The sequence below is a fragment of the Candoia aspera genome, chromosome 2 (genome assembly GCF_035149785.1).
Source record: "Candoia aspera isolate rCanAsp1 chromosome 2, rCanAsp1.hap2, whole genome shotgun sequence".
Taxonomy (NCBI): Eukaryota; Metazoa; Chordata; class Lepidosauria; order Squamata; family Boidae; genus Candoia; species Candoia aspera.
In genome coordinates, this window is record NC_086154.1 from 125,795,699 (window position 1) to 125,907,920 (window position 112,222).

General features: G+C 43.7%; 2 protein-coding genes across 2 annotated transcripts; one reads left to right on the forward strand and one right to left on the reverse strand.

The window, feature by feature from the left end:
- The first annotated feature begins 27,194 nt into the window (after nt 1-27,194).
- On the forward strand, nt 27,195-84,094 carry KCNH3 (potassium voltage-gated channel subfamily H member 3). Its single transcript, XM_063293547.1, has 15 exons — nt 27,195-27,270; nt 58,187-58,420; nt 63,305-63,469; nt 67,186-67,316; nt 70,018-70,270; nt 71,170-71,327; nt 72,388-72,595; nt 75,167-75,433; nt 76,810-77,009; nt 78,659-78,908; nt 79,625-79,839; nt 80,752-81,032; nt 81,226-81,329; nt 81,440-81,507; nt 83,253-84,094. The coding sequence occupies exons 1-15, from the start codon at nt 27,195-27,197 to the stop codon at nt 83,862-83,864; spliced, it is 3,222 nt and encodes a 1,073-aa protein (XP_063149617.1). The 3' UTR covers nt 83,865-84,094.
- Nucleotides 84,095-84,665: 571 nt separating this feature from the next.
- Nucleotides 84,666-98,367, reverse strand: MCRS1 (microspherule protein 1). Its single transcript, XM_063293550.1, has 14 exons — nt 98,280-98,367; nt 95,552-95,758; nt 94,237-94,375; nt 92,798-92,956; nt 92,235-92,344; nt 90,569-90,677; nt 89,999-90,137; nt 89,839-89,914; nt 89,281-89,309; nt 88,610-88,702; nt 88,321-88,403; nt 87,581-87,668; nt 86,293-86,420; nt 84,666-85,605 (listed from the first exon to the last, which is right to left on the reverse strand). Exons 2-14 carry the CDS (start codon nt 95,659-95,661, stop codon nt 85,519-85,521), a joined length of 1,350 nt encoding a protein of 449 aa, XP_063149620.1. The 5' UTR covers nt 95,662-95,758; nt 98,280-98,367; the 3' UTR covers nt 84,666-85,518.
- Between the last annotated feature and the right edge of the window lie 13,855 nt (nt 98,368-112,222).

Sequence of the window (112,222 nt, forward strand, 5' to 3'; positions counted from 1 at the left end):
GCTGCAGCTTGTGTTCGCTTACTAGGTAAGAGAAGGTACAGGGAGCCCCATGAAAGAGATGTCAGATTTGTTTTATATATATGGGCAAGTTTAGTACTGTATTTTAAAACCTTTTTACTACTAAATGTTTATTACTTTATCAATTAAATATATCCGGCAGATTCTGTTGGAAGTATTTCTAAATAGGAGGTTTGAAATCCACAATTGCAAATGCCTTTTAACTCACTGTGTGCATAGCCCACCATCCTTACTGTTAAATAAAGTGTCCTTCCTTCTGTTGGTTCCCTCCTTGTCGGAATTAGACACGGCAACAATCTGCTCTTGCTTTAATTTACTTTACTCTCTAAAGCAGACATACCAGTGACGGTGGCAACAACGGTAACGATGATCCAAAGATATATTTTTATTTATTAATCAAATTTATCACTGCCCATCTCCCGAAAGGGACTCTTGTTAGGACTACACATTACAGTTCCTTCTATCTGGAAGAGAACATTCTTTTCCATATCTGCTAGCTTTAGAGTGCATCTGAAGGTGGGTTTTTTTTAAATGCATTCCTGAATACATTTTTTTCTACCGCCACCTCCAACGGTTAAACGTGTTGCTTGAAATACAGGTGGCTTTTTATTTTGCTGATTTTTTTTTCTCATATCCTTTCACAACCCTCCAAACCCCAGAATAAACCATCAGAGCACCCGACTCCATGTTTTGTTCACAGGAATAATAAAAATTCATCCAAGCTCCTAAAGTGACCCCAAATACTCTGAGTGTCTTTTAAATCTCTTTTCCCCAAAAAATCACAGTTGTTGTGGGTGGAAGAGGTGGTGGAACTATTAAAAGCAGCACAGATTATTTTCCTGCTACAGAAGAAACAAAGGAAGAAACCAAGCCTAGGCTAACCACTCTCAAATGTTTAGGGTAAGGCGTATTTGCAATTCTCAAAAAATGTTTTCATAAGTAAAATAGTGTTTGCATAGATGAAATAGCAAAAGCAGAGTCAACAGAAGCTGCCAAACCTGATTTGGCAGTCTATATGTGGGAATAGGAAGGGTTGCATTAATTTAATACAGAACAAATTCAAAACAAATAGGTTTGTGATTGTGTGGCACATGATGGCACATGGATAATTGCACGATCACGTGTAGCTTGAAGTTAACTTAAAACTATTGTCTTGGCTTTCCCAGATAAACACAGTCCAATAATCTCCCAAAGTAGAAATACTTTCCTCTGCATTTATCGAGGTCCAAGGGCTTTCAAATCCTCTCAGTTTGATTCTAGAGCAAATGGATTTAATTTTTATAAATACTGTGGTTGAATCTCTCTCACCTGCCATAAATATAGTCTTAAAAAATCATTAATGTATAAATGACCAGAGATCTAAGAAAACTCTGCTGATACAAATCAAGGGCCAGTCCAGCACTTTATTCTACCCATAAGACAGCAGGAAGACAATGGCCCTCCTACATTCAGTTACACAGGAATTCTGGCAGTGACAGAGTCCAAAGTTAAATAAAATAAATTTTTATAGGATTCATTTTTCAAGCTTCTAGGCTGCCTAACTCCAGGTAGCCTCACATTAAAAGAAAACATTATATAAGAAAGAACAACAAGAACAAACTAAACTCTCGGCCTACATCATCTCCAGGATAAGGGAGCCCACCAAACACCCTAACCTAAGGCCTGGGGAAAGAGCTAGGTTTTTACAGATTGTTTGAAGGGGAGGAGAGCTATATGAATCTCTAGGCAGATGCTGTTCCAGGGGGCAGGTATGGCAAAGAGAAAGCCCACTTCCTGTGTCCTATGAGATGACATTGCTTTATCAACAGGACCCAAAGCAAGCCAATTCTGCCTGACACTACAGGAGACAAACAGTCCCTCAGATGACCAGGCCCTATGCCATGTAGGGCTTTATAGATAATAACTGGCACCTTGAATTGCACCTGGAACTTACTGGTAACCACTGCAGATCACAAAACAGTCTTTTTGGAGTTGGGCAGCCTCAAAATCTGATAGATGGATGATAGGTAGAGATAGATATGTGGATAGAGATAGATACGTGTCTGTATTTGGAAACTGCTGCACCTAGCATTAATGTGGCTTGTTCAGTTTTGGCTTAGCATATTGTGTAAACCAGCCATTGCTGTTTATAAACTATGGTTTATAGCCTAATACATTTTACAGGCTCTGCCAACTTTGCTTTGTTCAATAACCATGATTCAGTAAACCATGCTCAAGTGTGATTTCAGCCAAGATATTATCCATAAGCTTCAAGACATTTGCAGAATCACATTTCATGTACTATTTCAAATTAAACTTACTTTCAATGACTTCTTTGCCATAAAAATACATTTTAATTTGAATAGTTGGAAAATGCAATTAAATTGAAATGCCTTTCTGAACATAAGTAAATTCCGTATCAACAAACAGTGTGTTTGTTTCTTGATCAGCTAAATTTTTGAAAGTTTTCCTTCAAATGTGAAAAAGTTGGTAGAACTGCTCAAATGCCTGAGTAATTGGCCCTTGATTGCTTTTCAGCTGTAAATCATCTCTGATAACCTTTATTCACCTTCTGAGTATTGATCTCTCAGCTCCATATCTTGCTGCTGATGTGGGAGCTAGAAACATTCATTTTTTTAAAATATGAAGGCCAGGTTTGGGTGTGTTTTGCACAGAAGCTGCAGGGTGTGCCAACAGGGAAAATAAGGGGAAGTTATATGTTGGCTCCTGATCAGCTGTGTCCTTGACAAGCTCCCCTTATTTTCCCTGGGGCCACTTTACCCAGACAGCATGTTCACCATCCATCCCACACATGCTGTGCTCAAGATAAAGCCTTTGCTTAAAAGATTGGGTGCTGCACCCCCCCAAAAATGGGATGGTACTAAAGAAGCAGGTACATGGTGAGAAAGCACCCCCGACCTTGTCACTCCTCCTTTGGCTGGTGGGGAGGCAGATCTTCAAGTCTATTCCGGCTGAAGCTTTCTCAGATTCTTTTATGCCAACCAATGGTGGGACAACTCTGATAAACCAAGGCCTTCTTTGCTTGGATTCAAATTTTGTTTTGATTCTCTTTGCAGCTGATGATCCTATTAGGAATGATAATCATATCTGTGAATCTTTTGCATTTCTGCAAAAGCTTGGTATTTGCTCCTGGTTATAGGAATAAAATAGGACATGAATTACAAAATTTGCCATGATGTGTTACAAATTACCATCATTTGCTGCATTTATTTATTTATTTAAAAGATTTATATGGCCACCTTTCTTATGTATCATAACCCTGGGTGGCTTATAGTGGGCATTTGCAGAATGACCTATCATACATTACATCACTTGCCCTCACCATGGATGTCCATATATAGGCAATTCCTGGCAAGCTCTTGTAAGTGTACAAACCAGTCAAACCTTAGGAGCTGGAAAGCAAGCTAAATAGGATTGTTAATAGCGTATAGAAGAAAATGGGATTTTGGGGCTCATATTGCTATTTTGCTCCTCCTGAAGAATCAGTTACACTAGTTAAGTAAATATATATGGGTCTGCTCAGTTTGCATTTTAGGGTGCAACATTTGAATTGCCTAGACAAAGGATTCTTATGATTCTACATGAAAGAAGGCAGTATCAATAGCCTTGGTCATTGCTCACTCTGTGATCATTTACTTTTCTTCAGGCAGTTGCCTCTTTCATCTGGAGTAATGGTCCAAATGTACAAGTGGTTCTCCTGCAACTTGCCAGTGGTTTCAGTGGAACGGATGTGCAAAGATTCTAGATACTGTTATTCCTAAACAGAAGTAGGCAGGGCTTTTCAAGGTTTTCATCACACCCAGCATCAACATGGAGAAGTGCAGAATTTCCTATGGTGTGGCTGCATTTGTCTAATACACTGTGTTATGATTAACTTGCACATGCACCAATTCACCAAATTTCCTGGATTCACACAACATGTTGAATCATAAACTAATCCCATCAAGTGAGATGACACAACATTCTAAGCTAAACTATGGTTGGTTAGTTTGAGGTTCAGTATGTTGTGAGATCTGGATATCAAGGAAGCTTTGCAGGTCATTTCTTTCTTTCTGTATGTAAGTATGTATGTATGTATATGTATATGTATATGTATATATATATAGTAATTTTATTAAAAATTACAATTGCAACAATAACAATACCAACTAAAAAAAATAAAAAGAAAAAATAGGAAGTGCAGAGAAGAAAAAATAGAAAGAAAAATAGAAAAGAAAAAAGAATATAGTAAAAAGAAAGAAAATGACTTCTCCCTTCATCACAACAAGTATAAGCAATTTTAGTAACTTATCACCTTCTCTTAAAATACAACAAATGACCTCTTCTTCCCTTATCCCTTCTCGAAAGCCTTGTCGTTTCAGTCCAGATGTCAGCAAAAATCCATTAAGGGTTACCAGAGTTAATGTAATGATTGCCCAGCCCAAATACTCAGACTCACAAGAGGCTGCTAAATGAAATCTGATTTATTAGGGAACTTATGGCAAATACAAAGAAAGCTGAGAATGAGCAAAAGCGCGCCAAATACAAACTTAAAACCCTCGGTGCGAACGTACCCCGCCTCCCTGGCAACAGCCCCGCCCGTCCCAGGTGCTAGCAATTGTCAGACCTGCTAGCCTGGGAAAGTAACCTTGAACATAGCAGATAAAGCAAACACATTCCAAAGCACAGCCAAGAGATAACTACTCCCATCCTCCCGTGAAAGATGAAACACGTATCCCGCTAATGACATGCGAAATGTTACGATGTATCAAAGACATTGAAACGGCGAACATGACATACCACCTCCCCAAAAACACACTTAGGGACCTGGCTTAGCGGGATAAGCAGAGTGGAAATGGGCAACCAGGACAGGGGAAGCCACATCCGTTGCGGCGACCCATTCCGGATGAGGGAAATGCTTCCAACGAACTAAGTACTGCAGAGTATTGCGAAGGCGTCTAGAATCTAAAATTTCTTTAACTTCAAAGTGTTGTTGACCGTCAATCATGATGGGGGTTGGAGGTGGAAGTTGGTCATGCCAGCGGTCAGAACGAATAGTCGGTTTGAGCAAACTGCAATGAAAAACAGGGTGTAAGCGTTTTAGATTATGTGGCAGATCAAGTTTAAAAGTCACAGGGTTAATTTGAGCGATAATGGGGAAAGGATCCACAAACTTAGGTGCCAACTTCTTAGAAGACTGTGCTGACTTAATAAACTTAGTGGAGAGGTAAACCAAGTCACCGACTTGAAATGCAGGCTGAGGAGCACGTTTCTGATCAGCATAATGTTTGTAATCCAATTGGGCATCAGCCAGTGCTTTTTGAATCATGGGCCAGGAATCTGCTAGTTGTGTTGCCCAATCGCCCGGTGAGGTCGAGCCGCCCGGAGGTTGCGGTAAATCTGGGATGGGTACAAAGTCTCTGCCTTGAGCAACACGGAATGGAGTTTGACCAGTACTTTGATGGACCGCATTGTTGTAAGCAACTTCTGCAAAAGGGAGGAGGTCCACCCAGTCATCTTGCTGGTAATTCACAAAAGCCCGAAGGTACTGCTCCAGAGTAGAATTTAAAGCCTCTGTGGCCCCGTCCGTCTGTGGATGCCACACGGTCGACAGGGCTTGCTTCGTGCCTAGCAGTTTGAGGAATGCCCGCCAAAATTGCGAGGTAAATTGTGTGCCCCTGTCCGAAACTAAACGAGAGGGACATCCGTGTAGCCTGTACACGTGTACTAGAAACAGGCGGGCCAATTGACGTGCCGAAGGGATTGACACGCAAGGGATGAAATGGGCTTGCTTCGAGAAATAGTCTTTGACCACCCAAATGACAGTTTTGCGTTGACTGGGTGGTAATTCAACAATGAAGTCCATGGAAATTTCATCCCAAGGGCAAGCTGGGGTGGCGACTGGCTGCAGCAGCCCCTGAGGTTTACCCACCTTGCGCTTAGACATCGTGCATACAGTGCAAGAGGCGACATACTCCTTGACATCTTTGCGTAAGGTGGGCCACCAAAATTGCCTCCGAACCAGGTGCAAAGTTTTCACAAACCCAAAATGTCCCGCTACTTTGTCATCGTGTGAACGGAGCAACACCTCTTTTCTTAACCTCTCCGGAACGTAGAGGCGGTTGGATTTCCAAGCAAAGCCTCGGTCAGAAGTAACATTGTCTTTGTTTGCAAGCAACCAAGTATCAGTTTTCAGCTCTTTCAGAAACTTTTGTTGCAACTGGGAGGGAATTGACAAAGCAGTCTGCTGCCCTGGGTCCGCAGAGGGTGGCTGCTGTGTGCGCGTTTGGCTGCGCGTCACAGCCTGCATACCCAATTGGGGTGCCGTCCACAGGGTGCTAACCACCTCTGGCGCTGTACCAGAGTCCTGAGGTTGTTGTGACAACGCATCAGCCAGGAAATTCTTTTTCCCCGGAATAAACTTCAATTGGAAATTGAAACGATTGAAGAATTGAGCCCAACGGACTTGTTTTGGGCTCAGTTTCCTCGGGGTGCTAAGAGCTTCCAAGTTTTTATGGTCTGTCCACACCTCAAAAGGGTGATTTGCCCCCTCCAGCAAATGCCGCCAAGCTTCTAACGCGGCTTTCACTGCAAATGCCTCTTTCTCCCATACATGCCATCGCCTCTCAGTCTCAGAGAATTTGCGGGACAAGTAGGCACACGGTTTGAGGCATCCTGCCCCGTCAGCTTGCATCAACAATGCCCCAATGGAATAATCGGAGGCATCAGCCTGCACCACAAAAGGCTTAGAGGGGTCAGGGTGTTGCAAAATTGGTTCTTTGGTAAAAGCCGCTTTGAGCCGCTCGAACGCCGCTTGGCAGGCAGGCGTCCAGCGCAATAGCACCCCTGGATTCTTTACTCTTCGAGTATCACCAAGTCCCTTGGTTCGAAGTAATTCCGTTAGTGGCAAAGCAATTTCAGCGAACCCTCTTATGAATAATCTGTAGTAATTACTGAACCCCAGGAAACTTTGAAGTTGCCTGCGGGTGCGAGGGCTTTCCCAGTCCACAATAGCTTGCACCTTAGCAGGGTCCATTTCAATGCCCTTATCTGAAATTCTATACCCCAAGTAGTCAATTTGCATCTGGTGAAAGGCACATTTAGACAGTTTGGCATACAATTGTGCTGTTCTGAGTTTGCTAAGCACCCTTTTTACCAGAGAGACATGTTCTTCCATGGTTTCAGTATAAATCAATACATCATCCAAATACACCAATACCCCTTTAAACAGATGCTCATGAAGTACTTCATTGATCAATTGCATAAATACCCCAGGGGCCCCAGCCAAACCAAAAGGTAACACCTTATACTGGAAAGCACCCAACGGGCAATTAAATGCCGTTTTCCACTCATCGCCCTCTTTGATGCATACACGGTAATATGCTTCTCTCAAATCGAGTTTAGAGAAGATTTTACCCTTCGCCAGATGTGACAACATGTCCTTGATCAATGGCAAAGGATATTTATTGGAAATTGAGATGGCATTTAACCCACGGAAATCGGTACAGAGTCTTAATGTCCCGTCCTTTTTTGGGCGGAAGAGGACCGGTGCCCCCACCGATGAATTCGCTGGCTCAATGAATCCCCGCGCCAAGTTTTTGTCCACAAAGTCCCTCAGCAAAGTTAGTTCCTTTTGCGTCATGGAATAAATCTTTGGCTTGGGCAATTGGGTATTGGGCACCAGCTCAATGGCACAATCTGTTTTCCAATGAGGGAGCAATTGATCCGCTTCCTTTTCGCCGAACACATCAGCAAACATCTGATACTCAAGCGGCAAGCCTTCCAGAGGAGGGGCCGGGCAATGCGGAGTCGCAGCTGCCGCTACCCCCACCATCTCCTCTGGGGCACCCTTCCCGTCTGGTGCTTGGTAAAATCCATCCCTAAAAGTGACAGTCCGGTAAACCCAGTTTATTTGGGGATTCTGCTGAACCAACCAGGGCACCCCCAAAACCACCAAGGGACCTCCCACCAGAGCCACGACAAAGGACAAACCTTCGCGATGGCTGCCTAGCTGCAAGGCTACTCGTCCTGTGAAATGGGTGACTGGTTTGCCCCCTGCCATGGACCCATCCAGCTGTGTAAAGGCGATGGGTCGCTGCAAGGGGAACGTGGGTAGCTCCAGAGCCGCTACCACATCGGGATGCATCAAACACCTGGAACACCCCGAATCGATCATGGCCCATGCTTCTACAGTCTTGGATTGGGAGCCCAACTTCAATTTCACCGTGAGAATGCGGTAACTGCCACTCACCGATGAAGGCTCGCGCCCTTCTTCCACCACCTGCCCAGCGGCGCCCTTTAAAGCAGGTGGCTGCCGTTTCCCGCCGGCTGCAGTAGTTCGGGCTCCCCCTCCTCCTCGTAGAATGGCACACCGACTCCCTTGCTTTCAGCCACCGCCACTTTCTGCTTCCTCAGCAGGGAAGGGGACTTCGTCGGCGGCTTCCCCAGCCGTTCTTCCCCCTTTGCCTTCGGGCACGCCGCTACTTGATGCCCCTCCTTACCACATCGCAGACACTGCCCTTTCGCATACCGCTTCTCTCGCTCCTCTTCCCAGGCTCTTTGTCCGGGTCATCCCCCGGTGCTCGGTGAGCGACTAGGCTTTAACTCTCGCCCCAACTTGGCAGCCCTCCGATGGGCGAACACATCATGGGCATGCTCAGCCCTTCCCGCGAGCTGGATCCACTCGTACAACGTATAGGGGTCGTCCCTCCCCAAGGACCAGCGCAGCACCTCTGTGTTCAGGCCATCCTTGAATAACTCGATGATGGTGGCTTGGGACCAGTCATCCACTTTCCCGGAAAGCGCTTTGAACTCCAGCGCGTAATCAGCCACGGATCTCGATCCCTGCTTGAGTTCCTTCAAAGCTCGCTTTGCCCTCTCTTTTGCCAGGGGATCCTCAAAGTGCTGCCTCAACGCCCAGAGGAACTCGTTAAATTTCTCCAGTTCAGGCGCTTCCGACTGGCACATCTGGACATACCAGTCTGCCGCCCTCCCTTTCAGTTTGGTGGCAATCGTGATGATCTTTGCTTTTTCTGATCGAAAAAGCGACCCCCATTCCTCCATGTATGCTTTAGCTTTTGTCAGGAAGAATGAGAGTTTTGTCGGATCCCCATCAAACTTGACAGGGAAGTCTCTCATCCCGCCCGCCGACGGGCTGCGCCCCACCCCCGGGGCTTCGGTGAGCTGCGTCTCTCCGGCCCGCGGGGGCTGGGGCTGGCCGCACGGATGGTGATGCTACTTCCATCCGGACCGCTTGTTCCCCTTCCCTCGGACGCACGGTCCGTCTCTGCTCTGGGGACTGCCCATGGGACGAAGGGGTCGAATGCCGTTGGCTTGACCTGTCCCGGGTTTCCTTCAACGAACTCAGGTCTAGACTCAGCTGTTTCAGTATCGTCTCTAGTGAGTCCATTTTCGACTCCAACACCCGGATACGGTCCGGGGTGGGGGAGCCCTCCTTGGGCTGCACCTGGATCACTGTAGGGGACAGTGGGTACCTCTGCCTCCAGGATGGACCACCTGCCACCGATACATCCCCTTGGGTCTCATCCCAGGTGACCAGCTCACCCGGGGTGGTTACGGTAGTCTCCAGGGCGGTTTTCATGCCCCCAGCTTCACCCTCCGACTCGGAGCTCGCCTCTTCCAGGATAGCTGACAGTTCCCCCACTTGGGACTGTCGGTCGGGGCGTCTCACGGTCGAGTCCGCTCCCCTTCTTCCATCAGCACAATATCGGGTTCGGTCATCGCTGGCGCTCTCCCTCACAGGGTTAGACAACTTGCCCTTTCCTGGAAAGGGGCCAGCGGAGTTGGGATCTTAGATTCTCAGCTTTATGTAATGATTGCCCAGCCCAAATACTCAGACTCACAAGAGGCTGCTAAATGAAATCTGATTTATTAGGGAACTTATGGCAAATACAAAGAAAGCTGAGAATGAGCAAAAGCGCGCCAAATACAAACTTAAAACCCTCGGTGCGAACGTACCCCGCCTCTCTGGCAACAGCCCCGCCCGTCCCAGGTGCTAGCAATCATCAGACCTGCTAGCCTGGGAAAGTAACCTTGAACATAGCAGATAAAGCAAACACATTCCAAAGCACAGCCAAGAGATAACTACTCCCATCCTCCCGTGAAAGATGAAACACATATCCAGCTAATGACATGCGAAACGTTACGATGTATCAAAGACATTGAAACAGCGAACATGACAGTTAACAACTTACCTGTCTGAACCTTGATCAAATCAACTTTATGTTCCTTCCTTTTACTTTTAACAGTCTTGATGTTTTATCCCTTGTCCTAGAACTTGATTTATTTTCATTTTCTCTTCATCCCTTCTCACAAAATTCTTCAAAGCTTTAACAAGCCTCTTTTCTAAATCCAATATAGCAAAATTACCCAGGTCACTCTCTTGGTTTATTATTTGTTTGTTATTTGTATATCCCTTTTAAATTTTGTTTAATCCCGCCTTTATTATTTTTATAAATAACTCAAGGCAGGGAACATACCTATTACTCCTTCCTCCTCCTATTTTCCCCACAACAACAATCCTGTGAGGTGAGTTGGGCTGAGAGAGAGGGACTGGCCCAAAGTTATTAAAAGGCCCAATTTATTAAGACATCAGCCAGTTTCTTTTTTATATCCAGTGTAGCATCTTTTTACATATCATTCTTGTAGCCTGTCATTTTTAAATCCACTCTCAGATCAGTCCCAGTCTTGTCAAATAAAATTGGTTCTTCTTCTATAACATCTGTTTGACACAGTCTATCTATAGAGGCAGACACTCTTAAAATTAATTTCTGGATCCATTGTTCTAAAATATCCTTCAATATGTCCAATGTTAAAATATTTTGCTTCATTCTGTATTTATAAGTCGAATTTAATATTCTTCTCCTTCAATTGTAATCTTTAGTTCCTTCTAGTGTCCAATTTTTAAAGTCTTATTTTTTTTTTCCTTGAAAAATTCAAAACAAAAGCATTTTCCTATGTGAAGGATTCTTATAATTAATTCTAAAATCTTATTTCAAATGTATCTGGACCCTTAGTCCACCTGTAACTTTCTAAAATCAAAGTTTTAATCACCCTCTTACTGTTTATTAAAAACAATTTTTTTTAGTCCTTAAACTTGTATTTAAAACTTCTTTCACTAAGGATTGAAGGAAACTCACCCAGTGCTGTAAAACTTGTCAATCCAAAGGTTCCTAATAGCTGAAAAGCAGTTAACAAGAGATTTCTGAAAGTGATTAGAAAAGGAAGTATGCGAACTTAGTGTCCTTTCAAAGGCACCAACTGTGGTTTGAGCAAGATGGCTATTTCCTCGTCTCCCGGTGCTCTAAACCTACCAGAGACTGCTGTCTTGAGGTCTCCTCATGAGGAGCAACTGTCTGGAGCACTTGTGGGTGATCCCAAGTCCTCTTATTGTCTGGAGTAGAATTACAAAGAGCCCGCCTACTTGCCAGTTCTTCATTCTGCTGCGGTCATCAGCTCCACTTTTCATGGTGCTGTCTTCAGCTCACCATTTCTTCCCCAGAAAAGTTTTGCAGGTCATTTCCCGGATGTGGGGAGAGGCCCCTGATGAAATTGCCATCAGAAAATCAGCCAACAGAATAACATTAAAGTGTTCTCTTGAAGCTTGCATCTAGCACAGCCAGAATTTTTAATAAAATATTTCCTGCCTTCCTGTGCTAAAAAATTTTAACATTGTGGCTGCCATACTCATCACTTACTGGTCTGTGATTTAGGTTGTTGGGTCTTGTTTTAAACCTTAACATTTTTGTTTGTTAAATTACCATTTTCTGTTGCTAGTTTCCTTGAACTTGCAGGGGCAAAAGCAGAATAGAAATATGTTTTAAAGTAAGTTTAAAAAGTAACTAGGGATCCTTTCCCAGGGAACAGGCATTCAAAATACAGCAAGCTTTTAAGCTTTAAAAATAAATGAAATAAATGATAGCAACTGCTAGAACAAGGACAATGTGACCAAGTTGACTCAAAAACACCCAAGAAGGAACAGCTACATCTCCCCCTCTTCCAGTGCATCACCCTCAGCAGGGTCCCACTTTATACTTCATATTGGACAAACAGGTCAGTCCCTATGCATTAATCAATCAACCTCTGAACTCAAAAATGGCATTATGACAAAACAAGCAAAGAGGGGAACATTTCAACTCTCTAGGACATCCTGAAAGAGTTTACCTATCACTTAAGTCATCTTATGGTTTATCTGGTTTTATGCTATGCACCATCCTGGTTTGTAAACCATGGTTTATGACTTAGAGCCATGGATAACTCCAGTCAATTGTGACTTATAAAATGAATCATAGTGAACATTAACCATAGCTTTGCACAATGAATGTGCATAAACCCAGCCTCTGCTGCTGGTTTCAAGATGGACATCTTTCAGGAAAAAAAAAAGACTAAAATAGATTTCATCACAAAACAGCTGAGCAAAAATTCATTGGAAGATTTAATACTATTTCTCATAAATCAAATCAAAAGTAAAGTTACATGTATTAACCAGCTCATCAGTGCAGGGATGTCTTATGTCACATCCAATTAGGACCGTCTTAAAAAGGGGATTGCCCTGTCCCCCATATGGGGGAGAATCTCATCTGAAGAATTATTTAGCGTTGGAAGCAATCAGATGGATCATTATTTTTTCATTTAATGTTACAGAATAAGTCAATATAGACTTATTTTAAAATTCCCTACACAATCTCAGTGACTTCAGTGAAAGGAAGGAAGACAGGAAAAATTATAATGAAGTAGGATGCATAGGATCGTTACCTTGTCGTGGTGCTGGAGCTTGAGCACCTCAGTGATGCCATGAGCTAAACCGTGAAGGGCCACCCAAGACGGGAAGGTCATGACAGAGAGGTCAGACTAAATGCAATCCCTGGGGAAGGTAATGGCAACCCACCCCAGTATTCTTGCCGTGAAAACTAAATGGATCAGTACAACCAGAGATATGTCAGTATACCATCAGAAGATGAGACCCCCAGGTCGGAAGATGGTCAAAATGCTACTGGGGAGGAACAGAGGATGAGTTCAGCTAGCCCCAAACGTGATGACGCAGCTAGCTCAAAGCCGAAAGGACGGCTAGCGGCCAACGGTGCTGGTGGTGAACGGCGAATCCGATGTTCTAAGGATCAACACACCATTGGAACCTGCAATGTAAGATCTATGAGCCAGGGCAAATTGGATGTGGTTATTGGTGAGATGTCAAGATTAAAGATAGACATTCTGGGCGTCAGTGAACTGAAATGGACTGGAATGGGCCACTTCACATCAAATGACCACCAGATCTACTACTGTGGACAAGAGGACCACAGAAAAAATGGAGTAGCCTTCATAATTAATAGTAAAGTGGCTAAAGCAGTGGTTGGATACAATCCAAAAAACGATAGAATGATCTCAATTCGAATTCAGGGCAAGCCATCTAACATCACAGTGATCCAAATATATGCCCCAACCACAGATGCTGAAGAAGCTGAAGTAGAGCAGTTCTATGAGGATCTGCAGCACCTACTGGACAACATGCCTAAAAGAGAAGTTATTTTCATCATGGGAGACTGGAATGCTAAGGTGGGCAGTCAAATGACACCTGGAATTACAGGTAAGCATGGCCTGGGAGAACAAAACGAAGCAGGACATAGGCTGATAGAATTTTGCCAAGACAACTCACTCTGCATAACAAACACTCTCTTCCAACAACCTAAGAGACGGCTTTATACAAGCACTTCACCAGATGGACAACACCGAAATCAGATTGACTACATCCTTTGCAGCCAAAGGTGGCGGACATCTATACAGTCGGTAAAAACAAGACACGGAGCTGACTGTAGTTCAGATCACGAACTTCTTATTGCACAATTTAGGATCAGACTAAAGAGATTAGGGAAGACCCACAGATCAGCTAGATATGAGCTCACTAATATTCCTAAGGAATATGCAGTGGAGGTGAAGAATAGATTTAAGGGACTGGACTTAGTAGATACGGTCCCAGAAGAACTATGGACAGAAGTCCGCAACATTGTTCAAGAGGCGGCAACAAAATACATCCCAAAGAAAGAGAAAACCAAGAAGGCAAAGTGGCTGTCTGCTGAGACACTAGAAGTAGCCCAAGAAAGAAGGAAAGCAAAAGGCAACAGTGATAGGGGGAGATATGCCCAATTAAATGCAAAATTCCAGAGGTTAGCCAGAAGAGATAAGGAATTATTTTTAAACAAGCAATGCACAGAAGTGGAAGAATAGAATAGGAAGGACAAGATACCTCTTCCAGAAAATTAGAAACATCGGAGGTAAATTCCAGGCCAAAATGGGAATGATCAAAAACAAAGATGGCAAGGACCTAACAGAAGAAGAAGAGATCAAGAAAAGGTGGCAAGAATATACAGAAGACCTGTATAGGAAGGATAACAATATCGGGGATAGGTTTGACGGTGTGGTCAGTGAGCTAGAGCCAGACATCCTGAAGAGTGAGGTTGAATGGGCCTTAAGAAGCATTGCTAATAACAAGGCAGCAGGAGACGACGGCATCCCAGCTGAACTGTTCAAAATCTTGCAAGATGATGCTGTCAAAGTAATGCATGCTATGTGCCAGCAAATTTGGAAAACACAAGAATGGCCATCAGACTGGAAAAAATCAATTTATATCCCCATACCAAAAAAGGGAAACACTAAAGAATGTTCAAACTATCGAACAGTGGCACTCATTTCACATGCCAGTAAGGTAATGCTCAAGATCCTGCAAGGTGGACTTCAGCAATTCATGGAGCGAGAATTGCCAGATGTACAAGCTGGGTTTAGAAAAGGCAGAGGAACTAGGGACCAAATTGCCAATATCTGCTGGATAATGGAAAAAGCCAGGGAGTTTCAGAAAAACATCTATTTCTGTTTTATTGACTATTCTAAAGCCTTTGACTGTGTGGACCATAACAAATTGTGGCAAGTTCTTAGTGGTTTGGGGATACCAAGTCATCTTGTCTGCCTCCTGAAGAATCTGTATAACGACCAAGTAGCAACAGTAAGAACAGACCACGGAACAACGGACTGGTTTAAGATTGGGAAAGGAGTACAGCAGGGCTGTATACTCTCACCCTACCTATTCAACTTGTACACAGAACACATCATGCAACATGCTGGGCTTGAGAAATCCAAGGCTGGAGTTAAAATCGCTGGAGGAAACATTAACAATCTCAGATATGCAGATGATACCACTTTGATAGCTGAAAGTGAAGAGGAACTGAGAAGCCTTATGATGAAGGTGAAAGAAGAAAGTGCAAAAGCTGGCTTGCAGCTACACCTCAAAAAAACCAAGATTATGGCAACCAGCTTAATTGATAACTGGCAAATAGAGGGAGAAAATGTAGAAGCAGTGAAAGACTTTGTATTTCTAGGTGCGAAGATTACTGCAGATGCTGACTGCAGTCAGGAAATCAGAAGATGCTTAATCCTTGGGAGAAGAGCAATGACAAATCTCAATAAAATAGTTAAGCAGAGACATCACGCTGACAACAAAGGTCCGCATAGTTAAAGCAATGGTGTTCCTCATAGTAACATATGGCTGCGAGAGCTTGACCATAAGGAAGGCTGAGAGAAGGAAGATCGATGCCTCGGAACTGTGGTGTTGGAGGAAAATTCTGAGAGTGCCTTGGACTGCAAGAAGATCCAACCAGTCCATCCTCCAGGAAATAAAGCCAGACTGCTCACTTGAGGGAATGATATTAAAGGCAAAACTGAAATACTTTGGCCACATAATGAGAAGACAGGACACCTTGGAGAAGATGCTGATGCTAGGGAGGGCAAAAGGAAGAGGGGCCGACCAAAGGCAAGATGGATGGATGATATTCTAGAGATGACGGACTTGTCCCTGGGGGAGCTGGGGGTGTTGACCGACAGGAAGCTCTGGCGTGGGCTGGTCCATGAAGTCACAAAGAGTCGGAAGCGACTAAACGAATAAACAACAACAAAGGATTCATAGAGGAAAAAAAATTGAGGTGCTCAAATGAACACTATGCCTCTTGGTGACACTCCTAAAGAGGTCCTGTATCTAATAACTGTTTTGTTAATGGCTATTATCAATCTGTTATCAATGAACTATAATTGCATTCACCCTAGTGAGTTTGGACAATAGGAGTAGTAGGCCATTTTATCTGTAATTCCAGGTTGAGGAAGGCAGCCCTTTTGACTGAAGTGTGGGATGCAGACCAGGGCAACCCTGAAGGTCTCAGTAGGATTCTGGAGTCAAAGATTTCCAAACTTTTTAGAGGTATTTGTTAAATGAATCCCAGTAATTCTTAATTTGACTCACAAATGAAGCCTCTGATTAAATATGTTTAAGCTGTACTTTTGTATAATAAAACCCCTCCTTTTAAAGCTATGGCTCTAATAAATCGCAGTGATTAACACATACTTAGATTAACAAGCTTCACCCTGTGGCTTGGTTTCTACATTGTATTAAATCATGATTTATTGACATAACCACAGTTGGAATTGAAAGAACTCAATGAGCTACAAATCCTGGTTTACAAATCACACTGATTTGGTTCCAGCAATATACTAAACAACAAACAAGCACCCTACTTTGCAGTTTACAGTTTGTGACCCCTTTCTCAATTGGCCATTCCACTGGGACTTGTGTTACTCTGGACAGGATCAGATGGTGGATTTCTGTGAACTATATGCTCTTCCTTGCTTAAAGAACTTACCGCCATAGTCTTTGTAGTTGCCCTGGGTCTGAAGTTGTCCATGTCACTTACGCATGCCTGCTCCAAAAGAAGCCCCATAGAGTTTAGTGTGACCAACTCCCAGGTAATTGCATGTAGGATTTCATTAACAGCCAAAATAATTTCACACTATGTCACCAGGAAGGAGCCAGTTCAAACTAGAAGGAAAAGTTGTGACTTTTCTATAACACAGAAACACAGGTGCATTCCTTAAATTTGCAAACAATACTTTCCACATCTATTCAGAAGCAAGTTGAGTTTAATGGGACCAGGTAAATGTGGGTAAGATTTCAGTCCTACTTCTCCTTGATTATGCTTTTCCTTCAGGAGACAGACCACCTGATCTTAACAGTCAGCAAAGCCAATTCTTCACCCACGTGCACTTAACCCTTGTCTGCAGTCTTCTCACGTATTTAGGTTTGTCTGAATAGATGCCGTTTCTAATTATTCTCTGCAAAGCTGAACTGAAATTGAGAGCAATTTTACATACACATGCTATTATGCAGCATACAGAAAAGGAGTAAGACATAGTAAGCCAAATAAATAAATAAAAGCATAAGAGACAAGAAAAGGGTATTTTGATGTATTTTACACCAATACTCTTCACGATGTCTCCCATATCCAACCCTTCTATTCTTACAAGCCACTTTACTTCCACCATAAACTTCTTCATACACTGCTCTTTAAACGTCTCACCTCTTTTTGAGGATCTGATCAGATCCATCCAGCTAGGATTCTACTTTCTCTTGAAGTAAAGAAGAAGTAACCTGGGTGACTTAGAGCCAGTTGCTCTCACCTTAACCTACCTCACACTGTGGTTATTGTGAGGAGTGGTGTGTATACCGTCTTTAGCTCCTGAATGAATGAAAAGGATGACGACAATGACCCACATTGAATCAAATTATTGCAGGATAAAGGTCTCATTAAAGATGATGTACCGTAATCTACCATGCTGGTCTGGTGCAGGTCGGTTGATCGATAGTTTCCATTTTTCTGTCTAGGGCTGGGAGAGAATCACTGGCCCAAAGTTATCCAGCTGGTTTCTCTGCCTAAGGGAGGACTAGAACCTGGATCTCCTCCTCATCCTTAGTCCAGTACCTTCACACACACACACACACACACACACACAGATAGATGGATGGACGGACAGACAGACAGGTAGGTAGATTGGGGGGGTGTAAGAGAAAGAAATTTGCTCTTTATTCCTTCTTTCTGTGACCAAACAACCTCAGTGTATTTATTTCTTCAGCACTAGTCACTCACTTTGGGAAAAACGGTAACATTCAATATCATGGAATTACAAGCCTTTACAGATTTTTTGTATAAAATTGCTTTTGGAAATGATTTTGTGTAGAAAAAAGTGATTTTAAAACAATGTTAATGTATTACCAAGTGTGCTCGGTGACACTTAGGCATGTGCATGATGTAGATGTGAATTGAAAATATACATGCAGCTCCTCTGACTTGAACTGCAAGTGCCTAAGGTAGGATATCCCCAAAACCACAAAGCTTTGGAAAGGAGGAGTTCACTACAAAAGAACCAAAGCAGGTTCAAAACACCTGTAAGGGGAATTTAAACAATATTTTAAAAACGTGAGAAAGCCCTTACGCAGCATAGTCCAGTGAAAATAATCTTCCTATTTGAGAGAGGATTTTGGCAGAAAGGTTTGGGAAGGGGAAGGGTAGGAATGACCTTAAAACAAGATTGGGAAACAACTTCAAAGGGAAGGCTTTGCAGACTTCAAGAGAGTTTGCTGATGTTGGTTTTGTGGTGAAAACTGAAGAAAAGGACAATCAAAGAAGAGCTTAATTGGTCTAGGAACCAATTCAAAGAAGCAGGAGTCAGTATAAAAATATGTCTCTCCTTGTATTATTTATTTAGTATAAAAATATACCTCTCCACACTTGGAAGTGATGGAAGCTGGCAGAGCTTCTTCTGAAGAAAGGAGGAGACAGAAAGCAAGAGAAAAGGGGTGGAGCACTACTCAGTTGAGCTACAAGAAGGAGGATCTCTGCTGGATGGCTGGATGCTTGTTCCTTTTGGACTGGTGAGGGCCTTTTTATTCCTTTACCAAATATAGCAAATTAAAAAGAGAAGCAAACCAAGTTCTCACTTCAGGATGGCACATCTGGATTTGGGAAATCATCAGCAAGGCTCCAATTATTATTATTTTTTTAAGGAGACACTTGCCTTGTCCTTCTCCTTTCTAGGCTGAACGGAGGGGAAAGAACAGGGCAATTCTTTAGCAAAATGATCAGTAAGAGACAGGATCTCTCAAATCATCCTAACAAAAGGCTTTACTGAGTTGATCGTGTTTGGCAACATCAGCAGAAAGTGAGGATCTCGAACACTGGAATGAATATGTGTGCATGGTGTGGGTATGTACAGGATAGGCACATTCAGCAGAGCCAGTGTGGTGCAGTGATTAAGGTCCTGGAGCAGGAGACTCAGGTCTAGTCTTCCCTTAGGCACAGAATCTAGCTAGGTGATTTTGGGCCAGCCACTTTCTCAGCCCTAGACTGGGCAGTCAAAAAAACATCTAATTATCAACCCAGACTGGACCAGTGTGGCAGATTACAATCCATAAACTTCAATAAAGAGATCTTCATCTGGAGTGGGTCAATCTGAGCTGATAATAACAACATGCACACACACAGTGTAGCTTACTCTGCTGTTTTGGCTTAAATAGGAAGATTCAAATCAGCACAGATCTCTTCTGTGACTCTTGGCTCTTTGGTACTATCTGCAATTTTATACATGTCAATGGTGGGATGTGGAAAAAGATGACAACACAGTCCACCAAAATCTCTTTTAAGAGAATACTGTATGTGGGAACTTCCTAACAGTGTAAAACATCAACTGTGTCCATTCCATACTTTCAAATTTCTGGAATTTTTCTTCCTCAAAACCCCTAGGTCTGTTGTAGAAAGCAAAGTGTGTGAGGCAGAACCCCTATTAGAAGAAAATACAAATGGAGAACAACAGTCAGCCAACTGATTCTCCGCTCCCAGGTGCTGTTATTCTTTAATAGCTAGCTAGGTTCAAGAGCTGTTACCTGCCTTGCAAATGAGCTTTTGGCTACACTCCTGAACCACTCTGCCGGGAGCTGGTTGTGCTGCTCTTGTGGGACCTGTTGCTGAGAAACAGCCTTAAAGGCCAAACGTGTGCCTTCATCATGCAGGAAGAGAAGCAGGTGAAGCAGCTGAGTGAGACAACAATAGCCACTGCTGAGAAATCAGCTTATACGGGTACGTTTTGATCATAATGGTGCTTGCAGAAACTGTTGGGCAGATATATGCTCATGCGACTATCCATCTTCTGTGATTTTATCCATACACTGAACTCCATGCAGAATCTATTATGAGCAATTTGATTGGCTCAACTGGCCTCTACTCTCCCTATTTAGAAAATCTGAAAAAAATCCCTTTCACAAGGCATTTCATATAAAGCAATTTTAGTATTAATTTTTAATTGGGGGGCTTTTAAGCATGTTATTAGGCACTTTGGACATTCACATGAGTAGAAAAGCAAGGTAAATCAAATAAACATTTTAATTATGGCTTCTTATATCTTAACTTCAAATTGACTTATTCCCCATGTGGTTTTATTCTCTCGTTTTTATCATTAACAGGATATGGGTGCAGGGCAAAAGCAGCTAAAAAAAGGAACTTTGGCTAAATGATTCTCCATGCCTCTTTCTTTTTTCCTTGTAAAAGTATTCTTTCTATGTCCAGTTCCCTCCTAAGCACACAGAGGTTGTTCCATCTCTGAACACTCACTAGAAGCCACAATAAAATACCCATTTCATAGAAAGGAAAAGAATGCAGTTCCAAAAAATACAAGCAGACAAAACACAAAGACTGCACTAAAAAAATGCATGCATACCTTTCCCACCTCCCAGCAAAACATACACACCATAAACAAAATACGCAGGCACAGAAATCACAATCACAGGCAAACCAGTGCTTTTTTGCTGCAAGGATAGAAGAATCTCCTCTCTTACTGGGTCCTAGTAAAAGAGATGGAAGGATACAAACTGCTGAACAAACCATAATTATGTTGCTCATCTGCAAAGCTCTCGCCTATTCCACAAGTCATCTTTGGTTTACCCAGCCTATGAATGGGCAGCTGGAGGGCTCGGCCTTTAATCTGCTCAATACTTGGATCTTTGATCTATGCCCTCTTAATACCATCATTCTGGAAATATAAAATGCCCTGCCAGCCCCTGAGATCTCCTACCATGTTCTATATTAGGAAAACAGAAGATGGGGTGAATTAAGCCAATGAGCAGGCATCTCTGGAGTGCTGGATATGGAGGGCCTTTCTTCTTGTGACCACCCAGTTGCACATCTGCAAAGGGCTTCAAGCACTCGGAAAGAAACAGTACAAAGATGTATTAACTCATATCATATACTGTGCCTTAATACAGCCTGCTTTAAAAAAAAATGACTAAAAAGCCAGGCCCCATTATCCAAGCCCATGGAAATAAATGGGAGGTGTAGTGGAGCACACCTGCCTGGCCTTATCTGTGTGTAGAGCAGGTCTATGGATGAAGGGCCCTCTCCTCCACACAGGATCAACACAGGCACAATGGAGCAGTTCCTGCTTTGTTTTCTCTTTGGATTCTTTTCTGGGGATATTGTTTTCTTTGGGAGTTTTTTTTTAAAAAATAGACTTCTGTGCCTCTTTAGTCAAGCTGAATTAATTTAAATACAGGTGTTGCCTTTGAAATTTCTTTCTGACTAATGTAGGGAGTGAGGCGGGATCTGAGGCAAACCCAGGCTTTACTAACCAAAGAGTGAAGGGCTTTCCTGCTGAGATAAACTACTGCCTCTGGAAGAGCAAAATAATAACAGTTATTGACACTGTTAATATACTCCTCCTTCTCCAAACAGCTGAAAGTTCAAGACAGACTTTACCAGGCAAATCTCCGCTGGAGATAACAGTAATGCGGCTCTCCAGCATTTTTACCATAAGCTGTATTAAAGTGTGTGGAACAGGGTACTGGGTCTGAGGGTAGAATGAAACCTGCATTCAGTGGTACTAATTCTAAACCAGCATCTGTTCAAAACCACATCAAAATCAGTTTATTGCCAGCTTGCAGTATCCTAAATGGTAGCTCAAATTTTCCAGCACAGATTTAGATTAGCTAGGGGAAAGCACTTCAGCAAAGGATCGTTACCTTGTCGTGATGCTGGAGCTTGAGCACCTCAATGATGCCATGAGCTAAACCGTGAAGGGCCACCCAAGACGGGAAGGTCATGACAGAGAGATCAGACTAAATGCGATCCCTGGGGAAGGTAATGGCAACCCACCCCAGTATTCTTGCCGTGAAAACTAAATGGATCAGTACAACCAGAGATATGTCAGTATACCATCGGAAGATGAGACCCCCAGGTCGGAAGATGGTCAAAATGCTACTGGGGAGGAACAGAGAATGAGTTCAACTAGCCCCAGACGTGATAGCTCAAAGCCAAAAGGACGGCTAGCGGCCAACAGTGCTGGTGGTGAACGGCGAATCCGATGTTCTAAGGATCAACACACCATTGGAACCTGCAATGTAAGATCTATGAGCCAGGGCAAATTGGATGTGGTTATTGGTGAGATGTCAAGATTAAAGATAGACATGCTGGGCGTCACTGAACTGAAATGGACTGGAATGGGCCACTTCACATCAAATGACCACCAGATCTATACTGTGGACAAGAGAACCACTGAAGAAATGGAGTAGCCTTCATAATTAATAGTAAAGTGGCTAAAGCAGTGGTTGGATACAATCCAAAAAACGATAGAATGATCTCAATCTGAATTCAGGGCAAGCCATCTAACATCACAGTGATCCAAATATACGCCCCAACCACAGATGCTGAAGAAGCTGAAGTAGAGCAGTTCTATGAGGATCTGCAGCACCTACTGGACAACACACCTAAAAGAGAAGTTACTTTCATCATGGGAGACTGGAATGCTAAGGTGGGCAGTCAAATGACACCTGGAATTACAGGTAAGTATGGCCTGGGAGAACAAAACGAAGCAGAACATAGGCTGATAGAATTTTGCCAAGACAACTCACTCTGCATAACAAACACTCTCTTCCAACAACCTAAGAGACGGCTTTATACAAGCACTTCACCAGATGGACAACACCGAAATCAGATTGACTACATCCTTTGCAGCCAAAGGTGGCGGACATCTATACAGTCGGTAAAAACAAGACACGGAGCTGACTGTAGTTCAGATCACGAACTTCTTATTGCACAATTTAGGATCAGACTAAAGAGATTAGGGAAGACCCACAGATCAGCTAGATATGAGCTCACTAATATTCCTAAGGAATATGCAGTGGAGGTGAAGAATAGATTTAAGGGACTGGACTTAGTAGATACAGTCCCAGAAGAACTATGGACAGAAGTCCGCAACATTGTTCAAGAGGCGGCAACAAAATACATCCCAAAGAAATAGAAAACCAAGAAGGCAAAATGGCTGTCTGCTGAGACACTAGAAGTAGCCCAAGAAAGAAGGAAAGCAAAAGGCAACAGTGATAGGGGGAGATATGCCCAATTAAATGCAAAATTCCAGAGGTTAGCCAGAAGAGATAAGGAATTATTTTTAAACAAGCAATGCACGGAAGTGGAAGAAGACAATAGAATAGGAAGGACAAGAGACCTCTTCCAGAAAATTAGAAACATCGGAGGTAAATTCCAGGCCAAAATGGGAATGATCAAAAACAAAGATGGCAAGGACCTAACAGAAGAAGAAGAGATCAAGAAAAGGTGGCAAGAATATACAGAAGACCTGTATAGGAAGGATAACAATATCGGGGATAGGTTTGACGGTGTGGTCAGTGAGCTAGAGCCAGACATCCTGAAGAGTGAGGTTGAATGGGCCTTAAGAAGCATTGCTAATAACAAGGCAGCAGGAGACGACGGCATCCCAGCTGAACTGTTCAAAATCTTGCAAGATGATGCTGTCAAGGTAATGCACGCTATGTGCCAGCAAATTTGGAAAACACAAGAATGGCCATCAGACTGGAAAAAATCAACTTATATCCCCATGCCAAAAAAGGGAGACACTAAAGAATGTTCAAACTATCGAACTCGTGGCACTCATTTCACATGCCAGTAAGGTAATGCTCAAGTTCCTGCAAGGTAGACTTCAGCAACTCATGGAGCAAGAATTGCCAGATGTACCAGCTGGGTTTAGAAAAGGCAGAGGAACTAGAGACCAAATTGCCAATATCCGCTGGATAATGGAAAAAGCCAGGGAGTTTCAGAAAAACATCTATTTCTGTTTTATTGACTATTCTAAAGCCTTTGACTGTGTGGACCATAACAAATTGTGGCAAGTTCTTAGTGGTATGGAGATACCAAGTCATCTTGTTTGCCTCCTGAAGAATCTGTATAACGACCAAGTAGCAACAGTAAGAACAGACCACGGAACAACGGACTGGTTTAAGATTGGGAAAGGAGTACAGCAGGGCTGTATACTCTCACCCTACCTATTCAACTTGTACACAGAACACATCATGCAACATGCTGGGCTTGAGGAATCCAAGGCTGGAGTTAAAATCGCTGGAGGAAACATTAACAATCTCAGATATGCAGATGATACCACTTTGATGGCTGAAAGCAATTAAGGCAAAACTAATTATTAAGGCAAAACTGAAATACTTTGGCCACATAATGAGAAGACAGGACACCCTGGAGAAGATGCTGTTGCTATGGAGAGTGGAATGCTAAAGGAAGAGGGGCCGACCAAGGGCAAGGTGGATGGATGATATTCTAGAGGTGATGGACTCGTCCCTGGGGGAGCTGGGGGTGTTGACGACCGACAGGAAGGTCTGGCATGGGCTGGTCCATGAAGTCACAAAGAGTCGGAAGCGACTAAACGAATAAACAACAAGGGGAAAGCAGCTGTTTTAACTTCTTCGTGGTTTTAAATGAGGTGCTGCTACTGGGTTTCTCCACTTATCTTAATAATCGTCAGATCTGATAAAGGCAGGACCTATGCAGCATTTTCCACATTCTGACAAGCAAACATTCCATAAATAGCATTCACACTTGGATTAATTTTAAAAAATGATAGCCAAGATGGCACATTAAAAAAAAAAACCAACCCAAAAGCCAGTGATGGGTAGTATTGACCTCATCAGGCCAAAGCAAAACAGTTCAGAGGTGTATGTGACCTTTTGAAGTCTACAAACCCTTTATCAGGAAAAGTCCAAAAATTAGGCCAGGAGTTTTAGCCATGGGTCGTCCAATTACAGTCAGTCTCAAGACTGTAGACTGAATATATTCATTTGTGACAGAGATTAAACTTCACATTCAGGGTCAGAGAATAAGGAGCTGACACCCCCCATTTATTGAAACACCAAGACTCTAGTTTCCAGTGTGTCTCCTGCTTCGCTGTGTGTCATCCCCAGGCCCATGCTGGAATGGAATAATGTTCTTCTCTCCAGGAAAATAAGGATTAGGTGTAATCGGGTTGAGTCTGTTCTCCATCCTACTGAATATGAATAGCTGTGAATAGAAAGAGGGAAGAAGAGGCTTGGAAATGCTTTTCTAAGTTAGAGAGGCTGACAGATATGCCACCTTTCTTTGGCCCTTTGCTTAGCAGTAGCTTGTCACCCTCTGGTTTACTGAGTGATGCATTTCCTGGCAGGGACACAAGTGACGGGTAATGTTTCATTTAATTTCTGTGTGTCCACTTGTTATTAAAGGCATAGAAGTAAGGACGGTGTTACGTGGCAATCTTAAATTATTAGACCCAATTTAAGCATTTAGGTTTGTCAATGGACCCCATCAAAACCAACCTATTTCAGTGTCCTGGCACTCCAAACCCAGTATCTCTGATATATTCTGTGATCAGACATTCATCTGATCCATATACACAAAGTTATGTTGGGATTGGGTTTGTTCACTTTGACTATGTGAGATATGAATTTACTCATTTTGTCTTGTTCAGCATTATGGGGGGGCCAGGCCATTTTGGCTTATTCCTACCCCTGCTTAAAGAATCCCAGGTTAGCCAAATACATGAACCAAATCAAGGTGAACCATTTGTTTGTCTAATCCAGGTTAGAGCAATATCCTATATTTGGGGTAGGTAAAATTGATGCTTCAACTCTCATTAGTCGCAATCATCACAAAAGACTGGCATTCTAGTCCCTCGTGTCTGGAGCAGGGTTTCTCAGCCTTGGCCACTTGAAGTTGTGTGGACTTCACCTCCCAGAATTCCCCAACCAGCATGCTGGCTGGGGAATTCTGGGAGCTGAAGTCCACACAAAGTGGCCATGGTTGAGAAACACTGGCCTGGAGGAAGAAGCTGGCCTCCCCTACACTGCATGTATTGGCATTCAGGGCAGTAACGGTCTTCCTAAAATTATCTTAAAATGGGAGAACCATCCCGTTTTGTACCTGCTGGCTCCGAATAGATCTACCAAACTTTTGAACTGCAGAGGGGTCCCGGCCACTAAAACCACACCCAGCCAGCCACCCCCTCCCCGACTGGGCGGGTTGCTTGTTTCTTTAAGGAAGAGCCGCCGGGTGTGTCTTCAGTAGCTATGGTAACTTCCAAGTTGAGGATGCTGGGTGCTGCTCGGGGTGGCTGAAACTGTGGAAGGCTGCTCTGGAGGCGAGCGCAGCAGCTCCTCTACAACAGGCGGCAAGAGCCGCTCGCTGAGAAGCCGCCGCCGCCGCCGCCGCCAAGTCGAGGGAAAGACGGAGCCGAGCAACTTTTGGCTCTGCGGCGCTTCCGAGAGCCGGAGAAGGAGCGCGGCGGCGCTGCTCTGAGAACAGCTGCGCCTGGCATGCTGCCCCGGGCGCTCGAGGCGGGCTAGCGGCGAGCGGCGGGCGGCGGTTAAGGGACCCGTCGTCGGACATGCGAAGCGAGCCAGAGCAGAGCGAGGCATCGGCTGGCGCTGCTGCGGGGACCTCCGGCTTCCAGACGGGGACACCGGGAGAGGGAGGCGGCTCTGCGCCCGCACGGCCCCGGGGATGGGGACCCTGCCTGAGCGGGAGGCGGCCGCGGGGGGCTTCCAGTTAGGATCCAGAGGTAGCCGACTGGGCGTCCTCCTCCCGGCTTTCGGTCGGCCGCTTGCAGGGCTGAGCGAGTCACGTCGGACTTCGGGCCAGCCTAAGCCAGGACTTTCCCTGCCGCGCACCAGGGAGGCGGCGGCCGCTCGCCTTCGCCGGAGTTGGCGCTCTTCGTGGGCGCCCCCCGCCCCTTTCTGACCTTGCTGCCTCTCCCGTCGCGGCTGCGGTAGCCCTCCGTCTGGGCGCCAGCGAGATTGGAGGCTGCGGCGGCAAGTGGAGCCTCGGCACGAATTCCCCAGCACCCCTCCAGCGGCAGCGGGCGGAGAGACCCCTGCTGCCCTGACTTGACTCCGGGAAAGGAAGCGAAGGGGCCCGTCCCCGCTCCCTCTCCGGCACGTCTTGTTTTTCCCCCCAACTGGACGATGGAGATGTCCTCGAGCAAGTCCTAAAATGCCGGTGATGAGGGGCCTCCTGGCTCCCCAAAACACCTTCCTGGATACCATAGCAACCCGCTTTGATGGCACTCGTGAGTTGGCTTCCCACTCTTTTTTTACTCTTCTCCTCCCTCCCCCCTTTGTTGTCTGGGCTTCCATAAGGAAGCTGGAGGGTACACACTTCCAGGTGTTTCTCTCTCTCTTCCTCCCTGCTTGTAAAAGATCTCTCCTGCCCCTCTTGTCTCTCAGCCCCATCCTCCTTCATCTTCAGCTACCACAGTCCTGAGCCTGGTCTGATGAAGTTGTGCTTCACAAGGAAGGCTGGACTCAATCCTTTTGAGGAGGGAACCTGTATGTTGACCTAATTCCCATGGCATGTGCGTGCATGCAGTGGAAGCATGCTGGGGACCTGTGAGAGATGGTACACACAACACACATATAGATCCCACACAGTTCTCTGATGGTCTGGCAAATTTGTTCTGATGATCTCCTGAAGTGTGAAGGGTTCTTGAAGTCATCATAATATAACATGGTTCAAGTTTTGAAGTTTGCCATCTAGGTTGCCGGGAATTACTCCTAAGGCATGAATCCAAGGCCAATTTTGTCAGGTGCAACTTGCCAGATTGGTGGAACTACCACCTGGCATGACAAGGACTACAGCAGCCCTCAGCCTTTGCATCTGGCAATCCAAGGGTTGCCTAATCAAACAGATCCACCCCCAGTCATTAATACAGGATATATCTTTGAACCTGTATCAGACATCCTTGAAGGTGAAAATGACCCAATGCTTCATTTTTTTTAAGTGCATGTAACCAAAATAACCAAGTTCTTTTCAAATACAGTATCTTGAGGTAGATCCCTCAAGATCCCAAGCTTCAAGCTGGCTTCCCATTAGAGAACAAAATGTGTGGATAGTGGGATATATGATGTGGACCTCTGATATATCCTGCAGGAACACCAGCAACATGTAAACATGAGACCTGGGCACCAGCAAATACTGGTATCCAAAAGGCCACCTTGTATATTATCTGCAGAATGTATGAAATGGGAAGTTGGGTAAAAGAGCACTCTGTGGAACTGAGTGTGGAAGGACCATGCCTTCAGGCCCGTCTCTGCCACACCATTTGCTTTATGAAGGCAGAGGACTGTAATGTTATGGCATAAGAGTGATCACAACTTTACTTCAAGTTGCTTAGGATGGCAGATAGATACCCCCCTTTCTTTCTTCAAACAATACATAGAGAGAATAACTAATCCTAACTCACATAGTGCTGAAGTTGGGCTTGAGCCTAGCTCTGTCCAACCTAGCCCTGCCCACTAAGCCTTCTCCCTGATTCCCCAAATAATCTGCCAAATCAGCTATTTGTGCTGAAAATAAAGAGGAGAGAGTCAACTAGTGTCTGATGCTTGTGGAGGAACGGGGGTGGGGGGGCATGCTTTCTGAAAGAGACAGGTGCTGTGTGTATATGGGGAACAAGGAGAGTAATGCTCCTTACTTTTTTTTTAATTGCTGACATTGGGAGTAGTCAGGGAATGGGGCAGATGGATTTCATCATGGTCTCTCTCCCTCCTGCTCCACATGCCCAGATGACTCATCCTATCATGAGGAGCAAACCAAGATAAAGACTTTAGTCACACAACCTTTGCAGAAAACTTTTTTTTAAACCAAACTGAATTGGCTTTAAACAGAGAGGAAAAAATGGCAAAAATTGCAACTTTGAATCAGTACCCAATGACATGTCTGTTGCTTATGTCCATCATCGGAGACCTCTGTTCAAAGCACTGAATGCATTTAACATTTAAACCTATTACAAAATTATGACATAGTCGTCATTGTAGCTATCATTTGTTGTATCTAAGAAAAAACAGGCCACTTATGTGGAATTCAGTCTCCAGTAATCCACACTGCAACTTATACATCACCATCAAGTCCTAAAGCCGTTTAGCTGAGAAAAATCTGTCTGATTCTCACATATCTCCATCTTCATCTGGGCTGCGTGGCATTTTCTACATGAAAATACTTTCTGAGTAGGAATTGCATAATGTGTAAAGCCCTACTATAGATAGTCTAATCAGCAAACATATTTCTTGCTGGTTTATACATTTAGATTCAAAGTATCCTTTTATCTCCCATATCTGCTTGTCATGCTTCAGCCTAAGCTGGTAGAAGGGAGGGGGCAGTCAACACCAAAAAAAGCTTTCCTGCTCACACAGAAGCTGTATGCCATCCCCACCCCATCCACCCCCCATGCCCAGACCTTATCTCTGCCTAGTTTTTCTACAGAAGATACACTTTTTCTTTTTCTTGTGCCATCCAAATGACAAAAGGTCTGAAGAAAGACTTACAGCAAGTTGCAATACCTTTGGAATCTCCTGTCTTTGGTGTGGTATCATTGGACGAGTTTTATTTGATCTGATTTCTCTGCAAAGCTCGAAAATTCAAAAGGGATTTTGAACACCTGAAAATAACCTCTTTCAATAGAGAAAGGGACTTTACAAATCTAGGAACAGGGGCTGTTCTGATTGGGGGATGTCTGCTAGGCTCTTACAGAGGAGGAGAAGGGACTTCCTTCTCCCTGCTGATCTTCCTGCCTAGCCTTATGCAGAAGTTGGTGTGGGTTGAGGGTTTTTTGTTTAATGCAGTGGATGGTGGTGGGGAGTCTGTTGAGTGTATCTGAAATAAAATGAGGCAAGATTTCATCCCTTCAGAATTTAGGACCTCCAGGCTCATTTGTATCTCAGGTGTCACAAGGATATTGTCTTGTGATCACGTATCTCTGCTATTTTGCTGTTTGAACTGCAATCTAAGTGCAGCATCATCCAGCCAACAATACCATTCCAAAGCGTTAGTGCATAAGTTTGCCTATTGGCTGAATGCTTCTTGCATAACCAAGAGGGGGTGGATTTAGGTAACTAGGGATTTCCAATAATCAAGTTTGCCTAATAAAGATGGAACTAGCTGATCTGGCAGTATCAGCTGAACAGCTGGGGGTGAGTGTGAATTTTTGAGTTACACAACATTCTTTTTCAGGTTAGTGACTCTGGAAAAGAGTGGGCTTGGATTCATCAGGAGGGGAAGGGATGACGGTTCTTGCTGTATTTTCTTCAGTAGGAAAAGCAGTTTCTAACATGAGTATTCCAACAACCTAAGAGACGGCTTTATACAAGGACTTCCCCAGATGGACAACACCGAAATCAGATTGACTACATCCTTTGCAGCCAAAGGTGGTGGACAACTATAGTCAGTAAAAACAAGACCTGGAGCTGACTGTAGTTCCGATCACGAACTTCTTCTTGCACAATTTAGGATCAGACTAAAGAGATTAGAGAAGACCCACAGATCAGCTAGATATGAGCTCACTAATATTCCTAAGGAATATGCAGTGGAGGTGAAGAATAGATTTAAGAGAATGGACTTAGTAGAAAGGGTCCCGGAGGAACTATGGACAGAAGTTCGCAACATTGTTCAGGAGGCGGCAACAAAATACATCCCAAAGAAAGAGAAAACCAAGAAGGCAAGGTGGCTGTCTGCTGAGACACTAGAAGTAGCCCAAGAAAGAGGGAAAGCAAAAGGCAACAGTGATAGGGGGAGATATGCTCAATTACATGCAAAATTCCAGAGGTTAGCCAGAAGAGATAAGGAATTATTTTTAAACAAGCAATGCACGGAAGTGGAAGAAGACAATAGAATAGGAAGGACAAGAGACCTCTTCCAGAAAATTAGTACCATCGGAGGTAAATTCCAGGCCAAAATGGGAATGATCAAAAACAAAGATGGCAAGGACCTAACAGAAGAAGAAGAGATCAAGAAAAGGTGGCAAGAATATACAGAAGACCTGTATAGGAAGGATAACAATATCAGGGATAGCTTTGATGGTGTGGTCAGTGAGCTAGAGCCAGACATCCTGAAGAGTGAGGTTGAGTGGGCCTTAAGAAGCATTGCTAATAACAAGGCAGCAGGAGACGACGGCATCCCAGCTGAACTGTTCAAAATCTTGCGAGATGATGCTCTCAAGGTAATGCATGCTATATGCCAGCAAATTTGGAAAACACAAGAATGGCCATCAGACTGGAAAAAAACAACTTATATCCCCATGCCTGTCATGCACTGCCTACCGCTGAGTAAAGCACAGACACTGGTTCAGTTGAAGCAGGTTCTGTTTTATTCATCACGTAGTGTCAGTTGTAGAAAAAAGCTGAGAGTGAAGGGAGCGCGCCGGTGCGGGGTTTAAATACCCCGCGCCGGTCAGCGCCCCCTCTCCTTAGGTTACGTCACCCGCCCTTTGTCCTGCATCCTTTCGTGCCGGTAGGTGTAGGGTTGCGGGGCCCCTGCGGGTGTCCCGGGATCGCCCATCATCGGTCTCCTCCTTCAGCCGATGATTGCTGTCCGCTGGGCGATCTCCGTGGCGCTCCTGCTAATAGCTTGGGTGTGCCTCGTGATTCGCCTTGTCTTTGTCTTCTTTTCCTTCTCTTTGTGTCGTGATGGCTTTGCGTGCTATGCTTATTTTGTATCCCTTCCTTCTGCTTCCTTGTCTTTGTCATGTGTGCCGATGTGCTGATGTCTTCAGCTCATTGGCATTCATGACATAGCCAAAAAAGGGAGACACTAAAGAATGTTCAAACTATCGAACAGTGGCACTCATTTCACATGCCAGTAAGGTAATGCTCAAGATCCTGCAAGGTAGACTTCAGCAATTCATGGAGCAAGAATTGCCAGATGTACAAGCTGGGTTTAGAAAAGGCAGAGGAACTAGGGACCAAATTGCCAATATCCGCTGGATAATGGAAAAAGCCAGGGAGTTTCAGAAAAACATCTACTTCTGTTTTATCGACTATTCTAAAGCCTTTGACTGTGTGGACCATAACAAATTGTGGCAAGTTCTTAGTGGCATGGGGATACCAAGTGTCCTTACTCATGACACCAAGTCATCTTGTCTGCCTCCTGAAGAATCTGTATAACAACCAAGTAGCAACAGTAAGAACAGACCATGGAACAACGGACTGGTTTAGGATTGGGAAAGGAGTATGGCAGGGCTGTATACTCTCATCCTACCTATTCAACTTGTACACAGAACACATCATGCGACAAGCTGGGCTTGAGGAATCCAAGGCTGGAGTTAAAATCGCTGGAGGAAACATTAACAAACTCAGGTATGCAGATGATACCACTTTGATGGCTGAAAGCGAAGAGGAACTGAGGAGCCTTATGATGAAGGTGAAAGAAGAAAGTGCAAAAGCTGGCTTGCAGCTAAACCTCAAAAAACCAAGATTATGACAACCAGCTTGATTGATAACTGGCAAATAGAGGGAAAAAATGTAGAAGCAGTGAAAGACTTTGTATTTCTAGGTGCGAAGATTACTGCAGATGCTGACTGCAGTCAGGAAATCAGAAGATGCTTAATCCTCGGTAGAAGAGCAATGACAAATCTCGATAAAATAGTTAAGAGCAGAGACATCACGCTGACAACAAAGGTCCGCATACTTAAAGCAATGGTGTTCCCCGTAGTAACATATGGCTGCGAGAGCTGGACCATAAGGAAGGCTGAGAGAAGGAAGATCAATGCTTTTGAACTGTGGTGTTGGAGGAAAATTCTGAGAGTGCCTTGGACTGCAAGTAGATCAAACCAGTCCATCCTCCAGGAAATAAAGCCAGACTGCTCACTTGAGGGAATGATATTAAAGGCCAAACTGAAATACTTTGGCCACATAATGAGAAGACAAGACACCCTGGAGAAGATGCTGATGCTAGGGAGAGTGGAAGGCAAAAGGAAGAGGGGCCGACCAAGGGCAAGGTGGATGGATGATATTCTAGAGGTGATGGATTCGTCCCTGGGGGAGCTGGGGGTGTTGACGACCAACAGGAAGCTCCGGCGTGGGCTGGTCCATGAAGTCACAAAGAGTCAGAAGCGACTAAACGAATAAATCACAAACCTAAGTATGTTTGGATAAATATTGTTCATTCCCACAGAATGTACGCAGTGGAACTTCTTAGTGCCATGTCAGCTGGCATGTTGGAATTCTGGGAGCTGAAATATGGAATGTGCCAGAATGGTGGCAGCTGTCCTAGTAGACTGTGCCCAATAGATTAGTGATATTTATATCTGTTATTTATTAAAAATAAATGTATATTCGTTATTGTATTTCTGGGTAGTTTCCAGATATTTTTGTCTCAAACTATAATATCCATCACTATCAAACCAGCTTCGTGTGCTATTTGGGGATGATAGGTATAGTAGTCTGAGGTTTTATGTTAGAGAAATATATATCTAATATTCCTACTTAATAATAAAGTCATTAGGAAGTTGACTAATTGAAATCAAGGCCAGTCTTACCAAGGAACCAAGAGAAACTCAGCTACTGGACTCATGTAAGGAAACATCTCTTTATCTGGAAAAAAGAATAAGAGATTAACATATTTATACACACTCTGAAATCTGATGTGATATGGGTGGTAGAAAAAGATTTAAAATAAATTACATGTTCCAAAGATTGAAATCTACATGGTAGTTAGCCAGCTTCAATAAATGGGTCATGTCCATTTTTTAAAAAACATGACTACCATTTGTTGAGACATTTCCCAAAATATGACACCCAAATGCCCTAGCCAAGCTTATCTAAGTTTTCCCCATTAGATAACATTTTTTGCCTTTAAATCAGGGTTGATTCCTGGCTATTGCCTAGTCCCTGCAGTTTTCTTGGCAAGGTTTTTCAGAAGTGGTGTGCCCTTGCCTCCTTCCTAGGGCTGAGAGAGAGGGACTGGCCCAGGATCACCCAGCTGGCTTTATGCCCAAGGCGGAACTAGAACTCCTGGTCTCCCAGTTTCTAACCAGGTGCTTTAACCTCTACACTAAACTGGCTCTCTAGAGACCCTTTATAAAAGAATAATATTTTTAAGTCCTTACCTTCCAATGAGTTCATATGCCTGGAAAAGAGGAGTAAAACCAACAAGCAAAGAAAGCCTGTTCCACATGTAGGATGGGGGTTATTTAGGTTACTTTATATCTATGTCCTGTTATTAGGGTGTTCTTTTTTTTTTAACTCCCTAAATTTCTGACAAATGGAAAAAAAAAACCTGGCAAGTGAGATGGGTATACCACAGGGATTTTTGTCCTCCAGCACCAGCTGCCTTGGACCTGTCTGCTTGGGTCTCTACTGCACAGGACTAGTTGATGTGAAAGGAAACAAACAGATGCAATAAATACACAGGAGTTGTTGTTAGGATATCTGTATAATTTGAAGGAAGGGGAGCAGGTTTCCCCCTGAAGGGAATGCACACCTTCAGAAGGCTTTTCTCCCTGCCAAACAAGTTTGATCTTTCAGTTCTGAAGAAACTCTCATGTCTTCTTCCCTTAGAGCAGTGTTTCTCAACCTTGGCAACTTGAAGATGTGTGGACTTCAGCTCCCAGAATTCCCCAGCCAGCATGGTGGCTGGGGAATTCTGGGAGTTGAAGTCCACACATCTTCAAGTTGCCAAGTTGAGAAACACTGCCTTAGAGAAACTGCCACCAGGGCAGTGACTCTCTTTTCCACAGGGGACCTTTGTGACTCTGTTTCCCTTTTCCCCAGGGGACCCACTTTTCACTACTTCACAAATCCACTGTTGTCTGTCTTGACCTGGTACACACGTCATACTAAGTCATGATTGTTTTGCCACACACCTTACTAAATGTGCCCCTGTGGCTCTGGTTATTTAATAGTACAAGCCAAAACCAAATCAACCACATTACAGCTGAGCAGAGAATGTGAAGTCAGGCTTTGTAGTACTTTCTGTCCATCCCATCATTCCAACTTCCCTCTGTCCCCCTTAGAGCGAAGGAAGGATACCAGAAATGAAGAGGGAAATGATGGTTGGTTAGATGAGTGACAGAGAATCCATTTGGCATACCCCATGCATTCTCAGTCAGGCTTTCCCAACCTGGTGACCTCTAGAATTGTTGGGTCAAGAAGTATGCAAGCTGCAAAGGCTGGGAGATACCCTGTTCCTCAACATATCGTGTTGAGGAAGGCTGATCCAAGCCCAGCTGGCAATGATCTCCATGTAACGTTCTTTTGCCCAAGCCAAGACCTTCCTGAAAACACATTGTATGTAATAATGATAATCAATGTAGAGAGGAATTAACCAAAAAAGGAAGGTCCAACCATTAGTGTCAGTGTAACACAGATCAGGAGAAAATATTCCCAAATATGTCTGCTGATGAAGCAAAAGCTGTAGTTTCTAGTCAGGTCCTGACAACACAATGGCTATAGAAAAGTAGCTTAAGTAGGTTGTCTGAAGAAATGAATGCCTGCAAAGGCTGTCAACACCAATGCATTATTTTCTGCAACTGGCCTACCTGTTTGGGAAAAGGAAACTCAGGGCTGAGTCTCAATTTTTGAAATGTATTTGCTTGAGGGAGTCAAGAACCTATAGGATCTTCTTTTTTCACCTTTTCTCAGTTTCTTTCTCTTTCCTGCAGGATGTCTAGTCCTTTGAGAAGAAGAGACTTGCTGGACAAGTAGATTTGTTTGCTTTATATTCTATTTTCTCAGCATTTGGCAGTGTAGGCTGAAGAGACACTGGTTGGAATCTCTTAAAATATTAAATATAAAGTAGACAGCACAAGCAGGGGCTGGTGTGTGTTTGCATGCAGATAATTCCTGGCTCAACCTATGACATTTCAGTCGAGTTAAAGAAGTTTTCTGGGATTTAATCCCAAGAAGACTGGATTTAGAAGGCGAAACTTACTGAGTTAGATAAAATTATTAATTTGGCATTGGTAGAGTTGGAGTCTTTTGGAAGGATAAGCCTGAGGCTGGGGTTTGTTCTCGATAGACTGCACTTTGGGGGAGTACAGCTAGTGGCAATAACTAGATTATCTTGTACCAAATTCATCTGATTCCTCATTTGCAAACTTAACCAGGAAAAGCAGATCTGGCTTCAGCTGCACCTTCTCTAGCTGCAAACTGACTAGGCTTTTGTTGTGAGTCCTATGTGGGGCCGCATATATCCCAAAGGCATTTTTAGACAATGGAAGTGAAAGGAGACTGCAGCCCAGGATCTTCTTTGGGATCCCACACCACTTGTTGGTGAGTGTTTTGTGACTGGCCCCACTTCCATGACAGCCATTTTGGGAGACAGAGCACCCTTAAGGTGCAGTTAAGATTCCCTATGTATCCAGGGGCTGGAAAATGTGAATTCTCTGCTTTGGGAAAAAACAAAAGTTTGGGTCCAGTTATTACAGGACTGCCTTCAACTATTTGAATCTGAGTTTTAACATTGCCTTTAAAAACCATCACTAAGGTCAGTATGGTTTCCTGGGATGAAGGAGAAGAGTCCTAGTGGTGGTCTTGTTAATCCCCTGCTGAAAGAAACAACAGGTAGCTTGACCTCTAATTGAAAAATGCAGCTCTAGATGCTGCTGAGCTGCATCCTTTTCAGTGGCCACGTTGGCAAAAGACTTTGGATGCTTGTCATTCAACATACTTGAAAGGCTCCCCACTTGTGGGGAATAAGTTGCAAATAGGGACTGTCAGAGAAACGCCTTCTTTCTCATAGCAGGGAAGCATGTAATGAGTATGTTTGGGCAGATTGAATCTCTATTTTGGTAGATTTTGTTTTTAGCACTCCAGCTTACTTAGGACTTGAATCCAGAGTTTATAGACTCTAAATCCATTGGATCTAGAGTGAAAAGGCCCTGGACCTGGGTAGTGAGGTTTTTTACTTCTTACAATAAGCATAGAGCAGTGAACTCAGTACTACAAAAACTTAGACTGTTTTAAAAATATAATACAAATATATGGAACACTATTTATACTTACTAACCAAATGGAACTTCCAGGTTCAGAGTCGGTATTTCTTTGAGTAACAGTTGCTATAGGTCAATAAATGGAGGAAGCCTAAAATTACCATAAATTCTGTGCTGATTGGGACATCCTGGTGATGGAAATGGAAAACAGACTAGATTCATTCTTGGTCTAATCAAATGTCATTCTTGTTCTGCTAACTGAATGGCACTTTTCCTTCTAAGCTTCTCTTGGGCTGAAGGGCAAAAAAAATCAGATACAAAACCATCTGAACGTGATACGAAACTTCCCAGTAGCTAGATGGTTGGGTAAGGGGAGACACATCAGGTTAAATGTCCTGGGAGCTTCTCTGTGTTGACCTTCTCTGTGATGATGATGATGATGATGATGATGTAAACTTGTATGCTGCCCAACTCAAAACAACTGTGGGCAGCTCACAACAATCAAAGATATTACATAAATAAAACATCAAAAACAAAGATAAAAGATGGCAAGTGCAATGAAGCGAAGGCTCCTCATGGCTTTTCTAAACTATAGCAGAGTGGGGGCTATCTGGATCTTGGGGGGAACCTCATTCCAGAGGGCAGGTGCTGCTACAGAGAAGGCACACTTCCTGGGTCCTGATAGATGACATCGTTTAATCGAAGGAAACTGGAGTGTGCCAACCCTACAGGATCGAATCAGCTGGACAGGCGGAGACAGAGACAGGCGGTCCCTCATTTAACCAGGCCCTATGCCACATAGGGCTTTAAAGGTAATAATCAACACTTTGAATCACACCGGGAAGCAGATCTGCAACTATGACTTTAACGATCACTTGTGTCACAGAAAAACAGAAAAGGTGTGCCATTTCTGAGCACCCCAAAGCAGTGGTGTAGCAGGCTGTAGTACCAGTTGTATTTTGGCAACTTATACTTCAGCTAAAGGCACAATCTCTCTTAAGAAACAAAATGGCAAAGCGATTTGCAGTTGGCTGTAGTTTGAGTATGCTGACATCCAGAATAGCACACTTAGACTTACTAATGTAAGTAGTTCCTAAAATAATAATCCTCTGAATCTATTGTATCCAAATTATCAGGTCATGTCTTTGTAGTATGTTTAATGTTTAAATCAATTTGGGCATTTGAAGAGAGGACCTGGGGGGGAATACTTTTGCAAATTTCTCTAGGCTTGGAAGGTGGTGGAGGGGGAGCAAGTTTGCATCGGTCTATAAATAAATTACCCTGCCATGTAGTCCCTAGAAATATCGCTGCAGTTGGGCTGCTGTGTGATTTGAGCATTAACTGAACCAGTCTGGTCCCCTCTCTGTCCTGCACCCCTTCCTGTATTTGGGGGCAATTAGAACCACGGCACAGTGACATACAGACTTCCATTGCATTCCGGCACTCTCTCACCACTTGGAGTATGGTGGTTTGTAACTAATGGTCTTTCTCTTTCTATTTTTTCCCAAGTCCTAGTCTTGAATGAGAAGGGCTGTACCCTGTTGATATGTTTTTAATCCCCCAGGAAGATCAGAGATAGAAAAATACAAAATAATTCCAAAAGCTTCAGTTAATTGGTGGTGTGTGTGTGTTCCTTTTCATTACTGCAGAGGTTAAATCCTCAGCAAAATACAGGATGACCCTTCATTAGCTGGTGCTACAAATCCCTTACAGTTTTGCAGTCAGCTGATATTAGCTCACCCTTCCTTCATAATCACTGGATAAATTAGCCCAATTTGTAATGGCATTAATAGTTAAAGAGTTATCATGTCCCCCTTAATGAGATAAATAGCTGCTGTTGCCTCATTACCTACAATGTGAAATAGGCACAGTAGTGCAAGTGTGCACATGTTTACACTGTAAACACAGTGCATTGTGTTTAGTAGGGCTTGGTCCCAGGTAAGCATGCATAAGACTGAAGGTCAAATCAGAAGCAGCTGCCAAGAAATGCTTTTTCTCTCCTGCTCTTAATGCCAATAATAAATTACCAGATATAAAAGAAGAATTTATTATGTGACTTCCAGGCTCATCGTGGTTTATATTTTGTTCTTGTCCATATGGCTTAATTTTATAAGTATACATATGTCTCAACAATTGGAACAGTAGTTCTAGCCCTGGTTGTAGACTTGCCTAAAACTTGGAACACCAGAGCGACAGCATTTACATAATCTCCAACTTCCATTTAATGTAATATAAAGACTGTGAACTGGTTTAGCACAGTGGTTGAGAAATTAAGCCATGAGGTGGCCTTGGAAAAGCTGCTACTTCTTCTAAGTCTCATCCCCCACCTTACAGTGGTGGGGAAATTATAATGCTGAGGCCTTTTAGAGGTTTACTGTAAGAACGATAATGCATGCAAAGTGCTTTGAAAATGGAAAATGCTTTTGAAATCACCACTACTTATTTGTGGTATTTTCTATGATGTAACTATAGAGGCCTTATTTATTATGATGTTTATAGAGATAGGGGGTAGTAACATATGGCTGCGAGAGCTGGACCATAAGGAAGGCTGAGAGAAGGAAGATCGATGCTTTTGAACTGTGGTGCTGGAGGCAAATTCTGAGAGTGCCTTGGACTGCCAGAAGATCAAACCAGTCCATCCTCCAGGAAATAAAGCCAGACTGCTCACTTGAGGGAATGATATTAAAGGCAAAACTGAAATACTTTGGCCACATAATGAGAAGACAGGACACCCTGGAGAAGATGCTGATGTTAGGGAGAGTGGAAGGCAAAAGGAAGAGGGGCCGACCAAGGGCAAGGTGGATGGATGATATTCTAGAGGTGACGGACTCGTCCCTGGGGGAGCTGGGGGTGTTGACGACCGACAGGAAGCTCTGGCATGGGCTGGTCCATGAAGTCACGAAGAGTTGGAAGCGACTAAACGAATAAACAACAACAAGAGATAGGGGAAGACAGCCCTGGAGTAAAGCCATCTATTGTGGGGATTAATGTTGCACAAAGGCAGTGTATTCACAGGTCTGATGACCTAAGCACACATTTCACCTTCTGTAGCATTTCCATTTGGAAACCACATGTCTGGGTCATATAGAGAGCACCTCTTCCCAGCTCTGCAGAGACAGGATTGGGCTGTGTGCTGCCTGTTGTGGAAGGGCAGTTGTCAGGGTGTGGAGACAGGCCTGCTTTCTCCATGGTGGCTCTCATTCTCTGACTTCTCTGCTGGCTTTCTAGCATTAATGTGGAAAGTTTTTTGCACTGGCTGATGGCAGCAGAAGGGCAAGTTGCTATAATACTTATACTGTGATTTGGGAGGGGAGAGCAGAAATCTTTAAATCTGTGTTTAATTCAACGGTTTAATGGATTTACTATTATGATTAGCTTTATTTCTTAATCATGTTCTACATCTGTTTTGGGTGCCATCAGGTTGGTGGAGCAAAGAATTTGGCATGAAGGGCTTGAGAGAGGGAGGGAGGGAGGGAGCAACAACAAACGTCACCGTTCATATTTATTTACATGAATGTATGACATCGTAATAGAGTAATACAAAGGAGATGTCTGTTGCTTCTAAAGAGTTACATCTTGCATCTGCTGATGGAAAGGTGCTAGGATGGCAAGTTTCAGCAATATCCTAACTGTGATTTCTTGCTGCTTTAGCAGTCAAGAAGAAACACCTTTTGCCCCTAAAGCTGAGCAAGGCATACCCCACTAGTCATTTCAGCAACAATCCTGTACCCACCTATCTAAAATGAACTGGATGGGACTGGCTTTGGAACAGACGTGCAGAGGACTGCATCATTAGCCCTGCTCAGTGAGGAGAGCTACACATAGTTCAGTGGTGTCCAAAAGAGCTTTGCATGGGTGTTCAGCAAATCTGAATCTAGCTTTTTTTTTTTTTGAGTCTATACTCAGGCCCGTTTCCAGAATAGGCCTCTTCTGCTGGATAGGGATGAATGCTTATGCACACCCTTGGTGGGAAGCTTCCCATAACTGTTTGGTGTGAAATGGCCACTGCTTGGGATATTACATGCCTCCACCTTGGCCATCTGGAGTCAAATTTTATTTCCCATCTACAGCTCTGATTGTTCCTTCCAGTGGAAAACAGATTTTACCAAAGAAGGCTGGGGTCTCACTTTGATTTCTGGGGGTGAGGGCATAGTGTGTGAGGCAAAGACGCAAAGACAGCATTGCTGAATTGCACCTGTGGGTGGGCTGAGATCTTCCATTCTTCAGGGGGGGGGGTTCTTTGTGTGTGTGTGTGTGTGTGTGTGTGTTTCTGGCAGCATGATCAGAATAATTGAGGGACGGGAACTGTTAAAATGCTTTGGGAGCTGCAGATTTCTTACTCCTGCCTGCATTATAGGCTGCTTCCTGTATAAATAGGGGGGAAAGTTATAAATCAATCGGTCAAGTGCATTTTCTCTGAGAAGACGAGGGGCTTGCACCTGAGCGATTGTAGGCGGTCTGTGGGAAGCTTATGTGGCTCCATCATTTCCCATACACAAATATTTTTTAAAGTCCCTGCAGGTAGGAAACGGTTATGTCAGGGACAAGGCTAAAGTAAAATGTGAGTTCTCTATGTCCAGGTATTATTTATTTTTTATATAGAGGAGCATTAAGTGCTGCGAGTCTCCATCCACTCTCTGAAATTGCATAATTTGCAGGCAGGTTTGCCACCTGATCTGCTATTGAGGAAAGGCTGAGCAGTTACACCCTTTGTTCTCTTCCTTTCTCATGCTCTGGATCATCCCCAGGTCTGGCTCTAAGACAGCCTTTCCCTTTTGTTGGGTGAGCTAATGCCATTGGCACTAACTTGTTTCGCCTGCACTCCTGCTGCCTGGCACTGTTAACCTGCTCGAAGGTTCTCATGCTTCCACTTGGTGCCTGCTGGGTGTTTAAAAAGGAAAAAACAACCACCCATATGGCTTCACTGATGTTCCCCCTTCCACAGAAAAGCAGCTCCTCTTCTTCTAAAAGCAGGGTCGTAAAGTGAGCATTCCTAGAAGAGCATGGACAGTTGCTCCCTCCAGCAGCTTGCAGGCTCAGTCAGTTAGCCTGTAGCTGGCTATACTGTATGTAAGCGAGGTATTGATTAAAAACCTACCCTTAGGCCCTTTCCAGGTGGCACTGGCGTCATCTCCTGATTCTAAGCAGCCTTTTCACAGGGCTTCGCAATCATCCTCCCCTTCCCCTCTTTCAGCCAGTGAGTGCACTCTGTGTCTGCCGTGGAAAGGAGCAGCAGAAACAGCAACTAACGGATGCCCCGCCTCCTCCCTTATTTTTCCCTTGCCATTATTTTTATGCTGAAGGAAAAAAATGAAACCCACTCCACCACTGGGTAAATGAAGCAGCAAAGTGGCCTCTTGGTACAGCTGGAGAGAATGAGGAGATGGAGGTGGAAGTCCCAGAACCTGTGGGTGTGATGCCCTGAAATTCCAGAGGATGCCCTGCAAAGCTGTCTGCTAGCTTTCCTCTGAACATACTCAGTTTCCCAAGTCTACAGAAACCCCAGATCTTCATGGGGACACTGAAAGTTGGCACATCAATTCTCCATAATAGTTAGGTAGCAATACTGGAACAAATCTCGGTGGGACTGATTTCAGAGTCAACCCATGTAAAAAAAGGTAGTCTCCTTCAAGCTGAACTCAGTTGCTGGTAATGTCACAGACATGTCTTTCTTGGCAGTAATATGGCAGGGCTATAATTGTACAGTGAAGGCTCCACTGTTTCAAAAAGCTCTTCCTAGGGAAGTGGCCATTCACATGGCTATCCTTTTTGACACCATGTCAAGCTTAAAAAAAATCCTAGACTTTCTTCCCCACCCCAGATTTGTTATTTCGTCCTATAGGTTTAGCTTCTGTACCTGTTGATTGTTTCAGCATTCAGCATTTTAATTTATTTTGTTATGCAGTCCTGCTTAATGGGTTTTCATCATGCTTTCCCAGATTTTAAAAATTATTTTAATTTGTATTGGATTGTTGTTAGGTTTTTCAGTTGTGAATGTTGTTGTGGGACTCAGCATTCTCATTCTAGGTTCTGCTTGCCTTACATTACAGCCTTAGAATGAGAATGCTAAGGTTCCACAACATCATACACAAGTGAAACAACTAACAGTAATCCAATGCAATTAGAAGAAATCCTACAATCTGAGGAAACATGATAAAACATAATTCAATTCCCTAATTAGGAACCTGGGAACCAGCTAATTCCCAACTTGGAGCCTTCCAGTTGTCTTGAGACTGCAATTCACAGAACCCCTGCTCTCTGGGAATTCTGGGATTTGCAATCCCAACACATCTGGAGGGCTGTACTCTGAGAAAGGCTAAACTGGGTCAAAGACATCTAAAGAGACTATGCCACCATGATATCAGAGGAGATCAGCCACATGGCATTCAACACACATTAACAGCATAGTAATTGTCTAATCTGTGATTAGAGAATGTGTGTGTGGTAAGAATATATACTTCCAGAAAAAGCCACAGTTTTGGAGTATGCATGCACCTCTACCTTGGCAGGATTTCTGCAAAGATCTAAACACATATATATTTCTGCAGCAGAGTAGACAACAGATTGCTGTATTTAGATATTTTTTAAGTTCAGCCAAATCAGTGCTACTGCATAAGTTTAAGTATCTCCCTCATGTAATTTTTCTGAAAGTCTTGCTAACTTGAGTGAAACTGATAAAAATGTATGAGTTTATTCATTTATTCACCACCATCATTACAGAATATCACAGATTTAGATATATTGAATGAAAGCTTAGCTCAGCCTTCTTCAACTTGACTATGCTGCTTGAAAATTATGGGGGTTGCAGTCCAACATTTCTGGTGGAAATAGTTTGGGAAAGACCGACTCTGAACATTAAACCATAGACAAAATGAAGCTTTCCTATCATACCTTCCTCCTCAGTCCCTTAACCACCAAAATGACCATTGAGGGCTGAGTGTAATTCTAGAACAAGGTGGGCATGATTATTGCTACAGGAAATGGGAGTTATTGAAAAATGAGGAATTTCAGGCACAAATATGTGTGCCTTTGAATCCAACCCTATCTATGGTGTGTGGTGTGTTCACGTTCACTATGCTTTATATCACTAAACAGTATGTGTGAATATATAGACATACTTCCATATGACAGATTATTAAGACAAAGACTAAAACAAATCCTATCAAACATCAATGGCTCAGTTTTAACAAAAATTCATCAACCGTTATTCCAAATCCCTAAGAGGCACTAATTCTCTTCAGAATTCTTCAGTAGGCAAGAAAGCAAACAAAGGGAAAGGGGAGAAGGAAAGTGGCTGATATTCAGGTGAGGAGCTCTGCATTTAGTTACAGCCATAAGACGGAATGTGGGAGTAGATTGCAGACGTTTAAATTAGTCTTTCTTGGTTGCTGAAATGGTGTCAGGTTGCTTGCTGTTCATGTAGCTGAGGTTACCTTCATTGTTAACAATGCACTTCTTATATTTTATTTTAAAAATGAATCTCTGTAAAAGGTGGGCTGCTTCAAAGAATAAAACCAGAAGTTTGAGAAAGGACATTTTCTTCCTGAATCAAACTTAGGTAAAACTATCTTAGCTCACGAAAAGTAATGCATTCAGGACCCTGGACAGCTCCGCGCAGATATTATTACTTGCACTCAAATGGCTACTTATTTTAGCCGCCGGCAAGCCTTTAGCGCTTATGGAAGGAACAACAGAAATATTGTTTTCACTGCACTAAGTGCTATTCACAATATAGTGTTAAGATTTGATGTTTTATATAGTTTAAGAGATGATCATTAAGGTTAAATCAGTTAAGTCAGTACAATAATCAAATAAAACAAAAGCTGGCTAAATTGGTAGAAGCCAATTTTAGTTGTTAAAGGAAATTTTAACTACTGGAGCTGACATTTAAGGCCATGCTTGCTTGTTTTTGAGGCTATTTTAGTAACATAATGTTTGCTACAATATGGAGTGGAAAATAAAAATGTTAAAAAAATGTCTTTTTTTTTTAATACTGAGCTTTCATGTGTTAAATGCAAGCTATTCCTGCCTCCTTTACTATATGAAAAAAGGCAGTGGTGTTGATTTTGGCAATAGAATAGTATAAAAATTGTATAAAATAGTATAATACATTCAATTAAATCCATTAAAAGGCAGATGATACAATATACTATTTAAATATAATCAATTAAATAGCAGATAAATTATTGTCCTAATCTTAAGGATCATCCTGAAGACTCTTACCCTGGGAATTAAGGACACTGATTCATCTTTTTCATTCCCCCATGATTCAGATGGGTTAGCACGTGTTGGTACCCATCAGTTGATATGTTTTGCGTTGCTTATGGTGAGCTGGCTGTTTCAAGAAAAAGTGATATTTACTTTTCTTGGCAATGCTTTCTACACTTTTATTGTATGTATATCAATAAAAGTATAGAAACCATTGCCAAGAAAAATATATTGTACCAGTATTGTGGGAAGCAGTTATCGGAAAAAAGTATTTAGTGAAGACCTTTGTTCTTATATATCTTCCTAGAAATTGAGGCTTTAGGCTGTAATATTTACAGTGGTAAATGAATTGGGTTATGCAAAAAAAAATATCATTTAGGTTATCCAATGGAATTTGTGGATAAATATCCTTTAATCAAAATATCTCCACTGTTACTTCACATTTTCTTTTTCCATACAACTAAAAGCCTAGTATATTTGTGTTATGGCATTCCCCACAAAAAAGAACACTTCAGGAAAAAAACAGGGAGGGCTGGTGATAAACATTTCATGATACTTTCACATTCTATTTTTTCTTCATATGCTGTTCACCATTGAAAAGATGACAGGGTATTACTTCTAACACTGAGTGTGTGTGTGTGTGTGAAAGAGAGAGAGAGTGAGAGAGCAAGCACCCAGTCTGTGCCAATTGGATGGGGGAAAACCTATGACCTAGTCAGTCAGAGTTCTTTAAAGGATTTCTAAATTAGTGGTAGTGTGGCAAGCTATCTCCAAATATTTTCTGTACAGTATGTCACTTAGAGGAACAATAATACTAAACTACCAAGCAATAGTTTAACCTAAAAAGAGAAAACCTCATCTACTTCAGACATTGTTGATGGCCATAGAGGATGTGCACAGATAAATTAATGTGCTGCATGTTCATGCAACTTACCAATACATTTGTGTAAAGCAATTTATTCCTCTATAATTTTAAGACACCATGCATTTAACAAACTAAAATTAGCAGACTTAAAGTTATCGTATCATATGTTTGTTGAGAAAATATGATATTAATTTGTATATCCCACTATGTGAATCTGAATTTGTAATCAAATTCACATGTATCTCAGTGTTTTATTCAAACTTCAGACACTATCAAACCAGGCATATCCCTACTAGTAATGACATACTGTGTTTCAGCCCAGCCTTAACAATGAAATTGACTCCCAGCTTTGAGACCTTGATCATCTAATACTTCGCTCAGACCTCTTTTGAAGCATAGTGTGTCCTCTCTGCTTCATGTTCCTCAGTGGTGTGCCTTCCTTCCTGAGCAATGCTGAGATGTGTCCATCTCTTCTGGCTGGCATCAAAGCTGTAACCTCCCCCACCTTTCCTAAGCTGAGCTCGGTGCACTCCAGTGCTCTGACATGTACATTCCCCTCTTGCACAGCCAGAGCCCAGCCCACCAGTGGCAACTGCTCCATTAAGCTGCACCCTCGGTCAAATTACTTTTCCTGAGCAGCAAAAGGACCCAAAGTGTTAGGCAGGAGCACAAGGTGTCCTGGTGTATAAATAGCTCCAGCCGTGAGTTGTAACAATAGCTGTGTCACCTGTGCTGTAAACAAGTTGCCTGTATTTGGGGGGGGGGAGTTAGTCTTTGTTCTCCCCATCTTATTGGTGTGTGCATGACCCCCAGTCTATTGGGGGGTGTTCTGAAGGAATGCTTTTTCTTTCCCTTCCAAGTTGCGTAGTTCCACATTGCCCATTATGCTAAGTCTCCTTGGGATCCTGCCTAGAGTACACCACCTAAAGTGCAGTAATCTGAGATGGACTCTGCTTTCTGGATCCGGTGCATTTGGCAGAAGGTGCTATGTCTGAAAAACAGCGTGAGGAGGCACTAACTGCCAGCCCAGCACTAAATACTGTAGCCGCACTTACCAGCAACACAGACACAACTAGTCACCCTTCTTAAAGCCGTAAGAATGTGCCTGGATGGGCTTATCCTGCTCCTTCCATTGCACTCTTTGAAATGTTCTTATAACTCCAGATATGGTGACTTCTTCCTTCTTCATCAGGCTATTTAAAAAATAATAAGGTGGGAAAGGATGTCCTGAATGGAAACTGATAGATAGAGAGAAAGTTGGCAATTTACCGCCTCCAGTCTCTCACTGTATTGCAGAGAAATTCCAGGTAGGACATAATGATCGTGTAACTTGACAGATATACAGCATTAGACTTTCTTACACAGGCATTGTGTAATACATTTTAGAATTTGCATCCACCTTTCTCCAGAAACTCAAATCGGTGCACCTAATGCTCCCTTCAACTGTCCTCTGAAGTAACAACACTTTGAGGTCCAGAGTGAACTCTTTGATCCACTGAGAACTTGAACCTGGCTGTCCCTGGTTCTTGTCCAGCACCTGAGCCCCTACACCATACTGGCTCTCCAGAACAGTTTCCCTGTGATAGCTTACATTCCTTAGCTTTTGCCCTGAACTCACCCTTTGGCAAATTTGTGCAGTATAATCAGTCGTATTTAGAGGTTGTTAGATGTGTGTGCCATGGCTGCTCTAAAAGTGGCTCTTATACAACATATTTCTTTCCTGCAATCATAACAATTAGAAGCTTCCCTTGAAAAAAAGGAGAGTTTCCATCCTTCCGTTTCTATGATAGATGTGTGATGTATGACTGTTGGGGCTAATAGATTTTATATTCCGATTGAATAGCTTTGAATGCAGAATCAGAACCTCCAGCTGATGCATTAACAGTCCTTCTACACCAGTTTTATATTACATGATGCAAATAATGTTGATGTATTCATTTGTGGAGGTGTGATTATAAAGTAGCATGGAGCATAGAGTAGTGGCAGGGTGGAGAAAGACCAAGGATTAGACTGAAGCTTGACAAATGAGGCAGTGCATTAGAGGAGAACCAGGTAACAACAGTCAGCCATTGTGAAGACCGGGAGCAGCAGAGAGGAGCAGCAGAGAAGGACATGACTTCATACATAAGGGTTGGGAGGGTAGAGGATAGCGTAACAGAAACGAGGCAGGACTGGGCTCCCAGCAATGCATGCAGCCATGTTTTTGACTCTCCAAGGCTATAGGTTACTAATTTGCTCTTGTCATTTTGTTGCCTGCTGCGCCTGGGTCTGCAAAAATGAGGACTGTCGAGCACGTGGCAAACAGGCTCCCGTGCCTGGCCATCTGATTGGCTTGGGGAGCTGCCCAGGAAGGTGCAGGCCTGTGTGACCCACCTTTGTCCCTTTGCCTCTTTTCCTCCTGCATTTAACCGGATGACTTCACAAGGATCCCACCAGCAATCGGCTGCTCTATAAATACCTAACCCACCCCACATTGCTAATAGTGAGTAACAGCAGCAGGCAAATTACAGAGCAGGTCTCAGAGCTCTCGTAGGCACCAAGTCAAGCAGATCTAACGGATGCACGCAGAGCCTGAAAGCTGCTGTCACCCTGGGTATAATTAGAGGGTAGTGAGGAGCTGGGAAGTGCAGTTAAACAGGCAGAAGAAAGCGGGGGCTTCTGCCTACCCCCCATATTTTAATTGCCTTTTAATTTCAATGCGCTGCATCATGGCTCACAATGATGTACAACAAAGCAGTGGGGAGCAAGGGCTTCGAGGCAGTTTGGCTCAGACTAGACTTTCTTTGGGGGAGTGGCTTTGTTGGAGGGTCAGTTCTGCAATTAGGAAGATTGATCAGGGATGGAGGGAAGGAAGGAAGGGAGAGCTTGAAAAGAGCAGCTGCTAACTTGGTTTGGGGAGACATCCTCTCACCTGAATAAAAGGCTCCTTCCTGGCTTAGACAGTTGCCCTTTCATTTTAAAGGCTATTTGCAAGCATAGAAAACGCATTCGATGGTATTGGGCAAGACCTTCCTCCCTTCCTTCTGCTTAGTTTGAAAAGGGTATGGGTAATACCTGCCAAAATGTCTAGAAGGCAGAGCAAATTTTCCATTAGTCAGGAGGTGGAATTTCCATCCTCCTTGTCCCCTTCCTCTAACTGGTAGAAGGGGAGCAGAGGACAGGCATCTTTTTGTGACTCTTCTTCCACTTAATTGGTGTAAGTCCCATGGGTTGTGAACTGCAGCTTTTCTTGGCACAGTTTTGGGTCTGGGAGGGCATTAAAAACCAATAACAACCCAGATTACAGGTAAGCCTGTCAGTGAACTAAGGCAACCTGTGAACGTAGTGCAGGATCTTTGGGTACAAGATATGGCCTAGGAAGGAGGGACAGCTATTTATAGAGTATTTCCTCATCTGATGCTCTGATTACCATTTCAGCCTTAAGCATGTAGGTAATTATAGGTAGTTGCCTGCAGCAATCTTTTGTAACGGTTAGCACTTCTGTTGCAGAAGCAGATGGAATGGCTTTTCTCTGCCCAGTGCCTCTTTGATGCAAAGCAACAGAAGAAGGAGGGAAGGATTTCTGCAACGTAGGGCAGGTCCCAGCAGAACTATATAAATGAATTGGCAAGAAAAAATAAGGCAACTGAGGACCAGAAAAATTAATTGCTATTGACACCTCAAGTCAGTCCCTCTGTGGGTTCAATAGGCCAGATTTCTCCAGCTGCAGGTGTTGGACTATGATCCCACCACCAAATACTAGGCCATGGTTGGTTGGGGATTTGGAAGGGTTATTCCAGGACATGTAGGTGGCACAAGGTCAGAGAAGGTTGCAATAGGCAAGGGACAAAGATCGATTAAAAAAAATCAGCCTTTCACCAACACATTTTAAGTTCCCTCTATGAGCAATCAGTATAAAAGTTGGCTGAGGCATCTCCCTGCCCTTTAAAAATGTTCTACCTGGTGTGCTTTGGAGTATAAGCTGTGTCTTATTGCAGAAAGGAAATGACAATAACTGGACTGGATGTCTGAAATATAGTACACAAACTGCAAGTTTGAGTTGCACGAGCTTTTGTTTTGATTTTGTGTGGATTTACTGCGCTACCTAGAACCAAGGGCCAGAGCAGTATGGGTGATCTTCCAGCAGAAAGGGCTTGACTTCTATGATTGGACAAAGGGTTGGATCCCTTAGGAATTCTGTGAAATCTGTTTCAGAAATCACCCCCCCCCAAATCAATCTGATTTCTCTGACAGTTTCCAAATGCCTAGAACCTTCCTGTGATTTGCAAAAGTGCTGAACAGGCAGAGACCAGCTTGAAATGAACGTCTGGCAAAAGCTGTTTTTGGATCCCTGCTTTCTCTTGCTTTTTGTCACTGAGTTTTTTTTTGGGGGGGGTGTAACTTGTTTGAAGGGGCTGGATGCTAAACGTACCGGTGATAAATTAACGGGAAATCACTTTTGGCTCCCAATGGAGCTGCCATGTTGAACTGAAGGTCATCACGAACAGCGACGACAAAAGGTGACTGTTGAAATAGATACATTTCTGAGGAGTCCTTTAGAACCTAAGTGGGAGTGAAAAGGTTCTTTTGCAACAGGTGAGCAATATCTTTTATTGAATCAACTGGCCTGTGGAATGAAGAATAGGTACTTTTGAGTTCTTTAGAATGAGCATTTGCTGTATGAGATGAGATATCCAGGATTTTGGAAAGAAATGGGTCCCTGTGATGTGTATTTTGAGGTCAGGACCTTTCGCCCAGGAAGTTATTTATAAAAATAATAAAGGCGGGATAAAAATCTAAAAAAAAAAAAAAGCTGGCAGGTCCTTCCCAAAGTGGGTAGGTGGATGAGAATATGGTTAGCTGGTAGGCAGTTGGGATCTGGAGGCCTCACCCACCGACTGACAATGACATCATCCAGGAGGCAAATGCATTCTGGGTAAACTCAGAGATGTTAAGTCCTCCAGCCAACCTTTATTCAGAATGAGAGAGGAAAGAAAACCCTTTGCTAACTAAGACAGAGGTTGACAACCACTGCCAGCTAGCCTGAGCAACAGTCAGCAATTACCGGACTAGTAATCCAAAACATTTGGAAAACATGCTATTTTTTTTCCTAATTAATATAAAAACCCACTGTGCAGGCTTGTGCGAGTCTCATGTCTCCTGCAGAGTTGATGATGGGATAAAATGGGTTGAGCCCCCAGCTAATGAAACTAGAACCAAGATGGGGAATTCATAGCTATCTGGGTGTTGTTGGAATCTATCATCATCATCACCATCCATGGCTGGATTGTTGGGAGTTGGAGTCCAACAGCTTCTTGGGACATAAAGTGGAATAATCTCACTTCTATATTTGTTTTCAACAATGAAGAGAGGACTAATTTTTGAATAAATAATGCAGCCAAGATGCATTAAACCAGTGTTTCTCAACCTTGGCAACTTGAAGATGTGTCAACTTCAAGTCCCAGAATTCCCCAACCAGCATGCTGGCTGGGGAATTCTGGGACTTGAAGTGCACACATCTTCAAATTGCCAAGGTTGAGAAACACTGCATTAAACTGTCAGGCTGGAATCATGCAATAGTGGGCTGTATGTGAGGCTCAGGCTGATGGATTTGAGGTTCAGTGTTGGTAAGTTCCAGTTCAAATTAAGTCCTAAATTTGAAGCTCCATTTGATAGTGGCCTACATTTTAAGGGGTTCCTTGTAACTGATGGTACACTTCTTCATAAGTTATTTTATCTGCATATGCTTTCAGAAGAAAAACATGAGCTAAATATGCAGAAGTATTTTTTTAAAGGTATCCTTTAATTCATTGTACAAGTGATGAATGGACTAACTGACAAACAGTGCTGGGGAGGTGGCATGAAGGAACTCAACTAAGAGAATAGGGAGTATAGATTGTACATTTTATGTCTTCAGATGATCAGGAAGAACCTTGCTAAATCTTAACCCACACCATGGAGATGAGAAATGAATGAAGAAGAAAAAATTATTGGATTAGACTGTAGGAATGGTTTCATTCTTCCCAAGCACACTTGGCCATTTGTTAGGAACTTGCTTTTGCCATCAATACACTGTGGTGCCAGGCTTAATTTACTTTAAATTCCTATGAAAAAATTAAGCATTTCTCCTTACATATGGGCTACAAATATAAGTCACAGACCTCAAGATGTACTTCTACTAAATAAGACTACTATAGAAAGCTAGAAGAAAGAGCAAATGGATGTTTTACCCCAGAGAGTTCCATTTTAAAGAACTTTGGATTGTTTTCTAAATGTTTCAGTTGTACTGTGAATATTACAACTTTATGACCATTTTTAAGCCACCTTGCAAGCTTTTTCTTCCCTTAAAATGATTGATATAGAGAAATAATTATGTTAAGAATCCTTCTGGGACCCAAACTAAAACATACCCAAATCTTACTGGAGTTTTTCTGTAAAGACTCTACCCCAGGACTCAGGGGAGAATAGAGGATTTTATACTAATCTTTCAGAAAACCATAATGCTTGGAGACAGGACAATACATGGACTTAAGGATTGCTGCAGTAGAACTATTTTTATAAAATTGATAGTTTTTAAATGTCATGTTCAGTAGGTATCCTTATTTTGTAATGTCAGAATCTGTACTGATAAATCAATGTTATGTCAAATGAGGCTTCCCCCACCAAAATCTGCCTGAGTGAGAGGAAGAACTGATTGGAAATATAAAATCGGAAGGTGCCACTGCTATTGTTTCTCTGGATCTTTTTTTTTTTCCTTTCTCCTTCCTGATGCCAATTTCCCACCTATCATGCTGGGAAAATCTGCCACCAAAGTCCTATCTAAAGTTTTCAGAAGTAAAGATGTCAGTTTAAAAACAAAGTGCATCTGACTCACGCCATGGTCTTCTCAATTGCCACATATGCCTGTGAAAGTTGGACATTAAAAAAGGAAGATAGAAGAATTGATGCATTCGAATTGTAGTGTTGGTGAAGATTATTGAAAATACCATGGACTTCCAGAAGAACAAACAAATCAGTTTTAGAAGGAATACAGCCAGAATGTTCCCTAGAGGTGAAGATAACTAGGCTCAGACTCTCATACTTTGGCACATCGTCAGGAAAGACCGATCACTTGAAAAGGACATCATGTTTGGTAAAGTCGAGGGCCAGCGGAAAAGAGGAAGACCTTCCATGTGATGGATTGATACAATCACAGCAACAATGGATGCAAACATTGGAACAGTCAGGCATATGGCGCAACAGCAAGACTGAACAGCATTTCCTTCTGTTATACATAGGATCGCCATGAGTTGTAAATGACTCAACAGCAACCAATCACAACAAGTTTTGGTCAGACAAAGAGCATCTTCTCTCTCTCCCCCACCCCATTCCACATGTATGGGTGGGGGCACGCTTTCCCAGATTTATTTTTTATTTGTTAGATTTGTATTCCGTCTTTCCTTCAGGAGATCAAGGCAACATACATGGCAGTCCCTCCTCCCATTTTCCCCACAACAGCAGCCCTGTGAGGTGGGTTGGGTGTGAGGAAATAACTACCCCAAAGTTACCCAGTGAGGTTCAGTGGCTGAAGGTGGACTTGAACCTTGGTCTCCCTAGTTTAGTTCAACATCCTAACCATTAGGCCGCATTGATTCTTTACAGTATCTCTATTCAGGTCCTTTGGCTGTAAATATCAATAAATTCTGGGAGTTGAAGTCCACACATCTTCAAGTTGGCTAATGCACACACACAAAATAGCCAGACCTATCAGTCTTCTGGGAGTTCAGTATTCAGTGTGAAGAGCAAAAAATGGTGTCTGGTCATTCTCACAGCCAAAGCCAAAATGGCTAAGGAGGCAGAGTGCCTATGACAGGATGAGGAGGGACGTTTCTGCAGCAGGCATGCCAGGCTGATGGGAGCTAAGCAGATTGCTTTCCCTGACCATCTCATCTCCCAGCTGGTCTCCAAAGCATCCTGGATTGTCCTGATGGGAAGTTTTATGTTGGGAGAAGAGGGAAAACACAGCTGCAAACTGGGATATTAAAGTTTACTCCAGGCTGCCTCAGCTGTGGGCTGGGGATGAAATGGTGATGTCATGAGGTCAGGTCCCTTCCAAAAGATTAGTAAAGTTTTGTGTCATGGCAAACAGGATGAGAGGATAATCCCTTAGTTTGCTCTGCAGAGAAGAAACTGTTAAGATGAGGATCAGGGAATCCAGCTTCATTTCTGCTAGTCTTTTCTTTGTTTTTCCCAACTATTCAGCCATCAGATTCTAATTCAGTACCTTCCATATCAATTGCACCACCTCACTCTGTTCCCTTAGTAAAGAGGCTGTTTAATCCTGGTCTGGGTGTTTTCTAAGAGGCTGATGCCTTTACCTAACCCATTTGAAACCGCAACTTCAACCAATGAAGCAAAAACATCAGATTAACCTGGAAATCACCCCAGTCCCTGAGGACACCTCCATTTGATGGGCAGTCATGCTCAAGAGATATTAATGCTATATACCTCTACCAGTTCAACTGCCAGGATTCTCCCTGAAGAATCCTGGGTGTTGCAGCTCTGATGGTGAGGATCTAGGGGCATTCTTAACAGGCACCCCATTCATAGCACTACAGTGCCCAGCATTACCTGATGGCACAAGTTTATGATTTTAACCCGGTTTAAGTCTGTAGTATTGGCTTGTGGCTGTAGGATTTTTTTGCAGGAGGTTTTACCACCCCCAGCTCCACAGGTGTATTTCGGAAAACAGTTCAGTTGCACTGCATCACCACTAGTTACAGGACTATTTCCCTGGTGTCACATTGCCTTGGTACCCACACACCATTTCTCTTGCGGGTTGAGAGACCGTCTTCCCTACAGGCTTGGACCCAGCCCTCCCTTTGGTGTGAAGGAGAAGGAAAGGCTTGGCTTTTGACAAACATCAGGATGACTTCTGCACTGGGTTGGGCAAAAGAGAAAGGGGGTGAGGTGAAACCTGGGTCTTTTAGAGAGGAACACTGAGCTGCTTCTGCAGAAAGGGTGGGTGGAGGCAAAGCTCTTTGGGTCTGACAAACCTGGCTTTGAGCCACGGAGATGCAAGTCTTTTGGAACTGAATCTATTGGGTCTTTGATGCATTTGTTACTACTGAATTTTAAATGTGAAGCCAGCTGTGTCTCTCAATATTTAGACAATTAGTCGAAAATATGTCACTTAAAACAAAGCTCTCTTCAAGTTCTCTGTTTTGAAAATACAGTATTTTACTGTATATGTAAGGTTCTGTCTATTGCCATAACACCCGCAGTTTGACTGGATCTTTCCATTGTACATGTATGTTTGTGGCAAGAGCTGCTATTTTAGAAGCAATAGTCAGAACCTACAAATAATATTGTATTTTCAAAATATCTTGCAGGAAGCAGTTTTTAGAAATAATTGGTCACTCAAGGTTGAATGGGAAGCAAAACACTGCAAAAATACTTTGAGTTTGTCTTCCAGATTCTTTCCTTTCCTTTCGTAACATGAGGATTTTACCAATCAACTATAACAAGTTCTCAGAATGGGAAGTTCTGATTCAATGTATTTTGGTTTTGGTGGATTCTTGTTGTAGTTCTTTTTAAATCATCCTTCTGCACTTTTAGCCACAGACATACACACACACAACCCAGGTTACCCTTTCCCAAACTTAATACTCGCACCATGAAAGACTTCCTCTGTTCTTCATGGAGTCACCTGAAAGCAACCTAGTTCCACTTATGGATGCATGAAAAGGCCCTGGGGAACTTGTTGGTGCTCCAAGATCTTCTGTAAGCTAGAAGAGGAAGGCCAGCTCTTTTTTCCTTTCAGGCCCTGTCTTCTCAAACGCCTTTTCTCCCTGTAATTTTTCCCGGTTAGGAGAAAAGTACAACTTTCCTCTGCTCTTGAAATCTTTTCATTGGGAGTGGGGGGAATCTTTTCACTGATAAAAAAGAGTGTTGTTGTAGGCAGGGGATTCTATAAAATTCTGCATAAGGCCTGGACTCCTAGCCCTTGCCTACCACAAAAAAGCATGGTGTGTATATGGGAGAGGGATGTTCTGATTACTACAGCAGCACAATTCTGTGATCAACTCTCTTTGCTACTGATCGGTATATTAGTAGAAATTGTTTTCAGTACTCTTTAAATCTAACAAACATAACAAATTTGTTTTGCTTATACCTGAATATTTGTTACCTTCCATTTGTAACATGCAAAAGATCTGTAACTTCCTTGTGTCATGGCTTTTGGGACCATTTTAACGTTGACTGCAATTTCAACCAGTTATCAGCTAGACAAATAGAAGTATTTGCCAGGTTTTAGATATGATCAGGAAGGGTGTGCATGTCTCCAACTTTCCTGGAATTTCTAAGGAATCCTAAAACTAGGAACTCTATTCCATCCCTCATCCTGTTTTAGCCACTAGAATACGCTCTTCTGCACCATCTCATTCTCTCTCCACTATTCTTCTCTGGGGACAATTTGGTTGTTTTTCCTTATACCTCTGGATATGGAAATGTCCCTCCAGCATCTCTGTGTTATCTTCTCTCTGCACCCTGTTTTTCCTATTCAAATCTATGCAAATGAATCAGGCAGGGCTGGGGGTGGGCTTCGGCTTTTTCTGCCTGGTGAGAAGTTGGGGGTTTGAGTCCAGCTGCCGCAGGCGATGACTAAACTCTGCACAGAACAAACAGGGTAAAAATAGTCAGAAACTGGAGATGCACCAGATGGTGCCAACTCCTGGGAAGATAGTGGGGAAGGAATTAAGAATGTGGCTTCACTCCCTCCCTGTGAGGCATCTGGGGAATGAGGCACGATAGAGCATCCTAAGATCCCAACTTTAGCCTGTGGTCCCCCATGTCCCTCTTCCCATTTTTCCCCAGTCAGTAACTGATGGCCAGTCTCCTTGTAGAATTGTGTTTCTAACCCCTACATCAATCCCAGCAAAGCCTTTACAGGAGCTTAGTGCATTTTAAAGACTAACAGATATATCATAGACTATCATGGATTGCAATCTACCTCCTTGCCCTTGTCTGCCCCTCAAAAGTATTCACATTCCTCTGCTCTTATTATTCCATACATCTCACTCAGACGTGCATTCCAGACCTTCCTAACCTCCCTTCCTATCATACCCTGTTATTTCAGTTCTATGGTATAAACTCAGGTTGATTCATAGTAGTAAAGGTAGCAACCTACCCCAAGCTAGTGCTGTTGAGAAGTGAAGGGACTACAATGACCTGAGCTGGCTACCTTGCTAGCAGTTCTTGGTTTTAATAGTCCCAGGACATCAGGAGGACACTGGAAGGCTGATAAACTACTGAATATACGAAGTATGCATATAGTGGTCAATTCCCTGCTAGTGACTTAAACCATCTTCATAGCATCATCCAGCCATTGTTGGAGTGACATAAACCTTGTTCCTATTACTGTTACTTTGGCACAACAGTGATTGGATGACTTGAGAAGACACTGTAAGTTGATATGAGGAAATCACGTATGTAAGGCTTAATTTTAATTTTATATTTATATTTGTTATTATTATTTTTACCATACTGGGGCACTGGGTAGCCATGAGAGGAAATATTTCTTCCAGCTAATTGCCATTTGGGGGAGATGGGTAAAATGTTCATTGAGATCACAATAAAAGCAGTGAAAAAAGGTTGTTGCCTTCTGTCATCCCAATCCTGTTGGATGATTGTGTTCAGCAGTAGCAGCTGTTTAAATCGTAAACATTAAGTATGCTAATAGCATTTATGTCCTTAATAAATATGTAGTTTGGTTACAAATACCCCGGAAAGCTAAGAAATGTGATGTATTGTGCAATCTAGAATACATTAAAGGCGAAATAAATCCTATTGATTTCAACGGGACTTAATCCTAAATCAGTGTATAGAGGAATTACTGGCTAAGACTCTAATCCTAATCATGTCTGGCAATTGCAATGCTTGCTTCAAACTAAGACCTTTTAAATTTTTAAATCATAATTAACCCAAGCACTGACTATCGTGTGTCTTAGTGAATAAACTACACCAGTGCTCTTCAATAGTGACAAATCAATATCAACATTTAGGAAAGAATCTTGAGAGTTCGGTGGCTAAAAGGTGAAAGCTGTAGAGCAACTCATCTAGTGGGCACCAGGCTGGCTAAGGAACTTTATCTGAGATCTAGGAGGACTTGCATAGCTCCGATGGGTCCTAGAATTAATTCCACTCTTGCCAAGCTAGGCCAGCGACAAGTGTTTCTTTTCTTTTTCTCTTCAGACAGTAATTTTGTCCTGGGCAATGCCCAAGTCCGGGGAGCCTTCCCTGTGGTGTACTGTTCAGATGGCTTCTGTGAACTGACCGGCTTCTCCCGGGCTGAAGTCATGCAACGTTGCTGTGCCTGCAACTTCCTGTATGGGCCCGACACCAGTGAACTGGTGCGTACCCAGATCCGCAAGGCCCTCGATGAGCGCAAGGAATTTAAAGCTGAGCTTATCCTCTACAGGAAAAGTGGTGAGTCCAGTTTCTGAGAAGATGCTTTGAACTGGCAAAGGAACCATAGGGGGATAGTTTGCACAAGGATATGGAAAATTGAAGTCTAAGTAGATACCATATAAAATGGTTGGTGTGTGTGTGTGTGTGGTATGAATTTTTCTTGACTATATATCTATAACTGTATATCTATGTTTCCTGCCTGGAAATGATTGGTGGGTACCTGAGACAAAGTTTGTCTGGTTTTGGCCACAGGAGGCCCAAGGCAGGATAGCAGAAAATTAGCTGGAAAAGAGGATCTCTAGTAATGATGTAGAAATGTGAATTTTAGTGGCTTGGGCTGGCTAAGCAAGTTGTATTGCTCTACTTCCCTGTTCTACACAACTTCAAAAACTCTTGTTGTCTTTTCCATCTGGACCACCTACAGCAGAGATCTTTCTGGAAGTATTTCAAGTGTGAAGAGCATAGTGTTGGAGGTCCTGGCAAATCCAGCATGCCTCATTAGCATGTGCATTAGCATGTAAATTGAGTTCATCCCACAATGCAACTCTGAGGAAGCTGTTGCAAAAGTTACAAACAGACAATTGGTTGCAGATGGGTCTTTAAGGCCAAACAGAATGAGAAGGGAGAAGTCCAAAGATACAAAGCTAGACTGGTAGCCAAGGGCTATTCACAAAAGTATGGGGAAGATTATGACCAAATGTTTGCACCTGTTGTGACCCACACAACAATTCGACTTCTTTTAAGTCTAGCTGCAAGTAGAAACATGTAAGTGGAACATATAGACATTAAAACAGCATTCTTGCATGGGGAAATTCAGGAGGAGTTATATATGTAACAACCTGAAGGGTTCACTGATCCAAAGAACTGGCATTTAGTGTGTAAACTTCAGAAGGGGATCTATGGGCTAAAACAAGCAGCAAGGGCCTGGAATGTGAAATTAAACCAGATGCTAATCAAGCAAGGTTTCACCCAGGGCAAAGCTGATCTCTGCCTTTACACACCACACAAGAATGGCAGAGACGTGTTCATTCTGACATTTGTGGATTATTTGATTCTCTGTTATAAGGATCAAAGGGACATTGATGAAATTGTATCCAATTTGAACACGGAGGTAGAGGTGAAATGCCTTGGGAAGGCAAGCTACTACTTGGGGATACAAACTGACAGAGAAGAGGCTGGAAGTTTTCTCCTTAGTCAGAGGCAAAAGATTCTAGAGTTATTGGAGAGCTTGGGGCTGGAAGATGCAAACACAATGCCAACTCCAATGGACACAGACTATCACAAAGTCAAGGACACTAGTGAACTGTTGCCTCAGAACAATGGCTACAGAGAGGCCATTGGGAAGCTGTTATATCTGTCAACCACAAGAAGGCCAGATATTTCAACTGCAGTGAGGATCCTCTGCAGAAAGACCAGCGCACCCACCCAAAGGGACTGAACAGGTGTTAAGTGGGTGGCAAGATACCTGAAGGGGACTGCAGACCTGAAGCTTAAGCTGCCAGCAACTGATTCTCCTGAACTAGTGGGTTACACCGATGCAGACTGGGCAGAAGATGTAACTGATCGTAAATCCACTAGTGGGAATGAGTTTTTGTTTGGGGGAGGGGCTGTGAGCTGGACTAGTCACAAACAGACTATATTGGCATGCTCAGCTACTGAAGTGGAGTATGTCTCAGTGGCTGAGACATGCGCAGAAGTACAATGGCTCAAGTATCTACTTGAGGATCTGGGGTTTAGTGTTCCTGCTCCAATAAGAATCTTTGAGGACAACCAAAGTTGTATAAGACTCTCTCTGTCAAAGAAGGTGGGAGGGCGGACCAAGCACATGGATGTTTGTTACCACATAATTAGAGAGGCACAGGAGACAGGACTAATAAATTTGGAGTATTGTCCCTCAGAGAACATGATCGCTGACATCCTGACAAAACCACTTGCAAAGGGGTGTCTATTAAGGCCTACGAAGTGAGTTAAATCTTGTGTAGGCATGATGCATGTGTGATTTGAGAAGGGGTGTCAGAGGCCCTGGCAAATCCAGCATGCCTCATTAGCATGTCCATTAGCATGTAAGTTGAGTTCGTCCCACAATGCAACTCTGAGGAAGCTGTTTGTTGCCACTCCCACTTCCTCTCTCACTCTTCCTCCTCCTTCCACCAATTGAGCAGGCAGCATGGATGCTGCTCTCTTCATCAGGGCCACATGCTCGGGACTTAATGAAGAATTCTTCCCCTTTCTTCCATGCAGCTCTTAGCAGCTGTAGGGCTAAGGGTGAATTGTGTTTAGAGACAAAAGAAGAACAAAGATTTCATCTTTTCCACCAAACATGGATGTAACCGAACCAAGAATAAAGTCAGTAAGATATTCTTTTTACTTCTTAACCTACTCTGTCTAAGCACGTGATTCTTTATGCTTGGGAGGACTGAGTGTGTAAGATCAATAACCTGTGTTTCTCTAACACGCTCATTGAAGCTGAGATAATATTCTTTTTCTGAGTACAGCTTCTCAGCTGTGTTAAGCTCTGCTCCATTTCAGTAGTTCTAGCAGGCCACTAAATGGCTTCACATAGAACGTTGCCTGAGATCAACTTGGACTATTTGTCCATTTCTTCAGGCCTAGCATGAACAGGAACAGCTTTCCAGGACTTTTACCCTGGTTTTTGTTCCAACTGAAAGTGTGTGGGGTTCAGAAGCAGCCTCTGCACACCAAACCAGTTCCCTGGGGTCTATTGTCTGTCTCCCCTATATATCCTTGATCTGTGACTCCCTCCACTGCCAAGGAGGAAGCAACTGGAAAGAGGACTGCAGCTGTTATTTCGCATGCTTAGGAATGCCCATATTCATACCCGCACATAGATGCTGAGATTTGCTCACTCTACTCATCCCACTTCTGCATGAACACTGAAGATGTTTTAAGAGTAGATTGTAGTGTGGTATCGTGGAATAACAGTTCTATGCCCAATGGGTAAAGGAGGCCAACAGATAAAGAGAGAAGTTTATTCAGTAACAGTAAGAAGCAGATACCAGATATAGATACAGATACAGATACTAGACACACACACACACACACACACTTTTTATTAAAGAATTTTTTAAGAGAATAAAAACAATACAAATTTTGAAAAAAGAGTGAAGTAAGTAAAGAAAAGTAATAAGTAAGTGGGAAAAAAGGTGGAAAGAGAGAGAGAGAGAAGCGGCTTCTGATCTTCTTAACAGTTACAAGTACATTTATATTTTACCCTCTCTTTCTAAGGTTACAACGTAATTCACAATGGGTCCATTTCTCATTGGTTTAATGAATGCTTTTGCCCTTACAGGGTGAAACTTTACATTTTTTGCACATACAAAGGCATTTTGTTCCCTATATGATATTTTAACATGCTGACTGTTCACTTCCCCATCCTAGAATATCATTTTTTCCCCTGCCTTTATTACTTTATACTTTATTACTCAAGGCAGTGAACATACCTAATACTCCTTCCTCCTCATCTTTTCCACACAACAACCACCCTGTGAGGTTGGTTGGGTTGAGAGAGTGGGACTGGCCCAAGGTCACCTTTCATGCCTCAGGCGGGATTAGAACTCACCATCTCCTGCTTTCTAGCCTGGTGCCTTAACCTCTAGACCAAACTGGCATGCATACTGATTTATTACTGTAGTTTCCCTGTATGTGACCTGTCAATTTAGAGATCACGGAGAAGGGCCTTCATTTCTTCCTACAGCAGCAGGAGCAGAAGTGTTTTTACAAGTCGTGCATCAAACAAGGAGCGTGGTTCCTTGCTGTCAGGGCTCCAGGCATGGACGCAGGGCTTAAGAGGTGAGACAGCAAGAAGCCACCACAGTTGGGACTCTGGAACTGAGCAAGCAGTGAGGTGCAGCCAGTTTCTTTCTTTTTTAAAAACATTTTTGTTCAATTTTTTCAATACAATAGAAGTATAAAAAAGGAAAAGGAAAAAAGAAGTGAAAAAAGAAAGAAAACAGAACTATGACTTTTGCCATTTTTTCTATTGAGTAATTGCCATCTTATTCTTTCCTCTTCCTCTTTAACCCTTTTTAATCCCCAGATCCATAGCTCATCAATCCAGTCTTTTCTTCTTTCAACAAAAAGTCCATCTAAAGCTTCAAGTCTTTTTAAAAAGTCTTTACCATTTTTCTCCTCACCAAACTGGTCAGCTTTGCCGTGTCTGCCAGCTCCATCAATTTTATAATCCAATCTTCTACTGTGGGTATTGTTCTACTGTTATTCTTCCATCTTGCTGCCGTTACCATGTACAATATTAATTTCCCATATTTCTTTTCTAGTTCAATCTCCATAAAACCCAATAGAAATGAAACCAGAATTATTTCCAGGAGGTGCAGCCAGTTTTGATACCGATTGTTTCATTCAATTCCTGCCTCTCCTCCCACCAAAACAGGTCATAATACAACTAACAATAGAAGTAAAGATAAAAATGCAGTTAGGATTAAAGCTCACCACGAGTCAGCTAATAAGGCATCAATAATGTGCAACCCATCATATTAAAAACACGTGAGTAAAAGGAGGCAGACAGCACCAATCCAGTTAAATCCCAGCTCAGCACATGTCAGTCTGATGGTCAAAAGCCAGGCTGGACAGAGTGGTCCTTGCTTGCGAGAGGAAGCATAACAAACCAGGGGAGGAGAGTTGGCCTCCCCTGGTAGGGACTTTCAGAGCCTGAGGACAGCCCTCTCTTTGCTCATTAAAGCAATATCTTTTACACTGAGCCTTTTGTGGAAAGTTGCTGGCCTTCTTTTCTTTCCTGCCATTTCCTTGGTCTCCAGAAAGAGTCTGGAACAGCAGAAAAGGGTGGTGTTGGGGATGGCCGTGGAGAAGATCATTCCTTGGCACACACGTTGAGATCATCAACTCACATGCCTCCTTATCTTGTAGGTGTCCCTTTCTGGTGTCTCTTGGATGTGGTGCCTATCAAGAATGAAAAGGGGGAAGTGGCTCTTTTTCTAGTCTCCCACAAAGACATCACAGAGACCAAAAGCAGAGCATCTGCGGAAAACTGGAAGGAAGGAGGTGAGATAAAGCTAAGGATGGAGGTGGGGGGTGGGGTAAAGGAAAAAAAAAATGTAAACTATGGTAGCTTCTCCAATTAGTGCCCTCCAGATATCTTGAAATACAACTTCCACATGTTCCATTGCTGGCTATGGAATGATGGGACTTGTATTGCCACACACCTGGAAAGCTGGGCTACTGAATCACAGAGTCTTAAGACTCCTCAAGAGGTTGTGAGATCAATAAGGAAGTGTCCTCCTTCAGATGTCGGACTTACATGATGATGATGACGATGATGATGACGGCAGCAGTTTTTTCCCCCCTTCCTTCTGGCTACCAAAAATATCCTGTGATTTTTAGTCCATGGCTCTCAGAGTGAGAGTCAAGCATTCCACAGACAAATATTCAGTGATGTAAATCCTATAAGTATAGATGAAGTGGAGGTAACAACAGCATGCAGATAAAATTGCCCCAGATGCCAAGTAAATACTTGTAGGACCTCATGGTAACACAGCTGAAGACTCAGTCTCCTGGCAGGGATCCTATGCCTTTTCCAGTTTTATTACAGAACTCTAATAGATGAAGCTTCCTCATCTCAGTGCTGATGAAACTGTTGACATGTCCTGCGTTGTTACAGACACAGGAGATCTGCCAAAAACAGAAGTGGCAAAGCTGTTCTTTGGCATATCACTATACATTGCTCGCCAAACACCGTGTGAATTTACTAGTGGAACTTGAGCTTTCATTAATTAGCTGTTCATGCAGCTAATTCAAACCATTTTCACTTGTCTTCATTCCTTTGTACAGTGAAAATGTAACACTTTCTGTTCTCCCTTTTTTTCTCTGTCATTTCTTTTGTTACTCTGGTTGTATCCATTAATACTCACGTAGTATCAGACTCAGCAGTCTCTTCTGTAATGTTGGTATCTCCTGCCCATGATCATTCTGGTGCAGCAGTGGTGGTGCGGTAGTAGATTTAGAAGGGCTAGAGCAGCTCATCATAGACATGACCCCCACTTCTGGAAAATCCATAGACATACCGCCAAGGATGGGTATTCTGCATGTCTTATGGTTGAATGAGCTACTGCTCTGGTGAAAAAATCCACAGTAAAACATGGGTGTCCCAAGCAAACATAGCACCAGTGCAATTTTGCAGTAAGCTTTGTGGAATACTGTACAATCCCATTCACCTAAGAGAAAGCTTAGACAGAAAAATAGATCCATTTAGTGAATCTTATTTCTGGTTGCTAAGATTCAGTTTGTACATGGAATCCCTAGGTTTTAGTTAGGAAAGCAAGCAGTTGTTTTGAATGTGGCCATTCTATCAAACAATGATTAAGAAGGAGGTTACCATGCCCTAAGTTCTATTTTGATCTCTTTTGCAAACAATGACAGAGCTAGAAAAACCTTGTGAGTACATCAGCCAGAGCAAGGAGGATCCAACTCCTGGCTACAGCTGATGTTGATATTCTGCTCAGCACTCCCCTGTGATCCACTTTGGTTATATTACTTTTGCTCTTTACATATAAAGCCCAGCTCAGCATGCTGAACATGGTGCCCATACATGCATGTTCTGTATATTCTGGGCAAACACTGCAAGGCTAAAGAATTATGCAAAGATCTGAATCCTGTTCCTGACAATTAGGAATCCTGCTGTGACTTCACCAGTCTTTAGCTGCCCACTGTCATCTCAGGACCAAATAAGGCATACTATTCCTTGTCAGATTCCTTGGGGTTGCCCTTACTACTGCATGGCCACTGAGGCACCTCTTTGTCTTTGCCTCTATAATCTGCATATGTACTCTGCTCCTTCCACCCACTTCCCCATTTTTCCTCTTCCTTTATAGGATCTACTTTTGCTCTGCAAAAGTGTTTATAGGGGTGTTTTGGGAGCATGGCTCCTGCTTCCTATTCCAGCCCCTATTCCAGACCGTCACAGTTATGGAAAAGTGTTATTTCCACCTAACTCCTTTTCAATTAGAACAGGGTGAAAAGGAGTCCAGAGAATGCATAGGGCCATGTGGAGGAAACAAACCATGGTGGATAAAAGCTAGCAGGCAGGAAATAACACAAAAAAACCCACAAACCTGACTGCAAAGCCCTTTCTCATGCATGTACAAACTTTATGACTGCATAGTTTTGGTTGTGGTATGACTACATGCAAGAGGAATCATATAATTTATATCATGTTTATTTTGGCTATGGGGGGATGCTATAAGAAGTGTCAAAGTCTTGAATCGCAGATGCCTCGCCTGCGGTTCAGATAAGGTGCCTAGAAAACCGTGTAATGCTGTATCAGGCATTGATCACCAGGAGCAGTACACAGCCTCCCCCTCCTTGGCGTCCTCCAAAAGGGTTGGGCTGCAGCAGGACTGTAGGACGTGTTTATGACTGAGGGCCCCCATAGCCTTGGAGAGACTGGTTAAGGGGATAACTTGAAAAGGTGGGCCGGACCATGCCCAAGAAGTTGATGGAACTAAGGCAAGAACTACATTGGATGTAACTGAATGTACATGTCAAATCATTTCCATTAAATTGAATTAGTTTTAATTCCCCCTGTATTTTATCATTCCAGATGCATATACAAAAGCTTGTCTCATGAAATGGAACAGTTCAGTAGCAACTTTAGTGAGGGCTAAACTGTAGACCCTGTGCAACCCTGGCTCCTTAGGTTGTATACCTCTGGTTAATGACTTCCATCATTCTGACCAAGAGGTCGGGGAAGCCTGTTTTGTATTGTCTGGCAGTGTCCCTCTTGGGTTTGGGACAGAAACTTTCCCAGCTGCTTCTCTCCCAGAGGTACAGTTTTGAAGTTAAGGCTCTCTGTCCTCAGAACAAAAACTCTGACATTGAGTTGTGGCCTCTGTCTGGGTCTTCCAGTTAATCTCTTGGTTTGAGCTTCTAAATTGCACCTGTGGTGCACAACTTTGCAGTTATGTGGTGTGAAGGGGGTGTTTCCTTTCTTCTCCCAGATTTGGAGATGTATGTGCAAAGTACCATATCATTGTTCTCTTGAGCAGTGATGCCACATGGAGGATGGGTTTACAGCCAATTACTTCTGCTAGCTATGAAGGGCTGCTCTGCTAGATGAAATTCCTGACAGCCCTTTGCTGTGCAAGATGACCATTGTTGCCTGTACATGATCATCACAAATCAACAAGGAAGAGGGTGTTAATGTCAAAGCAGAAGTAGGGCCTAGAGAGGAGGGTGTGCAACAGGAGAACACAGATTTTTTGGCAGGGAAAGAATTCCAGATACACTCAAAATCCAGCAAAATTAAGCAAGGGCTTTTTCTCCAGTTATACGTATTTCTGCTGGTGTAAGAAAACAATGGCATCTAGTATAGTATTCAAAAGAAAAAGAAGCACTAATACTTACTCTCAGGCTCCAGTGGTATCCCAATTTCCCCAAGTGTGAAGCTCATTGAATTTAGACTTTTCTTCTGAAGTGGCACCTATAGGACTACACCTTAAGTTTCTCATTATGACCAGGTACATGTTGATAAAATGCAGTTTCCAATGTTTCTGGCTATAGGGGAAAGCAGTTAAGGCTTGGTCCCTAAAAGATAAGCACTGAATACATAAAAGGTCCCATAAAAATAGAAGTCTTCTCCGAGCAAGGATGAAAACATTGCCCCAAAACTCAGGTGCTGAGATATTTTCTCCTATCTGTATACACGTCTGAGAGTCGGTAACCTCTGAAAGAGCACCTACAAATCCTTCTTGCTCTAACCTACCAAATGCCATCAAGCGTTTGTCCTTTGCTAGGTGGACGGCGACGCTACAGCCGAGCTGGAGCTAAAGGCTTTAATGCCAATCGTCGGCGAAGCCGGGCGGTGCTTTATCACCTCTCAGGACATCTCCAGAAGCAGGGCAAAGGAAAGCGCAAACTCCACAAGGTACGTGGTGTGGACTAGGCCAAGAGGAGAAAAGAGCAAAGTGCACTTCCAGACGTTTAGCGAGCCAAAGTGCAGAGACCATACGGGAGCTCAGTTTGTTCAGTGCGGGGGGAGAGCTGAATGTTGATTTAGTTACCGCAGGGGACAAGGAATATAAAACTTTTTCACCCAGTACTCCAAACCTTTTGTACACAATTCAGAAAATTAAAATAAATAAAATCTTCCATCAAATCTCTGATTAAGACTAAGCGATAAAATCAAGATCATACATACTGAAAAGCAGAAACAAAAAGCCACTCAACCTTGGGAAAAAAAATCATTGGAAATATGTCTCACAAGTACCTTAAAATGAAAGTGCCATCACTTAGCACAATGACATGAATATGGGGCAACCTGAACAACCTGAGGAAAAGAGCATTGCAGACTTTCAAGGTCATTAGACTTGATGTTGTTCTGTCATCTAGATAAGGTGATGCTTGAAGCAGGGCCTCAAAATCTGTTGATTTCACATTAGAGGATCATCAGGATGAGCAAGGCCATTCAAAATCAAAACCAGTACCTTGAACTGAGCTCAGAAGCAAATAAGCAATCAATATGCAGGTATGAGAGGCATCTTCTAGGTGCATTGGTCAACATTTAACAACCTTCCATAACAATGGAAGTTTCCATCTGTCTTCATGGGCAGACCAACAGAGAATGTGTTTGTAACAGGCTCATCTGGAAGTCATGAATGATTGTGTCCAGGTCTTTTTTATAAACAGGTGCAAATGACTTAAAACCAGTAGTGGTGGGAAACTAAGCGAGACCATGATGACTATCTGGGAATCTATAAGCAGAACTTATAGATGCAAGATCTTTCCTGAGTCACTGAGTCACTGAGACTGTCAATGTGGAGCAGTTCCTGATTGCTTAATTTCTCAAGAGTACCCATCAGTCCTGTCAATACAAAATGGCCATGGCCCCCCGAGGGTTCAAGTGTTGGCCAAAAAGTTAGTAGAAAACCAGCAACTGTTGATAGTGCTCACTATTTTACTTCCCCAACAATTTGCTCTTGCTATTTATTTACTTTTAGTTTAATTTTAGAGCCACTAAAGTATGTATTTTAAAAAGCAGGAATTCCAACTTCTGGAATCCTGGGTGCTCTCTGAGCTTGGTCATTTGCTTGCAGGCGTTTCATTACCCGGCTAGGTAACATCATCAGTGCTGGTGAGTGTGGGGTTTGCTCCCTGTTTATATACAGTAGCTTGTCCTGCCAGGGTTGGTGGGGGTGTGGTTTTCTCCTTGGTAGTTCCTTGATTGGGGTATTGTTTTCTGCTTGATTGTTTGTTCCCAACTTTTATCATGGTGTCCGTTTCTCTCTCTCTCTCTCTCTCTCTTGTCTCTGTTGCTGACCAAGATAATTTGTGTGAAAGCTTACAAGCAAACCAAGTGAGCATCTTTAATAAGTTCACTCCAAGTCTCCAAAAAGGAAAATGGTCTTACTCTAGATGTCTTCCATCTCTCTGTAGAGATCTCCTACACACTTGTCTATCTCCTTTTTTAAAGAACCACAAGCCCTCATGTTACACAATCCTATGATTGGGTAGACGTTAATTTCTGTTAATGAAGGCCAGCCTAAAATGATTTTGCCCCTTCTATTCCATATACAGAAGCCAACCAATTGGCAATTGACTCTCACGTCAGTGTTGGCAATGCATTAGTGTCCTCTATTACGTCTTAGAATCGATTTCAGGATGAAGGATGGGTCGTGAAGCATACACAGCTCTGTCTTCCAAGAAAAGTCAGTGGGCACAGATTTTATAAATAACCCTCAAAATCTACTGCCCAAGGCAGTTCTTCACCCTGCCTAATGAAACAGTTGGCTCGTTTTTAAAATCATATCAACATTTCTCTATTAAACACTAAATATGGAACAGGCTCATTCAATGAAGAAGTTAAAACAGACATTTATTGAAACAAAACATGGCAGCATTGAAAAGCACTGAAAATATCAAAAATCTTAGGCAGCCCTAATTGAATGTAGCTATCCTTGGTTTAGTTGTGGCAGTGTGTAGTTATCTGAGCATGCAACCAAATGCAGTGCACCCTTCCCTCCTGAGATTGCAGATGGGTGATAGTCACATTTAATTAGTTACCCCGCTTAAGCCAGTGGTTTTTGATCCAGTAAGGAAGATCTGTGCCCAAAGACTGATGTGTATGTATCTGAGTTTTACTGGATCAGGGCAAAATAAAAATCCTGGAAAGTTTTAAAATTGCCCAGCCCGCCCTGGCCCCCTCCAGATACGCTGACTGCAACTCCTAGAATTCCTGGGTTAGCATGGCTATGGCACAGCACTGGGTGGGAGACCTGAGATTGTCATTTTTGGCACCCCTGGAGGGGGCCGGGGGGCAAGACATTTGTAAGGGGGCGGGGTTCAAATAGACCTTCTTTACTACCCACAGACAGGACAAAAAGCAGGCAGATCCAATGGTGGAACCCCAGAGACCAACTGGATGCAAAAGCACCCACTCGCTCTTATCTTCCTCCTTCCCTGTTGATGGATTCCAGGGGTTCTCCCCACCCCAACCAATACATGCTGGGTTGAAGGGCTTTGCTCCATCCTGGGCCACCTGCTTTGCATGGTGACCACTGCCATTGACACCAGTGGTCTTCTAGCCTTGCAGTTCCAAGCATTTACCTTCCTTATTGGTTTTTCTCCAGGGCGTCTTTGGTGAGAAGCCTGCCTTGCCTGAATACAAAGTGGCTGCTGCTCGCAAGTCCCCATTCATCCTGCTGCATTACGGTACCTTCAAGGCTGGCTGGGATGGACTGATTCTTCTGGCCACCCTGTACGTGGCTGTCACAGTGCCCTACAGTGTCTGCTTCAATGGCACCAAGGATGACGGGCTTCCAGAGGCTTCTCGTGCACCCCCCAGTGTCTGTGATCTCTCTGTTGAAATCCTTTTTATCTTAGGTATGGGGACAGGTATCAGCACCTGGGAGGGGCTTAATGGCAAAATTAAGATACAAACAGTCCCATGTTTAATTCCTGGTGGTCCCAGGTAGAAGAGGATCAGGGAGCAGCTCTGAAGCACTGGAGAGCTATTGCCAGTCAGCAGTACTGAGCTCTGTGGGCAATCATTCAGGCCTTCTATAAAGCCCTATGTGCCTAATTGTTTTTGGAGTGCAGGAACTGTTAGAGAAGAAGACTACATGCTGCCCTCTCATTTCTCCATTTGGGAATTTGGTAACTGGGATCAGAGACCGTTTTGGTTCTGGTTCTGAAGAGGGCCTGTGGAGATCTGTGATGGCATCTGCCTGAAAGTTTGCTTGCTTCCAAAGTCAGATTACTAAGGAACTGGCAACAACAGCCCCAGAACAAAATTGGGGCATGGACCAGGGCCCTGCTTGACTAGCTCAGAACATTCCATGCTCACAGCTGGCTTCAAGGGACCCCTTTCTGCCCCACTCCCCGGCCTTCTGGTTCACTTCTAGCAAGCTATGCCCTCCAAGCAGGTGATCTCCTTTCACTGGTGAAGGAGTCGTTGCGGGTGAATTCATACATACGTGGGTATCACTCAGTGGCTTCCACTCAACTGACAATTTGCATAGTAAGAAAATTGAATAATGGCAGGCACAGCTTGAAAGCATCAGCTGGTGAGAGTATTAAGTAAAGTGGCCTTTCCTACAAGATGCCTTTGAATTGTGTCATTCTACAACTTCCACAGTTCCCAGGTGGCATGACAGGGAATTCTAGGATTTATAATCTCAGGATATCTGGAAGACACCAGGTGAGGGAAGGTTTGCATAATGGTTGCAGACTGCCATTCTTTTGTTGTTGTTGTTGTTGTTGTTGTTTGCATTGTTTTCTAGACATTGTGCTGAACTTTCGTACCACATTTGTCAGCAAATCAGGGCAGGTGGTCTTTGATCCTCATGCTATATTCCTACACTACTTGACCCGCTGGTTTGTGTTGGACCTCTTAGCAGCATTACCCTTCGACCTCCTCTATGCCTTCAAGGTCAATGTGGTGAGTTGGGTTCAGATGCTCCATGATGGGATGCACAGGAGGTAGAGACGTTTGGCTGTTCAAGGCTGTTTCATGCAACTTTGTAGACAACGTCAGAGTTGCAGCTTAGTTGATTTCGGCTTTCTCCCCCATTGTTTACCAGACTTGGTCTTGCCCTCAGTATTTCATTTCTGTGTAAAATGTCACTGGCAGGTGATTCAGCCTCAGAGTCATGGCTCCTCATCAGGCATCTCAAATACTTCAGTGCGGGTTTTCCCCATTGGCAGGGAACACTCTGTAGATACTGAACCTTGCACTGAACTGGGCCTTCTGAAAAACTCTGCCCCAGCAGAAGGCCAGGAGAGAGCAGGCCACTGACAAGGAGGTTGGGAGTGTGGACAGACTGCTGCAGGGCAGGCCTTGGAAAGGCTTGTGGCCTACCCAGATCTGCATTAGTGCCAATGACTCTTTGTTCTTAACTACAACTAAGTCTGAATATTTCCAGCCAGTAGGTCAGTGTTTCTCAATCTTGGCAAGTTTAAGCTGTGTGGACTTCAACTCCACACGTGCTGGCTGTGCAATTCTGAGAGCTGAAGTCTACACAGCTTAAACTTGCCATGGTTGAGAAACTCTGCTGTAGCTGATTGTGCAGGGCTCAGATCGGTTCCAGGCCCCATCCCTTTAGAGAGCTTCATCCAGCTAATTGCAAACCAGAAATGTTGGGAAGGCCAAGGAGCGTTCTTAGGGCTGAAGTTCATTACAAGCCAGCGTGAAACTTCAAAAGCTGAAGTATCAGTTGGTTGTGTTTTAAACTTATTACCCTAATGAATATCAATAATTTAATTAGTAGATTAAAAGAAGGAAGACTTTTCTGTTTTTCCTTCTTTTCCTGGTGTGGTGGTTCAGGAGTGTTTAAAACATTTAATCCCAGAGCTCTGCATTCCTCCAAAGCAAGCCCCAGTACCCCTTGGCCAGGGCCCTGGTGAGCTTGCCCCACTTCTTCCCTTCTGCCAGCACAGCATTCCCCCTCTACCCTGGAGGGGGCTGTGTGGGCAGATCCACTCTTTTCTTTCCCACCCAGTACTTTGGGGCACACCTGCTCAAGACAGTGAGGCTCCTGCGGCTGCTGCGGCTGCTGCCCAACCTGGACCGGTACTCCCAGTACAGCGCCGTGGTGCTCACCCTGCTCATGACCGTCTTTGCCCTCCTGGCTCACTGGGTTGCCTGCGTCTGGTACTTCATCGGGCAGCGGGAGGTCGAGAGCAGCCCCTCCCAGCTGCCCGGGATAGGTGCGTGCCGGGTGCCACCTTCCTTGGGGCGGTGGGGCTTGGGTGCAGCTCCAGGGGGTGATTTTCTTCTCCCAGAGTAGAGTCGGGGCTCCCCAGACCACTGGATGCTGCAGCTTGGGGGGAGCGCACTGTAGGGCCAAATGGAAGCAGAGAAGCCTTTGAATGGCTGCGGCCACCTCCATTCAAACGCAGGGACAATCTGCACATGCTCTCTTTTGCTCGGGGTGGAGGGGCCATGAGCTCTTTCATAATTGCTGCTGCCTAGCAGTCTCTAGGGGCTGCATGGCGACAAATTAGCAAGTAACTGCTGCATTGGCTTTGAGATAGGGCTGCCAAATCCCTGGAGGAGTGGGTAGAGACTCAGCACTCAAGGGTAGTTAGTATCTGTTGCAACTTGGTGAAGGTTTTTTTTTTTTTTAAATCAAGAGAGTCTGGGAGATCTCCAGCCTCTCTGAATTTATCTTTGGTTTAGTGATGGATCTCTTTCCTCAATGCTTTCGAATAGTATTCATGGCGCAGCCATCCTCAGATACGCTGGATTTCAACTTGTATTAATTCCTAATCTGCGCTGGTATCTTTGGGCCTGCAAGGTGAAATGATGGGAATTGACATCCAGCGCATCCAGATGGCACTTCATTGGGGAATACTGTTTTAATCTTTCATAAGTGCTGCCTCTAGCTCACCATCTCCAATAGAAAAGAGAGAGATAAAGCTACTGATGCTGGGAGAATTCCCTGGAAAGAGAATGGGATAAATTTCATGTTGGGCTTGGGGCCTGTATAAAAGAGCTTGCCTTTCTCTTCTGGCTTCTCAAATTCCTATCTGACTCCTTTCTCTGGGGTCTGTGAGAATTGGAATGGTAAAGGAATCCTGAAACCCTAGATGAGTGTTTCTCAACCTTGGCAACTTTAAGATGTGTGGACTTCAACTCCCAGAATTCCCCAACCAGCCTTGCAGGCTGGTTGGGGAATTCTGGGAGTTGAAGTCCACACATCTTAAAGTTGCCAAGGTTGAGGAACACTGCCCTAGATCAACTCCTGAGACCTCACAGTCCAACTTCCATTTTGTCTCTAAAAGCAGTTAGGATTGAAGAATCTCCTATTCTCTAACTCAGCTTTAACCAACACAGGATTTACTGATTTTACTGATTTGGGGCAATTCTTCCATTCTGCAGTTTGATGAAAACACACAATGATTAGCCCTCTTCAGCAGAGCCACTCAGACATACCATACATGGATCAGTGTCTAAATGGAAGACTGTGCTGACTACGTTCATTCCCAGTGTTGCACACAGACACTTGGCTTGGTCTCTGGCACCCCTCACTACAGCACAAATGTCGCAATAGGGAAGGCTTGGCAAATGCATGGGAAGGTTTCAGTGCAGTCTGGAACCTTGACCACCTTTATGCAAGGGTCTTCCCCATGCAAGCATTCATTTAGATTGCAGTGGGTATGACAGGCTTGAATGAGTGATGTCGGGGGACAAATAGTGCTGCCTTGCTTAAGCATGGATTCAGGGTATGAGAGGTTTGTGTCAAGAAAGCATATGACATGCGTGGTCTATGCCAGGATATTTCAAGCTGTGTCCCGCGGAACCCTAGGGTTCCATGAGAACCTGACGGGGTTCTGTGGGAGGCAAAGGGTAGGGAAAAAAAGTTCACTCAAACTCGGCTAGTTTTCTATCAACAAAAGCTTCACTACTTGATCAGGGCTCCAGGAATTAATTAATCAATTATTTTTTGTGAATTAAGAGGTTCCATGGCTTGAAAAAAATTGAAAACCACTGATCTATAGATAGGTGGGTGACCATGAACCTAGAGAATTTGTGCCCTCAGTATGTGAGGAAAGGCACTACATTTATAGGAGGATATGACCCATCCACAGAGAATATCTTTAAAGCTGGGCAGGAAAACTGTGACCATCTAAAAGGTGTTGGGCTCTGATTCCCAGCAGTCCCACACAATATGACCAGTGGGAAAGATGCTAGGAATTAGGGTTCAGCAATGTCTGGAGGGCTATAGGTTGTGTACCCCATTTTATTAGTGGTTTTAAAAGAGACTCAGATGGAAGCTCATAGAACAAGACAGATCAGATACTTTAGACAAGCAACAGGGGGAGGCAATTGCCTGAGTTGTCCAAAGCCATCTGCCAGACCTACGTTGGACTTCTATCTCCTGACGTACAAGGTTTTACTGCTTAGGCCAGTGCTTCCCAAACCTGGGTATATTGCCCAAAATTGCGTAAAAGTGGTTTTTCTTTCGGTAACGACATACAAACCCATTACCCAATCACAACAAGGACATTTAAATTGACTTAAAGTGTTTTACCTACATTGGATAAAAAAGACTTTCTGGTAAGTGGTTTTGGGGGTAATGAGGGAAAAGGTTTGGGAAGCCCTGGCTTAGGCTTAGGCTCTTCTGCAGGACGCTGGACCAGACCAGGCCTGCTGTCTCTGCAGCTGGCATGTTCCTGGGAAAGCTCAGTCTAAAGGGTGAGGGAGTAGCATTCAGGGGAAGGATCTTAGCAGGGGGCATTCTTCTAGCTTAGCTTCCTTCCTCCCCATCCTCTCAGGTTGGCTGCAGGAGCTGGCTCGACGCCTGGAGACTCCCTATTACCTGTCTCAGAGGAACAGCAGTGGTGAAGAAGGACCTGCCAACCAGACCACTTCCTCCCTGAATGGAACAACTTGGGAACTCTTAGGGGGACCCTCCCTGCGCAGTGCCTACATCACCTCCCTATACTTTGCCCTCAGCAGCCTGACCAGCGTGGGTTTTGGCAACGTATCGGCAAACACTGACTCGGAGAAGATTTTCTCCATCTGTACCATGCTGGTGGGGGGTAAGTTGGGCTTTACCCCTGGGTGGGATACCAAGGAGGAGAATCAGCTAGACATCCCCAGCATCATCTCCTCCTCCTCCTCGCTTCTAACTCAGGTTCCCGGGCAATCTAGTTCTCATGACAACGGGCCAAGCACCTTCTATTATTGTGAGTTTTATTTTGGTACATCACCAAGAACCAGCAAGGTGGTTCTTATGTCCTTAAGCCTCTTTCCAATGGTAAGAAAAGAAAACCAGATGGCCAGTCTCTGTTCTTCTCAGATTGTGGAGCAAATTAGTGGTGGGAAATGAAAGATGCCTGTTTAAATTTAGACCTAACTTCAACCGTTAGACAAGGGAAGTCAAGAAGAAGTAAGAGGAGAGGGGGATGGCTGCACAAAGTACTTATCATTCATATGCTCTGTGACTAACCTTCAGCAAGGTTACTGAAAGAGAGTGGAGGGTTTCCTTAAACAAGACGACTTGTCAGCATAGTTGAGGCCTGCCTTCCTGCCCCTTTGTTGCAGTGGAAGTACGCCCAGAGTTCTGCTCCCTGATTCAGCGCCAGTGCTGCTGCCTTAACCTGGTCCTCTCTGGGTGCGTAAGGACTGCAGCTCCCCAAATTCTTGGCTGCCATGTTTGTAGACCCAACAGGGCTAGAGGTTGCTAGATTGGGAAGGATTAGTCTGTGGCTCAATTGCAGAGTTATGGAATTGTGGCTACAACTACAGTTATGGGGCAAGAGGGAGTTAGAGATCGGTCTTTTCAGGGTATCATTCTTTGGAGCAAGAGGCAGTGGCTGGGGGGAGGAGTCTCATTTATATATTCCAAAATGTAATAAATAATAAACTGACCTCTCGAATGAGCAACTTCGTCTTAGGCCAGTACATGCAGAAACTTGTCCATAGAATGAGATAATGTAAGTTCTGAATTAGACCACTATGTCCTATAGATAGAGAGGAATCTATTGGTAGTGCTCTCTTCTAAAAAAAACACCTTGCCAAATAGAAAACTAGTATCACAGGGAGCAGGCTGGGTCAGAGGACTTCTCCTGTGGCTCCTTTTTTTCCTTTTTTAACATGCGTAAAACATTTCATGCAAACTGAATATCCAAAAACTTGATCTGCCTCTTGTGTCTGAAATACTACGGTCCATTCCATTCTAGCCAGTTATGGCCCCCTCACTCTCCTACCTGTACAAAGTTTACGTCCAAGATTTTTAGTCCCAGCGCCTTCGTTCTTTTCAATTTGCTGATGAAGTTTGTCCTATTCCTCCAATCAGAGGCATTGTTGCCATCACTGACGCCACAAACTCAGGCCACGCTACTGCTGTTCGCCTTCTCCTTGGCCATCTCAGCCAGACTAGCCTTGGTCTCTTCTCTTTCTCCCCCAACCCCAGCGCTGATGCATGCTGTCGTCTTTGGCAACGTAACGGCCATCATCCAGCGCATGTATGCCCGGCGCTTCCTCTATCACAGCCGCACGCGTGACCTGCGCGACTATATCCGTATTCATCGGATCCCTCCACCACTAAAGCAGCGCATGCTGGAATACTTCCAAGCCACCTGGAGTGCCAGCAATGGCATTGATACACGGGAGGTGAGATCCAGCCCTGGCAAGGGCAAGACCTGGGCAGGAAGAGTGGACAAGTAGGGTTCTACCAGGGCCACCTGACTCTTCATCTCTGGGAGTGCAGCTGGGAAGGAAATAGATTGCCCTCTAGATGCAGTGGGTTACAGCTTCCGTCAGCCCTAGCCAGCACAGCTGATGGGTGTGACGGTATGCGTTACAGGAGTTTGGGGCATGCCAGAGTGAAGAAAACTTGAGTAGCTAGTGGAGCATGATCTGTGCACAATTCCTTCCAAATTGGGAGTGTAGGGTTTCAGCCATTTTGTCAAAGCCATTTATTACGCGCTATGCAAATCATGGGAGATTTCTAGGCCCCATTTCTTTCTCTGCCTCCTTAGGCAGCCTCCTGGGATTATTATGAAGGTCAAGAGGGTTTGGCTGGGAAAATATGCAGCACCCTGAAGTCCTTGGAAGAGGATTGGAATCATCATGATGATGATGATTATGTCCAGAAGAGCAGAGACAAAGATCAGGAGGCTGGCAAATTAGTAGAAGGGATAAGCTGCATTGTCCTAGCTGTGAAAGTGAAGATAAAGGTAGCCCAGCCAGCAGGGGGAAATGAAGCAAAACAGAAAAGCAGAGTATAAACATACAGAATGCTTTGTTAACAGAGGTGGATGCCCCTCTTCCATCTCACAGAAATTGGCCTTGTTCTGTACACAGTTGCCTTAACTGTAACCTTCTGGCCACTATTCCTTACTCTGTTGTTATATTTTCATGAACAGAATCAGCCCATCACTGCTGAGGCTTGGTGGCAGGGTGGCTCATGGAGAGCAAAATCTGGCTTAACTTGAGTTATAAGGCGGTCTTTCTAGCCATCTTGGGGGTATGGACAGAACTATGTGATCACTAAACAGATAATGGTGGAAAAATAAAAATGTTACATAGGAACAGCTGGGCAAATGATTGAAATGAAGTAATACTTCCCCCTGAAAGCTTGGCCAAATGATTTGATGCTGTTTCTGCTGGGCAGGAAGAGGAATCGGGGATGGTAGGGTGACCTGACCAATGGAAGTTTTTTCAGCTTCCCCTCTAGGCGATGAGGACCTGTTCTTGCAGTAATAAGAATTAGAAGCAAAATTCTATTGGTTACAGAATTGATATTGTTGAAGTGCTGGATTCAGCGCTCAAAGCAAATTCTACACTTGTCCTAGATGCCAAGTGAAACATTCAAATCCTTTTATCTGTGCAAGGTGGAATGAAACAGCAAATTCATTTTACACCAGTATCCCGCTTTTCCTCCAAGAAGCTCAGAAATGTTTCCAGAAATTTATTGTTATTGTAACTTTATCTTTTGGAGATAATAACAGATCCTGATATGACTGGAGAGTTTGATACAGGTTACCCCAGTTCTCCCCATTCACTCAGAAGATCTGCTAGCCTTTTACTATCAGTCAGTGAAGCTTTTTTTGAAAGTTGAGTTCTAGAGGATATCAAGTTTTGGAGTCAGGGCAGTTGTGAAAATTGGGGGCGTTAGAAATTATGGAAGATGGCCATCCTGTTTGAGACGCTCCTTTGCTATTTATCATGAGGGCAGTTCCTGCAACCCATTTCTGGTTGACTCTGCTCTGGCACTGAGAAGCTTGTAACCCTGATGCTGCGTCTGCCTTCTCACCCAGCTGCTGCACAGCCTCCCGGATGAGCTGCGTGCCGATATCGCTCTGCACCTTCACAAAGAACTGCTCCAGCTGCCCCTCTTTGAGGGGGCAAGCCGGGGCTGCCGGCGCTCCCTTTCACTTAGCGTCCGGACCTCTTTCTGCACGCCAGGGGAGTACCTGATCCGGCAGGGGGATGCACTCCAGGCCCTCTATCTCATCTGCTCCGGCTCCATGGAAGTGCTGAAAGATGGCACCGTGCTGGCCATCCTAGGTAGTGCCTGCTTTGCCCCTGCTCTTTCCCCTTCTGATGCAGTAAATCTGGGAGATTGGGAAGTCTGAAAAAGACCAGTCTGGCTGGGTTTGAAAACACCTGTACCCTAAACCTTGGTTAACACATCATCACTGGGTTCCCACATCATGTGACACCCAGACCTGTAAACTATGTTCTAGCTTAGTCTTAGAGCCTGCTTCTCGTAGCAAGACAGTGGCAATTCCCACAACACAGTGAGCTATTGGCTTCCCAAGCCCATTTTAACCTGGACGTAGTATGGTACGTGAATCCAAGGGTAATGGGAGAAGTTCTAAAAGCTCCCTTGTGCTAAAGTTCTGCATGGAGACAAAGTCTGCCATGTGCAGAGCAAGGTGGGAAAAAATGCTGGAACTTTCACCTTGGCATGCTAAGTTTTTTCCCATGGAATAAAACTTGAAATGTCTAGACCTGTTACAGCTTTCTTAAATGAGCTGTTCCCAAGAGCGCTGTCCCGCTGTCTTCCTTTTCTATCCCGTCCTGCTCTTCCTGATGCTGCTTTCATTTGGGGCTTTCATGGAGCCTCTTTTCAGAACAAGGCTGGGAAATTGGGTCATACCGCTCCTGCCAAACCATGTCTGCGTGGCCGTTTTGGTTCAGGAGGGCGATCCCTCCCCGACTGGGGCTTCCATTTTGTTCCCCTTGATGAGGGATGCACCTGTTACCTTTGGCTCTTTCAGGGAAGGGGGACTTGATTGGCTGCCACATCTCATCCAAGGAACAGGGTGTCCAGGCCAATGCCGACGTGCGGGGCCTCACCTACTGTGATCTGCAGTGCCTGAGCTTGCCTGGCCTCCTGGCCAGTCTGGAGCTCTACCCAGAATTTGCCAGCAAATTCCGCCATGAACTCCCCTGTGAACTCAGCTACAACCTGGGTGGAGGCAGCATCTTCCAGGTGAGTGAAGCAGGGTGGGAGGGAGAAATCCTTAGAACTCTTAGGTAGCCACTGTCGTTGCAACACTCTGGGTGCAGCAGTGATTCATTTAGTTACTGTGCCAGGCCTCTGGTGGTTTAAGAACAGTAAATCAAATTACAAAATGCAGTCTGGGAGAACAAGAGTCAAACCAAAGCAGGTTGGTTTACTTGAAATTAGTAAAATATGATAATATAAACCTGCCCAGAGCCAACATACAACCCACAAAGAAGGCTAAAGAAGCAAAGGAGAATAAATCTGTAGCTTGCTTTTCTTGGGCTTCCAGCCTGCTGTTAAAAAGAAAGGGGTAGCCATACAGCTTCAGGTGAGGCTGAGCAGGTCTTCAGCATCTGCTCCAGAATCCCTCAAGGTCAACAAGAAACTTTGGGGGAAGTTCTGCTGACCAATCTAAATTTTAACCCACATGGCTGGGGTTGGGGAAACTGGTGACTAACCGCCTGCCATGCCTTTCCAGCTATTCCAATGCACCAGTTTGAATTACATCCCACTTTTTGTTCAGGAACTTGTGACAGTCCACGAACAGCTTGCACAGGACGCCCCACTGAGACTGTTAATTCCTAACATCTATAGGAATGATTCCAGATTCAAACCAGCCCTTAGTCCAACAAAAAAAATCAGGTGGATTCTGAACCCTTAATTGTTTCTAAAAAGCCCGAGATGAAAAAATAAGAAAGCTAATCACAATAAAGAATTACCTTCTTCAACAGACATAATCTTTGCAAGGGATCTGGCAAAGAGAATCTTTTACTGACATGGAGAATCCAATTGGAGGAATATATTTTACACATCTGGATAGTCCTTTCTCCATTCTAGAGAGGAAGGCAGCTGGAATGGAAAAGGCAAAGGTTCCTTCAGTGTTTCCTTCCACCACAGGCAGAGTCACCATCACCAAGCAACAGGGAACCTGCCACATTGCTTTCGGTGGTGAAGGACTCAGAGACTTCATTCCCTCCACGCCGGAGAATGCCCTGCTTGCCTACAGAAGTAGTGGATGAGCCCCCCAGCCCCTTGCTCTCCTCTTCTTCTGGGGGCCACAGTCATCCATCCACACGGTCAGGAATTCCACGCCACCTGGCCTCGGAAACATCCTCACGTCCCACGGCATTGCAGCTGCACAACGTGCCCTGCAGCGGTCCCCCAGATCTCAGCCCCAGGTAAGGTCCCAGGATGGAAAGAGGGTGAAAACCAGCTTTGGGAATGGGGACACTACTGTAAGGCCCCATCAAAATGTCTTTTCCCATGTTGGCAGTCAGAGGTTGCAGCTGAAGCACATGTATGCGAGTTTCTCCATGTGCGCCTGTTTTCCCAAACTTTTACTGATTTTTCACCCCCCTTCTTCTCTAAAAGAGTTGTAGACGGAATTGAGGATGGGTCCAGTTCAGACAAACCGATTTTCAATTTCCGCCTTGGTCCTTCAGGACCCGACTACAGCAGCCCTTCACCTGGGACAGGTAATATTCTGCACCGTGTTTCCTCAAAGTGGGGAAGGGGTTGATAAGAAACAGATCACTTGAAGGCTGAATTTGAGGCCTTCCTCAACTGCCCATTTCTCCTCTTCCAGATAGTGGCCTGCTCACTATCCCTCCTGAGTTATCTAGTGCGGAAACCATTGAGAAACTGCGCCAAGCGGTAAGGCTTTTTTTGCTCAAAGGATCAGTTTTCAGGGCAAAGTGGTAGAGTAATGCACTCACAATCACAATCAGTGCGTTACTCTACCACTTTAGCTTCCAGCAAGTCAAGGATGTATGGCTGCCTGCCATGAGCAGCTGGCTTAAAAAAAAAAAAGCCTTGTACACAGACAACCATTTAGAGAGATGTTTAGCTGGAAAGCTTCCTTGCTTTTTGTTCAACAGGGAGGCAGACCGCATATGTGCAAGCTGCCCTTGGAAGTCCAAAACACAGCCTTGAAAACGTTCCCTACCACAGGGTTCCTCAACCTTGGCAACTCTAAGCTGTGCGGACTTCGACTCCCAGAATTCCCCAGCCAGCAAAGCTGGGAGTTGAAGTCCGCACAGCTTAGAGTTGCCAAGGTTGAGGAACCCTGCTCTATCACATAAATCTTCTGAAAGCACAAGCTCATTTATCCCTTGAGTGCCACAGGAGGTGCTTAGGCTCTTCAAACGCAGCTGACTGAGCAGTCTTCTTTTACCTACATAATTTATCTCTTGTCCAATTTTACACTCATTTACATAAAAGCATGCATACATGCATGCATGCGTGCATATCTATCTATAATTAGCATATTTCAAGAGCAAAGATGTGATAGGCATCTTAAGCCCTCCCCCACCCGCAAGATGGACAAAATAGCTTCTTTGCTGCTTTCCTAAATTCTAAGAGTGAGGGCAGTCTGGCCCTTGGAGCTAGGCTATCCCCAAATGATGAGGCCATCATAGAAAAAGCTTGCTTCCAAGCCCCCCTGCTCCATTATCCTCAGGCATCACTTCCTGGGCTGACTGTAGGGTGGGCACATTGCACTTGGACAAGGCAGTCCTGTAGACAAACATGGACTCAAGCCATACAGAGCTTAATTGGTCAAAAACAGCACTTTATGATTTGTACTTGGAAATATAGCGGCAAGCTGGTGGCGAGGGATTGACCCAGAGGTTTCATGTAGATGTTAAATTATTTGGGAAAGGCCGAGCCCTACAGCATCACACAGAATGCCCATGAGCTCAATTGCTACCCCATTCCCCCACCCCCTAGTTATCAGACTGGAACTGCAGGATCAAGGCCAAGCAGTGCTTCCCAACCCTTGCAGGCAGTCCAGAAAGATACCACAGTTGGTGGTGTTGAACACCAGCCCGGTCCCAATGAAAGCATCTTCAAAACCAACCGGCGGAGTTTCAGTCCCCTTTGAAGCCTGAGGGATGTAGATCAGCTGCTTCACCCATCCAGCATTCTTTGCAGCAGCAGCCCTACTACCTTCTCCAATACCTTCCCCAAGAAGGCAACCTAGATAGGACTCTCTTCTGAGCCAACAGGGCTTTTATTTACTCTTCTGCCATGCAACAAGCAAAAGTGTTTGAAGAGTGTATTTCCTGCTATTGATATCCTTTTGGATGAAAAGAGAATTTTCCCCTGCCTAAAGTCCAAGGGGGCATTAGGAAAACAGATCAAATTGTTGAATGGCCGAAGATAAGAGTGAGAAAAAGTATACTTCTTTTCTCCCCAACTCTCAAATTGGTCCTGTGCATTTCCAGATACTCAGTGATCTACTGCCAGAACCATTAAGGGAAGCCCGTTACATCAGCACTAGGGAAGATTCTCTATACATTACAGTAGTTACAAAGCAACTTTGTAAGCAAGGAGGGCTCCAGTCTAAGAAGAAATGCAAGCAAATGACCTTGCCTAATTTCCCTTGCATCATTTCCCAGGTGGCTGAGCTCTCCGGGCAAGTTCAGCAAATGCGTGAAGGCCTGCACTCTCTGCGCCAGGCTGTCCAGCTCTTCCTTCTCTCCCAGGCACCGGCCCAGCAGCGAGTTGACCCTTCTGCCTGTGGGCCTTTCCCCCATGTAGACGCTCCTACTACGCCTCTGCTGAGCCCCCTCCAGGTCGACACAGGACTTTCACCGGCTTTCTGTTCCCACAGTGCACCACCAGCACCATGCCCTAATGGGGCCTGTGGCAGAGTTCAGTGGATGTGGGCCCCTCCGGCTGGGCAGAGCTCACCCTGGCCTGGGACGTTTTGGACCCTGGGACGCCGAGCGAGGGATTCTGAGGCAGGAGTGCTTTCACCCCCTGGTCATGGCCCCAAAGACCAGGGGAGCAACACACCGATGCCAAACCTGAGCCAAAGAGAGAGCTCTCTGCCCCAAGCTTGCTCTGCCACAGATCCAGCATGCCATACAAGCTCCCCAGAAACCAAACCTTCCAGGACTCAAGCCTGTGATTCCTCCAGCCTTGAGATGGTGCTGATTCGTGCTGGGGATGATGGTTCTACATGCAGTGGCCCCTGCTGGCTAGAGGAAGAAGGGACAGGGATATGAGTGTGCTGAGCACAACTGATTACACAAAGATCAGGTGCTGGGAGTTTTCTGGCCTGGGAATATCAAGGACTAGTCCTTGTCTTACAGGACTGGATGTTCTCCCATGCTAGGGAACAGAACACAACAGAGAAAGGCTAGAAACAGCCCTTCCAGAGCGGGGAGAGAGCTGCAGCTGTTCTCACAATGGAGACAGAAGAAGACAGCAAACACCATGAAACACCATGGGGGAGTAAGGCACCGTTTGGGCAAAAACAGGAAACTGGAAGCTGCCGTAAGAGGTGTATTGTCAAAAGCCGGACCCAGCCCATCTGAGTGCTTATGTGGGTTAGGGAATACATCAGTGCGCCACAGCTTGAAATATGCAAATGTACCGATATTTGCACATGATTCCACTTTAGCTACTCTTCCTTCAGGCAGCTGGATTGTTAGGCATTGCTGCGGGGATAGCCAGTGAACTTGGAGTGGAAATTCCCCCTGAGCATGTAGTTTTCAAATGGGAAGGCAGGTCCGAGAAGACTTTTCCCAGCCCTATGTAATACTGGGGCTGGGCACCCTTTTTATAAAATAAAAAGTATGTTTTGAACTCTGACTGCTTAATTTATGAACTGCTGTTGCTCGAGTGCTGTCCTTACAAGGCTCATGACCTTTCCCACACTAAATCACAATGTGCAGAATCACTAGCCAAAGTTTAATGAAAACCACAAACTTCAGTTGCAAAATTGGTTATACTGGGAAAGGAGATTCGTAACCATCTGCCATAAACTTCATTGCTAGTTCAACTGAGGCCACTACGCCAAACTGCACTGTTGCATCAGAAACTTTAATGGAGACAAAAGTTATGTGTTTAAAAGGTGGCAATGCAAAGGCTGCATCTTAAATAATCAGGTTTACCTCCATTTTTGCCATTACTTTTAAAAGCCCAAACAACCAAATGGTGACTGACAACACGCCTGTAAGCTCATTCCACCATTCAGGTAGTTGCAGGCAAGGATGTACCCGGACTTGGGAGGCAGGTACCAGTAGATGAAGTGGAACATTAGTCTATCAACAGCCCTGAAAAATAGGAATATTCTTGTACAACATAAACAGACAGAAACAGATGGACCTCTATTTTTGTAATCATCCTTACTTGGAATTAAAAACTCATTTTCTTTCATACACAGGGAACTGAGATTCTATTGGACAATACCTGAAAAACGGACATCTAGAAATGGCACTAACACAATGCAGACGAGAGGACTGATAACTATTATATTAGCTTGACGTGGGCTCTCCCCACATCCCCACCTCAAAAATTTTGTCACTCTGTCTCAAAGAGAGTGAAGCACAAGAATCAGCAGCAGCAGCAGCAAGCCATTTCCCATACAACCCAGGAAATTCAGCAAAGGGCTTCAGTTGGCCAAAGTTAAGCCTGAGTCTCTCTCCTTCTCTTGCTCTCACCAGTGGGTGAGTGTGTCTGTGCGCGCACGCACACACACACGCACACAGGGGCTGCTGCTAGAGAAAGCAGAGTTCCTCGATGCTAAAAGAAAAGGCCAGGAGAGCTTTGGGTCCTAGCCTCAAAGGAGGCAAACTGGAGGAAGCTGCATTAGCAGCAAAGAAAACAGCAGTCCCTGCTGGAAGAGGGATGGGGTCCTTTGGTTTCATCCAAGCCTCAGGGCTGGGCAATTTTGGCAGCTTCTGCCTTGATCAGCGCAATCAGATCTTGGTTGATGAGGAAAACAAAGCGCAAGCTGGCAATCTGGAAAGAGAGAGAGGAGGGAGGGAGAGAAGAATTAAATCAGTTTACTTGTGCATATTCTGTTTTCTCACCCCAATAAGGCAAGGCCCACCTTGAGAAGCTTTCCTACCAGTGCAGGTACCTGCAGTGGCAGCTAGCCAGAAAGCTCTTGGGCTAAAGGGACTCGTGTCACCTGGCTCTTGCTAAGAGCTGGGGAACGCCAACCAGCCCTTCATTTCAGGCAGCCTCACCAATCTGGGAGCTGCAGTCCCAACCCCTCTGAAAGGTGCCATGCTGGCGAAGACTGACAACACCTGGACTCAACTGAATCCATGCAGGTAGGCTGTTAGTATGGGATGGACCTGCTGGTAAGTTGCCCTGGATATTATTATTATTACAATTGCAGCAACATTTATTTTCTGCCCACTTCAAATGTTAAAAATACACAGGTAAAGCAGAATCATAACCAACATAAAGTTCTAAATACTATTCCACAAAACCAAGTTAAAAAATAACGTGACAATAAAAAGTACACATTCAGCATCAATTCGCAAGAAATGCTATTTATTTTAATCTAAGCTCTGAATGCCCCGTCTTCCCACCCTCTGAAAAGAAAACACGACTAGAACAAGAATGCTACACCCTACAGGCAAGAAGGCATCTAACTCAAACACTTTCTCCTAGCAAGCACAGCCAGGCCCTGCTCACCTCAACCACGGAGTTATTGCTGAGTTTCCACTTGCTGCCACAAAGCACTGGCCGCCCATCAACATAAATGGGCCGTCGGCCTTCGTTTGCCAAGAAAAAGTCACCGTTGTTCTTCAGCTTGATGACACCTGTGCGCATTTAGGAAGAGATCAAGGTGACTTGGACTTTCCCAGGAAGAAGGTAATAGAAAAGAACCACAAGGGAATGTAACTGTGTCCTAAGCCACGTGCATTTAGGCCAGAGCCACCATGGCACTGCCTTTAAAGGACATGTTGACTTTCCTTGAGAAATAGTTATCGTCAAAAATTCAAGTGCCAATCTCCCAACCACAGAAGGCTATTAAACTGTGCAGCTGAAGAAAGGCCACCTTTCACACGTTGACAGTAAATATATGAGAAAATCTAGGGAGTTGGCTGGAATTCATAGAATTCCAAAAAATGCCTCAAAGATTTCATGTGGTCATCATGAAATACCATCTTACTTTTGCCCTACAGGTAGTCCTCGACTTACGACCATTTGTTCAGCGACCATTTGAAGTTACAACAGTGCTGAAAAAAATGGGCTTACGACCAGTCCCTGAAGTTATGGCCATTGCAGCGCCCCTTCAGTCACGTTTGCACTTACGACTGGTTGCCAAGCACCCCGTGATCACATGATCACCATTTGCAACCTTCCCTGCCAGCTTCCCACAAGCAAAGTCAATGGGGAAGCTGGCAGGGGAGGTCACAAGTTGCTCAGGTAAGTCTCCCTTACCCAGCCCAGCCTTTGCTTGCACACACCGCACCCTCCTTCCCCCTTCGCTTGCTCACATACACACCATGCCCTCCTTCCCCCTTCACTCACTCACATGCACCAGCACCCTCCTTCCTTACCAAGGCTCAGGGCTGGGAGGGACCAAGCCCAGAATGGCTTGGATTGGGGTCAGTCTTCCGCTAATGACCGGTGAAATTCACTTAACAACAGCAACAGGGATTGCCATCACTAAGCAATGTGGTCATGTGATGTCTCACTTTACAACTGCACCGCTTAGAGACAGAAATTTCAGTCCCAATTGTGGTTGTAAGTCAAGGACTACCTGTACTTTCAAATTTTAAAGACAGCTGTTTCTCCTAGCAAAAATTTCTCAGACATCTTGCATTGTGAAGCCAGCATATCAGGAACCACAAAAAGAAACAAGACTCTGGGATCTGGTTCCTGACATTAACTCAATCTTACCATGGCTGTACACATCCTGTCCAATAAAATGTATTTTTCTCAGTAGTTCAGAGACAAGAATCTCTTCCAGTACCTTGTTTGCGAGAAATTTTCCAAGCAGGACCCTCCAGTGCCAGATCCACATCAATCTGATTGTCTTTTGTGGCTCTGCCAAGCGTGATCTAGAAAAGGAAATTAGATGAAGACTTCACTCTTCATGTCAAGTGAGCCAGTGTTCTGCTGGCTTCAGCAATCAAAATGAATCAGGTGAACTGACAGAGTACACAGTTTTTGATTTTGCAAAAGCTAACTGACTTTTCTAAAATGAGCGAACATGATGGCATGGAGACAAGCAAAGTTAAGTGGGAAAAAAAGCGAAGTCCATCCCTGATTGAGAAATACACTTTAAAAACCTGGGGTTCTCAGGTTGCCACCTTCTGCACAAAGTAAATTACATACTAATGGTGTAATAGTAAAGGTAATGGAAATCAGAAACCAATGTTGATTCTCAACTCCAGTGTCAGTACAGTTTTCTCTTCCACTGTCTGGAGAGACAATAAAAAATTACCAGTACCTACCTCTTCAATTAAGAACTGTTCTTCTATCAAAACGTTCTTACTGAACCAGCCAAGAGTCTTCAGCCTTTCAGAATGTGCAGATACGCTACGTATCTCAAAATCAAATTATATTTTCTTTAAGAAATACCTATGGTTTGATCCTGATGTCTAATCTGTGCCGCTGAAAAAGGATCCAGCTTCCTCTCCTTGATCCAACCTGGTAACAAAGAGTTCATCTCCTTAGTTTGGGCACGGCTGAATGAAAAACGGAACTCACCTCCCGGGAACGCATGAGGTAGCGCACCATCCGCCCACGCAGCACAGCCAAGGTCTGGTTATCAAAATCAGGGGAGCTCATTCCTAGGGGAGAGAAAAGAGGAAGTAGGCTGGCAAGGCTTTGGGAGAAGGGACTCACCAGCAGCAAACCTGCGAGAGCAAAGCGCGCCTGGGCCTTCTTTACAGCACTGATTTCAAAGCCCGGCTTCCAGCTCCACCCTTCCTCTCCTCCTTCCGAGGCTGTCAGGTAGTTCTTTCCACAACAGGAGGCCCTGGCAGACTTCTCTCACCTGTGATACTATCCACCAGCACTTGCCATTTGTGCAGCTCTTGCTCGAGCTGCCGAATTTCGCGCTTCTGCCTCCGGTCTGCCACCGTCAGTTCTGCAAGGAGGAGGGTCATAACCCCGGTGAACCCATATTTAACAGAGGAGGGCCACGGCATTATTTTATAATAAAGCTGTACATAATTTGAGCTCCTAGAAGTCCTAGGTTTTTTCAAATTCCCTTCCTTAGATTCCCACCACCATTCCATCCTGGCAGCTCTTTCCTCCCCTTTTTGAAGGAAAACCAAAGGAAGGATCAAGAGCACGGCAGAGATCGATTGACGAATACCGGCATTTTAAGCTCTCACCTCTCTCCAACAAGGCTTCTTCCTTCTTTCAGCCCTGCTGCTCTCAAGCTTCTAACTTCAGAGGTTCTTACCAAAAGGAGGATGAACACCCTGTATCTTCCCTTACACATCAAGCATATAAAGTTCAACCCTGCTTTTCCTCCACAGCTTTCCAACATAGATTCTAGCCCCTTGAATTTCCTTCTCCAACAGAGCCAAAGTTTTGAGCAAGCAGAAAATAGTCAGAACCACACAGAGCCGATAATGCAGAAACACAGCCATCTGTGGAAGAGGAAGTTTTTTTTCGTTCCACGCCTTGCTTCACATTATCAAACCAAATCTAACTCACCATGTTCCAACACCTCATCTCGTACATCCCTATAGTAAAAGGGGAAATGGGCAGGGGTAGAGAGAAAGAGAGAGACAAAGACAGAAGGTTCAGCAGATCTTGGATTGCCAACTGATCACTCCAGTATCGGTTTGGCATTTGCTTCTGTTCCACTGTGGTTCCATTATTAAACACACACGTATGCACCTTTGGTCAGATTAAGACTCTGCCACTGGCGCAACCCAGGAGCTACAGTAACACTCACAGCTGCAAAAAGTAGATGACCAACAATTTCCAGCTGGCATTCCCCAGGAAAGCCAGGATGCTGGCTGCAGAATGATGAGAAATGAAAGGCACTGTACAAGCCAGTCCACTACTGTCATCAGATCTAAGCTCTATTGCAACACAAGTCCTAGACATTCAATCACTCCTCTGTGGAAGGGAACAGGAGTGACTTCAAACTGTCACTCTAAACACTGAAGGAATGTTTGCCCAACACGAAGCCAGCACAGCAACATTGGTGGCACAATGCTCTATGGCTAAGAGGAGAGGTGGATGATCTACCGGCTTCTCACTTACTTCAGCTTGCTGTCATCTATCATGTCTTCAGCATCTGAGAAGTTGAGCACCTGGTCTCCTTTGGGCAGTGGCTGCACTGCAGAGAGGGCAGAGGGTAGTTTAGAATTCAGACCCCAGGCTCAGCCTCAGCCTCAGCCAGGAAACCAGCAGGCCACCTTACCTGTTTGATCATCCAGGAGGTAGTACTGCTTCATGAGCTGCCAATGTGTCTGCAAGACTTTAGCAGTGCGGGAAGGGTAGAAAACTTCTGGGTGTTTGTGCAGCAGATCCTGGAATGTATCCAGAGTAGGCTGACTGGTCTAGGCAAACAGCAGAAAGAGGGTGAAAGCAGGAGTCACCATTACATAGGGTGATGTTTACTGTTGTTATCATTTTCACTACTGGGGATCTTAATCAGGCTTAAGTGTTAACTCAAGCCTGGTTGTGTCTGCAATGCTTTTGCTAACTTCAGATTCCCTGAAAGACCACAGGAGTGAGATCTGCAATGGCACCAGCTCTAAAATGGCTCTGACTTGGTCTATTATATGTATTAACTACATAAACAGAGAATAACTCTCATAAAAAGACCTTCTGGGCACTGAGAAGAGGAAATCACCATGAACTATGGGAAAAAGCAGAACTGGAGAGGGCCTTAAAAGACTGATACCAAAGGGGATCTCAGAAACCCGAGTCTGATTTGTGTCAGGGCTACCAGGGCCAGAGGTACGACACCAGATGAAGTACTCCTTACCGATCCCACTTTGCTTAGCAGCTGTTCCTCTGCTTTGCTGAATAGCACTTTGCTCTGCATAGATGCAATGGCTTCAGGATGCAGCTGCCTCATTGCTTGGCAAGACAGCCTGGTGGAGAATGAAGAGAAGGGAACCAAAAATGCGTAAGACTCAGTGGGACTGGCTGTCTCTCAAAGAGTCTCCAGCAGCATTCAACCAGCAGGAAAAGAAGGAAAGAGAAAAACAAGGCTGTAAACTGAATGCAGGGTAGAGTTGTATCTCTCTCTTCATTAATACGAAAACAGATCCAATGCATTTAAGCTCTGAATAGTCGATATATGCATCCTACCTTTTTAAAGAAGATATAAGTCAGGATTTCTAATCTTTTAGAAAGCCACCCTGATATTTATTCCAAAGAAATGCATCATGACTTTCTCAGAAAAAAGTTGGAGATGTCAGAATAAACATTTCACATTAATTCCAGCACTGATGAACTGGAAACTAGTTCTTTCAACTTAAGTTTTTATTGTAAACCACCCAGAGTCCCTCCTTGGGAGGGAGATAGGTGGTGATAAAGTTTGATAAATAAAATAAAATAAATAAAATAAAACCATTTCCCACTCAGTCATTTTTGAGAATGTTTATTATTCCTCTAGTGTAAGGATTCTAGTCTTTAGTGCCATATGACTAGGAAATCCTTCTTTACCTAAGAAGAGGTAAATAAAATATGCACTAGGAAGCAGAGTATCAAATTAGCTCTTAAAATGGTCCGAAATCAAAATTCATCTCTACTTTGAAGACACACTTATCTAGAACAAGCATAATTATATCATGCATAATTGTATCTGTATGCAAGTAGACCAGGCCCACTGCTGGAGACTCTCAACCCTCTCCTCAGTTTGAACACACTGAGCTTGCTTCTTCTGCAAAGAAAGAGGAAGAATTTAACATCCAATTTGCAAGCACTGGATCGAAGCAGCTAGGTAACACCCCTGTGATACAGAAGAAAAGATCTCAGCTGGCAGTGGCATCTGCAGCAAGCCGCAATGACATCAAAATGATGGCACACATGCAGTTACACTCATTTGTCATATCTCCTCCCTATAGACAGTCATGAGAGCAGGCAGTCACCACTGCTTCTCAACAGCTGTGAAACTGCGCATGAAGTGGGAAAAGGGATGGGAACCCTGATGAGTCACTCTTCCCCACCTAGCAATCAATGAATCCCCATTGGTGTTTCAGAGAGGTCTCTTTCCTGCCATGAGACGCTAAAGAGGCAGCAGTACCAGTTATACTGAAAGGAATGGGGAAATCCTCGCCAGACAATTGCTTCCATACAGCAAGGGTGGCAGGGAGAGACCCAACATATACTTTGCCACATCTATGGCCACCCACAACCCCCCGTTCCAAGATGCTGCTTGAAAGTTGGACCCACTGAGTCAATATAATTTACTTCCAAATAATTATCTCTGCAATCTCTGCAAAGGAAGCCTCTCTGGAAACCTTCTCTCCCCATACACCAGGATGCTTGCCTCCCATAACAGAGTGATCTGCTTCTAGTCCTCAGCTGGCCCAAGTTGCCACCTGCCAAATCTTAGGAACAAGAGAGTGGGAGCCTTGACCACAGCTTTATTCTCCTACTTCCCCTTTTGAAAAACAGGATTGTGTGACTATGACAGGACTTACTTGGAAATCACAGGGTCATAGAGGAGAGCATACCACCGCTCCTGGATTTCCCGCAGATTAAAGCGACAGCTGAACTTCACTCCCAGGTGCACAGAAGTCAGATCATTGGTCTTCAGAGAGAAAGAGGAAGAGTCAGGTTTGGGGCCAGTAGGCTTTTTCTTAAAGAAAAAAGAAAGGAGCAACTACTGTATAGTGGCTTAAAGCACTTTGAGCTTAAAAGGAACAGAATCCACCGGAGGATGAAGCAGTCAAAAACTGATTACAGAAAACCACAGCAGAGGAATGAATGGGGTTCTGCAGCTGCCTTGGACTGAATCAGGCCACTGACCCACCAGCTTCAATACTGGCCATATTGACTGGTAGAGGCACACATTAAAGAGGTCCAGGAAGAGGCTGAGAATGGTCTGAAGACATGTTTTGAAGAGAACTGCTTAGGAGCCTCTTGTAAGCTACTCTAGTTTTCTTGATGAAAGAATGGCATCTAAAGGATTTAAATACCCTTTCTGAGCCAATATGAATAAACACCTGGAACACGTGTCCTAACTGTAAGCCCATTCCACTACCTGAAGCACAGCATTGATCAGCAACAGATCATCGGTGGGTTTCCAGCGGCCCAAATCCTTGGTGACCTGCAAGGGCTGCTTGCTCTTCTTCATCCGCTTGGTGAGGCTGGGATTTGGAGCAGGGCTCGGAGTAACGGGGGCTGAGATGGACTTGGACACCTGAAGAGGCAGAGCGGGAAAGTGATACAGAACCACAACAGACACAGCAGCGAGGGAAGCCAAAATACTCCAGACAGCTGGATAATAAAATAGCTAAATTTCATAGTGGGTTAAGAGACCTTTACCCTAGGCCAATGTTTCTTAAAGTTTGGTCCTAGGACCCCTGGGGGTCTCCCCCAAGTCCTTCTCAGAGGTCTGCAAAATCAAAATTATTTGCCCCACTATGTTGAAAAATAATACAAAATTAAAATCCCATCAAACAATTGTGAGAAGCGGTAGGGGCAATGAATGCATCAATTTTAATATTTAATATAGTAAATATTGATAAATATAACCCATACAAACAAAAGCTCTTTTGAGTTTATTATATTCCATAATTTTAGAAGTGGGAAGGGGTCCTGGGAGAAAAAAGTTTAAGAAACATTACCCCAGGCAGAGAGAGACCTGGCATTCATATACCATTCTAAACCAGGCTTACACCTCAGCTTTCTACAGTTTGAACATTCAAGGTAGCCATCAACCTTCAATTAAAATCTAATTGCCCATCTGAACCAGCTGCAACATATCTGTCAGGGCCACGGACAGGGACAGTTTGACCTGTCAGAGTAATCAAGACCATCTTGACATGCCTTCTGCTTGTCCTGCCACATCGCTCAGAAATACCCCACTGCAACCAAGCAACTTCTTGGCCTTAACCCAAGAAGTCAGGCTATTTGCTGCAAGATGGTGGTAGCAGAGAAAGGGCAGGAGAAGGAAGAGGGAAAGACTATTTCATCCACCCAGAGAGTCTCCTGCAGGCTTTGAATTCAGAAGGCAGCAGAGGTGACAGGAAGTAGAAGCCCCTGGATTCCAGCTTTCCTACAAGGACACAGGAACAGATTCTGACTGGCAGGATTGGCTTATTCCATGAAAGAGGGTTTCAAACCAGCTCAGCTTTTAGAATGTACTGTCAGTTATAGAGCAACAAAAGAAACTGCTTCTAAACAAACTGCCAGTCAGACTTGCAGATGACCAAAAAACCAACTAAAAGGTTGGGCACCATCGTTTCTCAGTTAACTAAGGCTTTTAACTTGTCAGGGAAAATTCATTGCTGTGATGTACAATATGTATCTATGTATTTAAGTTATGCATGGATATTCTGTACTGGAATGTGGACTCAATAAAAAAGTCATAGATACATTTACAGTAAAACTATCTTATGTGCTGCACAGAGGAGCACAATAGGAGCCCTCCCCCCCCTCCCCGTGAAACAGGATGATGGCGATCAGTCACTGACTCACCTTCTTCTTTTCACTAGAAGACGGCTCACTGCCAGAGCAGCGTCCAGGCTCTACCCCACTAGGGCCTTTGGCCCGGCTGGATGATTTGGCAAGGCTGCTTTCTACCAGCTCATCATCAAACTTCTTCCGCTTGATGAACCTAGAATGGTGAGCATCCGTATTGCCAGAATCTCAGGGAAACAGATATCCCCTTCCCTACTCCCTTTAGAACTTCTACAAACAACAGCAAGTCATGGGTAATTTCAGTGGAAATTCTTTCATTTAAAGGACCTGGTCCACAAATTCTGCTAAGAAAAGCCTGAGCTATATGTCAATAGGGCACAAATGAGTTTTAAGTCAACCAGTATCGTAACAACAGTACTTGGAGGACACATTTGCACAATATCCTCATTCACTCAGGCTGATTAATACGCAACCACACACAATTATTTTACTGTCATGTTTTTGCAATAATTAAGAGCAGCCATTATTTCCAGTTAACTCTAATAAGAACTTGAAACTAAGATTAATTGTTGGTGTAGAATTCTGGTTAGCGCTGACTGGAAATAGCAATTGTTTCAGATTTAGACAATACACTTAATCATGGGAACGCTATCAATTGTGGTTAAGAATCTGCATAGGATATGGGATAAGATGACCTGAGTGACTTAATGTATTACATGAACACAACTGTGTAGTCAAAAAGTTTGAGACATATTTTATAACTCAAATGCAATTTTACAGGATAAAGATCTTATCCGTCAGAGCAGTAGCATCTAGGCCCTTTGACCACAAACACTGAAATGTACTGGAAAGAAATCAAACACTGTTCTCTAATCAGCAATTCTTTTCTTTGCTTTTATCTTCAAGAGGGGCACAAATATGGTCACTTTTGATGTGTTTTGTGATTCCCAAGACTCCATCCTTTCTCTCAATTAAGGGAGTATCAAGGGAAGCCACCAAGTTTGTCTGGATAACAAACATGAGACCACAGTTTGATTAGATAGCCCTGTTGCCAGCCACCTGACTTAATCCATGCAAACTGGGAGACGGAAAAACGGTTTGTGATTGCTTCAAAAGGAGCAACTTCAATAGGTTTTACTCAGAATGAACACCAATTTTGAGCTTCCTCTTTGAAAACAATGGCCACATTGCATCTGCATATGTAAAGTATCCAGTCTATTTAGCTATACTTCAGCACTCATTTCCAACAAGCACCATAATTCTATATTCTATATTCCTTTTTGTAGCTCAACTTTCCAAACTAAAGCTACGTTTGGAAGCTAGATGTCCTCCTTTCCCTGAACCACCTTCCCAGCCATGTCCATCATGGTACCTGGATGAACTACGTCGTTTTGGAATGGCACCCGATACTTGCGATGAGCTCCTTTTTTGTCCTGCTAGAGACTCTTCGTCTTCAGAGCGGCTAGCTGTACCCGACGCCATCAGTCTGGAATCCAAAGTGTCTGCCACAGAGACAGGAGCACAGATTCAGTGCCTCGTGCTACAATAGTTCTGATTGGATCCCATGTTACAGCAATATCTATGATGATGCAGAGGGAAGCAAAGGAAAGCACTTTTGCACAAACTAATTATGGGTTCACCTGTATCCAGCAGTCCCAGAAGTCTAAAAGAAATTGTATGCTTAGAATATATAACTTAAAAGCAAGTTAAGCACCTGCTTTATTCTAATATATTTTTGCTTGGGAATGTACTATCATACTAATTTCAGAAGAAATTATTTTAAGCAATGTGCTCTACTACTATAATTAGTATTACATAGAAGGCATTTTCCATCACAGTAGTTTTCAAGGAGGAACAGAGTTTATAGTAGTGGACATAATCATTTTGGTCATTGTTCTGCTTGGTTGTTAGGAGCAACTACAGGTAGTCCACGTTCAGTGACCACAATTGGTTCCAGTGATTTGGTCATTATGCAAAGCAGTCGCTAAGTGAAAATCACATGCCTCTGACTGTGCTTATGATTTTACTTCAGCTTTTCTTTGCTTTGGAAACAGCCTGGTGAGCCAAATGGCAGGGAAGGTTTCTGGAACTTGAATCACAAGGAAGCCTGGTAAAAGGGTAAATCTTATAGCCCCTTTTCCCCATTCCCTGCCCTTTGGAACACTCACCCCAATGCTGGGATAATTAGCAAGAAGAGAAATGATGTTTGCATTTACATTCACTGGAGAGGAATAGATTACAAGAGAGCAAGCAGGCAAACAATGGAGAATACACATTGAAAGGAATGCACTAGCACTGGCTGTTTGCTTAGGACCTCACCATGAACTGCTTAGGAGGCAAAGGAAAGCTTTAGTGTGAAACTGATTAGGGCCCTGTCAGTGTCAGAAAACAGCCTGGAGGGTTCTAATCAACTAATTAGGGTCATAGAGCTGAGCTTGTGAACTTGCAGTTAGCACTTTTTAGGGATTCCACTGTGCTAAAGCGGCTCAAGAAGATACAGGTTGTTTAGGCAATCTCTCCACTGTTGGGGGGGGGGAGCGGGTCAGGCACAGTGACTGACTGTAATGGCAAACATGTGACTAAGAGAGACACTGTGAAGATCATAAATGCAGGCACTGGTCACAAATTAGTTTTTCATCACCATCGTAACTGCGAATGGTTGCTGTCTGACAGTCACTAAACAAGGACTACCTGTACACTCAGTTTGGAGCTCAGTCTTTGGGCCAATAACTATCTTTCAGCTCAACTGTTTTCCACAGGATTATTGTAATGTTAAAATGAAAAAGACACATACACCATCTTGAGCTCTTAGAAAAAGAGAGACTCTCTTGAGTCTTTACTCTGGTAACTTCATGGATACATGAAGTTGTTTGTTTGGCATCACTAAATTGCCACTTTCTTCTTCCAGGATGTTTTTCAACTTCCTGTTTTATTTTACAGCTTTGGGACAATCCAATAGTTTCCTAGCCAAGTAATAACCAGAGCTAACCTTGGTTGGTACTTCAGTATCAGTGTGCTGGTTGATCTAGTGACCTAGTTGCTGCTACTTGCTGGGCCAATTAAAGGAAATACCCTCATATCAAGCTCAATTCCTGATGGGTACATGAATCTGTCCATCTTATTTCCTTGGTAGGAACACAGAAGTGCTTTGTTGTTGCCTGTTCAAGTTCTACAACTCTGGGATTTCTGGATAGTCTCCCATCCACGACTAACAATCCAACTCTGCTTTAACTCCCAGAAGAAAAGTAGCATATAAATACAATAACAAATAAAATGACACAATATTCAGGCCCAAAGTGGTTTAACAGTGGTGTCACAGCTACTTTGCATATCATGTTTTGCAAAGTAGAATTACTAACATGACATTATTCCAATTCTGGATTAAAAGGAATACAGGATCCAAGCCACAACTCTATTCCATGACTTAAAAGAAATATGACAAAATAGATTTCAAATAAAAATGATAGTGTGGTGCAATGGCAAGTCATACTCTTTTCTCGCAAGTTCAAATGCACTGATCTAGTTTTGGGGTGACTTCCACCTTTTATTATATTGATGCAGCCTTCTTTAACCTGGAGCCCTCCAGATGTGTCAAACATCAATTTCTGTGACCAAAAATTGTAAGAATTTACTTGGTGGACATCAGATTAAGGAAAGTAGTGAGTGGTGTGATGAAGACAGAAAACCCAAAGTAAAGAGTCTTGTTCCAAATTTAACAGCCTTCCCTATCTAATGCTTTCCAGAAGTTTGGCCTTATGGGAGTTGTAATCTAACGTATCTGGAAGAAGACGGAAAACTGCCTCACGGGAAATGCAGGATGATGCACAATTAATGAAACCTCATGCAAACAAGGCGAATTAAATCAGCGCAAGCGAACCAAGTTGGTGGGATTTCGCCCCAGTATTCAAGAACCGCGGCGAGAGAGGAAAGGGGCCAGCGAAAAGCGCGTGCGCAGTTCTACTCCCCAGCCCCCTTGCGCATGCGTCTCCCGTCCGCCTCAGCCGTTTTAGGTTTTTTAAGCAAGAAGCGAAGTTGTTCCCTCTTCCTAATCTTAGCCGATCCTCTAAGATGTTATAAGGTTTGTAGCGCCAATGCCTCACCATTCCCAATCGTTACGACAACGACGATTCCCGTCTCTCTCTTCAGCGTCCATCTCCGGATCGCGAAAGAAATCCCAATAACTTCCGGGGAAAGAAGAGGAAAAAGAAACAAGCGAAGATCAGTTCCGGTTAATGTCGCGTAGCCCGAGAGCTGAGTGGGGGAGCAGCCATCTTGGTTAGGGGCATTATTCCAGTCCTTCGGCTTGTGCAGAAAAATGTAGAAACGTCATCGGCCTCTCAAAGTCCTTTTTTGGGCGTCGCGATTTCAGTTTATGTCATTCATTTCTTGATGTATCTGCACGTCTTCTGGTTGGCATGAGGTTTCGATCTGCCACAGACATTTAGATTTAAAAAGAACCCTTTTCTCAGACTGCACGTGAAATACGTTGTCATAAATGGGGCAGTGAGGACAGTGGCTTGAATTGGTTTAAATGGATTAAACAAATTCGTGGGTCTCTTTTTGGCGAGGCAGTGATGTGCAACCGTTAACAGAAGCTCGGTGTTTCTTTGAATATTAGTTGCTGAGAGAAATAACGGGAATGCTCCCTCCTAGCTTTTGGGACTGAGAAAGCAGCAATTGGGAGCCAGAAGACATTGCTTTGGTTAGTGATTGTGTATATATTATTTGGTATTAAACGGTCACCAAATATCGGTCCTATCATTGGGTGGAGGAAATGGCTGATTCTAGGATAATTGGAAGCAAACTGTTTATACTTCTAGCATAAACATAGCCATCACAGCATCTGCTTGCGTTAGATAGATCATTAAGTCTTGGAAATAGTGATTGTTAAGCAAGAAACATGATTCTGAGTCACATTTATTTTGCATCATGAACCTATATAATCCTACATTAAAGTTTGGGACTTTGCAACTCACCCAGAGGCTCCAAGTGGATGTCCCTTGGCCCAGAAGAAGTCCTCGTGATGTGGTCATTTGGATATATCTGTGTCACCAGAACATCTTGGGTCAGTCTTTTTAAATTTACCTTGATTACAAAAGGATATGAAGGTATAGCAATTGGAGATGGTAGCAAAGATGTTGATGCTACAGCAAGAGTAGGATGTTTTTCCTATCTGCATTATTGTTAATGAAAAGTAGGTTATAACTTATGAATAAATCATTATGAAGGAGTCCCAATTTTCCAGCCACAGCCCCTTTTATGAATAAGAGAAGAACTGAAGTAATCTCTAATTCACTGCAGATCTGCACCATACAAGCTGATTTTTATGCCAAGACTCAACATGTTAGTCAATCTGATTTGAATGCCTACCTCAATCTTTTAAAACACAGGGTTTGTTAACCATCTCATCAGCAGCAAAGCTGATGTCAACTTAATAGTTCTCACATTATGCAGGGCTGTTTGGTAGCAACTGGGTTCACATATTGTGCATAGCCATGTTCTGTTTTGTTATTAACAGACAAAAATGAGTTTTAAGTTCAATAAAATTCTTCACATGTAGATATTAAAAGTTTAAAAATATTAAAAACTCACACTGGAATTAATCCAGTAAATTTGGATATTCTTTAAAGCTGGGCTGGGGATTCTGGGGATACAAGACTCCCAATATCAATGACTGTTGGCAGTGTGGGCCAGAGCTGAAGGGAACTGGGCTCAACAGCATCTGGAGATTAACAGAGTACAGCGGACTAGAATGCTTAAACATGCACTATAGTTTAGATCAGGGTTTCTCAACTAGGGTTCTGTGGAAGCCCAGGGTTCCACGAGAGACTAGGGGTTCCCTGGGAGATCACAATTTATTTAAAAAATTATTTCAAACTCAGGCAACTTCATATTAAAGAGGTAAGTTTCATTCTTTATTTTTGGTTGAAGAACACCGTTAGTGCATACATACAGGCCTACACATGAAATGAATATTATAATTTTGTAACTTCTGGCCTCTTCAGCAAAGGATCGTTACCTTGTCGTGGTGCTGGAGCTTGAGCACCTCAATGATGCCATGAGCTAAACCGTGAAGGGCCACCCAAGACGGGAAGGTCATGACAGAGAGGTCAGACTAAATGCGATCCCTGGGGAAGGTAATGGCAACCCACCTCAGTATTCTTGCCGTGAAAACTAAATGGATCAGTACAACCAGAGATATGTCGGTATACCATCGGAAGATGAGACCCCCAGGTCGGAAGATGGTCAAAATGCTACTGGGGAGGAACAGAGGATGAGCTCAACTAGCCCCAGACGTGATGACGCAGCTAGCTCAAAGCCGAAAGGACGGCTAGCGGCCGACGGTGCTGGTGGTGAACGGCGAATCCAATGTTCTAAGGATCAACACACCATCGGAACCTGGAATGTAAGATCTATGAGCCAGGGCAAATTGGATGTGGTTATTGGTGAGATGTCAAGATTAAAGATAGACATTCTGGGCGTCAGTGAACTGAAATGGACTGGAATGGGCCACTTCACATCAAATGACCACCAGATCTACTACTGCGGACAAGAGGACCACAGAAGAAATGGAGTAGCCTTCATAATTAATAGTAAAGTGGCTAAAGCAGTGCTTGGATACAACCCAAAAAATGACAGAATGATCTCAATTCGAATTCAGGGCAAGCCATCTAACATCACAGTGATCCAAATATACGCCCCAACCACAAATGCTGAAGAAGCTGAAGTAGAGCAGTTCTATGAGGATCTGCAGCACCTACTGGACAACACGCCTAAAAGAGATGTTATTTTCATCACAGGAGACTGGAATGCTAAGGTGGGCAGTCAAATGACACCTCGAATTACAGGTAAGTATGGCCTGGGAGAACAAAACGAAGCAGGACACAGGCTGATAGAATTTTGCCAAGACAATTCACTCTGCATAACAAACACTCTCTTCCAACAACCTAAGAGACGGCTTTATACATGGACTTCACCAGATGGACAACACCGAAATCAGATTGATTACATCCTTTGCAGCCAAAGGTGGCGGACATCTGTACAGTCGGTAAAAACAAGGCCTGGAGCTGACTGTAGTTCAGATCACGAACTTCTTCTTGCACAATTTAGGATCAGACTAAAGAGATTAGGGAAGACCCACAGATCAACTAGATATGAGCTCACTAATATTCCTAAGGAATATGCAGTGGAGGTGAAGAATCGATTTAAGGGACTGGACTTAGTAGATAGGGTCCCGGAAGAACTCTGGACAGAAGTTGGCAGCATTGTTCAGGAGGCGGCAACAAAATACATCCCAAAGAAAGAGAAAACCAAGAAGGCAAAATGGCTGTCTGCTGAGACACTAGAAGTAGCCCAAGAAAGAAGGAAAGCAAAAGGCAACAGTGATAGGGGGAGATATGCCCAATTAAATGCAAAATTCCAGAGGTTAGCCAGAAGAGATAAGGAATTATTTTTAAACAAGCAATGCGCGGAAGTGGAAGAAGACAATAGAATAGGAAGGACAAGAGACCTCTTCCAGAAAATTAGAAACATTGGAGGTAAATTCCAGGCAAAAATGGGTATGATCAAAAACAAAGATGGCAAGGACCTAACAGAAGAAGAAGAGATCAAGAAAAGGTGGCAGGAATATACAGAAAACCTGTATAGGAAGGATAACAATATCGGGGATAGCTTTGACGGTGTGGTCGGTGAGCTAGAGCCAGACATCCTGAAGAGTGAAGTTGAGTGGGCCTTAAGAAGCATTGCTAATAACAAGGCAACAGGAGACGACGGCATCCCAGCTGAACTGTTCAAAATCTTGCAAGATGATGCTGTCAAGGTAATGCATGCTATATGCCAGCAAATTTGGAAAACACAAGAATGGCCATCAGACTGGAAAAAATCAACTTATATCCCCATACCAAAAAAGGGGAACACTAAAGAATGTTCAAACTATCGAACAGTGGCACTCATTTCACATGCCAGTAAGGTAATGCTCAAGATCCTGCAAGGTAGACTTCAGCAATTCATGGAGCGAGAATTGCCAGATGTACAAGCTGGGTTTAGAAAAGGCAGAGGAACTAGAGACCAAATTGCCAATATCCGCTGGATAATGGAAAAAGCCAGGGAGTTTCAGAAAAACATCTCTTTCTGTTTTATTGACTATTCTAAAGCCTTTGACTGTGTGGACCATAACAAATTGTGGCAAGTTCTTAGTGGTATGGGGATACCAAGTCATCTTGTATGCCTCCTGAGGAATCTGTATAACGACCAAGTAGCAACAGTAAGAACAGACCACGGAACAACAGACTGGTTTAAGATTGGGAAAGGAGTACGGCAGGGCTGTATACTCTCACCCTACCTATTCAACTTGTATGCAGAACACATCATGCGACAAGCTGGCCTTGAGGAATCCAAGGCTGGAGTTAAAATCTCTGGAAGAAACATTAACAATCTCAGATATGCAGATGATACCACTTTGATGGCTGAAAATGAAGAGGAACTGAGGAGCCTTATGATGAAGGTGAAAGAAGAAAGTGCAAAAGCTGGTTTGCAGCTAAACCTCAAAAAAACCAAGATTATGGCAACCAGCTTGATTGATAACTGGCAAATAGAGGGAGAAAACGTAGAAGCAGTGAAAGACTTTGTATTCCTAGGTGCAAAGATTACTGCAGATGCTGACTGCAGTCAGGAAATCAGAAGACGCTTAATCCTTGGAAGAAGAGCAATGACAAATCTCGATAAAATAGTTAAGAGCAGAGACATCACACTGACAACAAAGGCCCGCATAGTTAAAGCAATGGTGTTCCCTGTAGTAACATATGGCTGCGAGAGCTGGACCATAAGGAAGGCTGAGCGAAGGAAGATCGATGCTTTTGAACTGTGGTGTTGGAGGAAAATTCTGAGAGTGCCTTGGACTGCAAGAAGATCCAACCAGTCCATCCTCCAGGAAATAAAGCCAGACTACTCACTTGAGGGAATGATATTAAAGGCAAAACTGAAATACTTTGGCCACATAATGAGAAGACAGGACAGCCTGGAGAAGATGCTGATGCTAGGGAGAGTGGAAGGCAAAAGGAAGAGGGGCCGACCAAGGGCAAGGTGGATGGATGATATTCTAGAAGTGACGGACTCGTCCCTGGGGGAGCTGGGGGTGTTGACGACCGACAGGAAGCTCTGGCGTGGGCTGGTCCATGAAGTCACGAAGAGTCGGAAGCGACTAAACGAATAAACAACAACAACTTCTGGCCTATATTTGAGCCTGAATGTGCAGGGGTTTCCCGAGGCCTGAAAAATATTTCAAGGGTTCCTCCAGGGTCAGAAGGCTGGTAGAGAATGCTCTAATGATTCTTTGGTTGTATCTAAGAAAGGCATGCCTATTCCAGCTTTCTCCACTTTAGTGTCCTCCAGAAGTTTTGGAACTTCATCCCAAGAATTCCTCACTCAATGCTACATTTGACCATATTGCTAGGAATTATGGAAGCAATAGTCCCAATGTTTTTTGGAAGGGAAGAGTGTCTTATAATAATGAGTCATCAAGCTATTACCCACTGAAATCCTAGTTCAATCAGGACAACATCCAAATATTTTCATGTTGTTGTATGTCATGTAATATATACGTTTTCCTTTTGGTATATTATGCAAGATCATTTTGGCTGATACATATAATTTAGGACTTAATTATTGGCTAACACGTATAAGATTGCTTTGTTAAACGAACAATTATAAATATGTAGTGTGAATGTTGGAGTCTTTTAAAAAGTATTTTAAAACCATTTTATTTCATCTTTTCTCTATATATTAGCAGGGTAATTCATTAAAAATAGGTTTTGTTTATGTCTTGTCCATATGCTGCTGTGATTTAGTCTTTATTATATTTATACCTTCACAGCTTCCTCTAGGACTGCTGCCATTAAACCTCCCTCAATGCTTGCAGTTTTTGTTAAAACATTATTACAATCTCCTTTTGCTAATATAAAGTTTTCTCAATATTTAAGACAAGTAATCTGGAAAGACTTCAGCAAAGGATCGTTACCTTGTCGTGGTGCTGGAGCTTGAGCACCTCAATGATGCCATGAGCTAAACCGTGAAGGGCCACCCAAGACGGGAAGGTCATGACAGAGAGGTCAGACTAAATGCGATCCCTGGGGAAGGTAATGGCAACCCACCTCAGCATTCTTGCCGTGAAAACTAAATGGATCAGTACAACCAGAGATATGTCGGTATACCATCGGAAGATGAGACCCCCAGGTCGGAAGATGGTCACAATGCTACTGGGGAGGAACAGAGGATGAGCTCAACTAGCCCCAGACGTGATGACGCAGCTAGCTCAAAGCCGAAAGGACAGCTAGCGGCCGACGGTGCTGGTGGTGAACGGCGAATCCGATGTTCTAAGGATCAACACACCATCGGAACCTGGAATGTAAGATCTATGAGCCAGGGCAAATTGGATGTGGTTATTGGTGAGATGTCAAGATTAAAGATAGACATTCTGGGCGTCAGTGAACTGAAATGGACTGGAATGGGCCACTTCACATCAATGACCACCAGATCTACTACTGCGGACAAGAGGACCACAGAAGAAATGGAGTAGCCTTCATAATTAATAGTAAAGTGGCTAAAGCAGTGCTTGGATACAACCCAAAAAATGTTAGAATGATCTCAATTCGAATTCAGGGCAAGCCATCTAACATCACAGTGATCCAAATATACGCCCCAACCACAAATGCTGAAGAAGCTGAAGTAGAGCAGTTCTATGAGGATCTGCAGCACCTACTGGACAACACGCCTAAAAGAGATGTTATTTTTATCACAGGAGACTGGAATGCTAAGGTGGGCAGTCAAATGACACCTCGAATTACAGGTAAGTATGGCCTGGGAGAACAAAACGAAGCAGGACACAGGCTGATAGAATTTTGCCAAGACAATTCACTCTGCATAACAAACACTCTCTTCCAACAACCTAAGAGACGGCTTTATACATGGACTTCACCAGATGGACAACACCGAAATCAGATTGATTACATCCTTTGCAGCCAAAGGTGGCGGACATCTGTACAGTCGGTAAAAACAAGGCCTGGAGCTGACTGTAGTTCAGATCACGAACTTCTTCTTGCACAATTTAGGATCAGACTAAAGAGATTAGGGAAGACCCACAGATCAGCTAGATATGAGCTCACTAATATTCCTAAGGAATATGCAGTGGAGGTGAAGAATCGATTTAAGGGACTGGACTTAGTAGATAGGGTCCCGGAAGAACTCTGGACAGAAGTTGGCAGCATTGTTCAGGAGGCGGCAACAAAATACATCCCAAAGAAAGAGAAAACCAAGAAGGCAAAATGGCTGTCTGCTGAGACACTAGAAGTAGCCCAAGAAAGAAGGAAAGCAAAAGGCAACAGTGATAGGGGGAGATATGCCCAATTAAATGCAAAATTCCAGAGGTTAGCCAGAAGAGATAAGGAATTATTTTTAAACAAGCAATGCGCGGAAGTGGAAGAAGACAATAGAATAGGAAGGACAAGAGACCTCTTCCAGAAAATTAGAAACATTGGAGGTAAATTCCAGGCAAAAATGGGTATGATCAAAAACAAAGATGGCAAGGACCTAACAGAAGAAGAAGAGATCAAGAAAAGGTGGCAAGAATATACAGAAAACCTGTATAGGAAGGATAACAATATCGGGGATAGCTTTGACAGTGTGGTCGGTGAGCTAGAGCCAGACATCCTGAAGAGTGAAGTTGAGTGGGCCTTAAGAAGCATTGCTAATAACAAGGCAACAGGAGACGACGGCATCCCAGCTGAACTGTTCAAAATCTTGCAAGATGATGCTGTCAAGGTAATGCATGCTATATGCCAGCAAATTTGGAAAACACAAGAATGGCCATCAGACTGGAAAAAATCAACTTATATCCCCATACCAAAAAAGGGAAACACTAAAGAATGTTCAAACTATCGAACAGTGGCACTCATTTCACATGCCAGTAAGGTAATGCTCAAGATCCTGCAAGGTAGACTTCAGCAGTTCATGGAGCGAGAATTGCCAGACGTACAAGCTGGGTTTAGAAAAGGCAGAGGAACTAGAGACCAAATTGCCAATATCCGCTGGATAATGGAAAAAGCCAGGGAGTTTCAGAAAAACATCTATTTCTGTTTTATTGACTATTCTAAAGCCTTTGACTGTGTGGACCATAACAAATTGTGGCAAGTTCTTAGTGGTATGGGGATACCAAGTCATCTTGTTTGCCTCCTGAAGAATCTGTATAACGGCCAAGTAGCAACAGTAAGAACAGACCACGGAACAACAGACTGGTTTAAGATTGGGAAAGGAGTACGGCAGGGCTGTATACTCTCACCCTACCTATTCAACTTGTATGCAGAACACATCATGCGACAAGCTGGCCTTGAGGAATCCAAGGCTGGAGTTAAAATCTCTGGAAGAAACATTAACAATCTCAGATATGCAGATGATACCACTTTGATGGCTGAAAGTGAAGAGGAACTGAGGAGCCTTATGATGAAGATGAAAGAAGAAAGTGCAAAAGCTGGTTTGCAGCTAAACCTCAAAAAAACCAAGATTATGGCAACCAGCTTGATTGATAACTGGCAAATAGAGGGAGAAAACGTAGAAGCAGTGAAAGACTTCGTATTCCTAGGTGCAAAGATTACTGCAGATGCTGACTGCAGTCAGGAAATCAGAAGACGCTTAATCCTTGGAAGAAGAGCAATGACAAATCTCGATAAAATAGTTAAGAGCAGAGACATCACACTGACAACAAAGGCCCGCATAGTTAAAGCAATGGTGTTCCCTGTAGTAACATATGGCTGCGAGAGCTGGACCATAAGGAAGGCTGAGCGAAGGAAGATCGATGCTTTTGAACTGTGGTGTTGGAGGAAAATTCTGAGAGTGCCTTGGACTGCAAGAAGATCCAACCAGTCCATCCTCCAGGAAATAAAGCCAGACTGCTCACTTGAGGGAATGATATTAAAGGCAAAACTGAAATACTTTGGCCACATCATGAGAAGACAGGACACCCTGGAGAAGATGCTGATGTTAGGGAGAGTGGAAGGCAAAAGGAAGAGGGGCCGACCAAGGGCAAGGTGGATGGATGATATTCTAGAGGTGACGGACTCGTCCCTGGGGGAGCTGGGGGTGTTGACGACTGACAGGAAGCTCTGGTGTGGGCTGGTCCATGAAGTCACGAAGAGTCGGAAGCGACTAAACGAATAAACAACAAACAATCTGGAAAGAGCAGCTATGGAAAAAAACAAGCTATTTTTGCACTAAGTTGCCATAGACATAGTTTTTAAAGGTCTGGATTTTTTATTACAGCCAGTCTACACTATCTCTGTAAAATGGCTTGATATTGACTCCTCTATTAATGAGAGCTAAGACAGTTTACTTATTTTTCTTGAAATCAGGGGCTGACATTTAGCCTTGTGATAACTGCCAGGATTACCATTCAAACTGATAAAGCTAAAGCCAACTGTAGGAATTCCATGTTAGCTGATAATGTATCTATGATGTGCTGATATGAAATGCTCTGAGGAGTGATGGGTTGTTCTTCAGCGGAAGGAATCAGATGGCATTACAATAAAATAACAGGGGCTTGATTTATAAGAACAAGCTATGGATTCTATATCCCTGAACTGTATATCTGCCATGAAGTTGTAATGTCAGAGTTTGGAACATCATGCTGTTGATGTTGCATATCCTAAAGCATCCATAGTGGACTTTGTCAGCTGTTTCCCTTCCTGTGCCATAATAGTAAAAGAGGGGTGCATGTGATAAATTTGGAAAGAGATCTAGTGCTACCACCAAAATAGATATACTTTTGTATTACATGCACATATATTGCATCTGCCTTTTCTCTTTGTTTCATAGCTGTCATTCAGAACCAGATAGCTTTACAAAACTTTCTGACCAATTCCTCATATAAGTACTGCCATGCCAGAGCTTGATATTCTTGCAGCTGCTGTCAAATCACCTTTTGATTTGTGAGAGAGAGTCCTGCAGGGGATGGCCTGAAAGAACTCTAGAAGGGTAGAAGTTGGACTCTGAATAGCCATCCCACCACTCATAATGGATTTGTCTCCTTGTTCTGTGCCTGCCTCTTTTTTGATGACTGATAAAGACTAAAAGTCCCACGAATGTGAAAAATGTATGTGGAGTTCTTGCTGCTCCCTGAGCTTGTGGTTTGCTTACAGACATTTCATCACCCAACTTGGTAATATCATCAGTGTTGTGATCAGCAGTATCATCAGACTCACACTGAAGATGTTGCCTAGTCGGGCAACAGAATGCTTGCAAGCAAACAACCAAGCTCAGGGAGCAGCAAGAACTCCACAGTTCTACCTTGTGGAGCCAGTCATTTCAATAAACCATGTTTAAACAAATCAAGGTTTAGATGATGTGCAAACCAGGTCTATACTGGAGCTGTTGATAGATCTGTTTCTGTGAGAGACGAATGTCCTCTGTGGGGAAGAGAAAGTACCAGATAGATATATTTTTTTTAGAAAACATATTGAGCTAATTCTCACAAGTAGTATCTTCTGAGAAGGCACAGAGATTATTACCCTGTAAAATGCTTTCTGGAACCCGATGATTTCTGTTGCTTTGTTGCAAGCACACTGAAGCCAAGAGGCCTCGAGAGAGCTGCATTGTGGCCCTTTATGTTTGGGGTGTTGTAATACGTTTGCCTCCCTGCAGCACTCTGGGGGTGTGAGAACAGGCAGATCCAAGGCTTGGAGACTCCGTTTTGGAAAGAAAGGTGAAAATCACAGTGGAAGAAAGGTTAAAAGAGGAGTCGGCCTGCTGTTCTCTGTACAGGAAAAAGAAGACAATTCACCACCGTGGTAAGTTGTTCATAGTGCCCAACTCTGAATAGACCTAAATTTGTTCTTTAATCAAAGGAGAACAATAATGTATAAAGTATGTTAGGTCTGTTATAGACAATATTTAGTGCATGTTTTCACAAAGGCAATGGATTCTACAGGGTAAAATACTTATAATTCTCGAAGCATAGTCCTAGGCAATCAGTGCTCTGCCTCAGCTTCCCCATATTCACTGGCCAGAACCTGTTCCTGACCAGCTGATTGTTGGTGCACACTGAAAGGTGAGGCTTGTTGGATGCATCATCCCCATCTGCCAAATTGTTTCTTTAATGGTGCAGAATAGAGGAGGGATTACCTGGTGTCATACTTTCCATTTCTATTTTGCTATGGTTGCAAAAGTAAGAGGGTCTAGGCAGCTCCCTTTGGGACTGTCCATTTTAACTACCCACAGTTTTATTTGCGGTGACTCTGGAAAGTTCAGTGTCTTTGATATATAGAGATAGAAATATAATGTAAATTCTTGCCTTTTGTTTCTGCCTTTCATTCCGTTTTTGCCAGTTAACTGTTTTTCAGTGTTTGGTAAATAACCATCAAACTATATATTTTGCTAGCTGAACTGAGTGGTGTGTGGGCTTGCTGCGATCTGGATAGAAGGATTGATGGACTGTACTGGGTGCGAACTAAACTGGAAAGACCCAGTAATTTCCCAACAGGACTGAGGTAGCAAATAGACTTTAACCAGCTGCTGTCTGCGCACATGCCTCAGCCCCTTCCTTCCACTGCACCAACCATCAGCTGGCCAGACCAGAGCCCACTTGCTGCCTCTGTAGTAAGCAAGTACTTTACAGGTAGTCCTCACTGAACAACCACAATTGGGACCAGAATTTCAATTGCTAAGCAAAGCGGTCATGAAGCAAATCTGACCCAATTTTATGACCTTTATTGCAGCAGTCATTAAGAGAATCACTGCAGGCATTAAGCAGGCCACATGGTCATTAAGCAAATCACACAGTTCCCCATTGATTTTGCTTGCCAGAAGCCAGCTGGGAAGGTCAAAAATGGTGACATAAATGCAAACCATTTGCCAAGTGCCCAAATCGTGATCACGTGACCACAGGGATGCTATGATGGTCATAAGCGTGAGGACAAGTTGTAAGTTGGTTTTTAGCACTGTTGTAAGTCTGAACCATCACTAAACAAATGGTTGTTAAGTGAGGACTGCCTGTATTTTATAGTCTTTGGTGCAAAACTTAGTTTCAAAGGGCCTTTTAAAGGAGAGGAGATAGGAAGCATACACAAATGGAGCTACAATCATTATTTTATTCTCCAAAAAGATCAACTCCCATGCTTTTATGGGAGTGGGCAGTGTTTAATTTGGTGATCCTCACCTTTTCTGAATCTAAAAAGTGGCCCATCCTTCAGAGAATTTGCTAAGCACTGGTTTACATTTGAAGCAAAACTTTTGTAAGCTTCATTGACTGGGAGATTCAATAATATCCCCTATCCCGTGTGCTTTTGTATATGTTCAGGAATGGAAGAAATCAAGATGGTTGCGCATGTACTTGTGCAATGCAAGATGGAGGTGTTTCCCATTAAGCAAGCAAGATCACAAAGTCTCTAGGAAGGTGGCTAAATTCTGTGCCATAGCAATGGTGGGTCAGAACATGATACGAGTATAAAACTTACTTCCAGCTGTGAATAAGCTTTTTAGCCCAGGTATTTTGTATTTTAAGAGTTTTCTTTCCTTTTTTTGATCTATGATTGTAAAGCTTTAATTAAAAAAATAAGAGGGTTTAAGCCTGCTTTGTCATTCTTTTGATAAAGGACGTAGTTGGCCCACACAAAGAGTACTTTGAGGATCATCTCTTTGCCCTACAGAGAAAGCACTGGAGCTGCTTTACAAACAGCGTACTGAAGTTCTTGAATCACTTCCGAGACCAGGACTATTCTAGTAGCTGTACGAGCCTGGCCTTTCCAGTGTCTGGTCCCAAGTCCCTCTGGACAGTGTGGCTGCCTGTATAACCATCCTCCTTCTCAGCCACACCCCATGCTATGTGATGTTAATAATGCCATAGCAACTAATGTTATTTAGGGCTAAGCACCAAAGTGCAGTTATTTATGAATATACACCACTTATCTGAAGAGTATATAGTCATGCATGGTGTGACAGCTAGACAAGATGAACAGCAGGGAATCACACCTACCCACTCATTAAACTCTTATTTGCAACATCTTGAAATATTCTGAATAGATTATAGCTTCTTGATATATGAGATGCATCTGCATGTTCAGGAATGTTTGTGACACTTCACATGGAGTTAGCAGGAGTCTGATAGCACCTTTTTTCACCTAACGAATTTTACTAAAGGGTATTTAATAAAATTTGATAGTTGGAAAAGGTGCTACCAGACTCCTGATTTTTACTACCATAAGCTAACATAATTCTCCTCCTACAATGCTCACATAGAAAGAGATCTTGATATCTGGGTCTTCAAGATCACTGCTGAGGTTTTTTTCAACTGCATTGCTATTTATTTAAGTCTAGTGAGCTAATCAGGCTGGGTACTGCAGAGATTTTGAAAATGGTTCTCTTCTTCCAAAAGGTTTCCATGTGAATTATAACCAGTGGTCAGGATGTTTTCTTGGTGGCAGATAGTGGGGTTGAGAACTGTGTCACTTTTTGCTGTAAAAGTAATCAGCAGCTGCTCACTCCTTTGGTGAAAGCAAAGCCAAAGTATATTTGTATGTCCCCTGAACAACAGGATATTGCAGGATACTGAAAACTGGCACGACCCAAGCCTTGTTGTTTTATATAGTATTCTCACACTTGTCAGCATTTTCCCTATATTTATCACATCTGAACTTTAACAGGTACATGACAGATAGATATGGAATTGTTATTTCTATAAAGGAAAAAGCTGTACTTTCAGACTTTCCATGTGCTAAGGAGATAATTTGGAAAGAAGGCTAAAAAACAATATGGCAAATCCCTTGTAGTCAATGTGCTGTTCCTTATTCCTGACTCAAGTTAAGCATTTTGATTTTACTGCCAGACTTAACAGGGAATGAATACCTAGGGTCTGATTCTTTCAGTTGCTGGAGACAAAGAATTCACATCTGAATTCTGAAAAATAGTTTACTAATCACTGGGAAATGGAACGTGTGTGTGCATGCAAGTAGGTGAAGTTCCTTGGAATCGTTTTCCTTCAGACAATATGGCATTGTCAAATATG

What these genes read in the sequence shown, in the direction of transcription:
- KCNH3 (XM_063293547.1), top strand. Translation starts at nt 27,195, where the DNA reads ATGCCGGTGATGAGGGGCCTCCTGGCTCCCCAAAACACCTTCCTGGAT. An exon ending in CACCGTGCTGGCCATCCTAG is followed by an intron (nt 78,909 to 79,624) that starts GTAGTGCCTGCT and finishes TGGCTCTTTCAG; the next exon opens with GGAAGGGGGACTTGATTGGC. An exon ending in CCCCCAGATCTCAGCCCCAG is followed by an intron (nt 81,033 to 81,225) that starts GTAAGGTCCCAG and finishes CTTCTCTAAAAG; the next exon opens with AGTTGTAGACGGAATTGAGG.
- MCRS1 (XM_063293550.1), bottom strand. Translation starts at nt 95,661, where the DNA reads ATGGCGTCGGGTACAGCTAGCCGCTCTGAAGACGAAGAGTCTCTAGCA. An exon ending in AAACGACGTAGTTCATCCAG is followed by an intron (nt 94,376 to 95,551) that starts GTACCATGATGG and finishes TCACCATTCTAG; the next exon opens with GTTCATCAAGCGGAAGAAGT. An exon ending in CCTCCTGGATGATCAAACAG is followed by an intron (nt 89,915 to 89,998) that starts GTAAGGTGGCCT and finishes CCCTCTCTGCAG; the next exon opens with TGCAGCCACTGCCCAAAGGA.